The sequence below is a fragment of the Capricornis sumatraensis genome, chromosome 2 (genome assembly GCF_032405125.1).
Source record: "Capricornis sumatraensis isolate serow.1 chromosome 2, serow.2, whole genome shotgun sequence".
Classification (NCBI taxonomy): domain Eukaryota; kingdom Metazoa; phylum Chordata; class Mammalia; order Artiodactyla; family Bovidae; genus Capricornis; species Capricornis sumatraensis.
This window is the reverse complement of record NC_091070.1, coordinates 89,149,975-89,280,718: the sequence shown is the minus strand read 5'-3', so window position 1 is coordinate 89,280,718 and position 130,744 is coordinate 89,149,975. Positions and strand designations below refer to the sequence as shown.

General features: G+C 37.4%; 2 protein-coding genes across 15 annotated transcripts; one reads left to right on the top strand and one right to left on the bottom strand.

The window, feature by feature from the left end:
- The first annotated feature begins 13,063 nt into the window (after positions 1-13,063).
- ERO1A (endoplasmic reticulum oxidoreductase 1 alpha) lies at positions 13,064-70,531 on the top strand. Of its 13 annotated transcripts, XM_068965598.1 has the most exons (19): positions 13,064-13,199; positions 21,716-21,835; positions 22,643-22,726; positions 30,018-30,056; positions 35,496-35,572; positions 35,664-35,737; positions 39,214-39,215; positions 45,801-45,812; positions 48,624-48,648; positions 49,047-49,167; positions 51,268-51,314; positions 53,749-53,760; positions 59,670-59,696; positions 59,815-59,907; positions 60,752-60,998; positions 61,498-61,567; positions 65,896-65,982; positions 66,066-66,199; positions 67,398-70,531. In XM_068965598.1, the coding sequence occupies exons 1-19, from the start codon at positions 13,086-13,088 to the stop codon at positions 67,456-67,458; spliced, it is 1,446 nt and encodes a 481-aa protein (XP_068821699.1). In that variant the 5' UTR covers positions 13,064-13,085; the 3' UTR covers positions 67,459-70,531. The 13 variants fall into 13 exon arrangements, with proteins under 13 accessions (XP_068821699.1, XP_068821701.1, XP_068821696.1 ...); XM_068965600.1 differs by lacking the exons at positions 39,214-39,215; positions 45,801-45,812; positions 48,624-48,648 and having other exon boundaries at positions 60,827-60,998; XM_068965595.1 differs by lacking the exons at positions 39,214-39,215; positions 45,801-45,812; positions 48,624-48,648.
- Positions 70,532-74,551: 4,020 nt separating this feature from the next.
- On the bottom strand, positions 74,552-128,399 carry GPR137C (G protein-coupled receptor 137C). 2 transcript variants are annotated; one of them, XM_068966522.1, is made up of 8 exons: positions 127,980-128,399; positions 96,577-96,620; positions 94,819-95,053; positions 81,087-81,128; positions 77,261-77,410; positions 75,913-76,038; positions 75,626-75,744; positions 74,552-74,729 (listed from the first exon to the last, which is right to left on the bottom strand). In XM_068966522.1, the coding sequence occupies exons 1-8, from the start codon at positions 128,397-128,399 to the stop codon at positions 74,552-74,554; spliced, it is 1,314 nt and encodes a 437-aa protein (XP_068822623.1). The 2 variants fall into 2 exon arrangements, with proteins under 2 accessions (XP_068822623.1, XP_068822624.1); XM_068966523.1 differs by lacking the exon at positions 81,087-81,128 and having other exon boundaries at positions 94,825-95,053.
- Between the last annotated feature and the right edge of the window lie 2,345 nt (positions 128,400-130,744).

The window sequence follows — 130,744 nt, the reverse complement described above, 5'->3', positions numbered from 1 at the left end:
GTCCTGGAACCACTAAAGACTGTAATAAACTAATATGAGAGTAAAATAGAGAATATACATATTTCTTTAAGTAGCGCTGATGGCTTATCCATGTATACCTGTTGGTATGACACAATACTATCTAGGATCTCCAGGTACAGAAGGAGTAAGCTATTGATTCATTTCTTCACTCAGTGAATGAGGTACTAAAGATTTGATCTGGCGGTAAAAAAAAAAAAAAAAGATTTCAAATTGTAATAAATGCTGTTCAGTTCAGTTCAGTCGCTCAGTCGTGTCTGACTCTTTGCGACCCCAGGAACCGCAGCACACCAGGCCACCCTGTCCATCACCAACTCCCGGAGTCCACCCAAACCCATGTCCATTGAGTTGGTGATGCCATCCAACCATCTCATCCTCTGTCGTCCCCTTCTCTTCCTGCCCTCAATCTTTCCCAGCATCAGGGTCTTTTCCAATAAGTAAGCTCTTCACATCAGGTAGCCAAAGAATTGGAGTTTCAGCTTCAACATCAGTCCTTCCAATGAACATTCAGGACTGATTTCCTTTAGGATGGACTGGTTGGATCTCCTTGAAGTCCAAGGGACTCTCAAGAGTCTTCTCCAACACCACAGTTCAAAAGCATCAATTCTTCGGCGCTCAGCTTTCTTCACAGTCCAACTCTCACATCCATACATGACTACTGGAAAAACCATAGCCTTGACTAGATGGACCTTTGTTGGCAAAGTAATGTCTCTGCTTTTCAATATGCTATCTAGGTTGGTCATAACTTTCCTTCCAAGGAGTAAGCGTCTTTTAATTTCGTGGCTGCAATCACCATCTGCAGCGATTTTGGAGCCCAGAAAAATAAAGTCAGCCATTCTTTCCACTGTTTCCCCATCTATTTGCCATGAAGTGATGGGACCAGATGCCATAATCTTAGTTTTCTGAATGTTGAGCTTTCAGCCAACTTTTTCACTCTCCTCTTTCACTTTCATCAAGAGGCCCTTTAGTTCTTCTTCACTTTCTGCCATAAGGGTAGTGTCATCTGCATATTTGAGGTTATTGATATTTCTCCCAGCAATCTTGATTCCAGCTTGTGCTTCCTCCAGCCCAGTGTTTCTCATGATGTACTCTGCATAGACGTTAAATAAGCAGGGTGACAATATACACCCTTGACGTACTCCTTTTCCCATTTGGAACCAGTCTGTTGTTCCATGTCAAGTTCTAACTGTTGCTTCCTGTCCTGCATACAGATTTCTCAAGAGGCAGGTCAGGTGGTCTGATATTCCCATCTCTTTCAGAATTTTTCACAGTTTATTGTGATCCACCCAGTCAAAGGCTTTGGCATAGCCCATAAATGCTGTGAAAGTGAAATGAAAGTGAAGTCGCTCAGTCGTGTCCAACTCTTTGCGACCCCATGGACTGTAGCCTATCAGGCTCCTCCGTCCATGGGATTTTCCAGGCAAGAGTGCTGGAGTGGATTGCCATTTCCTTCTCCAGGGGATCTTCCCGACCCAGGAATCGAACCCGGGTCTCCCGCATTGCGGGCAGATGCTTCACCGTCTGAGCCACCAGGGAAGCCCAATAAATGCTGTACTCTAATGTAAATAAAACAGGATAATGTTACAGAGTAAGGTGAAGAGAAGTAAGGACAGATATCTGAGACAAGGAACCAACCATGCAAGAAACTGATGAAAAACCTTCCAAACAGAGGAAACAGCTAATGCAAAGATCTGAAGGTGAAAGGAAAGTGAAAGTAAAAGTCGCTCAGGCATGTCCGACTCTTTGCGACTCCGTGGACTATACTGTCCGTGGAATTCTCCAGCCCAGAATACTGTAGTGGGTAGCCTTTGCCTTCTCCAGGGGATCTTCGCAACCCAGGGATGGAACCCAGGTCTCCGGCATTGCAGGTGGATTCTTCACCAACTGAGCTGTCAGGGAAGCCCTAAAGGTGAAAGGGGCTTAGCTCATTTCTTGGAACAGAGAAAAGGCCAATGAGACCGGAAGGGATGGGTTGTGGAGATGAGGGGCACAAGATAAAGATGCTGAAGTAGACTGAGTAAGGAACGTGAAACCTGATAGAACTGTCTTTAAGATTTCTGTGCTTTTGGACAAATTAATCTTTCAAAAATCTCTGTAAAATGAGTAGAATGTTTTACCTATCTCATAGGGATGTCATAAGTATTAAACAGCACAGTGTGCCTCCAAGCTATTAATACATGTGTGCATGCTCAATTGTATCTTACTCTGGCAAGAATACTGGACTGGGTTTCCATTTCCTCCTCCAGGGGCTTTTCCAAACTCTGGGTTCAAACCCATGTCTCTTGCATCTCCTGCACTAGCAGGCAGAATCTTTACCACTGAGCCACCAGGGAAGCCCCAAGTATTCAATAGTGCTTTTTTAAGTTATTTATTTTAAGAGTGGTAATGACCTCAAATTTTGTGGTACAGGTCCACATTGCTGTACCTCTTCTCAGCATTACTCCTGGGGAGAATTTAGAGTTGTTTCAACAGAATCAGTCACATTCCCAACTCCACTTGCTGTCATCTCATCCAGCGGCTCTGATGTTTGAATTTAAATAGGTATAGCCTATGTATGCATATAAAGTTCAAATTTAAGTAAATTTAATTACCAAAAATTTTGTTAGGAAATTAAGCTATTAGAAAATATAAAAGATGTCTTTGAATTTACTGGGAAAAAATCTTATGGACATTGTGTGAATATTCTATTCTGTTTTTTTCCAAATATAACTGGAAATTTCAATTAGACAATAAACAAGGAAGGTGGATTGAGCAGGGTTAGTCCCTTCTCCCACTCAGGTACAATTATTCTGGTCAAACTAGTCTATCCATACCAGAGTATTTCACCTCCGATATCAAGAAGTAAAGAAGAGAAGAAGAGGCAAAGAAGAAAAAAAGCATCTCAGTTTGATTCAACTGAATAAATATTTATAGGTACTGGTCTGTTAGTTCAACACACACCAACATTTTAAACTCTTTTGACTCTTGTTCATCCATCTGGCAAAATTCCACTTCAGCCGAACTTCCTATCTATTTTCTCTATGCCTACAACAGAACCGTCCTGTTCCTTTTTTATACACACCTCTAAGACTGTATCCCTGTCCATCAGAAAATGCAACTTAATTGGTAAGTGTACTTTCATAAGTGTGCTCAAATGTTTAAATGCAATTAAATGTGTCTTTTCCCCCAGTAGACTATAAACTCGAAGAGAACAAGAACTATGACTATTTCTTCTTCATTATTGTATCCTCAGAAGATGGTTTTACACACACACACACACACACACACACACACACACACACACACACGTGTATATGGACTGTATATCCTTTGTCTTCCACTATCTCCCAGAGTTTGCTCAGATTGATATCTATTGAGTTGGTGATGCTATCTAACCATCTCATCCTCTGCCACACCCTTCTCCGTTTGCCTTCAATCTTTCCCAACATCAGAGTCTTTTCCAATGAGTCAGGTCTTCACATCTGGCGGCCAAAGAATTGGAGCCTCAGCTTTAGCATAAGTCCTTCCAATGAATATTCAGGGTTGATTTCCTTTAGGATTGGCTGGTTTGATCTCCTTGCAGTCTCAAGAGTCTTTTCTAGCACCACGATTTGAAAGCATCTATACACACGCACACACATATATACACTATTGAATAAATTTGTGAATATTTTAAACACTGTGATAGATATACAGGGATACAAAAAGACTAAGAAATGTCATCAGTTCTCAAGGCACTTAAAATATTGCAGAGAAGTGAGGTGAGAAGTTAGGCCATATCTTAGTTACTGAGGAAAGGATCATTATAAGTGATTTCATAATGAACAGTGATGAGATGTATTTAGACCCTCAATAAATCATTTACAGATAGTCTCCTAACCTAATGTAGTATTGATAGGTGTTGTGGTTTTAAAATATGTACACAAATGCTTTGATACTTCCCACTTCAAGAAGTGGTGCCTAATCTCCTTCCCCTGGGTCTAGGATGAAGCAAAAGTGACAGTCTGCAGCCATTGAGACGAGGCCATAAAAGGCACTCGGGCTTCCTCCTTACTCTGACTTGAATCACTCCCTCTGGGGGAAGCCATCTGTCACACTAAGAAGACACATCAGCAGATCTGTGGAGAGACTCACATGGAAAGGAGCAGCCATCAGGGAACTGACATCTGCCAATAGCCATGTGAGTGAGCCGTCTTGGAAGCAGAGCCTCCAGGCCTAGGCAAGCCTTCAGATGACTGAAGCTCTAGGCTTAATTGAAACATCACGAGAGATTAAGTCATGCACCCCAGTTCAGCTGTTCCTGAGCTGCTGACCCAAAAAACTGAAGATAATGTGTTTGTTGTTTAAGCCACTAAGTTTTGTGATCATTTGTTACATGGTGATGGATCACCAACACGATAGAAACTAGTATTTTTCTAGACAGAAATTGGGAAACAGTACCAGATGGGCAAGTAACAGTGCCTACAAAAACTGAAGATAATAAATGCTTGTTGTTTGAAGCCACTAAGTTTTGTGATCATTTGTTACACGGTGAAGGATAACTAATACAAGAAGAACTAATATTTTTCTAGAGAGAAACCGGGGAACAGTACCAGATAGGCAGGTGCAACTACTTTTTCTTGTTTACACATCAGCTACAACACTAGAATTTTTAGAAATTTGCCATCTCAAGTATCTACCCTGAAATACTTATCAAAATGCACTTAATTGAATGCCTCTATGGTTGAGCAGTAATATGTTGAGGTAGAACAAGAAGCTGGAATTCCTAGACTTGTGGGAAATACCCTTTTTTGATCAAGGTAATACATAAAAATTTTTTAAGTACTATGAGGCTTAGATTGAAAAAGAGTCCATTGCCCCATTCTATTCTACCTCTGAGATCCATTCTTTTATTCCTTAACATTTTTTTGGGGGGGGGATTTACCACCACATTTTTAAGTAATATGCTTATGCTGTTATTTCTTGTTAGATCAATTTTAGGATTTATCTTTTGACTTCCTAATAAGATAAAGACTCAGCACCTTTTTATTATTCCAGATTCCCACTTTCCCTACCTCCACTTCCCCTATACAATAGATACAAATTTTGATTAAATTGCTGCCCAGTATTTATCTTATTGTGAGGCCACCCAAGTCAAACAATATGTTATAGTTACATTAGGTTTATTGTAAAACTGTTTTGAACTTCCTGTGATTAAAAGCTGCCTCATTTTAAAATGTGTTTAGTTAGCGATATTTTTTTTAATCACTTTTTCTCTAAATAGTGTTTTTTAGAAAGTCACATTAGGTATCCCTCCTGTCCTGATTTTCTTAGAGGAACCCCCCCCCCCCACCTCCCACCCCTCCGGAGGCCACTGTCCTCTTGCTCTAATCTGGGCTCTGTAGGGATGCTGCGTAACTCTCTTCTAAAACTTCCCTAACCCCTGTCTTGTGTACTATCTTCTCTTTCCCGATATTCAGGTCTCCTCATTTTGGGCTTATTCTCTTTTTTGGTTGCATCATATCTTCTCAGTGATTTTATGAGAAAGGAGTAAAAATGTACATTATCCTTCGTCTCTAACAATATCTTAATTCTGCTCTGCTACTTAATTAGCAGTTTAACTGGCTATAAAATTCTCAGAATGTTGAAGGCCTTGCTCCGTTGTCCTATAGCTTCCAGGCTTCTGCAGTGCCTTGCTGAGTCTCAATCTTTTGTCAGAAACTAGGGTTTCTTTTTTCTTTCTGAACTTTTTGTCTCTGTTAGGAGAATTTTCTATCCACTGACTGGGTATTCAGTGTGCCCCGTGAATCTAGATAACCGTTCTTCCATTTTGGTTATTTCATTGAATTACTTCTATGATTATCCCCTCTGTTTGTATGTTCTCCCTTCGTGGTACTCTTATTAGTCACACTGTCTCCTTGAATTAATTCTCTATTTTTTCCCCATCTCTTCTTATTTATTTCTACATCTTTGTCTTTCTATTTCACTAGCTAGAAGATTTCATCAATATTTCTTCTAGTGTTTCTGTTGAAACTTCTTATTTTAGTTACCATATATTTAGTTTCCAAGAACTCTTCCTTGTTCCCTGCTTGTTCTTTGTAATGTAATCCCGTTCTTATGACTTTGATGATTCTGGTATAACTTTTTGATTGTCTTCCTTTCTTCCCTCTCTGTTTCTTCAGAGTTCCTTTTTTCCTATTTATTTTGGTCTATTTTACTTTGGAGGCTTTCCTTAATCTGGTGAGCTTTAATTTTCTGATCATAGAATGAATGAGGTACTAAAGGTTAAAAAAAACACAAACAGTAGTGTGAGTGGGGGGGACCAGCTGTTTTGTTGTTTTTGATGCCATTGTTTATTCTTAGAAAATTCTCCAATCCCCTTTCATTTTTATTTTTTTAGGCTGTTCTGGGTCTTCACTGGGGTACACAAGCTGTTTGTCTCAGCCTGCTAGTTACCCTACTAGGGATCAAACCCGCATCCCATGCTTTGGAAGACAGATTCTTAATCACTGGACCAGCAGGGACTCCAATCACCTTTCAGAATGGAAGAGAAAAGGATCAGGAGTGATGAGGTGAGTGGAAAGAAGTGTATAAAGTCTGCAGTTTTGAAACTGAGCATTACAGGTGTTCTGCTGAAGGTGGGGGAGGAGTTTGAACATTCAGCATGGAGGGATTTCACTTAATCTACACTTTTTCATTTCAGAATTTCCTCTCTCTTTGGAATCATGCTGAGTCTAGAGTCCCTGGGTTTATAGCCACCCTTGTTTCTTGACTGGAGAGTCCTGATCTTGAAATGTTTTCTAAATGAATTTTAGATAACTTTCTTTTCTTTTTTCTAATGAATCAATTAGTAGTTGAGACTCTCTTGTCATCAGTTTTCCCACATCCATACCTTTTGTTAATTTTCTACTGTCAATTCCAATTCTGCTCTGTCCTCTCCCTGATCCAAAATTACTTCTGCCCAAATTGATCGCTTTGTTTCTAAGTTTATAGTGGTTGTTTGAATTGTAATCATACACTGCCCTGTGACATCTCATGCTGTTAGTATCTTTTTACGTTCGTTAGTTAATTTGTTTGTAAGTTGACTAACTCACTCAGAGGTCATCTTGTGAAGCACAAACATAATGCTGAGTGCTGGGAAAACTGAGACTACCAAAGGCAAATTCCCTACTTGCGTGTTGAACATGGAAAACCTATACATAAATTATATTTAATTCCATGTGGTAAGCACAATTATATGCTCTTATGGGACCAAAGAAGAGGAATCTATACAACCACAGAGGAAGGGATGGGGGGATTTCCTGGAGGTAGCAGTTGCCTGAGCTGAATCTTAAAGCAGTTGAAAGTGAAAGTGAAAGTTGCTCAGTCGTGCCCGACTGTATAGTCCATGGATTTCTCCAGGCCAGAGTACTGGAGTGGGTAGCCTTTCCCTTCTCCAGGGAATCTTTCCAACCCAGGGATCAAACCCAGATCTCCCACATTCCAGGCGGATTCTTTACCAGCTGAGCCACAAAGGAAGCCCCTTAAAGGAGTTAGCCAGGTGTATTAAGTTGATGGGTGTGGGACAGGGGAGAAAACATTTCAGGGGTGGAAATAGGGGGAGCAAAGATGTGGCATCTGGAAACAAGGTCTCCGTGCATGCGTGCTAAGTCTCTTCAGTTATGTCTGACTCTTTGCAACCCTGTGGACTGTAGCCTGCCAGTCTCCTCTGTCTATTCTCCAGGCAGGAATATTGGAGTGGGTGGCCACTTCCTCCTCTAGGAGATCTTCCCAACCCAGGGCTCGAACCCAACGCCTCTTAAGTCTCCTGCATTGGCAGGCAGATTCTTTACCACCAGCACCACCCGGGAAGCCCAGCAAGGTCTCTATAGGGATAATAGCAGTTCACTAGCTATAAGGCAGAGAGGTGTTGGAGATGAAGCTGGAGAAATAGTGGGGACCTTAAATGTTGTGCTGCGAATCTTGAATTTAATTCTTCAGAAGCACCAGATCAAGAGCACGCAGATTTTAGAGACGTAATTTACATTTTTGAGAAATCAGGTTAGCTGGGAAGACTGTTTTTTGAGGAGTACAAGCCTAGAAGCTGGGTGATCAGTTAAGGAAATATTGTAATAAATCAGGTGAGCAACAATCAGGGCTGAAACTAGTCCTAGGTCATAAGGATGGTGAGGAGGGAATAAACTGATGACAGAACTGCTGGGATTTGATTCATCAGTAGATCACGGGAGATGAAAGAGAGGGGGAAACTGAGACTGACTTTCTGATTTCTTGCTGTCTACATATGTACGTGGTAATGTAATCAAATGTGAGAAAACCAGACGGCTGTGTCCCATAGAAGCTTAAGGGAGAGATCTGAACTGGAAAAACAGATTTGGGAATTATTAGCATAAAGGAAATATTTAAAATCATGAGACTGGGCAAGTTTCTCCAAGGTAGAGAATAGATAAATAAAAGCACTGAGGAAAGGATAGAATCCTGGGGAAGACTCACACCTTAAAGGAGGGCTCAGGGACAGCCCATGAAGGAGGAAGTTACATAATATCAGACGACTATAAGGAGGATCTGGCGTGTTTGCCACTTAGAAAATTGAATCTAAGGAAGACGGAATCAGCTTTGTCAAAGCAATGAAGATGTTATGATTTCAATGAAAATGGTGATTGGATTTGGTGATAAGAAAGTCAGGTAAAGAGGAGTAGGAAGGTGGAGTTGGCAACCAGCCCACACAATGGGCTAAGGTGTGAACGGGAAATTAAGAAGTGAAGCCAGTTACTATATATAGTTTGCTCTCTCAGAAACCCGAGGTAGAGAAGATGATGACAGAACTTAGGTGGCAGCTTGCCCCAACTTGGGCTTCCCTGGTGGCTCAGTGGTAAAGAATCTGCCTGCCAATGCGAGAGACGCAGGTTTGATCACTAGGTCAGGAAGATCCTCTGAAGAAGGAAATGGCAAGCCACTCCAGTATTCTTGCCTGAGAAGTCCCATGAACAAGGAGCCTGGCAGGCCACAGTCCATGGGGTCACAAAGAGATGTGACTTAGCGACTGAGCAAAACAGCTCTCCAATTCAGATGATCTCAAGCAGCTCAACAGAAAGTCTACTGATATGGCGTGTGCACACACATTCAGTAAATATTCACTCACTACATAAATAGATCTAACCAAACATCAGCACAGACATTTTAGGTTTTTACTTGGCCTTTCTTCCTCTTGTGTGTCATAAGAATCTTTTTCCTTGACCACATTTTTTTCCTTAATCATTTCCTTCTGTCAGAAATTGTTTTATGTAGCGAGAAGCTTCTCACAAAAATCTCCATGTCCCATTTTGAGAAATTGGCCTCAAGCCATTTCCTGCTTTGGTCATTAAAAAAATAATAATAGCTGTTATTTGCAGAGTAATCAGAATTCCAACAAGAAATGCTGTGTACATTAAATCTAAGTCATGTTATTGTTATGATTGCTAGTATTAGAATAACAAGGTAGTAACCTTGTTCATCTCTAAAACATTTGATATTGTTTAGTGAAGTTATAATAGATGAGAGACTGGACTTTCAGAGATCCAGGGTTGAACTATGTACCCTGTGGATGCTCCTTAAATAGTTATTTGATGACTAATCAGTTATTTCATGGGCCTTAACATAGACAAGATGATGCCAGAGCAGGGAGAGTTGAAGAAGTGAGCTCACACAAAGGACCAACCCAAAGAATTCTCAGGGAAATGTCAGTCATCTTTGTAATATGTATAAAACATTCAAATATGTAAAAACACTTATACAATCTAAAATCCCTTACAAATGTGAAAGGAATAATTATAATTATCAAGACAATAAAGTAAGATCCAGCCATCTCACTTCTGGCTTTATACCTGGATATCTATACTTCCTTTTGTTTTTGACACCACACAGCATGTAGGATCTTACTTTCCCAATCAGGAATCAAACCCATGCCCCCTGCATTGGAAGCATAGTGTCTTAACCACTGGGCAAATAGGGGATTCCCTAGATATCAGTACTTCCCCATTCACTCAGCATTATTCACAATTGCCAAAGTACGGAAACAACCTAGTGTCTGCCAATGGATAAGTGAATAAAGAAGATGTGGTATACATATACAGCAGACTATTATTTAGCATGAGAAAGGAAATCCTGCCATTTGCTACAACATGCATGGGCCTTGAGAGTTCTGTGTTAAGTGAAATAACTAGACAAAGGCAAGTACCGCATGGCATCACTCATATATAGAATAATAATAGGTCAGACTCATAGAAACAGAGAGTAGAAAAGTGGTTGGCAGGGGCAAGGGGGTGGCGAAAGCAGGAAGAGGTTGGTAAAAGGGTTCATTCTTTTAGCTATAAGATGAATAAAGTCAGGGGATCTACTGTGTAACACAATAGCCATAGTTGATAACACTCTAATGTATCACTGATATTCTCTGAGAGTTGAACTTAAATACTCTCACCAAGGGAGGGAAGAAGGATAAATATGTAAGATGATAAATGTGTTAACTCGATGGCGGAAATCCTTTCACAATGTTGCTGTATGTCAAATCACCAAGATATACACTTCAATTATCTTACAATTTTATTTGTCAATTATACTTCAATAAGGCGGGAGGGGGGAGACAATAAAGTCAAAAAGATTATCTTAAATGGTGATTGTTTCTGATATGTTTGCTAGAAATCTGTTCTGGGCAAGAGTTTTAAGTCATGGAATAGAGCTTTTTTCATGGGAATATTGATGTTTTTAAACTCTTCCAAATTTCAGGCTATTACATCACCATGAAATTCAGAGCTGATTGATGTTGAGATTGCTTCTTTCTGCAATTTTAGGCTTTATTCATTTAGTTTCCTCTTTTTCATATGGTGTCTCTCATTTTGATAGCTTAATCTTCAGACATTAATACTCTGAAAATGAAAGTTGCTCAATTGCATGTAATTCCTTGCGACCCCATGGACTGTAAACTGCCAGGCTCCTCTGTCCATGGAATTCTCTAGGCAAGAATACTGGAGTGGGTTGCCATTCCCTTCTCCAGAGGATCTTCCTGACCCAGAGATCAAACCAGGGTGTCCTGCATTGCAGGCAGATTCTTTACCAGCTGAGCCACCATGGAAGCCCGTTAATACTCTAGCCATATGAAATATATTCATTTATTTTTACAAATGCATGCAAATATTTTTGGGAGTCACAGGCATAATCCCTGTTTAGGGAGTTAAAAGAGATCACAATTCAGTAATAGAGACATAAAGTAAAGCTGTCATAAAGATGACATACTAACGTCCATGTGGTGTCCATCCACGTGCAGGGACTGGGTTTCATACATCTTTGTATCTCTGATGTCAGGCTCATTCTGGCAGAGTGTAAGTTTATTGAATTGAAATTAATTTAGACATTGGAACCAGGTGAAGAGGAAACCAGGAAGACCCATGATGAGGGATCTAATAAGTTAGGTCTGTCCCTAGAGGGATATGAGAACCCATACACAGTATAATGAAAAGACAACTTTCCAGGTAAAAAAAGAGTGATTGTATTAACTTGTAGAGGAGAAGGCAATGGCATCCTACTCCAGTACTCTTGCCTGGAAAATCCCACGGACGGAGGAGCCTGGTAGGCTGCAGTCCATGGGGTCGCTAAGAGTCAGACAAGACTGAGTGACTTCACTTTCACTTTTCACTTTCATGCACTGGAGAAGGAAATGGCAACCCACTCCAGTGTTCTTGCCTGGAGAATCCCAGGGACCGGGGAGCCTGGTGGGCTGCCATCTATGGGGTCGCACAGAGTCGGACAGGACTGAAGAGACTTAACAGCAGCAGCAGCAGCATGTTGTAGATACTAAGATCAGAGCTACTTCGGCCCACTAGGATAACAGATGACTAGTGACTTTTTAATTACATGTTCACTGGCATTGATGTACAGAGCAGAGGGTATTAGTCTCACCTCTATGACACTGATTTTTAATAATGTATATAAATTCTATGCCTATTTTTCTCAGTTAGAAAAATAGGAGTATAAAATCTATTTTAGGTCTACCATATCCTAGAGTTAAGTCAATAAGTGATGACTTTCTAAGAAAAAACAAAAAACGGTTTACAAAAAAGAAATAAATTGAAATATTTTAACTTTTAATGCAATGTGTAAGACATTGGAGAGCTTCCCAGTTTCACCTTGAAAAATGTATCATTTAAGAAACAAACAAACAAACAAAGCTGATGGACCAGTCCCGGGGCTGGTCTCAGAGGACCTGGCTCTCTCACGCCAGCTCCCAGGCCTAGGTCATATCCCCTCACCTCTCTGGGCCTGTTTCCTCCTATAAAATTGAGTGATTTCCCACCTCGGCCCACACTTGACTATGAAATGTGGCTAGTTCGTATAAAATATATGACAGATTTCAAAGTTAAAAATGTAAAGTATATTATGAATCGTTGAATACTGAGTATATTTTGAAATATTTTTCATATATTGGTTCAATCAATTATTAAAATTAATTTCACCTGCTTGTTTTTGCTCTTTTGATGTGACTACTAGACAATCAACATATACAGCTCTGGTATTGATGATCACAAGTATCCTTTTCAGCTTTATGACTCAGCCAGGGCCACCGTGGACACGTAATTCACGGTTTGATTTCCTCGCATTGAGATAGGGAAGGATTGGCCGGAATGAGGAGGCTGGGGCGGGGCCCTGCCGGGAGACACAGACCCCTCCAGCTTTGGCTCGGGCTCTCGGAGCTGGGAGGACCCCGACTCCCGCGCGGGGCTGGTGGCGGCAGCCTGGTCGAGTACCCAAGCCCGGGGCGTTCAGGGGCCTCGGGGCGGGGGCGGGCGCGGCTCTCCGGGCTAGGCGGAGTCTGGAAGAGGGTTGGTGCGTCAGCCACACGCGCGGGGCGGAAGCGGGCCTCAGGTCCCAGGCGGCCCGCGCGGGCGCCCCGGCACGTCCGCAGGCTGCAACGAGAGGTGGCGGCTTCTGAGAGGAAGGAGAGACGAGGGCGGGCCTGGGAGGCGGCCGGGGGGTGGGGCGCGGCCGGGGGCTGGCCCGCGCGGGCTTCATCTGCGGACGCACGGCCTGCTCCCGAGCGCTGGGGATTCCGAGGCGCGGCACGACAAGCGGCTGGAGCGGCTATGGGCCGCCGCTGGGGCTTCCTGATCGGCTTCTTGGTCGCCGTGGGGTTGCTGGGCTCGGGCCACGGCGAGCAGCAGCCCCCAGAGACGGCGGCGCAGAGGTGCTTCTGCCAGGTAAGGGGTATGCGCGGCGGGGCTGCGGGTTCCGGGACCCCTGCCTGCGCCTTGCGAGGCGTGCCGCGCGCCGGGGCAGGTGGGGCGCTGGAGGTGTGTCTTTATTTCTCCACCCTTCCCGAAGAAGCCCCCTGTGCTTTTGCTCCCTGGCCGGGGCTCGGTCCTCTGCAGCTCGCCTGGGTTGGTGTGAGCAGGTCCCCCACCCGAAGACCCTGAACCGATGTCAGGGCGCCTTCCCGCGCTTCTGATCAGGCTTGGGGCGAGAGGTATGGGTACACCGCTGTCTGTTTCTACCTAGTTGGTTTGTTATTTTCACAGAACACACACACACACACACACACACACACACACACACACACACACACACAATTTGTTATTTTCACAGAACCTGGGTCTTTCAAACTTCCAGTTTGGCTTGGAACAGCGTGGGCTGTGCCTCTGCTGGGTCCCTTCTCCGCCCTTTCTGGTCAGGACCGACTTTTGAAGGGGCTGCCTCAGATCTTCCTGTCAGGCGGGAGAATGGCTTCGTGTGGCTTTTCAGTGTCTTAAGCTCAACTGCCTGGGGCCGCGGTTGCCCTGTGTCCTTTCTTTTTCCTGAGTGTAGTGAAACTCTTTAACCGCGGCATCCGTATTGCTGGTCCCAATTGGGAGACCGGTCCTCAGTGTAGAAGTTTGATTACAAGCTTATAATTATTTCCTTCGGTTAGTAAGAAATGTGGATTCCTTGAGCAAAATATTCAAAGAAACGTACAGGTTTTTGGTATCCACGAGATGTGATATTTTAATGTCATTATTATTAAAACCCACGTTTTGGTTGATTTCTGTTATAAAAACGACATTTTATACAACATTGAGGGATGGGTATCCAAATTGTTCCTTTTAAGTAGATTTTGCTGTTAACTTATTTAGTTCCATTATGGTCAGTAATGGAAGGGATGGGGGTGAGAAGAGGAGGAAGAGGATGGTAACAAACATGAAGAGAAAAATGGAGACAAACATATCGACATGTATGTATCAACCAAATCAGGAGAGATAAAATTTAAAAAATGGAGAAAGAAAAGGGAAGGTGCAAATGATCCATTCAGCAAACACTTATAAACACTATGTAAATTGATCTGAGAATTTGTAATACAGAAATACAGTGGCATAATTCCTGCCCTGAAGAGCTCACAGGTTAGTAAATCATGTTCTTTGGGGCTTGAGGAGAGGCAGGGATCCTTGGTGGTTTTTTTTTTTTTTTTCTTTTTTTAGTTAATAAATATTGCTGCTGCTGCTGCTGCTAAGTCGCTTCAGTCACGTCCGACTCTGTGCGACCCCATAGACAGCAGCCCACCAGGCTCCTCTGTCCATGCTGGAAACTAAAAAAGCAAATTTTCACCTAAGGTTTGGCAATAAAAGCTCAGATCTTCTCTGGTTCTATTAGCATCGGCCACAAAGTCCTTTTGATTCTCTTTTTGTTGCCAGTTGTAGCCCTATCTTCCTTCCTGTTGCCTGTCCTTACCACTTCTGCCTTGAATTACCACGCATCACTCCTCACCGCTGCTGCATGGGCGCCTGGCTTGTTGTACCTGAGGGTTCTGATTTGGACCAGGGCAGCATGTGTTTAGGGCTTCCGTGGTGGTTCAGGGGTGAAAGAATCCTCCTGCAATGCAGGAGGCACAGGTTCGATCCCTGGGTTGGGAAAAGCCCCTGAAGGAGGGCATGGCTACCCACTCTGGTATTCTTGCCTGGAGAATCCTGTGGATGAAGGAGCCTGGCAGGTTACAATCATAGGGCTGCAAAGAATCGGACACACTAAAGCAACTTAGCAGCAGCATGTAGTTGTTGGACCTCAGAAAGCCACTAAAGTATGTGCAAAGCTCTACAAATAATTGGACTAAATTCAACAGGCATTTATTGAGGCCTAACGTGAACAGACTTTGAGAGATCAAAAAGTAAATTAGAAAATTACAATTTACAATTCTTGCCACTCCAGAGTACACAGACTGGTACATATTTGGTGCTTATCAAATATGTGAACGCTACACTAGCTGAAGTATATTCTTAATTAAAAATGGGTCAATAGCTCCCAATGCATTTTTTTTCCCCAGTGAATCTGTAAACTTAGTTATTGCATATGCCTGTTAGTTGACATCACATCCTAGTAAAACCATTTTCACTGTATGTTGTAAGTTCTTTTGAGAATAGTGCTTCAGTTTAGTTGCCCACAATAAGTGACCAGTTGTATGAGTTATGAGTCTCCCTTGTACATTCCTCATCCCCCTCCTAACTGCCACTCGTATCATTGTTAAAAAATGTTAAAAAAATATCTTACACAGAAAATTGGCTTTTTTTAAAAAACCTTTTGGTATACAAGTCAGTGAAGTCTAATACATGAACAGTTTCGCATAAAAATCCTATAAATAAGGACTCACCCTTCCTTTAAATTAAAATAGTATTGTAGCAGATATGGGCTTGAAGTAAGTGAAGATTTTTCAGAGTTTATTTCTTTTCGACAATTATTTTCTCATTATGCACCATTCGAGAGAATAAATATAACTGAACTTTAGTCCCAATTCACAGAATCCCAGGATGCATTTTAAAGAAATCATCTCAAGAAGAGATATTGAAGCCAAGTATGGAGGCAGTATGGACACCTTTTTCAGTGAAATTAATTAGAAATGCGTTTGTAAACTTTTATATTCAGAATGTTTTGTCACTCAATATAGTTAGTGCTAATAAACACTCAGGTCCACTTCTTTGAATCCAGTAAATCTCCATCAGCCTAATGAAAGGGGAATAGTTTGGATAATCCAAAATGGCTACCTCAGAAGTGGATTATTTCTTGCTTGGAATGCATTGTAGATAGACTCTATGTACATGTAGTTTACCTGTCTGGGTGTCTTGTTCAGGTCAATTTAAAAAAGTGTGTGTTAGTCAGAGTGGCAGGACAATGGAAAAGACAGTGATAATATGTTGGGTGGTGGGTGGAAATAAGCCCAGGATTAAGGCTTAGTCAGAGGGATCTTTGAAACAGGTTATATTGGAGAGATGTCACTGGCTCTGAATGCCACCTACATTCCAGCGTTTTCTGAACGAAGCATGTGGACCAAAGTGTGTTTCATGTTGGTCGCTATGCTTTGGGTCATTTAACAATGATTCTAGTTATAGCAAGACCAAGACTTTAAAGCAGAAACTGCTCTTAGTGTTTTTTGTCCTTAGAAAGTTGCCTGCTACCCAAGATAGAGTCTTTTTGGTGCGTCTATGCTTTCTTTTGACAGAGTTGTTCCAGTCTGTCAACAAATGAATGCCTCGTGTGTGTGTGTGTATTTGTGTGTATGTTTTAATGGTCACAAAACTCAGTAAAATTAAGTGAAACTAAAGTTCTTTGCCAAATAAAGCACATTTTGAGCACTTTAAAAGCTATTTCATTCAAGTACGAGGAGTATACTCTTACAGTGCTTTGCAAAAAAATAATAGTCTACCATAGGACTGGAAGTTTTTAGGACACAAGAAAACTATTTAGGGGAAAAAAAACTATTTTGATAGTGTTTTTTATTTTGTCTTTTGTTGCAAAGTAAAGGATCAGTCAGTTCAGTTCAGTTGCTCAGTCGTGTCTGACTCTTTGTGACCCCATGAATCGCAGCATGCCAGGCCTCCCTGTCCATCACCAACTCCCAGAGTTCACTCGAACCCACGTCCATCGAGTCGGTGATGCCATCCAGCCATCTCATCCTCTGTCGTCCCCTTCTCCTGCCCCGAGTCCCCCCCAGCATCAGAGTCTTTTCCAATGAGTCAACTCTTCGTATGAGGTAGCCAAAGTACTGGAGTTTCAGCTTCAGCATCATTCCCTCCAAAGAAATAGGGCTGATCTCCTTCAGAATGAACTGGTTGGATCTCCTTGCAGTCCAAGGGACTCTCAAGATAAGGATACCTGTATCCAAAAACTTGAGAACAAGCAGACCAGTGTTATTTTCTTTTCCCTTGCCTTTTGTATTTTGGAATTTGGTTCAAACCAATCAGAGTCAATGGAGAAAGTAGTGGAGTTAACTGTTGATTGTCAGTTCTGTGTTCCCTTGGAGCTACAGATGTAAGATTTTTGGAGAATTTTAACTGCAAACTTGGCTTAAAAAAAAAAAATCTTGTTCATTAAAAAAAGAATGTTGTAGGGTGCTTTGGGGGAATAGTTAAGATCCCTGTCACTATAAACATTTAAGCAGTGGTAGGGTAATAATAATGATCAACACTTACTGGGCTTTACACTAGGTCATTTTATCCTGATATGAACTCTTTGAGATGAGAGCTACTATTCTGTTGGGTTCGCCAAAAAGTTCATTCAGGTTTTACCATAATATCTTATGGAAAAATTCCAACAAACTTTTTAACTACCTCGATATTTTTGTATTCAGATGGGAAATTGAAAGTGTTAGTCACTCAGTCGTATCCAACTCTTTCCTCCCCATGGACTGTAGTTCGCCAGGCTCCTCTGTCCATGGGATTGTCCTGGCAAGAAAATTGGAATGGGCTGCCATTTCCTCTTCCAGCGGACCTTCCCGACCCAGGAATCAAACCCTGGTCTCCTGAGTATCCTGCATTGCAGGTGAACTCTTTACTGCTGAGCTATTAGGTTGAAAAGCATGGGGAATGTCAACAACTAAGAAGTATCAGGGATGAGACTCAACCCTAGGAGGTCTAACTCCAGAGCCTGCCTGCTAACCCTGTTGTTACACACTGCCTCCCCTCAAGGGTGGGAGAAGGGGATTGCTGGGTTGCTTGGAAGAAAGCAATATAAGGCCTTCAAAGACTTCCCTACTCTTAAAGAGACCAGGATTGAATAGTGTTAGGCCTACTTCAGTCCATATATCTACCACCCCTCAGCAAGGGCCTTTCCATTGCTTCCTATTTGTTTGGCCTCCTGCCCCGCCAAGGCTGATTATTACCTGAAGCCCAGAGCAGTGAGCTGCCCATTTTGGCATTCATCAGTCACTTTGTGTATGTGTTGTGGGAGCAGGTAGGGGAGTGCATTTTTTTAAAAATTCAAATTCCTGTGGTGGGGCCACAGTTCTGTTTCACTTTGGGAGATAGTATAGTGGTTACTTATGCCCCCATAGCACATTCTGAAGTACAGCATCAAGCCATCCTTCTTATATATCAGCACCGATCTTTTGGTCTTAGTTTAGGTAATAGGACTTTGCTTCATTTCCAAGGTTCTGCCCTGGGTCCATTAACTGGAATTCTACCTTAGACTTTTCCTGAGACTGTTCTGGTAACATACATGGTTCTTTAATTTCTAGAACTGGGTCTGGTATCATACCTGCTAGACTTCCTTCCAGGGATCAGGCTCTGCTGCCTGTTGGCAAGCTTTTCTGAACAGTCAGATGGTTTGGATTTCCGAGTATCTTCCTGCCTCTCCTTTGCTGGACTCTTTCCATCCAGTGAAGCTCCTGTCACCCCTGTTCCACCACCTTAGCTGCCCTTCGAGCTGAATTGTAGTTGGTAATACCTCCCGCTTAATATCTAAGGTAAGAGGCAGAAGATATCTAAATCTACTGTTGTCCTGCTTTCTCTTCTCGGTGGCCTCTAGGCTCTAAGCCACCTCTGCTTTGGAGGTATCATGTATTTCTTTCTGGTTTGGAGCTTCTTATCACTCTCTTTGTAATTAGGATGTTGATCAGCAGAATATTGGACCCAGAGATTTGTTTGTCTTTGCTGCTTGCTTTCACTCCCCTGTGAACGCCTTTCTGCCCTTTGACCTGGCATGGTCTGGGGCACTCACCTCCATTATAGGTGATGTGAAAGTGCCTAGTTACAGTTAGGCAGCGTGGTGCTGGGCTCCAGTGAATGCAAGTGACAGTGGACAGCTTTCATTCACTTATTCACCAATCCAAACCAAAAATAATCGTTGAGCATCTACTGTGTACTTTCTAGAAGTACAGTGCTCAGTCCCAGGAATACAAAAATGAACAAACACGAATTTGCTCTCAGGGTTCTTAAGTTTAGTGAGAGGGAGTGAAATATAGATACATTCAGTACAGTGAGGTCATTCTTGTGTAGGAGTCTGTGGAGTGTGGTGGGAGCTCTTGGGAGAGACAGTTAACCCAGCTGGGGGTGAGTGGTACCTTAGGGGAGCTTCCCAAAAGAGAGGAGGATAGGTTTTTACCTTAAAAATGAATTCCTCAGGGGGAGAAATGGATTGCCTCAAACCCTTCTTCTTCAGTCTTTTTGTGTTTTTTTCTTTTGTGATTTAATGTGACTCTCTGGCCTATATCCCTTTGGCCTTTGCAGCTTTTGTGCCTATTATTCTTTGTGTAATAATTTGTATCCAACGGGAGAAACAGTAGCTTATTTTATGTTCTTAGAAGTTTTGCCTTGAAAGCACAAAAAGAAAGAGGCATGAAAAATCAAATTATCTATGTTAGAAGGACTTTGGACTTCCTTTGTGGTGGTAAAAAATCTGCCTGCAATGCAGGAGACCCAGGTTCAATCCCTGGGCCTGGAAGAGTCTCTGGAGAAGGGAATGGCAACCTACTCCAGTATTCTTGCCTGGAGAATTCCATGGATAGAGGAGCCTGGCAGTCTACAGTCCATGGAGCCACAAAGAGTTAGGCACGACTGAGCAACTTATACACACACGCACAGAAGCTCTTTTGTTTTGTTGGTACCCAGAATTAGGACTCTAAGATTATTGTATACTGAGAAAATTTTTAGCAGGAAACAAGAACACATTTGCATATGAAATGAAAATAGTTATTACAGTGACAAAATATGTAACTCAGATTTCTAGAAACTGAATTCTTTAGTCCAAAACAAATAAGACTAGGCAAGCTGGATAAAAAACAAACAAACAAACAAACAAAACTTATCTCTTGAATATTGCTGTCATCATTCCAAGTATTCTTATTTTTTAGGTGAAAAATTTCCATTACTGTTTTGTGATGTTCTACAATTAAAAGATGGTGTAGGATTTTACATATTCCAAAAGGAGAACACCTAAATTCAGTATTTCAATGAATTATTCTTTATTTGTTTCCTTACCAATAGATTTTTAAGTTATTATTTTATTGGCAATACATCTCCCAAAAATATAATCCAGAGTAGTTTATAATGCAGATATTCAGGCCAAAGTCTAAGGATCTCTTTTCTGCAGCATGCTGTATATTAAAAAAAGTTTAAAAGTTACTTAAAAATCATAATGTGTTTTTTACTTATTTAAGGAAATGCTTAATTAATTCTGTTAGATGTTTGCCTAATCCCAAATAAATATCTCAGAATTTTACCTTCACAATTGATAACATTATCTGATTATAATGTTTTCCCACTGCATATGATTATAATATGATTTAATAATTTGATTTCTTAAATACAGTTAAGACATTGGTTTTAAGCATTTGAAGATCAGGATTGACTTTGTGGTTAATTTGCCATCTCAGTGTTGCTGATGATAAGTAATTTTTAGCATCATTTCAAATCTATAAAATTTATCAAGGCCAATATTTGAGGGTTGTTATATCCTTAAAACAAATTATTGTTTCACTTATAAATTCAGTATCACTTCTTACATTCACCAACCTTGTCTGTGACCTACACATCCTGTTGGAAACTAAAAGGAAAGACAGACAACTGAATTATAGGAATACTGGGTCTCAAAGAATTCAAAGGTGGTAATGCCTTCAGGTGGAGAAGGCACTGGCTACCCAATCCAGTACTCTTGCCTGGAAACTCCCATGGACAGAGGAGCCTGGTAGGCTGCAGTCCATGGGGTCTTGAAGACTCGGACACGACTGAGCGACTTCACTTTCACTTTTCGCTTTCACGCATTGGAGAAGGAAATGGCAACCCGCTCTAGTGTTCTTGCCTGGAAAATCCCAGGGACAGGGGAGCCTGGCGGGCTGCCGTCTATGGGGTCATACAGAGTCGGACACGACTGAAGCGACTTAGCAGCAGCAGCAGCAGCAGCAATGCCTTCAGGAAAGATGGTAGAAGAGGGAGCAGGCAAACTCTAGGGAATTCAGCTAACATATGTTCTCCATCTTCTATTTCTGCTTCTTTGTGTATCTTGTAGAATCTTTCCTCTCTCTGCCAGCTAGCTGGTTTACGTGTTCCTCAGTTCACATGATGGAATATGATCTGAGTTTACTTCTTTAGTGACGGGGAGACATTGCTCCTTCTTAGCCTCAATTCCAGAGTCCTGGAGTGGAGTCAGTGACTTGTTTTGGATTAGAAGTCCACCCCCGGTCATTCTGGAGGGTGGGATGGGAATACTGAATGGCTGCAGGGAACCAACCAACTCTTTGGGGGTATGTGTATCATTTTGAGCTCAGTACACCCTCCCTACAAATGATGTCCACTGCATTCCTATAGGTAATAGTAAGAGCAATAGCATTACTCAGTTATAGCCATCTCCTAGCTCAGAAAATTATATGGAGGCAAGAGGCTAGGGGCTGGTTGAGTAAAGGGCTCTTTTATCATAACCATGTGAGGAAAAAACTGTTGTGTCTATGATATTTTAATATAATATTCCATTTTCTTTGTAACAGGTCAGTGGTTACTTGGATGATTGTACCTGTGATGTTGAAACCATTGATAAATTTAATAACTACAGGCTTTTCCCAAGACTTCAAAAACTCCTGGAAAGTGACTACTTTAGATATTACAAGGTATTTAAAAATTTGTGGGGTGGTATAGGAATACTTAAAGCTTAAATAGATAATTACATTTTCTTCGGGATCACTGAGCTGCAAAATTGTGTTTATTATTTAAAATTGAGTAAGGCTATATTAGGAAAATACAGTTCATAAGAATGAACCATATGGTTCTGAAATGACCCATTGAATACTTTTAATTTCAAAAGTTGAGTTTTGAACTCTAGTGTTGGAATCTAGCTGGTTAAATTGAAGTCTGAACAGAAGCTATTATATTGTTATCGAAGCCATGAGTTGTTCATAACATTCCAAAACATCAGATTTGCTCCAATTAATTAAAAAAAAGAAGTATTTTTAAGAAGCATGACTTTATTCTGACCAGTATTATTTTAACAAGTAATTTGTGATGTTTTATCTTGAGTTATCTGTTGAAAGAGTATAGAAAATCTGATCATTGTACTATGCAGTACACTCTGTGTTCACAATTGTCTGTTAGCTATTACTTTCATTGAAAGGCTGTGAGTTGGAAAAAAAAAAAAACACTGTAAGTTGAGCAGTGATGACATGAACTACTCTGGCTTCCAGTTGCTATCTGTTCATGATCTGTTTAGTAGCCTGTTTTGTCTTTATGACCAAGTCTACCGATTTGCTTAGACCAGCTACATGTTTACACTATCACTGAAACTTGACAATTGGTAAATGGATGAAGTAGAATAATTGCAACTGATAACATGACCAGGTTATAGTATCATAATTCAACATCTGTCTGTTACAATCTTGAGATTCTTATTTTTATAACTTTTCTCTAATTTTATTTTGCAGGTAAACCTGAAAAGGCCATGTCCTTTCTGGAATGATATCAGCCAGTGTGGAAGAAGGGATTGTGCCGTCAAGCCTTGTCACTCGGTAAGAACAGTCTACACATTTAAGAACTGTCACGTTTTTTGGAATAATTGCAATTTTTGAAAGGGTCCAGTATAATTAAAATAATATTTGAATCCTTAGGTTAAATATCAGTTCAGTTCAGTTCAGTCACTCAGTCGTGTCCGACTCTTTGCGACCCCATGAATTGCAGCATGCCAGGCCTCCCTGTCCATCACCAACTCCCAGAGTTCACTCAGACTTATGTCCATTGAGTCAGTGATGCCATCCAGCCATCTCATCCTCGGTCATCCCCTTCTCCTCTTGCCCCCAATCCCTCCCAGCATCAGAGTCTTTTCCAGTGAGTCAACTCTTCGCATGAGGTGGCCAAAGTACTGGAGTTTCAGCTTTAGCATCATTCCTTCCAAAGAAATCCCAGGGCCGATCTCCTTCAGAATGAACTGGTTGGATCTCCTTGCAGTCCAAGGGACTCTCAAGAGTCTTCTCCAACACCACAGTTCAAAAGCATCAATTCTTCAGTGCTCAGCTTTCTTCACAGTCCAACTCTCACATCCATACATGACTACTGGAAAATCCATAGCCTTGACTAGATGGACCTTTGTTGGCAAAGTAATGTCTCTGCTTTTGAATATGCTATCTAGGTTGGTCATAACTTTTCTTCCAAGGAGTAAGCATCTTTTAATTTCATGGCTGCAATCACCATATAACGTTGTTTAAAGTCAACATATTAAAACTCTAAGCTTATGACTATAAAGCCTATTTTGTATTATTCTGTCTTCATAATAGTAGAATTTAGATTTTGTGGTTAATATAATCTGTTGATTTATTACTGAGAGTAATAAAAGCTATTGTTCCTTTGACTTGATATTTTTATATATTTTTTACTGGCCATACTGGGCCTTCATTGCTGTGTGGGCTTTCTCTAGTTGCAGCGGGTGGAGGCCATTTTCACTGTGGCACACAGGCCTCTCATTGTGGTGGCTTCTCGTTGTGGAGCACAGGCTCTCAGTGCACCGACTTCAGTAGTCGCAGAGCGCAGGCTCAGTAGTTGAGACTCGTGGGCTCTAGAGCACAAGCTTAGTAGTTGGAGTGCACAGGTTAGCTGCTCCATGCCATGTGGGATCTGCCCAGACCAAGAATCGAACCCCTCCGCTGTGTTAGCAGCTAGATTCTTAACTAGTGGACTACCAGGGAAGTCCTTTTTGGTTTATTATTTGTTTTTCTTATGTCTTAACTAAAGCTATGTATGTAGTATTAAAAAAGTGAAATTTATTAAGGTACAAATGCAGTCTTTCCCCTTTTCTGAGGATGTATTCATTTTCCTCCTTGGCAGGGATTTGAACAAAACCACTGGCCTTGCTTAGGAGTTCTGAGATCATTAAAATGTGAAATATTCCACCCTGAAAGCAGAGAATTTTACCCTTTTCAATGAAAGCATTTTTTTTCCTTTAAAAGTACATATTTTTATTTTACTTTCTTTTATTGAGATAAAATATATATAACATAAAATTTGCCATTTTATTTTAGCCAGTTCTAAGTGCACAGTTCATTGGCATTAAATACATTCACACTGTTATACAGCCATCACCACCATCCATCTCTAGAACTTTTTCATCTTTCTAAACTGAAACTTCATGCTCATTAAACAATAAATTCCTATTCCTCCCTCCTTTCAGCCATGGGAAGTCACTATTTTGCTTTCCTTTTTTATGAATTTGACTACTCTAGGTACTTCATGTATAAGGGGAATCTTTATAATATTTGTTCTTTTATGTCTGGTTTGTTTCACTTAGCATTTTTTCCAGGTTATCTATATTGGAGCATGTACTAGATTTTTATCTCTTTTAAATACTGAATAACATTCCACTGTATGTGTGTACTACATTTGGTTTATTCATTCACCTGTTGATTGACTTTTGGGTTATTTTCACCTTCTGGCTCTTGTGAATAATACTGCTATGAACATGGATGTACAAATTATATGTTTGAATCTCTACTTTCAGTTCTTTGAGGTATATACCTAGAAACAGAATTGCTGGATCATTAGTAATTCTTAGTTCAATTTTTTGAGCAACACCACACTATCTTCTGAATTTGGCAATAAGGAGTTCATGATCTGAGCCACAGTCAGTTCCTGGTTTTGTTTTTGTTGACTGTATAGAGCTCCATTTTTCCCTGCAAAGAACATAATCAATCTGATTTTGGTATTGACCCTCTGGTAATGTCCATGTGTAGAGTATTCTCTCGTGTTGTTGGAAGAGGGTGTTTGCTATGACCAGTGTGTTCTCTTGGCAAAATTCTGTTAGCCTTTGCCCTGCTTTATTTTGTACTCCAAGGCCAAATTTGCCTGTTACTCCAGGTACCCGTTGACTTCCTATTTTTGCATTCCAGTCCCCTAGAATAAAAAGGACATCTTTTGGGGGTGTTAATTCTGGAAGGTCCTATAGGTCTTCATAGAACTATCAGCTTCAGCTTCTTCAGCATTACTGGTTGGGGCAGAGACTTGGATTACTGTGATATTGAATGGTTTGCCTTGAAAACGAACAGATTATTCTGTCTCTTTTGATATTGCATCCAAGTACTGCATTTCAAACTCTTGTTGACTGAGGGCTACTCCATTTCTTCTAAGGGATTCTTGCCCACAGTAGTAGATACAACAAAGGTCTGTCTAGTCAAAGCTATGATTTTCCTGGTAGTTACATCTGGATGTGTGAGTTGGACTGTAAAGAAAGCTGAGTGCTGAAGAATTGATGCTTTTGAACTGTGGTGTTGGAGAAGACTCTTGAGAGTCCTTTGGACTGCAAGGAGATCCAACCAGTCAATCCTGAAGGAAATCAGTGCTGAATATTCATTAGAAGAACTGATGCTGAAGCTGAAACTCCAATACTTTGACCACCTGATGCAAAGAACTGACTCATTGGAAAAGACCCTGATGCTGGGAAAGATTGAAGGCGGGAGGAGAAGGGGTTGACAGAGGATGAGATGGTTGGATGGCATCACCGATGTGTTGAACATGAGTTTGAGTGCGCTCTGGGAGTTGGTGATGGACAGGGAACCCTGGTGTGCTTTAGTCCAGGGATGGCAAAGAGTCAGACACAACTGAGTGAACTGAACTGATGCTGTCTTCTACAGTGACTGTACCATTTTACTTTATCACTTGCAGTGTACAAGGGTTCCAGTTTCTCCACATCTTTCCTAACACAGAGGCTTCCCTGATGGCTCAGACATTAAAGAGTCTGCCTGCAGTGCAGGAGACCCAGGTTTGATCCCTGGGTTGGGAAGATCTCCTGGAGAAGGAAATGGCAGCCCACTCTAGTATTCTTGCCTGGAAAATCCCATGGACAGAAGAGCCTGGCAGGCTATAGTCCATAGGGTCACAAAGAGTCAGACATGACTGAGTGACTTCACTAAAATTGCTAACACTTGCTATTATCTGTGTTTTGTTTATTTGTTTTTTTTGATAGTGAAAGTAAAGTTGCTCAGTCGTGTCCGATTCTTTGTGAACCTGTGGACTGTAGCCCACCAGGCTCCTCTGTCCATGGGATTCTCCAGGCAAGAATACTGGAGTGGGTTGCCATTTCCTCCTCCAGGGGATCTTCCCAACCCAGGGGTCGAACCCAGGTCTCCTGCATTGCAGGCAGACGCTTTAACCTCTGAGCCACCTGGGTGTGAAGTGATAATGTCATTTTAAGCAGCTTATTTGTATACATGTAAATATTGCTACATATACGTGTCTAGTATGAGGAAAAAGGCAAATGTAAAGTGTTATTTATGAGTATTTTATCATTAGCTGAACAAAAAGCAAGTTTTTAGTTATTTTAATCCTCATAGACACAGCATTTTGAAAAGTCAAGGGTTAACTTAGGAAATACCTTATGTTGCTATGATTTAAAACATGAGCATATCATTAAAATGATATCAATTTAAATATTTCATTTTATTTCATTAATTCTAGTATTTATATTTAGTAATAGGAAAAGTATTTGAGGAAATTCAAATTTACCAAGGACTTTTTTTATATGGCTTTTTAAAATGCTAAAACTATGGTGGATTCTTGTTAAAGACATTTAATTGCACTTGCACATTAAATGGGCTATTATTAACATTAGTCAGAACAAGCAGTTTGGCAATTATTGCAAATTTGAATCTCATCTTGCAACAGCATTATTTGTAATTATTTTAACACAGTGTAGAACTAAGGGTTGCCACCTTCAGAAGAAGATTGGAGAGGGCAGAACAACCTGAGAGACGCATCACATAAAGTGATCCCTAGGTTGACGGACTGACAGATGAAATCCATTTCACTGTAAATCCTAGACCAAGTTTAGCATTTAAGAAGCTAAAACTTAAGATGTTTATTATCTGACTTGAGCCCACAGAAATGCTGAAATAAAATAATTCAATGAAAGCTAGCAATTTGTACTGAGAAACTGAGAGAACCTACTTATTGCACCTTCTGTAGAATTGGAGTCAAGTGCCTTTCATGCCAATACCTTCCCCCACTCTTTTTTTTTCTTGAACTGGGTTCTTGATGGAGAGAAGTCTTTTTTTAAAAAAAGATATTTGGGCTTACTTGGTGGTGCAGTGGTAAAGAGTCTGCCTGCCAATGCAGGAGATGTAGGTTCTATCCCTGGCTTGGGAATTTCCCCTGGAGAAGGAAATGGCAACCCACTCCAGTATTCTTGCCTGGAAAATCCCATGGACAGAAGATCCTGGCAGGCTACAGTCCATGGGGTCGCAAAAGAGTTGGATATGACTTAGTGACTAAACAACAACAACAGAAAGTATTTATTCACCCCCAAAATATTCTTATATTTTAGTGTAGCAGAGGAGGGCCATAATTAGACCGAAGACTCAGAAAGGTTATTGGTAGCATTGTGGAGAGTAGGGAGTGGAAGATGAGATGGAGTGGAGACTGGTGAAGGACTAGCGATTAGCAATTGAATGTAATTTTATTCAGTTGTGAATATTTTTGAGGGTCTACCATGTACCTGGACCTGGGCATGTAAGATGAGCACTTGTGATGATGAAGTACTGCAAGAGAAACACTAAGTGATCATTTCAATACAAATGTGATAAGCCAATAATAGATAGGCTGAAGGTGTACACACAAGGAGTAGAGGAAAGGGTGGCAGAGGAGAGAGACACCAAGAAGCTCCATTCCAAATGACAGCATGGGAATGAGCCTTTTTAATTCCTCTCAGGACAAGCCTGGTCTCAGTTCTAGTAGTTCCTGAGTAGCGCAGCCTATCACAACTAGGTGATTAGAAATAATTTCAAATGCTTTGAAATACTTGCTTCAGCCTAAACAATCAGCTGTCCCATCTAGCATTTATATTGTACATTACTGAAATCTTGACATCTCACTATTATATTCTTCATTATGTATCTTAAAAAGACATTACAGGAATTCCCTGGCTGTCCCATGGTTAGGACTCTATACTTTCACTGCTAAGGGTCTGGGTTCAATCCCTGGTTGGGTAACTAACATCCCACAGGCCACATGGTGTGGCCAAGAGAAGAAAAAAAAATTGACATTGCATCATGAGTACAGTGCAGTTATCACACGTGCAATACACGTACAAGGGTAAACACAATGAACTCACTACTACAGAAGGTCTGCTGATGTTTTGTTAATACCTTTGGTTAATACCTTCTGCTAAATGAGGAACCAAGACCAGTTTCTTTTTGTCAACACTTTGATTTCTTTTTTCAGTTCATGTATATACTTGGTTCAGGTTATATGTTGGGACACAGTGGAGGTAGAAAAATAATAAAAAATTAAAATTCTGTTCTTCATACGGGGCTTCAATGGAGAAGGCAATGGCAACCCATTCCAATATTCTTGCCTAAAGAATTCCATGGACAGACCTTGGGGTCTCAAAGAGTTGGACACGACTGAGGGACTAACACAACACAACAATGGGACTTTAAAATGGACATCGTTTGATTTGCACCCGATTCCAGAGAATATTTGAATGAGGCAGATTGTGTGCCCATGGAGGCTGGACTATCTCTGAGAGTTATTTATTACCTTTACAGTTAATCAGAACAATGTTCTTTCACTTCCATTATTAATTGGCCAATGTGAAAAAGAAAAACAATATTCAGCATTAGTCTGGGAGTAAGAAATGAACACTCTGGTGGTTAAGTCTTTTGGAGATTAATTAGAAAAATGTAGCCAATAAAAAATAGTACATATCCTTTGACCTAGCAATTCTACAAAGATTTTCACTTATAATTGGACAGATGTCCAAAGATGACCATAAAGCAGTACTGAATATTGTAAAAATGTCAGTTCTGCTGAAATCAACCTATACATTTGACCTGGTTTATTATATGAAAAAATTAGAAACCATCTAAATTATCAGGTCATAGGAAAAGACTATACATTGATCTAGTTCAAAGTCTAGACGAGTACACAATAGTGTTCATCTCTGTGTGGGTCTTTCCCTTTGGAATCTATTTCAGGACTGCACTGAATATATTTAGCATTAGAATAGGACCCTGCAATTTACAGCACTTTCTCACATACATCATTATCTCTACTCACAGCATTACTTTGAGGACAGGCAGATAGATCCTGTGTTATACAGTGGTCAACACAGAACTAAAAACTAGTACCATTTTCCTCTGAAAAGAACTAGAGTTCCTTAAAAAATGGTTGATTCCTAGACTGGGACAAGAAATATATGAGCCTGGAGTATATTGTCATAACAGAAACAAAAAGTGCTGTTAAAGATTACTGGGGTAGGGACTTCCCCGTGCTCCAGTGGCTGAGATTTCTTGCTCCCAATGCAGGGGACCCGGGTTTGGTTCCCTGGTTGGGGAACTGGATCCTGCATGTGGCAACTAAGGTCCCTGCATGCTGAAACAAAGATCCAGCGTGCCAGCAACGGACACCCGGCACAGCCAAATAAACAGAAATATTTTTTAAAAAAAAGATTACTGGGGAAACATATAATAGACACCAGGGCAGCTAAAGACACAGGCCACATGAAAAAGACACAGGCCAGCACTTAGTCTCCTAGTGGTCAAATGTGGGACAGTTTGAGCATTAAAAAGAATAATGGCTAAGATTCTGTTTTTATATTTCCATTCTCTAATATGTGTAATCAATCCACAGCATAACTTACTGAATTTTTTGTTTATTAAGAAATAATATGAAGACTGCCTAACTGTTCTCAGTTAAATATTAGCCTGTTAACTTCAGTCATTTGTTCTGTGAATTCTTCTTATAAATCATAGAAGTATAAAATATTTTTTCAGAAGATAGAATAACTGTCATCTAAAAGCATTTGAAAATTTTTTTCAGGATGAAGTTCCTGATGGAATTAAGTCTGCCAGCTACAAGGTTTGTATATATACTTATTAATGTGTCTAGTATTGGGCAAAACTAAAAAAACTCACTTTCTCTACCAACTAATACCTCACTTCTCTGCTCCTCTGTACAGTGATACTCCTTGAAAGTTATTTGTACTCAGCGGCTCTAATTCTCTTCCCTCCATTTTCTTTACCTTTTTTTTAAAAAATTAAAGCTTAAAAGAAAAATAAAAGTAGGGGGAACCCCAAATTGTGTACGCATCACCCAGCTTAAGGCATTACCAGTATATGTGGTCAATCTTGTTTCATCTATCCCTTCCACTCCATTCTCCCAATTATTTTAAAGCCAATCTGAGATAAATCATTTTGTTTACAAATACTTTGTATGCATCTCTAAGACAGATGATACTTTAAAAACCCCACATAACCAAAGTCAGGGTTCTAGTCTCTCTTGTTGTTTTGTAAATGCCTTAATGTATGTGCATGCGTGGTCAGTCGCTTCAGTCCAACTCTTTGCAACCCTAGGGACTGTAGCCTGCTAGGCTCCCCTGTCCGTTGGCTTTTCTGGCATGGTTTGCTGTGCCCTCTTCCAGGGGATCTTCCTGACCCAGGGATCAAACCTGCATATCCTGCGTCTCCTGCATTGCAGGCAGATTCTTTACCCACTGAGACACCTGGAAGCTCTTAATAGTCGATTTCAAATAGGATTCACACATATTCCACGCATTTCACTTGGTATGCGTCATACCTGTTATATGTCCTAAGCTCCTAAGGTGCTATTTGACTGGTCAGTGAAAAACCTGGGAAATTATAGATTAGGTTTATGAGAAATATGTATGAGAAGCAGAGGATGAGTAGTCCTGCATAGAGAGAGTAGTCCTGTTTTACAGTGGCTTTATCCTTCATTGCATGGTGCAAATCAACCACTTATTACTATTTAGTACTTTTAAAATTTTACAATGAATCCTTTTGGCTGAAAGAACTAAAAGAGGAAAAAGAAAGTACATGTTTAATGAAAAATGAAGTACTGAATTTCCACTTCTTACAGCACTTGATGATGATATATAACTCACACAAGGGTTATTGTTTACCGTCCATAAGAACCATGGAAGTATCACTGATCATATGAAAATCAAAACACACAGATCTGCTGACAAAGCCTGAGCATCTACTTTGTAACTTAGTGGTTGTTTTAAGAAGACTGTGTCTAAGATAGCTTTACATGTGCAGCTGCAGACGATACATTTACATATCATTTTGGGATGTGTGATTTTCCATTTAGACTAAATAACTGTTCTAAATTAAAATTTTCTGATATTTTATTATGAAAATTTTCATACATACAGCCTAGTTGAAGGAATTTTCCTGTCAACACTGGATCATACTAATCGTACTAATCACCTAGATTCTACTATTAACATTTTCATAAACTCACTTTACTACATGTCTGTCTATCTGTTCATCCTTCTAGCCATCCATTAAACCATTTTATTTGTTGGATGTATTTTGAATAAGTTTTAAGCATCAGTATACATTGCCCTCACTATATGTCATTAACTAAATATATATATAACTAGAAGTATATCATTGAGTAGAGTCTAATATTTGCTTACATGTACATTTAATAAAATTGATATACAATGAAGTGCACACATCTTAAGTGTGCATTTGTTAAATGCATGCACCTTTGTAACTTAGACTTCTGTAACAGCATTGCTGTTACCCTAGAAAGTTGTTTCATACCCCATCCTAGTCAATCCATATTCCTTCCATAGCGGCAATGACTGTTCTGCACTTTTTCCGTGTTAGATTTAAACTAATTTTGATCATTTTTGATTCTGCATTTTTTTAATTCATATACAAAGAATGAAGTCATAGCTATTAATGTGTTGGCTCTAGTGCAGAGCTTTGCATGTAATTAAATGATGCCATCATCAGCTGTTTCAAATAATCATTTTAACTCCAGAATTTTAAAAAAATGATTTATTTTTGGTTGTGCTGGGTCTTTGTTGCTTTGCATGGGCTTCTCTAGAGCGCGGGCTCAGCAGTTGTGGCATATAGGCTTTAGTTGCTCTGAGGCATGTGGGATCTTCCCAGACGAGAGAGTGAACCTGTGTCCTCTGTATTGGCAGGTAGATTCTTATCCAATGCACCACCAGGGAAGTCCCAGGAATTGTTTGATTTTTTTCATTCAGTTGATGCTTAAAGTAAAATTTTCAGAAGTTCATTCTGTTGAAGAAAAGCATTTGTCACTGAATGTTAGTATAAATTCATTTAAAGTTCAAAATTGAAGATGAAGTATTTGTTTTTTGGGGATGATACACCTATTCAATTTTGATGAAACAGCGTCCTGCTTCCCTGGTGGTCCAGTGGCTAAGACTCCATGCTCCCAATGCAGGGGGCCTGGGTTCGATCCCTAGTCAGGGAACTAGATCCCACACCCTGCAACTAAGAGTTTGCAAGCCACAACTAAAGATCCCACACGTCGCAACTAAGACCTGGCACAGCCAAATAATAAAATATTAAGGACAAAGAAACAATGTCCTGGTAAATCAGGAAATGTCCTTACTAAATCAAGAAATCTTAACTAAATCAGAATTGTAATTGGTTGAGGTACATACATAATTCATAATTGTATCCCGACATGCTGTGATATGTTACTACTTAAGATAGAAGTTACTACTTCTATCTATTTGACAATTACTATTGTCAGAATATATATATTTGTCAAAATATATAGGAGATGCTGAAGGACAGGGAAGCCTAGTGTGCTGCAGTCCATGGGGTTGCAGAGTCAGTCATGACTGAGCAGCTGAACAACAAAATAAGATTTTGTATTTATATGTATACTAAGTAATGACTATGAAGTTTTGGGGATGATGCTTATGCTGAATAAAATATTACTTTAGCATGGTAGTGGACTTTCTTTGCTGTCCATCATCAATCCAATTTTATAAATGCTTGAGCCTTTGAAGAACTATTTTGTTAAATAGTCTAAGAATCCTTCATTGGGATTGATCATTTTTAAAGAAACGAGCCCTCTAAATGTTGATTGCATTTTCAAAATCAGTAGAGAATCATTATTCAAAGTATCTATAGATGGACTGCTTAAAGAAAAGAACAAAACAAATTTCAGCTTTTGAAGCTTTAGCAAGTTGTACTTATTATAACAAAACTTGTAAACAAAGACCTGGATATTCATTGATATGAAAAGTAGGAAAGAACTTTACATATTAAGTGAAGAAAGCTTTAATGGTATACTAGATTAAATTCTGAAATTTTACAATTGTGTTTTGGAGACTCTCCCCTTGTGGGAAGAGTCTCCTCTTAATGAACTCTTGCTTTTAACTGGATAAATTTATATTCTGAGCTATGAGGGAATCCCAAATTATGACCCGAAATGGATTTAAATTAAGAAAGCTTACAATTTCATTTCTATTTGCAAAACATTTAATTTAAAACTGAAGATAATTTATTTAATGATTTTTGTCTTATTTATTAAAGAGATGTACTTAGAGGCAAAGAATAGAACTGTGAAAATATGTAGGCTAAAATATTTTCATATATTTACCTGTAGAAGTAATATTTTTCTCAGTTAAAGTGAAAGTGGCTCAGTTTTGTCCAACTCTTTGAAACCCCACGAACTGTAGCCTGCCAGACTCCTCTGTCCATGGGGATTTTCCAGGCAAGAATACTGGAGTGGGTTGCCATTTCCTTCTCCAGGGGATCTTCTCAGCTTAAGGATGGAACCTGGGTCTCCTGCATTGCAAGCAGACTCCTCACCAGCTGAGCCAGGAGGGAAGTCTTCTCAATTAAAAACTGTATCTTTAGAGAAGAGTCAGTTGAAAGTAGGGATGATTTCAAATTAACCTTAAAATTAACTTTGAAGAAGATTGTGGGCAATTTTGTAAAACATTGAAAATAATAAGCATTTTTGAAAAATTATTTTTCTTCAGAAAAAATGCCACTGACATAGTTTTGAGACAGATGTGACTTACAAAGCTAACTAAGTTATTAAATAAGAGCTAGGAATAGTTATTATCTTTAACTTACATTTTAATATTCAGGTAATCACAATAATAAACAACTTTTGCTTAAATATAGATCGGTATATTAAAATACATAAGTGTGTGTTATCTTTTGAACAAATTTTGTTTACTTTTTGATAAGTATTTTTAACTTTTTTATTTTGAAATAATTTTTAACTTATTGGAAAGTTGCAAGATTAATATAAAGACATTTTATACACTTTTTATAAACATTCACTAATTTTTAATATTTTGCCTGAACTGTCTTAGCATGATTAAATACATAGAGTTTTAAAAACCATGTGAGAGTTATACATCATACGCCTTTACCCATTTATACTTAATTATGTATGTGTGAGCACATGCTCAGTTGTGTCGGACTGTTTGCAACACCAAGTACTGCAGCCCTCCAGACTCCTCTGTCCGTGGTATTGCCTGGGCAAGAATACTGGAGTGGGTTGCCATTTCCTTCTCCAGGGGATCTTCCCAACCCAGGTATCGAACCCTGCGTTGCAGGCAAATGCTTTACCACTGAGCCCCCAGAGAAGTCCTAATTATGTATAAAAAATAATTTTATTTTTGATAGTAGTTTTTGATTTGAATTGTGTTTAGGTCGACCAATGTGATGAAACAAATCATTTCAAATAGTTATGTCATTTCAGTTATTTCAGTGTTCACTTTTATCCTCAAAAAGAGTCCTTGTCTGGACACTCGTTTGTGTGATCATCCTTATAGTAAGGACATAATAGGCACTGAGTTTATATTTGTTGAGTGATTGAATCTGTGGTCTCCTGCTTCCAATGTCGTCTTTTAGCTGTATGGTAGTGATGCCTGGTGTGTTGTAAAGTCTCATGATCCATACTTACTTCCCTTGTACACAGCAAGCAGAATTCACATCGTGGCTTTGACTTTGCAAAGAAATACAATTGTTACAGAATGTATTTTAAGCACCTAAAGATATTGGAGTACTTTTTATAAGACTTGGTAGCCTCCAGGGCATTTTTAGAATCATAGTATTTAGAGTTGAAATAGATCGTAGACACACATGATCTAGCCCAAACACTTATTTTATGAAAAAGAAAACTGATGCTCACAATTAGGTCATTAGAAAAGTGGAACACTGCCCCATGACTCCTTGCCAACTGATTTCTTTAACCTCAAAGATTTTCTTAGTGGACGTTTTGATAGTTCTTGGACTATAAATTATTCTTTATTTTGTAAACATAATAGTAAATTGTGCTCTCCAACAAAACAAAGAGCAAAGCCTTTTACTTATATTTTAGCTTCAGGAGGAATGTGAGGCTTTTTTTTTTTTTCTTGTAAAGTTTTGAAACCAAGGGGATGATGCTAGTTCTAAAAGAACCTCAAATTCCTTTGACAGTCTTCTTAAAAGTTTTAAAAATACAATTAATTGGATTCTATTTCTTTCCCTTTTGTTGTAGTATTCCGAAGAAGCCAATAATCTCATTGAAGAATGTGAGCAAGCTGAACGACTTGGGGCTGTGGATGAATCTCTGAGGTTTGGTGTTTTATTTGCAGTAGTATTTTATGCTTTTTCAGGTGAAATGTTAACTTACGGAAAAGAGTAACTCCATTTTCTTTGTTTGAAGTGAGGAAACGCAGAAGGCTGTTCTTCAGTGGACCAAGCATGATGATTCCTCAGACAACTTCTGTGAAGTTGATGGTATAACATTTTTTATACTATGCATGTTAAGATTGTACCTAAAGAAAAATATTCTTTTGAAATAATTTAAAGAAAATAAATCCTCAGTTTCTAATCCTCAGTTTCTTTTTGAGGGAGTTCCTCAAAAAGCTAAACACAGAATTACCATGTGACATAACAGTCAACTCCTCAGCATTTACCCCCAAAGATTGAAAACAGTAAAGCAGATACTTGTACAACGTATTCATAGCAGCCTTATTCGCAACAGCCAAAAGGTGGAAACAACCCAAGTATCCATCAGCAGATGACTATATAAACACAGTGTAGTATACCCATACAATGGAATGCTGCTGCTGCAGCTAAGTCACTTCAGTCATGTCCGACTCTGGCAACCCCATAGAGGGCAGCCCACCAGACTTCCCCGTCCCTGGGATTCTCCAGGCAAGAACACTGGAGTGGGGTGCCATTGCCTTCTCTACAGTGGAATGCTATTTAGCCATAAAAAGAAAGGAAGTTCTGATTCATGCTGCAATATGGATAACACTGAAAACATTAGGCTAAATGAAGTAAGCAAAGTGCAAAAGGCAAATGTCCTATGACCCCACTTACATGATATATCTAGAATAGGCAAACTGATACAGGTAGGAAGTGGTTTTAAGTTACCAAGAGTTAGGAGGAAGGAGAGTGGGAGTTATTGCTTAATGGTTACAATCTCTATTTGAAATCATAGGAAAGTTTGGAAACAGTGATGATGGTTGCACAACATTGTGAATATAATTAATGCCACTGAATTGTAGTCTTAAACATGGTTAAAATGGCAAATTTCATGTTGTGTATATTTTACCACAATAAAACAATTTAAAAAGAAAACCCAGTTTCTGGAGAAAAAAATCACCTCCTGAGTTTGCAGTTCTGTGTACTTAGTAATATATATATTTAACTTTTGTAATATATACAGGTACTTTGTGTAACCTGCTTTGTTATACTGACCTTGGATTGTTAAATATTTTCCTTAATGATGATTTGTGTTGTTTTTGGAAAGAAAATAATGAACCATGAGTTATGTCTGTGACATTTAAATAAAACCAAGCCAGAGCTTTGGTACGATTAAAATCTAGGAGTCCTAGAATGCGTTAGAACCTTTTGGTTTATGGATTTTTAAATTAGATTTATAGATTCTCCCAGTCTTCCATTGTTTTTTTTCAGTATCTCCTTTTTCGTAAGTTTACTTGTTAGCATTTTAATTGGCTAAACTTAAAATGAGTTGAGTTTTTGTATCCTTCTTTGCTTCTTTTGGAACAGACTAATGATTTTTTTAAAAAAAATTAGTGAAAAGAATGATATAGATCATTTTAATTATAAGCAAAAGATGAATCTGAAACACTCCCCTCCCCAAAAAAGGGAAAAGAAAAAGGGAAAGTACTACTCATATTTAATTTGTGGCTTTATTTTGGGGAAAAAAAGTACATAAACTTTACTTAATGAAAACCATGACCATATTTTAGCAGATACATATCTGTAATCCATTGTTTCTAATTCCAAATCTGAAACTTTGAAAAATGACTATTTTTCTCCTTAAATTTAGTGCAGATTCACTCAGTATGAATATTCATGTTTTTTACTACAGAAATATTTATGTGTTTGTTTAAAGGTTGCTGCCCCAATCTCTGCTGGAATAATATTAAACATATGTTGCGTGTACTATATTACTCTTCTAAAATCTGAAAAGTTCTGAATTTCAAATCACATTTGGGCCCAGGGGTGTTGGGTAAAGAACTGTGGACTTATACCTAGTGTTAGGCCAGTAAGGAAAGGATGATAAAATGCTCTCCCACCCCACTCCAGTACTCTTGCCTGGAGGGTCCCATGGATGGAGGAGCCTGGTGGGCTTCAGTCCATGGGGTAGCTAGGAGTCGGACACGACTGAGAGACTTCACTTTTGCTTTTTACTTTCAGGCATTGGAGAAGGAAATGGCAACCCACTCCAGTGTTCTTGCCTGGAGAATCCCAGGGACGGGGGAGCCTGGTGGGCTGCCATCTATGGGGTGGCACAGAGTCGGACATGACTGAAGTGACTTAGCAGCAGCAGCAGCAGCAGCAGCAGCAACCCTAATTTTGCCATCTTTTCTGCAAGGATTCTTTGGCCTAAACATAGCTATGTGAGATAAAATTCGCCTTGTAACATGGCAACTTATATTTTTATTAGGCCTGCAGTATTAGAGAAAGAATGGAAATACCTTTACCAAAGCATCCTTTTAAAGCTACATGCTTACTTTTGTGTCACAAATCAGTAATTCACTCCGTATATGATGGAGTTCTGTTATCTTGGCTGAATAATTTGTCCGCATATTTTTGTCTCTTCTCTTACAGAAGGGTGAATATTTTTTTCAAAAAGGACAGCTTTATAAGAAATAAATAATGTATGTAATGGTAGGTGGAGGATAGGTATTTTGTAAATCTTTTTTTTCGTATATTATTTTTATTTTTCTTATAACAAGTCTATAAGGTAAGCATTTGTCTTACTTAGGACTTGTTTTTTTTTTGTTTATAGCCTTTCAGTATTTTTTTTTTAAATTAATTAATTTATTTTAATTGGAGGCTAATTACTTTACAATATTGTACTGGTTTTTGCCATACGTTGACATGAATCGGCCATGGGTGTACATGTGTTCCCCATCCATAATCCCCCTCCCACCTCCCTCCCCGTCCCATCCCTCAGGGTCATCCCAATGCACCAGCCTGAGCACCCTGTCTCATGCATTGAACCTGGACTGGCAATCTGTTTCACATATGATAATATACATGTTTCAATGCTACTCTCTCAAATCATCCCACCCTTACCTTCTCCCACAGAGTCCAAAAGACTGTTCTATACATCTGTGTCTCTTTTGCTGTCTTGCATATAGGGTCATTGTTGCCATCTTCTAAATTCTATATATATGCCTTAGTATACTTGTATTGGTGTTTTTCTTTCTGACTTCACTCTGCATAATAGGCTCCAGTTTCATCCACCTCATTAGTACTGATTCAAATGCATTCTTTTTAATGGCTGAGTACAAAATCACTGCAAATGGTGACTGCAGCCATGAAATTAAAAGACGCTTACTCCTTGGAAGAAAAGTTATGACCAACCTAGATAGCATATTGAAAAGCAGAGACATTACTTTGCCAACTAAGGTCTGTCTAGTCAAGGCTATGGTTTTTCCTATGGTCATGTATGGATGTGAGAGTTGGACCGTGAAGAAGGCTGAACGCCAAAGAATTGATGCTTTTGAACTGTGGTGTTGGAGAAGACTCTTGAGAGTCCCTTGGACTGCAGGGAGATCCAACCAGTCCATTCTGAAGGAGATCAACCCTGGGATGTCTTTGGAAGGAATGATGCTAAAGGTGAAGCTCCAGTACTTTGGCTACTTCATGCGAAGAGTTGACTCATTGAAAAAGACTCTGATGCTGGGAGGGATTGGGGGCAGGAGGAGAAGGGGACGACAGAGGATGAGATGTCTGGATGGCATCAAGGACTCGATGGACATGAGTCTGAGTGGACTCCAGGGGATGGTGATGGACAGGGAGGCCTGGCGTGGTGTGATTCATGGGGTCGCAAGGAGTCGGACACGACTGAGCGACTGAACTGAACTGAACTGAATATTCCATTATGTATATGTACCACAGCTTTCTTATCCATTCTTCTGCTGATGGACATCTAGGTTGCTTCCATGTCCTGGCTATTGTAAACAGTGCTGTGATGAACATTGGGATACACATGTCTCTTTTAACTCTGGTTTCCTCAGTGTATATGCCCAGCAGTGGGATTGCTGGATTGTATGGCAGTTCTATTTCCAGTCTTTTAAGGGAATTGCCACACTGTTCTCCATAGTGGCTGTACTAGTTTGCATTCCCACCAACAGTGTAAGAGGATTCCTTTTTCTCTGCACCCTCTCCAGCATTTATTGTTTGTAGACTTTCTGATAGCAGCCATTCTGACTGGCATGAGATGGTACCTCATTATAGTTTTGATTTGCATTTCTTTGATAGTGAGTGGTGTCGAGCATCTTTTCATGTGTTTCTTAGCCATCTGTATGTCTTCTTTGGAGAAATGTCTGTTTAATTCTTTGGCCCATTTTTTGATTGGGTCACTTATTTTTCTGGAATTGAGCTGCAGGAGCTGCTTGTATATTTTTGAGATTAATTCTTTGTCAGTTGCTTTGTTTGCTGTTATTTTCTCCCATTCTGAAGGCTGTCTTTTCACCTTGCTTATAGTTTCCTTCATTGTGCAAAAGCTTTTAAGTTTAATTAGGTCCCATTTGTTTATTTTTGCTTTTATTTCCATTACTCTGGGAGGTGGTTCATAGAGGATCCTGCTGTGATTTATGTCAGAGAATGTTTTGCTATGTTTTCCTCTAGGAGTTTTATAATTTCTGGTCTTACATTTAGATCTTTAATCCATTTTGAGTTTATTTTTGTGTATGGCATTAGAAAGTGTTCTAGTTTCATTCTTTTACAAGTGGTTGACCAGTTTTCCCAGCACCACTTGTTAAAGAGATTGTCTTTTCTCCATTGTATATTCTTTCCTCCTTTGTCAAAGATAAGGTGCCCATAGGTGCATGGATTTATCTCTGGGCTTTCTATTTTGTTCCATCAATCTATATTTCTGTTTGTGCCAGTACCATACTGTCTTGATAGTATTGTCTTTGTAGTATAGTCTGAAGTCATGCAGCTTGATTTCTCCAGTTCCATTCTTCTTTCTGAAGATTGCTTTGGCTAATTTGAGGATTTTTGTATTTCCATACAAATTGTGAAATTATTTGTTCTAGTTCTCTGAAAAATACTGTTGGTAGCTTGATAGATTGCATAGAATCTATAGATTGCTTTGGGTAGTATACTCATTTTCACTATATTGGTTGATTCTTGATTCATGAATCAAGGTTGATTCTTGATTCTTCCAATCATGAACATGGTATATTTCTCCATCTATTTGTGTCATCTTTAATTTCTTTCATCAGTGTTTTATATTTTTCTATATATAGGTCTTTTGTTTCTTTAGGTAGATTTATTCCTAAGTATTTTATTCTTTTCATTGCAATGGTGAATGGAATTGTTTCCTTAGTTTCTCTTTCTTTTTTTTCATTGTTAATGTATAGGAATGCAAGGGATTTCTGGGTGTTAATTTTATATCCTGAAACTTCACTATATTCATTGATTAGCTCTAGTAATTTTCTGGTGGAATCTTTAGGGTTTTCTATGTAGAGGATCATGTCATCTGCACAGTGAGAGTTTTACTTCTTTTCCAGTCTGGATTCCTTTTATTTCTTTTTCTGCTCTGATTGCTATGGCTAGAACTTCCAAAACAATGTTGAATAGTAGTGGTGAGAGTGGGCACCCTTGTCTTGTTCTTGACTTTAGGGGAAATGCTTTCAGTTTTTCACCATTGAGGATAATGTTTGCTGTGGGTTTATCATATATGGCTTTTATTATGTTGAGGTATGGCAAACTACTTCAGTATTCTTGCCTTGAGAACCCCATGAACAGTATGAAAAGGCAAAATGGTAGGATACTGAAAGAGGTACTCCCCAGGTCAGTAGGTGCCCAATATGCTACTGGAGGTCAGTGGAGAAATAACTCCAGAAAGAATGAAGGGATGGAGCCAAAGCAAAAACAATACCCAGCTGTGGATGTGACTGGTGATAGAAGCAAGATCTGATGCTATAAAGAGCAATATTGCATAGGAACCTGGAATGTCAGGTCCATGAATCAAAGCAAATTGGAAGTGGTCAAACAGGAGATAGCAAGAGTGAACATCGACATTCTAGGAAACAGCAAACTAAAATGGACTGGAATGGGTGAATTTAACTCAGATGACTGTTACATCTACTACTGAGGGCAGGAATCCCTCAGAAGAAATGGAGTAGCCATCATGATCAACAAAAGAGTCCAAAATGCAGTACTTGGATGCAATCTCAAAAATGACAGAATGATCTCTGTTCGTTTCCAAGGCAAACCATTCAATATCACAGTAATCCAAGTCTATGCCCCAACCAGTAATGCTGAAGAAGCTGAAGTTGAACGGTTCTATGAAGACCTACAAGACCTTTTAGAACTAACACCCAAAAAGATGTCCTTTTCTTATAGGGGACTGGAATGCAAAAGTAGGAAGTCAGGAAATACCTGGAGTAACAGGCAAATTTGGCCTTGGAATGCGGAATGAAGCAGGGCAAAGACTAATAGAGTTTTGCCCAGAAAATGCACTGGTCAGAGCAAACACCCTCTTCCAACAACACAAGAGAAGACTCTACACATGGACACCACCAGATGGTCAACACCGAAAGCAGATTGATTATATTCTCTGCAGCAAAAGTTGGAGAAGCTCTATACAGTCAACAAAAACAGCTGACTGTGGCTCAGATCATGAACTCCTTATTACCAAATTCAGACTGAAATTGAAGAAAGCAGGGAAAACTGCTAGACCATTCAGGTATGATCTCAATCAAATCCCTTCTGATTATAGAGTGGAAGTGAGAAATAGATTTAAGGGCCTAGATCTGATAGAGTGCCTGATGAACTATGGAATGAGATTCGTAACATTGTACAGGAGACAGGGATCAAGACCATCCCCATGGAAAAGAAATGCAAAAAAGCAAAATGGCTGTCTGGGGAGGCCTTACAAATAGCTGTGAAAAGAAGAGAGGCGAAAAGCAAAGGAGAAAAGGAAAGATATAAGCATCTGAATGCAGAGTTCCAAAGAATAGCAAGAAGAGATAAGAAAGCCTTCTTCAGCAATCAATGCAAAGAAATAGAGGAAAACAACAGAATGGGAAAGACTAGAGATCTCTTCAAGAAAATTAGAGATACCAAGGGAACATTTCATGCAAGATTGGCTCAATAAAGGACAGAAATGGTCTGGACCTAACAGAAGCAGAAGATATTAAGAAGAGATGGCAAGAATACACAGAAGACCTGTACAAAAAAGATCTTCACCACCCAGGTAATCATGATGGTGTGATCACTCGTATAGAGCCAGACATCCTGGAATGTGAAGTCAAGTGGGCCTTAGAAAGCATCACTACGAACAAAGCTAGTGGAGGTGATGGAATTCCAGTAGAGCTATTTCAAATCCTGAAAGATGATGCTGTGAAAGTGCTGCACTCAATATGCCAGCAGATTTGGAAAACTCAGCAGTGGCCACAGGACTAGAAAAGGTCAGTTTTCATTCCAATCCCAAAGAAAGGCAATGCCAAAGAATGCTCAAACTACCGAACAATTGCACTCATCTCACACACTAGTAAAGTAATGCTCAAAATTCTCCAAGCCAGGCTTCAACAGTATGTGAACCATGAACTTCCTGATGTTCAAGTTGGATTTAGAAAAGGCAGAGGAACCAGAGATCATGCAAAAAGCAAGAGAGTTCCAGAAAAACATCTATTTCTGCTTTATTGACTATGCCAAAGCCTTTGATTGTATGGATCACAATAAACTGTGGAAAATTCTGAAAGAGATGGGAATACCAGACCACCTAACCTGCCTCTTGAGAAATCTGTATGCAGGTCAGGAAGCAACAGTTAGAACTGGACATGGAACAACACACTGGTTCCAAATAGGAAAAGGAGTATGTCAAGGCTGTATATTGTCACCCTGCTTATTTAACTTATATGCAGAGTATATCATGAGAAACGCTGGGCTGGAAGAAACACAAGCTGGAATCAAGATTGCCGGGAGAAATATCAATAACCTCAGATATACAGATGACACCACCCTTATGGCAGAGAGTGAAGAGGAGCTAAAAAGCCTCTTGATGAAAGTGAAAGAGGAGAGTGAAAAAGTTGGCTTAAAGCTCAACATTCAGAAAACGAAGATCATGGCATCCGGTCCCATCACTTCATGGGAAATAGATGGGGAAACAGTGGAAACAGTGTCAGACTTTATTTCTGCGGGCTCCAAAATCACCGCAGATGGTGATTGCAGCCATGAAATTAAAAGATGCTTACTCCTTGGAAGGAAAGTTATGACCCACCTAGATAGCATATTCAAAAGCAGAGACAGTACTTTGCCGACTAAGGTCTCTCTAGTCAAGGCTATGATTTTTCAAGTAGTCATGTATGGATGTGAGAGTTGGTCTGTGAAGAAGGCTGAGCACCAGAGAATTGATGCATTTGAACTGTGGTGTTGGAGAAGACTCTTGAGAGTCCCTTGGACTGCAAGGAGATCCAACTAGTCCATTCTGAAGGAGATCAGCCCTGGGATTTCTTTGGAAGGAATGATGCTAAAGCTGAAGCTCCAGTACTTTGGCCACCTCATGCGAAGAGTTGACTCATTGGAAAAGAGTCTGATGCTGGGAGGGATTGGGGGCAAGAGGAGAAGAGGGCAATAGAGGATGAGATGGCTGGATAGCATCACTGACTCGATGGACGTGAGTTTGAGTGAACTCCGGGAGTTGGTGATGGACAGGGAGGCCTGGCGTGCTGCGATTCATGGGGTCGCAAAGAGTCGGACACGACCTGGGCGACTGAACTGAACTGAACTGATGTTCCTTTCATTCCTGCTTTCTGGAGGGTTTTTTTTTTTATCATAAATGGATTTTGAATTTTGTCAGAGGCTTTCTCTGCATCTTTTGAGATAACCATATGGTTTTTATCTTTCAATTTGTTGACATGGTATATCACATTGATTGATCTGCAGATATTAAAGAAACCTTGCATCCCTAGGATAAAGCCCACTTGGTCATGATGTATAATCTTTTAATATGTTGTTGAATTCTGTTAGCTAGAATTTTGTTAAGGATTTTTGTGTCTACGTTCGTCAGTGTTATTGGCCTGTAGTTTCCTTTTTTTGTGGCATCTTTGTCTGGTTTTGGTATTAGGGTGATGGTGGCCTCATAGAATGAGTTTGGATGTTTACCTTCTGCAATTTTCTGGAAGAGTTTGAGTAGGATAGGAAGAGTTTGAGTAGGATAGGTGTTAGCTCTTCTCTAAATTTTTGGTAGAATTCAGCTGTGAAGGCATCTGGTCCTGGGCTTTTGTTTGCTGGAAGATTTCTGATTTTGGTTTAGATTTCTGTGCTTGTCATGGGTCTGTTAAGATTTTCTATTTCTTCCTGGTTCAGTTTTGGAAAGTTGTACTTTTCTAAGAATTTTTCCATTTCTTCCAAGTTGTCCATTTTATTGGCATATAATTGCTGATAATAGTCCCTTATGATCATTTGTATCTGTGTCTGTTGTGATTTCTCCATTTTCATTTCTAATTTTGTTGATTTGATTCTTCTCCCTTTTTTTCTGGTTGAGTCTGGCTAATGGTTTGTCTATTTTATTAATCTTCTCAAAGAACCAGCTTTTAGCTTTGTTGATTTTTGCTGTGGTCTCCTTTGTTTCTTTTTCATTTATTTCTGCCCTAATTTTTATGATTTCTTTCCTTCTACTAACCCTGGGGTTCTTAATGTCTTCTTTTTCTAGTTACTTTAGGTGTAGAGTAAGGTTATTTATTTTATTTTTCTCTTGTTTCTTTTTTTTTTTTAAATTTTAAAATCTTTAATTCTTACATGTGTTCCCAAACATGAACCCCCCTCCCACCTCCCTTCCCATAACATCTCTGTGGGTCATCCCCATGCACCAGCCCCAAGCATGCTGTATCCTGCGTCAGACATAGACTGGCGATTCAATTCTTACATGATAGTATACATGATAGAATGCCATTCTCCAAAATCATCCCACCCTCCCCCTCTCCCTCTGAGTCCAAAAGTCCATTATACACAGCTGTGTCTTTTTTCCTGTCTTGCATACAGGGTCGTCATTGCCATCTTTCTAAATTCCATATATATGTGTTAGTATACTGTATTGGTGTTTTTCTTTCTGGCTTACTTCACTCTGTATAATCGGCTCCAGTTTCATCCACCTCATCAGAACTGATTCAAATGAATTCTTTTTAACGGGTGAGTAATACTCCATTGTGTACATGTACCACAGCTTTCTTATCCATTCATCTGCTGATGGACATCTAGGTTGTTTCCATGTCCTGGCTATTATAAACAGTGCTGCGATGAACATTGGGGTACATGTGTCTCTTTCAATTCTGGTTTCCTCAGTGTGTATGCCCAGCAGTGGGATTGCTGGGTCATAAGGTAGTTCTATTTGCAATTTTTTAAGGAATCTCCACACTGTTCTCCATAGTGGCTGTACTAGTTTGCATTCCCACCAACAGTGTAGGAGGGTTCCCTTTTCTCCACACCCTCTCCAGCATTTATTGCTTGCAGATTTTTGGATCGCAGCCATTCTGACTGGTGTGAAGTGGTACCTCATTGTGGTTTTGATTTGCATTTCTCTGATAATGAGTGATGTTGAGCATCTTTTCATGTGTTTGTTAGCCATCCGTATGTCTTCTTTGGAGAAATGTCTATTTAGTTCTTTGGCCCATTTTTTGATTGGGTCGTTTATTTTTCTGGAATTGAGCTGCATAAGTTGCTTGTATATTTTTGAGATTAGTTGTTTGTCAGTTGCTTCATTTGCTATTATTTTCTCCCATTCAGAAGGCTGTCTTTTCACCTTGCTTATATTTTCCTTTGTTGTGCAGAAGCTTTTAATTTTAATTAGATCCCATTTGTTTATTTTTGCTTTTATTTCCAGAATTCTGGGAGGTGGATCATAGAGGATCCTGCTGTGATTTATGTCTGAGAGTGTTTTGCCTATGTTCTCCTCTAGGAGTTTTATAGTTTCTGGTCTTACATTTAGATCTTTAATCCATTTTGAGTTTATTTTTGTGTGCGGTGTTAGAAAGTGATCTAGTTTCATTCTTTTACAAGTGGTTGACCAGTTTTCCCAGCACCACTTGTTAAAGAGATTGTCTTTACTCCATTGTATATTCTTGCCTCCTTTGTCAAAGATAAGGTGTCCATATGTGTGTGGATTTATCTCTGGGCTTTCTATTTTGTTCCATTGATCTATATGTCTGTCTTTGTGCCAGTACCATACTGTTTTGATGACTGTGGCTTTGTAGTAGAGCCTGAAGTCAGGCAAGTTGATTCCTCCAGTTCCATTACTTGTATTACTATGAACCTTCCCCTTAGCACTGCTTTTACTGAGTCCCATAGGTTTTGGGTTGTTGTGTTTTCATTTTCATTCATTTCTTTGCATATTTTGATTTCTTTTTTAATTTCTTCTGTGATTTGTTGGTTATTCAGAAGCTTATTGTTTAGCCTCCATGTGTTTGTATTTTTAATAGTTTTTTTCCTGTAGTTGACATCTAATCTGAATTATAAATTTGAGCTTTTGTCATCTGGAAAAATATGGTTATATTAACTTTTTAAAATGAAGTTAGAGAGAGATGAAGTTATGTCATAAGTAAAATTATGAGTCAGCTAGTGTTTATCTGTAATGAAGCAGAATATTAAGAATTTAATCATTCCTTGGTGGTTTGTTTTCTGTCTTAAAATACTAAATGCTGAGTATTATTTATATGTTTTGAAAGTCAGTGTTATTTTTTATAAATTTATTATAATTTGCTATACTGAAGTAATCTCTATAGTACTATTAATAATTGAGATGAACAGAGTTATCTGTACCTAAACTAGGGTATTCCATGCAGATTTGTTTTTAAAGTTTTTATTTTTATTTCTAGTTATTTTAATTGCTACTTTTACCTTGAACTCTCAGTTATTTCTAGGTGCTATCACTGTGCTGTTTCCAGAAGCAAATTTCCTTCTAATTTATGACTCTAATGAACTGTGAATTGGGTTAAAAATAACCAAGCTTAGTTTATCTTAATTTTTTAAATGAGAAGTAGATAATGTAGAGAGCTTGATGGACTGTCACGTAAGCACCTTTCAGCTCAGATTTTTGTCATCCACTTTGGTTGCTTTGAGGCCATTTTCACTCGCTCCCTCATTCTTTGTTAGTTCATGCTGTTAAACTTTATAGATAAATTAGGTTATTACTGTATTGTTAACTAATTCCATAAGGCAACTGGAGGACTGCTGCTGCTGCTGCTAAGTCACTTCAGTCATGTCCGACTCTGTGCGACCCCATAGATAGCAGCCTACCAGGCTCCCCCATCCCTGGGATTCTCCAGGCAAGAACAATGGAGGGGGTTGCACTAGGGGTCATATTTCTTTTGTTTCATTTTAAAGTTTTAATACATTATACAAATTTATAGAACATATGAGAAACCAATATCCCACCAATTTTGGAGTGGTTTTCACATATATCTATAATTATCTTTTCTATAGTGCTTATCTTTTCATTTTAGTAGGTTGCCTTTGTACTTAATAGTTCTCTTGATTGTAAAGTGGTCTATTATATATCATAATACCAGTGGAAATGGAAATGCAAGTGTTAGTTGCTCAGTTGTGTCCAGCTGTTTGTGACCCCATGGACTATAGCCCACCAGGCTTCTCTGCGTATGTAATTCTCCAGGTAAGAATACTGGAGTGGGTTGCCATTTCCTTCTCCAGAGGATCTTCTAATACCACTAGTTAGTATTTATTTTACTCTTATTATTGTTCTAAGCACTCTGCATCTTTAAACTTCTTTAAGTCTCACAGTAACACTATGAGTATTATCCCCATTTTACAAATGAGGACACCGAGGCATAGAGAATTTACATGACTTGCTCAGGGTTTCAAAGTCAATAAGTAGTAGGTTGTTTGTTGTTCTGCCACTCAGTTGTGTCCAACTCTTTGTGATCCCATGGACTACATCATGCCAAACTTCCCTGTCCCTGGCTCCTAGAGTTTGCCCAAACTCACATCCATTGGGTCGATGATGCCATCCAGTCATCCCATCCAGGTACTCTGGCTCCAGAGCCTGTGCTCTGCTCTGTTGGACATTTAGGATGCTTCTAATTTTCCCTTTTACAAATAATACTGGTACAAATATCTTGTTTATAATGTTTTGCATATTTAGGATTATGCCTTTGGGACAGCTTTGTAGTGGTCATGTAAAAAGGAAGTATTTGGTAACAAACTGTGTGGCACCAGTATGTCTTCATTTACCTCACTTACTTATGAACTGCTTGTGGTTAATGTGATGGGAAATGTACATATATTCTTTGCCTGGATAGCTTACTTGAATCGAATTATTATGTTCCTTCAATTCTGTAATTCACATATTCCTTTTTTTTTTTAACCTTTATAAAATCAGGATGCTTTTGCCACTGGTGTGTAATTTAATGTGGATGTTTTTGTTTCTTCTTCTTTTCCCTTGTATTTTTCTCCTTAAAAGGTGTTTTTAAGTCCCAAATGCATTGTTAACATTTGTAGTGCCTTAGAATCAATGGAATACAGTGTGTCATACTAGCTTTTTAAGGTAACTGAAAAAAAAAGAAAGATTATTATAAAACATTTTATTTTACAGATATACAGTCTCCTGATGCTGAGTATGTCGATTTGCTCCTTAATCCCGAGCGCTACACAGGTTACAAGGGACCAGATGCTTGGAAGATATGGAATGTCATCTATGAAGAAAACTGTTTTAAGTATGTGTCATTTTCCTTTAAAAATTCCTGAAAGATGTGCTCATTTTTCTTTATAAACAAACAGTATCATAATGACTTTAAAATTACAAATCAAATTCACTTTATTAAAGGATGTATTTGGACATAGTAACATATTCATTCATTAATCCAGTTTCCCTCTAGGGAAACATGTAGACATGCATGTCAACAAATACTTCTTTCTTTTTTAAAAGACTTAGGATAGTATTGGACGTTTTGGGGAGTGTTGTAGGCATTTCTCAAATGTTCCTTAAGTGGGTTATAGAATCTCAGGTGAGCTAACCTAGAGCCAGAGAGATGATATAGTTAGTGCAGGGAATAAATTAGGGTATATAGCTGCATATTCTTTTCGGTGCTCTATACGCCTCTTTTTTTGTTGCTGTGGTTATTTTATCTGCTTTCAAATTAAAGTTAAGTTCTTTTCAGAGAAAAATATTACTTATTATAAACAAGTAATATTTGGGCACTCGTGTTGTGCCAGTTGTTGTGTTAAATATGTTACAAACATTTCCTCCTTAGTCCTTGTAGCAACTCTGTGTTGTAGTCATCACTGTTTACAGATGGAGAAACTGACACTTGGAAAGGTTCAGTGATTTGTCTAGTGTCAAAGACATAGTAAGTGGAAGAACCCTCTTTGTCCTCCTATTGACTACAATGGAAGCTGTCACTTTGAACAGTGGGGGACTAAGACATGCTTCAAGTTTACCCACTTGTAAGCCTCTAGGCTGTAAACAGGGTACTTATTGGGTTTTGGAAGGGATGTGTGTGTGCACATGGGTGTGATGCTATCTCAGAGGTGGGGATAATTCTGGGAAGATTTCTGGAGTTCCCAAGTGTGGCAAAAATACTTTTTACTTTTCGTGTCAAATACAAGCATTTGAGATCAGCAGTTTCTTTTTTTAACTTGCAGAATTTCTGCAATTTAGAAAGTGGAGAGTTTTCATTATTTACTCATTTCTGCCATGTGTTTCGTTTAAATTCTCTTGACTGTTATTAGGAATGTTTGATTTATAGAATTTATTGACTTTAGAGGTTTTTTTCCTAATTTTTTATATAAATGAAAATAGAGCCCAACTAAAGCATTTGTTACATTTTGTATTAGTTATTAGTTAGTTATTGTTCCCTAATTGATTTATATCATTGTCTGCATAATATTTCTAAAATATAAACAATGTAGGGGGCATTAAAATTGAGTATGTTAAAATATAGCTTACGTGTTCTGTTCTCAAAGTGTCTCAAGTTGTGCAATTGTAAAATAAATGAAGTACATTAAAATGATCCCTATACTCTATTAGTGATACTAGATTTAATTTGGGATTTAAAAACATTTTAGTGACATTACTCTCTTTTTTCTTATTAAATACTTATTTTAAACTTATTAAAAACCATCTTGATTGAAATTATAACAAACTTGATGGCCACAGAGCAAATTGATAGACTTAAAATTATCAAAGTGGACAATAATCTAACCACAACTGTTTTTATCCCTTTTTATTTTAGTGCTTGTGTTGAGTATTTGCCTTTTTTTCCTGCTTGTCTTTGAAACGAGTATATTTTATGACATACACATGTATATAATATAAAAATATGTTAGTAACTAAGAGAAGAGCTTGACTGGTGTTTTTTATCTTGCTTTGTTTGAAGAAATGATTATGAAATGACTTTTTGGCTGCTACAGTGGGAAGAGATCAGGAACTTTATCACTAAAATGGATAACCATCCTCCCTTATAGCAGTTAGAAAAAATAAATATTTTATAAAATCAGTAAAGCCGCTTGATTTTAGATATAGTTATTAACCAATGCAGGAGACATAAGAGATGCAGTTCAGTCTCTGGGTTGGGAAGATGCCCTGGATGGAGGAGGACATGGCACCCCACTGCACTATTCTTGCCTGGAGAATCCCATGGGCAGAGGAGCCTGGCCATGGGGTTGCAAAGATTCAGACACGACTGAAGTGACTAAGCACGCATGCACGCACATAATTATTAAAAAACTTTCTGAGGGAATTTCATGTTTACTTAACTAATTATAGCATGATGGGTAACATATTTATACTTTATACTTTAATTTTTTGTTTCTAGGCCACAGACAATTAAAAGACCTTTAAATCCTTTGGCTTCTGGTCAAGGTGAGTTATTTATTTGCACTGTTATTTATCAGCTAGTCAACTTTGGTTAGAAGGAAGGAGGAGGCAAGATAAGGATTGGCAAGAGCATTTGAGATCATATATTCCTGTTTTCATAAAAGTTATGCCTCATTCTTGCAGAGAAATTGGTGTTGAAAATATTTACACTTTAGTAAGGAATATTTTCATAATGAATTTACACTATCATAGGATGAAGTTTAAATCATACATTTTTAATATATTTTTGCAGAATGTGTGCGTTCAGGCTTTCAGTTGTTTTTACTCATCTTTTAGTTCAATGAATATCCAAAAAACTTCTGCGTTACGTTTTCCTAAAACTTGAAATTATATTGTTTATCTGGGGAGTCGATTTCAAATTCAGTTGACTTTATATCTCATTAACATTTTTCATTTTCTGCTTATACTCAGGGTCTGGCTTAAATGCTTCCTTGCCCACTCCATCAATTTCTCTGATCTCCCCTAACTGGCAGTAATCTCTCTCCTCATAAAATGATCTTATGTATTATTTTGTTCCTCTTTCAGCTCTTTCCACTTGCTAGCATTATTTTACTACTATTTATGTGTCTATTGGCTTCCCAGGTGGTTCAGTGGTAAAGAATCCACCTGCCCAGCAGGAGACTCAGGTTCAGTCCCTGGGTCGAAAGATGCTCTGGAGAAGGAAATGGCTACCCACTCCAGTATTCTTGCCTGGGAAATCCAATGGACAGAGGAGCCTGGTGGGCTACAGTCCATGGGGTCACACAGAGTCAGGCACGACTGAGTGACTAAACCACCACCACCACCACCGTAACTATTGATTTCCCCTAGTACTTTGGACATATGAGTAGCATTTCTTGGTTTCATCCCTTAGTAAAGAGCCTGAAACATAATAGATGGTATAGTTAAATGATCAATGAAAATCGCCCTCCTCATTTAATGGTCTTGTCTACAGTAGTGAAAATCACTTGTTCCTTCAACAAATGATTATCCACTATTTACTATGTGTTAGGCACTGGATAGGTGCAGAGGGGACGTAAAATTGAAAGTCACAAACCTTGCCCAGTCTATAACAGGCAGAACAGTTTGTTGAATAAACCATTTTAAGTGTATGATTTCAGGCTTTTTCCCTAGGAAATACATATCCATGTTTTCTGAAGATATGCTTACTGATGAATTCTTTGATGTACTTTTAGAAAATGTGGAATAGTTTTCATTTTTTAAATTTATTTGAAAAACTGCTGATCTTATAAAGTCAACAAACAGAAATTTACTTCTGGAAAGCAGTGAGATTGCATCATTCCATAAAGGCTGGCAGACTAGTCATTCTAAGGTTAGAATGAAAGAATGTCTTTAAACACAGCTTTTGATTTATATGAAGTCACATATGGTACTCAGTGGAAACTGTTGATTTAATATCAGATGAGATGCAAATTCCTAGGCAAGAGATGATCTTCACTCTTATGTGAAGTCAGTCACATTATGATCTGATAAGTTAATTAACCACCTTTGCTTATTTTAAAGATAAATGGGAACAATGTCAGTCTTTATCATCAGGGAACTGGTTAAATGAGTTATGGTATTTTTATATAGTGGAATATAGCCATTCTAAATGTTGCTGAAAATTTTGTATTCATTTATATCAGTGGTGATCAATAGCACATTTAGGCGAAGAAGTAGGTATTAGACAGTATGTATTAATATATTTTTTATAAAAACATAATTAGTATAATATCTCACTATCCTGTACACAAAGAAAAAAAGACACTTGCCAAAATGTAAATGGTATTTATCTTTGGGCACAGGGCATTATGAATGATATTTTTCATTTTGTCTTTGTCTTATCTTTATAACATATATTTGCAATGAGCATCTGGTACTTTAATAAATGATGGCATTAAATAAAAGTGGCAAAATGAAGAGTTTTTCAGTACTTAATGAGCAGCTGCATACAAACTGCTGGATTGTGCATATTTGGATCTTACACATAGTCTTTAAAAATATTGCTGAATAAGGTAAATTTTTATAATGCAGTTCTGGGAGTTTTGAAGCAAAAACACAGATCCTTAGCAGATACTGTCTTATAGCTGTAGGATAAATAAATAGGTAGAAAGGCTCTGACAGCCAAATAACTGTGAGTCCTTGAGATATTTAAGAGTACTCTTAGATGATAGATTACATTTCTCTTTCCTGTCAGCCCACATTAAATCTTGAACAAGCTGAAACTACTCTTTATCCAGGCTCTTGGAAAAGAGGCCATTTAGTTAAATTAGGCATAATTCCTTTTATGACCAGAAAGAGTTGCATTCACAAGCATATCACTCTCAGATGCTATCTATGTGGGTGAACTGATGGACTAAAAGTAATGGAAGTGTAGCATTTTAAAAGGGGCATCTGGAAGGAGTTTTCAATAATAAAACTTTTTTTTTTCTTTTTTCAGGTAAAAGTGAAGGTAAGTAAAATTTCTTTATCATACATGACAGATATGAATTTGCTTATATTCAGAGGTTTGTGGGCAAACTTGTTTTTTCTTCCCACACGTGAGACTTGAGAAGTTACTTTTTATTTGTTTATCTAAGATGCTGACAGGGACAGCATAGGTTAAGGAAAAATGACTCTTTGTGCCTGGCATCAGACAGTAGAGACAGACTGCCTCAGACTCTGATAATTCACTCATTACATTTTATGTGTGTGAAAGTGAGGCATTTCCCGGCCTCTGTCAGGGAAAATTTCTTCTTTATTGACTGAATCTGGGATGCGCTGGGTCACCCATAGGAAGGTTCTAGGCATGATCACTGAGGAAAACAATAGAATGGGGAAGACTAGAGATCTCTTCAAGAAAATTAGAGATACCAAGGGAACATTTCATGCAAAGATGGGCTCAATAAATGACAGAAATGGTATGGACCTAACAGAAGCAGAAGATATTAAGAAGTGGCAAGAATACACAAAAGAACTATACAAAAAAGATCTTCATGACCCAGATAATCACGATGGTGTGATCACTCACCTAGAGCCAGACATCCTGGAATGTGAAGTCAAGTGGGCCTTAGGAAGCATCACTACGAACAAAGCTAGTGGAGGTGACAGAATTCCAATTGAGCTATTTCAAATCCTCAAAGATGATGCTGTGAAAGTACGGCATTCAATATGCCAGCAAATCTGGAAAACTCAGCAGTGGCCACAGGACTGGAAAAGGTCAGTTTTCATTCCAATCCCAAAGAAAGGCAATGCCAAAGAATGCTGAAACTGCCACACAGCTGTACTCATCTCACACACTGGTAAAATAATGCTCAAAATTCTCCAAGCCAGGCTTCAGCAATACGTGAACCATGAGCTTCCAGGTGTTCAAGTTGGATTTAGAAAAGGCAGAGGAACCAGAGATCAAATTGCCAACATCTGCTGGATCATCGAAAAAGCAAGAGAGTTCCAGAAAAACAACTATTTCTGCTTTATTGACTATGCCAAAGCCTTTGACTGTGTGGATCACAATAAACTGTGGAAAATTCTGAAAGAGATGGGAATATCAGACCACGTGACCTGCCTCTTGAGAAATCTGTATGCAGGTCAGGAAGCAACAGTTAGAACTGGACATGGAACAACACACTGGTTCCAAATAGGAAAAGGAGTCCATCAAGGCTGTATATTGTCACCCTGCTTATTTAACTTCTATGCAGAGTACATCATGAGAAACGCTGGGCTGGAAGAAGCACAAGCTGGAATAAAGATTGCCAGGAGAAATACCAATAACCTCAGATATGCAGATGACACCACCCTTATGTTGAAAGTGTAGAAGAACTAAAGAGCCTCTTGAAGAAAGTGAAAGAGGAGAGTGAAAAAGTTGGCTTAAAGCTCAACATTCAGAAAACGAAGATCATGGCATCTGGTCCCATCTCTTCATGGGAAATAGATGGGGAAACAGTGGAAACAGTGGCTGACTATTTTTTTGGCCTCCAAAATCACTGCAGATGGTGACTGTAGCCATGAAATTAAAAGACGTTTACTCCTTGGAAGGAAAGTTATGACCAACCTAGACAGCATATTAAAAAGCAGAGACATTACTTTGCCAACAGAAGTCCATCTAGTCAAGGCTATGGTTTTTCCTGTGGTTATGTATGGATGTAAGAATTGGACTATAAAGAAAGCTGAGTGCTGAAGAATTGATGCTTTTGAGCTGTGGTGTTGGAGAAGACTCTTGAGAGTCCCTTGGACTGCAAGGAGATCCAACTAGTCCATCCTAAAGGAGAACAGTCCTGAGTGTTCATTGGAAGAACTGATGTTGAAGCTGAAACTCCAATACTTCGGCCACCTGATGTGAAGAGCTGACTCATTTGAAAAGACCCCGATGCTGGGAAAGACTGAAGGCAGGAGGAGAAGTGGACGACAGGATGAGATGGTTGCATGGTATCACCAACTCAATGGACATGAGTTTGGGTAAACTCCTGGAGTTGGTGATGGACAGGGAGGCCTGGTGTGCTGCAGTCCATGGGGTCGCAAAGAGTTGAATATGACTGAGCGACTGAACGGAACTGAAGAGGCATGATCAGAGCATTGATCTACTGGCTTCCAAGCCTGTGCTGATTCTTGGGTGTAGATATCATTGCCAGCTCTTTAAGTTATTGTAATGCCCCAAATTTTAACATATTTTAGGTTTACTGTGTCTTTTTGAGAATATTTTTGCTTTATGAATAAGATTGGAATGATTTTTGTTATTCTTAAGGCCATGTGTTTAGCAATATGAGAAGACTCAGCAGTATGTAGCTTTACTCTCGCTAGATGAGATTATTAAAATGTAAAGGATCACTTTTCTCTCACTCTAAATTCACTTCTCTTTTAAAAAATTTATTTATTTATTTATTTTTGGCTGTGCTGGATCTTTGTGCCATGCAGGGTTTTCTAAGTTGCAGGAAGCAGGGCCTACTCTAATTGTGGTGCATGGGCTCATTGCCATGGCTTCTCCTGTGGCACTTGGGCTCAGTAGTTGTGGCTCCTGGGCTCTAGGACGTGGGCTCAGTAGTTTGGCGCACGGGCTTAGTTGCTCTGTGGCATATGGGATCTTTCCCTACCAGGGATCCAACCCATGTCTCCTGCATTGGCGGGTGGGTTCTTTACCATTGAGCCAGGGAAGCCCACCATATTCTCTGTCTTCTGAGCATTATTTTTACGGGTTGCTTTAGATAACAGAATCTGAAAGTCTTATAACTTTGTTCTTTTATTATTATACTTTATTTTATAGTAATGGTAGCAGCTAAATAAAGTACTAAATCATAACTAGACTATTTGGAAGAGAAATTCTTTAGTAGTATGATTATTTTTGCAAAGGTGTCTCATATTTTGTTACTGTTAGTGGTGATCCTATAATTTCCAGTTATGAATAACTTTATTCCACCTTGGGTGTTCCCAGTTCTATGCTATATTCTGGCTACATTAAAAGAAGCTATTTTACCAGTGTGGAGAGCCCTTCCTCCTGGGCCATGGGGCGTGGCCAGAAAGGCGGCCACCTCCTCACCCATCATGCACCACACATTCGTGGGGAACCTGGTGCTGAACCATTGGTAGATGACCTGCTTCTGGGTCAGGGTTTTGTATGTAGCAGAGCAGCTCCCTCACTGCTGTGTACTGAAAAGTCAGCCCTCAACACAAGGGTTTATAAAAAAAAAATTTAATAAACAAATTTTAAAAGAGAAAAAAGAAGCTATTTCAGTTTTTTAATACCATTTCAAGATCTTAACCTGTTTCATTATCAAAGTAAAGATGGTTAACCTATAGAGGCTATCCTTAGAGAAAACATCTATTTATGAGTGTAATTTTAAGTGTTCATTCTGGTAAAATATGAAAGCTGACATATTAGGCGATTATCTAATTGGATCATATTCACAGACAATCTACTTCAGGACTATAAAACTAAATGAAAATTTCTTTGGAAGACTAGGTCCTAACTTAAAAAAAATAATAAACCCCAAACATAGAGGTTCCCAATAAGGAAACAAATTACTTGTAATCCCACAACCCCAAAATAATTGACATTAATTATGGCTAAGAAGACATGCCAGTACTTTTCAAAATAATTTGCAAATAAGAGTTTATTTAATCCTTCCAACAATCCTAGGACATTTTGTTAGGATTTTTATTTCCATTTTTATAGACAGAAAATGAATCCCAGAAAGGTTCAGCAAATCAGCTAAAACCATGTGATTTGTAAGTAGCAGCATTTGGGATTCAATCAGGCAGTTTGATTTCAGGGTCGGTCTATGCTTTTAACTACTTCATACTGCTTCTCTGCTAACATTTTGATAATTATCATTATTTTCATGTTTATACTAATATGTTTGTAATATATACATTATGATTTTATATATTATTATTACCATGTCAACTTGCTTCCTCAGCCTGTGTCCTCATCAGCTCAGGCTGCTCTAACAAAATACCATAAACTAGGTGGCTAAAATAAAAGACATTTATTTTCTCAGAGTTCTGGAGGCTGAGAAGTGCATGATCAAGGTGCCAGCAGATTTGGTTCTTGGGGAGGGCCCTCTTCCAGGCTTACAGATAGCTGTAAAGATACTGATTCCATCATGGTGACCCCAACCCCATGACCTCATCTTAGCCTAGTTATCTCCCAAAGACCCACTTCCAAATACCATCATATATGGTGGGGGGAGGAAGGGGGAGTTTAGGGCTTCTACATATGAATTTTAGGGGGGGACACAAAAATTCAACAGTAACATCTTAGATTTCTAGAAATGGATTTACTGGATCAAAGGATAAGGACATTTTAGGCTCCTGATACATACGACCAGATTCTTTTTGTCATTGAAAGGGTGTGCTAATAACTTACACCCCCTCCAGTCATTGTGCCACCTAGTTTTACCTGACTCTTGTCTAAATTAAGTATCATATTTTTTCTTTACTCTTTAAAGTTCTGTCTTTACAGTTTTAATTTGCATTTTAATTAATTTTTTTATCGAGGTATAGTTGATGTCTAATATTATATGTTTCAGGTGTACAACATAGTGAGTCAGAATTTTTAAAGGTTGTATTATAGTTATAGTTATTTAAAAATATTTGCTTTGTTCCCTATGTTGTACAAGATATGCTTAATTTGCATTTTTATTATTGATGTGACAGAACCATTTTTATCTGTTATTACCATTTGTGTTTTTCCTTTATGGATTCTCTGTTCATATTATTCACCCTTTTTAATGGGCGCTTTAGCATTTTTATTTGGTGTATGAACTTTTTATACACTTAAGATATTATCCTTTGTTGCGTTTGCAACATACATTTTACTCAGTTTGTTTGCATTTTGCTTATGTTTATAAAGTTTTCTGACACAAATGTTTTAAGTTTTTATGTAATCTGTAAACATATAAACGTATGTTTATTCTATTTGTCATTTCTTCCATTACTTTTATGCTTGTTTGGTTCATTATTAATATTACTATAAACAACTTTGGTGAAAAGGGCCATATAGTACAATGTTTGTCATCTCTAGTGGATATAGACATAGAATGTTCACATAGGTATAATATTTCTTATGCCTTTTTACATATTATTTCAAACAAACATTTTCATGCATTGTCTGTGTTCTACACGCTTGTCATTTTTTAAGTTTTGTATTATTCAGTCATGTTAACTGATACATAGTATTCTATCATGTTAGCTCAGGCCTTGTGCCTTTTAGTTATTTCAGGTTTTAAAAATTACGTAGAACATAATCATCTTTCAACGTATTATCCCCCCACCTCCATTTTGAGTTATTTCTTTAGAGCACAATTCTAAGAGCAATTACCAGATCTAAGTATATGAACAGTGATTGCTGTAGGTCACAGAATATAAGTGATATTTGGTTTTTGTAACATTTCCTTAAATTGTTCTTTTGAAATATTGCATGGCATAAATACTATCAGCCATAGACTAATAATATACTTCCAATAATACTATTTTATAATTTTGACTTCTCTCATTTTATTTATTTTTATTTATTTATTTTTGACTTCTCTCATTTTAAAAAGTGTATAATGTGTTCTTAATTTTTATAACATGAATTGTTATTAAGGCTAAGTATTTTTCTATGTATAGATTTACTATTTAATTTCTGTGTTTTGACCTCACATAAAACACTTTATCCAGAAAGTTATAAAGCTAGGGCCACCTAAGGCAATGCTAAGCCTTCTAAAGATTGAGCAACTGAGTGGCGCTTAAAGTGAATCCATACCAGGAACCTTTCTCCTTGGCAAACAAGACTGGGACCTTTAAATTGCTGTTTGGCACAAATTTGCTATAATATTTTAAAACTTTTGAAAAATATATATTTTGGCATTTTTATAATCTTGTGACTTATTTTTTTTTTAATTTCAGAGAATACTTTTTACAGTTGGCTAGAAGGTAATTGGACACTTTTAAACAAATTTAATTCTTTTTCATTTTAAAATACACATAAAATTAATTTTATATCTTACAAGTTTCACATATGAAATTTCTATTTCCAAATTACCTTTTGTAGGTCTCTGCGTAGAGAAAAGAGCATTCTACAGACTTATATCTGGCCTCCATGCAAGCATTAATGTGCATTTGAGTGCACGGTATCTTCTACAAGGTATATAATAGTCACTTTTATTCACTTTACCGCACTTAATATCGGGTATTCTTAAAATGTTCTTGGTATTTCCTGGATGGGAAAAGATTGGCCCTGTTGAATATTAGGCAGGAAAAATTTATTCCTAAGTGGCAGTAATCAGGAATGTGGGAACTGTGGACATTATCAGGAAAAGTTCAGCCTATTCACTTTCTTTTAAGAAGCTGCTCAAAATCATACACATCACTTTGGAAATGTTCTTTTGTTTTGTTGTGGGAATTGAAATAGCTCCCAAGAGCAAAGTTGTTTTCATTAGATACTACTGTATCTGAATCCTTCTGTTTGGATGTCAGCTTCAGGCCTGCAGTTTAATGGGTAAAAGCATTTTTTTTTTTTTTCTTTGCTGCTCTTCATGCTTTACAAGGCTGTTGAAAAATGAGACCATGTTGGATTTTCATCAGTAACATGTTTATTCTAGAATTAAAGTATCTCTTACTTCTTAGAAACAAAATCATATTAACTTTAATTAGGACTTCAAACACATTAGTAATTTCAGATAGTCATCTTTGACTTCTGTATCTTGGTTTTATGAATAAATTTATATTCAGAAATTTGACTGGATTAGTCCTGGTTTCTCAGTAAAGCAATTGAGTTTATTTTCCTTTTAAGTATGGGTTCTAGAAGATAAAATATTAATATGAAACTGTTAAAGGCTCAATTATGTAAAGCAGTTTTCATGGTTGTATTGATTATACATTTTAAAATATAAAATAAAATTAGCTTCTGTAGCATAAATAACCTAATATAAGTACAATGAAACTTAATTTTAAAATTCACTTTTTAATATTTATTTCTTTCTTCTCAGATACGTGGTTGGAAAAAAAATGGGGACACAACATTACAGAATTTCAACAGCGATTTGATGGAATATTAACTGAAGGAGAAGGTCCACGAAGACTTAAGAACTTGTATTTTCTCTACTTAATAGAATTAAGGGCTTTATCTAAAGTGGTTCCATTCTTTGAGCGCCCAGATTTTCAACTCTTCACTGGAAATAAAGATCAGGATGCAGAAAACAAAATGTTACTTCTGGAAATACTTCATGAAATCAAGTAAATTGTGTATTACAATTCATACAACCTATATGTTAATAAGAAGAGTGACAAGTGATATCCAAAATTAAATTCTTAAGTAATCAACTTAAAGGAAAATTATCTAAAAAATAATTAAAAGCTAATTTTGCTCATAGGTCTTTTAAAATTGAGTTTTGGTTTTATTTTCATTTGACTTATGTACTAAGAGGTGCGTATTTTTAGTTTTAAGAACCATTCTTTTGGTATTTGATACTTTCATTATTTTTATATTTAGTTGAACAGGTTGGGTTTGGACCCTAACTTTACTATGTTATACAGTTAGCTTGTATATTTGAGGATAAGAATTTGTTGGGGGCATCAGAATTGAGATTTTTACTATCTGTTCTACTCTGCTGTACTTGTATTATTCATCACTGACCAGCAAAATGTTGTATTAGCAGGACTTTTAATATTTTATAATGCATGAAAATGATTATTTCTTTTGTTTTATTCAGAGAATATGTTTTATTTAATGCAGGTCATTTCCTTTGCATTTTGATGAGAATTCATTTTTTGCTGGGAATAAAAAAGAAGCAAACAAACTAAAGGTAATAATTTTACACTTTAATTTTTAAATGTAAACTCACATGCAGATATGACTATAAGGCCATGTTTTTATTTTTAACAGTAATACCGAATATACTTCTTGAAATTATAAGAAAAAATCAGTCATAATCTTTCTTTTCCTCAAGAAAAAGAGGAAGTCCAAAAGCAGATCCAACTTAAGATTTAGTTTGTGTTTTTTTCAACATAACGGAAATGTGTGTGTGAATGTACTCTTTACAGAAGGGTTTCATTTCACACTGATTCTCTTGTGTAGCAAATAGAGCTTATGAATGAAAGGAAAGGGATCTAGAGCTGGAGAAGCAGAAACTGCCTTCTACTGGAGAGAATTCTGAAAATAGTTTTGGCTAAATTATACAACGCTCTTTAGGGGGAGAGGGCATAGTGTTGCTTTGTCATTCATATCATTCCCTGGGAACTAAAGGCATTTAGGGCTTCTTAGGTGGCATAGTGGTAAAGAATCTGCCTGACAGTTCAGGAGACACGGGTTCGATTCCTGGGTTGGGAAGATCCCCTGGAGAAGGAAATGGCGACCCACTCCAGTATTCTTGCCTGGAAAATTCCATGGACAGAGGAGCCTGGTGGGCTACCGTCCATGGAGTCACGACGAGTCAGACATAAGTGAGTGACTGCACACACAAAGGCATTTAGGTACGTCAGCATGCAGTTTTGGAAAGAACCGAAGACCTGAGATCGCACAGGATGGGTCTGGTCTTTGTTTTGCCTCTTAATGGAGGTATGACTCCAGGCAAGACCATCTTTGTGTCTATTTACCTCAAAATACAACAAATAAGAAATTTCACTGAAAAGATTTTTTAAAAACTCATTGTGTGTAGAGTGTGATTTTTGTCATTAAAGGGAGAGATGGCTTCCATCCTCAAGGGATTTCTAAGTCTTTTTGAAGACTTAGAAGGGCTTCCCTTGTGGCTCAGCTGGTAAAAAAATCTGCCTGCAACGTGGGAGACCTGGGTTCGATCCGTGGGTTGGGAAGATCCCCTGGAGAAGGGAAAGGCTACCCACTCCAGTGTTCTGGCCTGGAGTATTCCATGGACTGGGGTCACAAAGAGTTGGACACGACTGAGCAACTTTCACTTTCACTTTGAAGACTTAAGTAAAATTATATTATTGTTCTCAATTATAAAGGTATAGGTAAGTAAAGCAGGTGGTCCTCAGTAGAAGTGGGCTTGATCTGGTTTCATCAGAATATTTATGACAGTATCCCTTTGTTTGTAATTTTTTGTTTCTTTCGATATTGAAAGAACCTTATTTTTCATAGCTTGCAAACAAAATACTTTTTGCACTCTTTCTTTTTTTGCTGTTAGATAATAGTTATTTTTGACTGCCCATCTACCTCCTACTTAAAGCATTCTTGCTAGAAATACATACCTCAGTGCTTATATAACCTCCCAAACAGCTTCCAGGAACTTAGAAGTGAGGGGGAAGATTCTGTGATGACTTTTTCCCCCCTACTATTTTTGATATCTGTCTTATTTTTAGTACACTTGCTGGTTTATGGAGAGAATGTTTTGACATCTACTTGTTTTATATTGTGCAGATTAGAAATATTTCTCACATTGTTTTAATTTTATCGAAACTCCAAAATACTCAGCTTTGATATCCTATGAAATTTAACACATAATTTTTCTGAGTCCTTTTACAAGAAGAGAATAAAACACCAAGGAATCTTGTTGATATTGGTATTAACTTTTTTTTGAAATTGTAGTTTATAGTGAACATCACGGATTTGTACAGTCACATAAGCTTATTTTAATATTTCTTCTTGTCTCCTCTACACTCTATCAGTGTATGGTTATAAGTAGAGGACTTGTATGAAAGAGAAGTGTTCAGTGTTCACTTCAACACAGAATAGGATCTCACTTGAAGGCTTATAAAACATCTGAGAATTGGGTGAGAATTTTGTTTTAGCCAATTGGTTTCTTTGAATATAGATCACAGTGTTTAACCACAGAATGTTTGATCATTCTCCTCACTGACTGTAATTTTTAGTATTGATCTTAAAACTATGTGTATGAAGAAGGAGAATTTGTAAGTGACTTAGGGTCTGTTTATTTTAAGGATAATACATTTTTCTAATCTGAGTTAATTTTAGAATATACTCAGGTTATTGGACATTGATTGTTATTTGTGGAAGTCATAAGGATTTTCTCTTTGTTCTGGTCTAGTAAATTTCTAGCTTATTAATTTGGTTCTTTTATATTACATTCATTTAAACATTTGTGCTTGGTTTTAATTTTACAATGTTAGTTTGACTCTTGTTAGGCAACCACATTTATTCTCCATATATGTCATACAAAGACTCAAGAGCTGCCACATTCAAGTATTTGAATTAGTGAACATAGATTCAGATACTGAGTTTAGACACTGTACAAAAGCATTATCATTGTTTAGAGGCTTCCAAGCTTTTAAAGTATAAGTCTAAGTCAAGAGCTTTCATGCCTTTCCACATGATAATAGTGTTTTATTAGTGGAAATATAACTGCCAAAATCCACCATGCATTTATTGACACTTGTAAAGTAAAAGCTGTGTTTTATTGACCATAACATTTATATCCATTTGAAAATTTATAGTGTGTACATGTGAGCTATTTGTTCTGTCTATATACAAATACTTGTCTACTCAGGGATTTTATAGACTTTTATACCAACTATAAATCCTCCAGAGGTCAGCACCTCATAGGATGGGAACATCAACTGCAGAGTAATTTTAGCGCTGTTTCTGTTATTCTTGTTAAAAGTGTGAGTTTTCTTTAATTTGAAGTTGAAATACAAGTTTAAAGGAAACCTCAAATCACCAAAAATCTACTTAGAGTAATATTGCTGGGTAAATATTTTTTAAAAGTAAGTTGAAAATTAGAATTACTTATTACTTATTCTAAAGGGTATAGAAACACATGATATAGAATATTGCTAACATATGGTAACATTTAATATTAATAATTTGGGTTTTGTATTAAATTAATAAGATATAAGACCTGGGACCTTATTATAAATCTTCTACATGGTACAGCTGTTGACTGTTTCAAAGTCTCAGGCTGAATGATGCATCTGGGGAAAGACTTGTCTCCAGAGTGAACTGAGGTCTGCTTTGAATAGTTGGTTCCAGTCTTTGCTGATTTATTCCCATTTTTAGATCTTTGCTTATGTTCTCTTCTGATTGAGCTCAGTGTGTGGTTTAGCACAATAAAAACAAGCAAACAAAATATTATATACTTACCAAATTATAGGCCATTTGATATAATGAATGTTTCGTCTGAAATGGATGTCAGATTTCCTGCTGCAAGGACTGTAAGCCTGGGATTCCACTATAAATTCAGGACAGGGGAGTCATTGGAGAATTAATTAGTACTTTCCACTGGTGTGAAAGAAGGATATTTTCTTGGCTTCCTTCCTTTCCTCCTTACCCCTTAAAGACATACTGCTTTTGGATGAGTTTAATGAGTTTCTCTCTGAAACTTGGTGGAGCGTACATGGATTTCACCATATTCTGTAGATTTTTGTATGATAATAAAGTATGTATGATAATAATAAATGGTAAAAGATCTGGTTGTTTTTCCTAATACCAGAGAGAAGGGCTTTCATTTAACTATTATGAAACCAAAGGTTTTTACTTGTTGCTCCTTCCATTATTTATTCCTTTCTCCCTTCCTTTTTTTCTTTTTTGGTAAATGATGTCATACAACTTCTGCCCCCTCTCCTGATATTGACATGTGGTTAATAATCACATACAATAGAACATCTCATTTACTTTCTGTATATTTACAGATAGTCTAGTTTTGGAGGCAGGCAGTCCTGGGGTTTAGATTTGCTATTTACTAGATATGGGAATTTGGGCAAGTTACCTAGCTGCTCTGGACCTTATGTTTTTAATTCATTAGGTGTAGATTGTAATAATACCTTGGGCTTCCCTGGTGGCTTAGCTGTTAAAGAATCTGCCTGCAATGCGAGAGACCTGGGTTCGATCCCTGGGTTGGAAGGATCCCCTGGAGAAGGGAAAGGCTACCCATTCCAGTATTCTGGCCTGGAGAATTCCATGCACTGTATAGTCGATGGAGTTGCAAAGAGTGGGACACAACTGAGTGACTTTCATTTTTGCATTTGTGGTGAAGGTGAAATACAATTACATATGTAAAGATTCTGGTGTGCAGGAGGTGTTCCGTGTACACTGATTTCAGTTTTCTTCCCTTTGGTGCTCTCCAGTGTTTTGCACACAGTGAGGCACATAGAAGGCACTCAGAGATACTTAGTATTTGACCATATACTACATCTTAATAACATTTTAAATTATTTTTAGGAGGATTTTCGACTGCATTTTAGAAATATTTCAAGAATCATGGATTGTGTTGGTTGTTTGAAATGTCGACTGTGGGGAAAGCTTCAGGTAAGCATATCAAGCTCAATCCTGTTTTCTTTCTTTGCACAAGGAATTTTCTGATTTTTCTTTTTTTCTTATTTCTATTATAGACTCAGGGTTTGGGCACTGCTCTGAAGATCTTGTTTTCTGAGAAACTGATTGCAAATATGCCAGAAAGTGGGCCCAGTTATGAATTCCATCTAACCAGACAAGAAATAGTATCATTATTTAATGCATTTGGAAGGTTAGTTTGCACCAAAATTTTTTTTGCAAGCCAAGTAAGTCTAATGTAACACATATACTATCAGGTAAAACTGGGTAAGAAATATTCTGTTTAGTGAAATTATCTCCCTACAGAATTCTGTGATCTTATGAAATACTTTAACTTTGTAGATACATGCAATCATTATATCACCTCTTGACTCTTGTAATCATTATTAATTCACTGAGTGCTTCAGTATTCATCTTATGGAATTTATAAACTTTTTCTAATTTATGTGCTATCCAAATGTTTTTTTGAAGGTCCTAGAAAAAATCATGTTGTGTAATGTAGGTGTACATCTAAAATTTGTGAATTTGCCATTGTGTAAAAAGGCTAATCATGCTTTTAAAAATAATTTTCATCAAAATGATTAGAAAATAAGCTTAACATTAGGAACTTACATTATAAAATTTAAGCACAGATGCATTTCCTCCTTGCCTATCAAATCTAAAGAATGCAGAGATTTATATTAAAAAAGACAAACATATTTCTAAGGGCTATATTTCTAAGGGCTATATTTCTTCACTTAAAAAATTGATTTAATAAATTATTCTTTGGTACACAGAAGCTTGACAGTTGTATTTGAGTATTTTGCTACTTTTTTTCATGGTGGAGAACAGAGCTAAAGTATACTTAAAATAACAAACTTTTTATAAGTTAGTGAAAACAACTTGGTCACATGTTTACTGTTCTCACTCTTTGTAGTCCAAAAGCTTTGATTCTTTGTATATTTAATAAATATGGTAAATTGATTATTTTAAGTGTTCATATACTTATGCATATTTTAAATACATATTTTAATGCTATGTACTTTATAAAGTATATACCTATACTTTATATCTAGGTATAAAGTATATACTTATATACTTTAAATAATAAGCATATGAATATACTTATGAATACTTAAAAATGTAATATGCACTCTATAATTTTGTACTTAGAAACTTTAATACTTAGTTGTGACTAATTAAAAATAACTGATTTCTGGGGAATGTTATCTTAGTTTTAATATGTCAAATTAAGAACAAAAATGCATCAAAACAGATTAAATGTTTTATGCACCTTTATGTTTGCTGAAATAAATTAACATTTTTTTCTGTGTTCTGAAAATGCAAAGTGACTAACTTGTAGAGAAAAGTTATCTAAAATAGTTTCTGAGTGAAATTTATTTTGTTTACAGAATTTCAACAAGTGTGAAAGAATTAGAAAACTTCAGGAACTTGTTACAAAATATTCATTAAAGAAAGCAAGTTGAAAAGTGCCTGTTTCTGGACAGTGGAGGCCAAAGAGTGGAATTTCATTCAAAGGCATAAATAGCAATGACAGTCTTAAGTCAAATGTTTTATATAAAGCTGCTTTTGTAAAAGGGAATTATGTTGTTTTAAATAACAATTTTTTAAATTGTGTTAAATCTATGTGTAATATTATTGTGAGTAAAAGTAAACCTTTGATAATGTGGTACATCTTTAATGTTTAATATTAAGTAAAATCATCAGGATTATCAAATTCACATATGGTAAATCTAAGTAAATGATGTTTAAGTCTCTCAAACTAGAATTTTGTGTAAGAAGACATAATATAAATTAAACTATGGCCAATGTGAAAAGTGTTTATAAGAGAATGTTATGTTCCATTATTAACAGCCTAAATTACTAACAGCCTAAATGTTCAACATTTAGGGTGAACAGATTTAGCAAATAAAAATACAGAATGCCTAGTTAAATTTGAATTTCAGATAAACAACAGTTTTTTAATATAAGTATGTTGCATGTAATATGGGACAAACTTATACCAAAAACTTATTCCTCCTTTAAAATTCAGATTTACCTGGGAGTCCTGTGTTTTATTTGGCAACCCTACAATACATTGGTATGAAACAAATCACTTTTAGAGTTATTTTGCTATTTTGATTGGCTTATTTTGGTGTGTAGAAAGATACAATGATAATTCAAGTGTGTAAGGGATTTCTAAACAGTGTGAAAAGTTGAACAGATTTATATATTTATTCTCATAGTACTTTCCCTGATTCTGAATAAAAATTTGGGGAAACTTTTTATTTTTATATAATTTCAAATTTATAGAAATGTTTCCAGGATAGTATCAATACAAAGAATTCTTTTACCAGATTCCTTAACTGTTCGTATTTGCTTTCTCGCTCATGCTATCTCTGTATATATCCATGCATATACTATTTTTTTCTCTTGAAGAGTCGGTTATAGGCATCATGTCCTTTGAACCATGTGTAATATGAATAATGTTTCAATGACTTTTTTTTCAGGAAAAATATCTGCAACTATATACTACTATAAGCCTTAGAATAAGGAATTATTTTGAGTTCCAATCTAAAATTCTTTTTTTGAATTTTGTTATCCTTTTAATGCTGTATAGTCATAGGCATAAAATTTTGGGGTTTTGCACGTGATATTCATTTCTTTCTTTTCCCCATAACTAAACTGTAATTTTTAGAAGTCTTCATTAAGGGAAGATCTTCAATGATAAAAATATTTGAAGGGGTTTAGGAATTTATAGCACACAGTAATTGTAGGAAAAAAGGAAGTGTATACCTCAAAGTTATGGGCTCTTTCTATATGTCTTAGCAGGTATATCAGGTTGAGATGTAACATTATTAATAAAGCAGGGTTTATTTATATAATGGCTTAGAAATGCTACTTAACACTACTGTATACTTTTTCTTCTTTATGTCCCTACAGCCTGATACAGTGTCAAGCACATAGTAGGTGTCCAATAAATATTTTTTGAGTGAATGTATGAAAATGTATTCAATATATTTAAATTAATTATCACAGAACTAAGTTCAATAATATATGTTCTATTTCTTTTCCCCCTTAATTTGAATAGGGCAGGAAAAGAAAGATATTAGCCTACTATGAAGTCAGTATTCTTAGAGACTCAAAAGACTATGAAGTGAGCACCAAATATAGGAGTGTAAGGACATGTGTGGTACTCTGAAAATTTGGTAGATGGGTTTAAATGGTTATTTTGCCTGTGTAACTCTAACTCTCATCTTATGCCCCTACTTTCTCTCTTTTTTTAACAGCTAAACTTTATGGAAGAATATTCCTGTCTTCACTTTGTCCCCCTCCACTTGCTCCTTTAACTGAAATGTGGCTTTTTTTTCTTAGTAGCTAACAGTCTTGTCTTTTGAAGTCTAAATCCCAATTCTAAATCTATGGTTTGGTTCACAAGCCGTTTCTTTTTTTTCTGCATTTGACACTGTTGACAGCCCCTTCTTTAAATATGTTTTCCACTAGGTTTCTTGTATTTCCCTCACTTCTGAGTGCCTCTTTTCATGTATTCTTTAAGTTATTCCTTAGGCTTTTATTCCTGCTGTCTTCAGCACCACTTCTCACTCTTGAGTCCTTCCAATTCAGTGATCTCTTAAATCCTTATCTTTAGCCCAAACTTCTCAGACCATCTTCCTTCTACGCATCTTCACTTGGTTGTCCCACAGACACCTGTGTGTATCTTAAAAAGTTATTCTGCCCCAAACCTACTCTTATGCCTATGCTCCTTCCTTTGGTTAATTTTAGAACCGTCATCATCTAAATTCTCTCGGCTAACCCTTCCACTCCCCTGTCCAGACAGTGTCTAATCTCTTTGGATTTTATTTCCATATTTCTGATATATCACTGTCTCTGCATTTTCATTGCTCTTCCCTAAAGTACAAACCTTTTCCTTGCACCCAACCTGTCTGCTCTCTTTTGCTTCACAATGTTACCAAAGTGGGCTTCCTAGAAGCACTCTCACAATGTTACTCCCTGCTTAACACACAGTGAATTCATGAACCTTTAGGAGGAAACCAGACCTCTTTCCTTGGTGAACAAAGTACTCTGATAGGGGTCTTTCTGTTTCCCCCAACCTCATGTTCTGCTAAAACAGACTTACAGTTCTTCAGATGCAGCATCGTCAGGCCTCCACACCTTGGTGCCTGCTCTTCTCTATCAAGTGCCCTAGCCATCCTTCCCCACCTGGGAAATTTCTATGTATCCTTGCAGGTCCAGCTTAGCAATCACTTCTGTGAATTTGCCCTTGTTCCATCCAAGGAGGATCATCTAAGTTCTTCTTTTGTGTCACCACTGTAATTACAACCTACCTCTACTGTGTCACTTATTGTACTGTATTGTTTTTTTTTTTAAGTCTCCTTTACTAGAATGTGAGCTCCTTAAGAGCAGGAAAAGGAACTTTATCCATGTTTGCATCTCCACAGCATAGTTTTTGGCATATGAACACTTAATAAATGTTTGTTGAATAAACTGCTTTTAAAATGACAACTTTATTATTGCTAGTGATCATACCTTCACTCCAAATATTCTTCACAGTAAGTCAGTAGGCGCCCAAGGATTTCTGGACTTTAGGTGATCAATAAAGCTTCTGAAACTATATTAGAAATTTGGTGTGGTTTTGGCAAGTTATGAAAGGGGCCTATTATGGAAAAAATGGTAAGAACTCTCTTTTCAGGGGAAAACATTAGTGAAGAATTTATTGAATAATCAAAGAAAAGCTGCCCAGGATTACGAGCTAGATAAATTTCTACCTGTTTAAGAATCTAAGGGGAAGGAGAGAGATGTTGTAAGTTCTTTCACACAAGGATTTTTCTTAGCTTAATGTTTCAATAAACATGTAATATCTAATATGGGCTTCCCAGGTGGTACTTCCCAGGTGGCGCTAGTGGTAAAGAACCCACTTGCCAATGCAGGTAGACGTAAAAGACGCAGGTTCGATCCCTGGCTCAGGAAGATCCCCTAGAGGAGGGCATAGCAACCTACTCCAGTATTTGTGCCTGGAGAATCCCATGGACAGAGGAGACTGGCAGGCTGTAGTCCATAGGGTCACAGAGTCAGACATAACTGAAGCAACTTAGCACATACTATCTAATAACTGGTATTTTAAAGTATGGCATTTCATATCAAATTAGTGTGTAATACTAATTAGTGTACAGCTAATGTACATAGTTATCTCAACGTTCAGTACATACAGTTATCCACGTATACAATAGTTCGACTTTAGATTTTTCAACTTGACAGTGCAAAAGCGGAACACATTTGATAGAAACTGTACTTCCACTTTTGAATTTTGGTCTCTTCCCCCCAGGCTAGTGATATGCCGTGCGGACCTCTCTCATGATTTGGGGCAGTGGCAGCACCACAGCACCCACTCAGCCACGCAGTCACAAGGGTAAACCACCCATACACAACCATTCTGTACCGAATACATCCATTTTGTTTTTCACTTTCAGTAAAGTGTTCAATAAATTCTACATGATATTCAATACTCTGTTACAAAACAGGTTTTGTGTTAGATGGTTTTGCCCAACTGTAGTTTAATACAAGTGTTTTGAGCAGGAAATGGCAACCCACTCCAATTTTCTTGCCTGGATAATCCCATGGACGGAGGAGCCTGGTGGGCTACAGCCCACCTGGTCACAAAGAGCCAGACACGACTGAGTGACTTCACTTTCACTTTCAGTCTAAGCTGTAATGTTCTAGGCCAGCTGTATTCGATGCATTTTTGCTTAGGACAAGCCGAGGAATATCTGTAACGACAATCTCACTGAAAGTAAACTGTCATTTGGAACTCTAGGTATTCTTTTCTTTCCTATGGTAGGCGTCTTATCCTTACATGACAGAAACTCAATGGGTGTAGTCTGTTGAAAGAAATTAAGAAAACCAGACCTCCAAATAAAAGCACAAACACTTTTATTTTTAACAGTAGTGTTTTGTTACAATTTAGTGAAACAAATAAATACATTCATTGGCCACAGCTATACTTTTATAACCAGTTTGACACTGATTTTATAGCTGAGAAACACTGTTAAACAATAAAAAAGGCAGCTATGCTTTAAAAAAGCCACTTTAGCTATAAATTACATCTTTCATAAAACTACTACCAGCTATAATGAGTGGCAACAGTTTCAAAATTAATGACCATCCAAATGAAACAATAAAAACAAGTACTGCTAATCACGTAGAATTACACACTTAAGCAATGAAATTCTTTTCTAGTTAGTGAACCAAAAAGAAGGTTTGAAATTGTCATCATGTGCTTCAGTGCAGGATGAACAGGGGGTCGATAGCCCTTTGATTTGATAAACAAATCCTTCTTTCAAGACCAGACTTAAAGTGCTCTTAGTGCTTTGAAATTTTTAAGCAAAAAATGGTCCAGAAGTTTATCTTTCTTTGTCTTTGGTGATTTATTGTGGGAGATGTCTTTAAGGAGACAAATGCAAGAATTTAGGTTCCCTGGTCAGGGATAAGAAATTTACAAATCTCATATTTGGAAGAATCAGCTAATGCAACTGAAAAAAACAGGTTATTTTATCTGAAATATTTTTAAAAAGTAATCCTCACTTATCTGGTCAAATAGGAGCATTATGTAGGGAAGTCTGGGGAAGCTTTCCTAGAAAAAATGTATCACTTTGAACCCCAAGGATTAACAAAGGCAACACATCTTCTTAGACAGCTCTAGATAATTAAACACCTAACATTATTAAGACAATAAATAGTCGGCATTCTGAAAAGAAACCCAGTAACTGAAGTTGCAGTAAAAATATGCTCAGGTAAGTGCATGGTATGTTGTCCTGTTATGACCTATAAATTCTATACTATAAATTTTATAAATCCAAAGTGACATGTATAAGTTTATGCTTTGGACTGAATTCAGAATTATTTTGTACGATAAAAAGATGAAATTTCTTTGTCTGTGTACCAGCTTCCCAAGAGATCAAAAGCATTAAAAATTTCATTTTTTTCTTAGGGTTTCACTTACTGTTATACCTCTGTGAAGTTACTGAATCAATCAAAAAGTTAAAAGATGTTTTATGTAAGAGCAGAAAAAGAACATAACTTTCTAATCAAAGTAAAGACAGAAAAGGACAGTTATATTAGTTCCAGTTCTGAAGAAATAGATTACCAAATAACTGTATATAGTCATCTTTAAGCATGTTGTGACAACTTCCCAATGTTGTCTGTTACCTTGGGCTCTTGAGGTATTTAGCATCTACTTTTTTCCATATAGACACTGGTAGAAAGTGCATTTTAAAATTCTCTATCACTTTAGCCTACCATATATATATATATATATATATATTTTAGATCTAAGGACGTTCAAGACAGTTTTAATGTAATTCTAAAAGTACTCCAATATTGTTAACCACTGATTTTTATACTTACCTAGTTAGTACCTTCACAGAAGTTGTTCATTTAGTCTAGTGCTGGAATTAATTTGAATTAAATTTAATTTGGCTTTGCCCATATGCAAGATATAAAAATGAAAACTAAAGGAAGAATTATATGTATTACAAAGTATTGCACTTGAGTTCACTGCAATAACACATCATGATTTAATTTACCTGAGGATAATCCTGATTCATAGGAATAATAGGTAAAATTTGCTCTATTTTATTTCAGCTAATTGAATGCCTTTGAAAATGTATTCATGTTTTAACTTAGAGTTGTATATTTTCTGAATAATTCTTAAATGCATCTGTAAACTTCAGTCCTAAGAAGTTTCTATCAATATCTCCCTACACAAAAATTGCTGTTGTTTTCTTGAAGAATCATGCTTAAACTACTGTATTATCTTAACCATACAGAATAATCACTTGACCAATTCTCAAAGTAGCCACATAATTTTGATTAGTATTCTTTGCTCTTGAAGAAATGACTGTGGCTTTCCAAAGAACACTGCTGGTCCTCCCTGTAAAGGATTACTAGTATAATTTCTTTAAAATGATTGTTTGAATAATTTCAGTTAGTACTGTACAATCATGCTTAAAAGAACTATCTTCAATGATTACATATTTTCAATAGATCTTTCAAAAGAATGATACATTTTTATGCCTTCATTCTGTGCACTGTTCACACTATAAACTTTATTGGGTAAGAATTCCACATGGAGTACACTGCTGAATATACAGGCTTTGATTTTTGTAGGGAAACTGCCTCCTGACTTGATGTACAACATAACATCCCAGTGTGAACACTGGGTATGACTTTGGGGACTGCAGTGTACTCTTTCAGAACAAAGATAAAAGTGCAAATATGCGTTTGATATTCCACAGTCAGGATGTTTGGAGGCCATCAAGTCCCTTAAGATCTAATCCTTCTTTTCTCTGGCTCCAAATTTTCCATTGTACTTCATTTTACCAGGACGAGGTCAAAAGTAACAGCTGTGTCCTCCACTGGACTCAGCCACATTTCCAGGCTTTGTTTTCAGTTGTAACAGATAATGGAATGTTTATGCAGATGGAATTTAAACACACTGAATATACACATTCATGAAAAATGATTGAAGAATCACAACTTGGTAATGCCATCAGTTTTGTGGTGTTACATATAAGCTATGGTGACTGTTCATATCTAAGTTACTACAAGTAAAGAGCAAAGGAGCAGTGTCTGTCAGAGGTCCATTCAGGTGGGGAGAGACTGTGTAACTGCTGCTGCCACAGCCAGTCATGGTGCCGTACCAGCCCAAACCTTGTGAATTTGATAAACTGCAAAAAAGGGGCAAAAAAGGACTGTGATCAGGATATAATAACTCATGTTGGCACTTCTAGTTTTGAATGAATTATGTTCTTCACCAAATAATGGCTTTCTACAAAATTCAATAACATATCTAATATCCTTGATTCTGTATCACATATTAGAAAAGAATGAATAAATACCATTCAAAATTAGTAGAACTTAATTATCAGATAATAATAGTAACATAGTGCTTATTATGTCCTGGGCTTTATTCTAGGACATACATATGTATGTTTACACACATATGCACTCAGCCTTCACAGCAATCCTATCAGATAGGTTCTATTATTATCCCTATTTTACAGATGAAAAACAGACAAAAAATTGAGGTTAAGTAACTTGTCCAGATGAAGTGAGGATTATAGAAAATGCTGTATCAAACTCAAAGGATTATTTAATGTGCATTAAGGCTTTCTCTGCACTGATACCAAAGCTAATGGGATGGACTTGTAATGATTTTGGAACAAGGAGGGCACTGCAGATTTCTTTTGGAAGCTAACCTTCCCATGTTTTATTTAGGGTTTCCCTGTGCATTTTGAACAGCACAGTAGATATGGAAACACATATAATAGTATTTCTTCTCTGCTCACCAACCCCCATCAGCTTTGAACAAGGGATCCTGAAATGAAAGGGTGCCGTTTTACCCCCAAAGACATTTCTCAAATAAAGGTAATATATGGACTTAGGAGCAGATGATAATTCTTTATAATACAGGTCTCATCATGGGTTTAACATCTACTGTTCTATGTGCCAATGTTAAATGATCTTATTTATTGATATATATCAGCAAATCACCCTTTTCATACTTGGGTTAAAGCTTTTTTTTTTCTTTAAATCTATGTTGGTACTAATTCAGTGCACCTACCTTCCTTCTCTTGAACTTCCCAGTCTTGGCAAGTCATCATCACTATCATATCGTCTCGGATTGTCGAAGAAGTATGCTCTGGAACTATAACTGTGACTGTTTATCATGCCAGCAGGTGCCTGTGAACAGAGTAGTAGATAGAATATGAAGATTTACTTTTCAACTAAGAAAGGAGGCTGAGTCCATAATCCTTTTTAGTCTTTGCCAAAAATAGAAAATCAATATAAATGTTCTGTTATTTTTTAAAGTAAGGAGAATAGGCATTAGGTAATGTTATGATATCATACCAAATTCTGGTTTAATCTCTGTGCCCGGAAAAACAGTACCACTGACCACGCTGGCACATGTTCCCACAGAAAGAGGACCATTCCAAATACAATATACTCTTCTCCACTTATGTCTTTTACATGAGCCTGTGAATAGAATATGGTCGAGCAGTTTTAAAATCAGTCTTACATGTAAGGAATCACCCTCCACAAACAACTTGCTTCAGGTAGACTAAGTTAAAAGATCAACTTAAAGCACATAGAACTCTTAAATTAATTTTCCATATTTTATGGCTTCTCATGTAATGATATTTATCCTTTAAAGATCATAAAATGCTTTGATGTTAAGTAGAATAAAGAGGTATTAACTTTATCAACACATCAATTTATGAAAATATTTTTAATACATGCATAGTGGTATGGGTGGTTTAGGTCCCATAGTCTGAGGAGGGTTATAAATGAGACTACAGGTTCCAGCTGCTCCAAAGGCAAAATAATCGCACTTACCCTGAGTTACACCTGTAGAGAAATGTAACATGCAAGTCGCTCAGCTCTGTTACTATTTAAAAACATGCTTTTGGGCTTAAATTCCATGTTGAATTTGTTTCTATTCTAATAGATGTGGGGAAAGAGAAATGGTAAAAGGAGTGAAGGGAATCTGCCACACGGAACCAAATGTGAAAATTCCTTCTTTGAAAGATAATTAGAATCCTGATAAAATAGCATTCCAGGATGCTTAAATTCTGTCAAAGTTAAATTAATATAAATAAAGATATGACATGCACCTAGGTCAGACTACTTCTAGCAGAAGGATGGAGAATGCTGGGAGGTCAAATATGCATAGCAAGGGTCCCAGGAGTCACTACAGAAAACACCTAGATACCTAAGGAACTATGAATTTTCAAGACTGATAATACCAAATTTTCATAAAAGTCATACATCTAAAACTGAACCAAATATTTAGGTTATATGTAGTTCTTGGGTAAAAGAGAATTCATTTCATCGTAGCAAATTAAAGACATAACCACATTTACTAGATAATGACAGAATATCAACTTATGAAGAGATACTTAAACACTATCCTTTACAAATTAGTAAAACAGATTTATGACCAATAGATTTAATATACTGTTGATATTATTCACAAAAAGAAAAGAAAATACTACTTTGGGAGAAATTCTCTCTGAAGAATGATTTCAATTGCTACATATGAATGAGAATTTTTAAACATAGAACTTTGAAGTATGATCACTGATAGTGGCTAGAGATTCCATAAAAGTGTTTGTAAGTCAAACACTTAAAACATTCTCCTAGTCAGGCTAATTTCATTATCATACACTTAGATTCGCAATACATGCTAGGTTCTTACCTTATCTGAAAGATTATCCCAGCCATAATTAAATGGACTTTCTAATGTATCCTGAGAAATGATGATCACCACCAAATTATAACATGCTCTTGAAGAGTACAGAAGAATGACCACAGAGCCTACGACAACAGTCTGGCATAGAGACATACCCTAAAAGAAATAAAAGTCATCATCACAACAGCCTGCACATTTATCACGATATATATTGTCCATATACAATACAGTCACCTCTTGCAATGCACCCCTAGAAAACACTGAGTGAGTGCCAGTTGAAATCAACTCTTGATTATCATGCTTTACAATTCCTATTTTTAGAACCACTTGTGTTTCAACTACCCTGTTAATACATATAAGTTCTTTGTCAACTTGCCCAGCAGCAGCTGGAGGAAGATTTTGTTTGGCCAAGGTTACCTTACTCCCTTAAGTAATATATGAATAAAGAAGTTGGCCAATGATCGATGTTAATCAGAGAGGTAGTTTAGGCCCAATGAGAAAAGAATGGGAAATAGAAACATTAGTCCATTTGATACACTTAATTTCCAATAAGAAGCAAAATTAGAATAGAAATACAATTTCTGTACTATTTGCTTTGTTCTATTAGATTTGATGTTAATCCTCTGTTGATATTGTTATGTTGATGACAAAATGATGCAGGCACCCAAATGCACTTTCAAATCCAAAATATTTTAACGCTAAAGCTTTCACCATTTCCTGAAATATAGAAAGAAAGCCTTACATAACAATGGTTATAACACTGGTTATAATAGTGGTTGTCAACTGGAGTGTGTATATTGGAGAAGGGTGTGGTGTCCACTTTTGCAGAGATTCTTAACCTAAAATATTTGAATACAGTTGGTTTCCTTTGTAATCCTGTTTATTTTAAAGACATTATTCTGAAAAGTGACACAATTGCCAAACATATGTTGTGAAAAACACCTAATATGGTGTTTTAGAAGTTTGTGTTTTAATGTCACAATGATTAAGCGGAAATGATGGCATTCACCACACAAGGGCCAGGGCTGCTGGAAGACTGACAATTTATAGGAGAGTTCTCCACATAAGAGAATTATCTGACCTTCATAACTTCCCCATGTCCTCTTGGACATTTATGAAGATGAAAAACTTATCCATAATGATCTGAGCCAGAACCTACATCTGTTTTATAAACAAAGATTATGCTTGTATAGTTTTAAATAGGGGCCAACATATCCAGAAACACACATAACATGTAAATTGAGGGAAATTTGTCCTTTTTTTGTTCAGACCTTTATCAAGAACAGTCAAATATTTCAGAAAGGTATGAAAGTGACAGCAATACTGCTTGTGGTATACAGTGCAAAAGCAACACACCTGTAACAGTCTGCATTTATAGTCTCATTCACAATTTCTATGTGTAGATACAAGCATCCGACCACTGTAGCATACCCTCAAATCTACACATTCAAATATTTATTAATTACTTTCCTTTTATTTTCTCATTATATTATAATTAGGGCAATTGCACTGAATTTTTGAAGTTATGTGTGTATGTATGTTAAACAATCTATTAATTTCAGCATAGAAATAGGTTATTAAAATTTATGAGACGGTTTCAATGAGTTTTGTAGGATTAAGAAATATTATTATAACTGACATCTTCATAAGAACAACACATTTTTAGAGGTGAATGAGAAGAAAGCAAATTTAAAGGTGAAATATATCTTGAAAGAGTTTGGGATAGCAACAGCATATCTTCTCTGAGCTAACTCACTATTACAGCAAAAAATATGTGTGAAAATAAAATCCTAGCAAGATTAAATTTTTTAATCAAGACTAAGCTTTTCTACAATGTGCATTTTTACTGTGCATATTTATTATGAATCATAAAAATGTTGCTAATAAAAAGCTAATCTGAAAGAAATCCAGTTTCCATTTTAAAAGTACTATATTATTACAGAAAAGTTAAGTAACAAGAAAAGTTGGAATGCCGTAAGCATTATCATCCTTTAATATAACCATAAGTAAATTTATAGTCGCTGCTTTAAGAAATACTATGACTGCTAAAAGTAATAGCATCTTATAATATGGAGTTTCTCTACTTACACTTGTAAATATTACAAAAAACTGCAAAGAAGTATGAGCAAAGAATAGTATCAGAGCAATTAACAAAGCAAAATTGCAGGCAAATTACATACATATAATAGAGAAAGAAGTCCACCAATTTAGAAAACAAATTAAGATTCTTCCCACAAAATATAGGGTCATAAAATAAAAGATAAGGATTCAGCCATATGGAAAGTGCTGTTGGAAAGCTACAGAAAAATTTTCTAAATTGAATAGTCGTGACAAACAATTCCACTCAGGAGCAATCCTCAAAGAATGATTCTCCCTTCCTCTACCTCGGACACCTACATACCACTGTTTTAGAAATTCCACACTTGAGAAGTAAAGAAGAGTTAGACCTCACTCCAGTATACTTACCATTAACTAGAGTTCAGTATTTGTTTATAGGTACTTTCAGGACACAGATATGTAGAAACCTGAACTTACCATTCATTGAGTTTTGACAACTGGTGTATACAAATAAACATTACCATCACTCTCTAATGTTCTCTGACATCCGTTCCCCACCAGCCAGCCCCTCAGACACAAATCTTCCCCTCTTTTGTTTTTACCACAACTTAGTTCTGCTCACTCTAGAACTTCACATAAATGGAATTATAGAATATGAACTCTTGTGTAGGTATCACTCACTCAGCATAATGTGAGATTCATCCATGTTGTTGGATGTATCAGTAGTTAGGTCTCTGCACTGCTGAGGTGAACAATTAGGGTGACCAACTCCTGGTTTGCTCAAAAGTTTCCTAGTTAAAAAAACTTTCCTAGTTTTAGCACTGAAAGTCTGTATTCCAGAAATCCTTTGAGTCCCTGGCAAACCAGGACAGTTAACCCCACTAATTCCACTGTATAATTACATGAATTTGTTTATATGAGAATTTGTTTATTCACTTTTCCTGTTGATAGACTGTTTCTGTGAATGTTCTTACTCAGATCTTTTTGTGGACATATTCTTTCGCTTTTCTTGGGTAAATACCTCAGAATGGAATTGCTGGGTCATGTGATAGGTTTAAGTTCAGCTGTATAAGAAACTGCGAGATCTTTCCCCAAAATGGATATATAATTTTATATTTCCAACAAAATATGAGTTCCAGTTATTCCAATTCCTAGATAACACTTGGAGTTGTCAATCTCTTTAATTTTAACCACGCTGTGGATATTTTGGTTTTAATTTGCATTTCCTCAGATGACTAACGATACTTTGTTGGCCATTTGTACATCTTCTTTGTGAAAAGTCTGTTCATATCTTTGACCATTTTTAAATTTGTCTGTCTTTTTAAAAATTATTGAGTTGTAGACAATCCCTCCATCTACTGGAAATGATTCCTTGTCAGATGTATACATTGCAAATATTTTCTTAAAAGTCTGTGGTTTGCCTTCGCATTTTCTTAGTCTTGCCTTTTGATGGGAAAATTTAATTTTAATTAAATCTAATTTATTATTATTATTTTGTGATTACTTTCAATGACCTGCTTAAGAGATCTTCTAAAGGAAATTAGTCCTGAATATTCATTGGAAGGGCTGATGCTGAAGCTGAAACTCCAATACTTTGGCCACCTGATGCGAAAACTGACTCATTGCAAAAGACCCTGATACTGGGAAAGATTGAAGGCAGGAGGAGAAGGGGATGATAGGGAATGAGATGGTTGGATAGTATCACTGACTCAATGGACATGAGTTTGAGCAAGCTCCAGGAGTTGGTGATGGACAGGATAGCCCAGCGTGCTGCAGTCCATGGGGTCGCAGAGTCAGACATGACTGAATGACTGAACTGAACTGAAGAGATCTTTGCCTGTATCCAAATTGTAAAGATAATCACTTATGTTTAGTTTTAAAAGCTTTACACTTTTTTGAATTATATTTAAATTTGTGACCCATTTTGAATTTTTGTGTGTACATGAGATGCAGCTAGAGGTTCATTTTATTTCGTGTGGATATCCAGTTGTTCCAGCACCACTAGCTTTCCCTTTGAATTGTTTTAGCACCTTTGTCAAAAATCCAGACTATTTCAGTGTGGATTGTTTCCAGGCTCTCTATTATGTTTGTCTTTGTCTTAATTACTATGGTTTTACACTAAGTTTCAAAGTCATGTGGTCTAACTCTTCTTTTTCAGAACTACCTTCTGCATTGTTCACTACAATAACCATTTTACTGATAGATCTTTTATGCAGAAATGTCATCTTAAAAACTGTTTCTTCTAGTCCATAAATAATGGTCTTCAATGATTTAGATCTTTAATTTCTCTCAGCAATATGTAGTCATTTTCAGTACAGAGGTACTGCTTGCTTTTTGCAAAATTGATTCCTAAGTATTTTGGGTTTTTTTATGCTATAGAATTGCTGTTTGAATTTAATTTTCAAACTGATTATACCTTGTATATATGAAAATCATGTGATTTTGCATTTTGACTTTGTATCCTGAGCACTTGCTATATTCATGATTCCTTGGGATGCTCTACTTAAACAAACATGTTATCTGCAATTAGAGACAGTTGTGTTTTTTTTTTTTTGATGGGCTAGGTGGTTTTTTAAAAAATATTAATTTATTTTAATTGGAGTATAATTAGTTTACAATATTGTGATGGTGTTTGCCATACATCAACATGAATTGGCCACAGGTATACTTGTGTCCCCCCATCCTGAATCCCCTTCCCGCCTCCCTCCCCACCCTATCCCTCTGGGTTGTCCTATTATACAGAGTGAATTAAGTCAGAAAAAGAAAGTTAAATACTGCATATTAATGCATGCATATATATGGAATTTATAAAGGTGGAACCAAAGATCCTATATGCAGGGCAGCAAAGGAGTCACAGACGTAAAAAACAGTTTTACTTCTTAATTTCTAATTTTATACCTTGTTTTTGTTTTATTGGACTGTTGAATAGAAATGGTGAGAACAGACTTCCTTGCTTTGTTACCAACCTTAAGGGTAAAACATTCAATACTTCCAGTGTGACACAGATTGCAGGTTTTTTAGAGATGTCTTTTATCAGATTGAGGAACATTCCTTCTATTACCTATTGGCTTAAAGTTTCATTGTGGTTATTTTTAAATCATGATGGGTGCTGAATTTTGCCAGATGTTTTTGCTACATCTATTCAAATGATTATTTATCTTTTCTCCTTTGTTCTCTCAATGTAGTGAATTACATTGACTGACTGATTTTCAAATGTTAAACCAATGTTGCTAGATTCTGTATCTCTAAGAGATTACGTGTGTGTGCTCAGTCACTTCAGTCGTGTCCAACTCTGTGTGACCCTATGGACTGTAGCCTGCCATGCTCCTCTATCCATGGGGTTTTCTTGGCATGAATATTGCAGTGGGTTGCCTTGCCCTCTTCCAGGGGATCTTCCTAACCCAGGGACTGAACGTACATCTCCTGAAGCTCATTAATTGGGACTGAGCATAGGGCGCTAAAAGCTCCAACTGTGATTGTGGGGACTTTTATCCATTTTTTTCTTACTACCTGGTAAGTTCCTCCTCTTTATTCCTACTATTTGGCTTTATATACATATCTATTATTTTTATGTGTTTGATGAACTGTACCTCTTTATATTTGGTAATATTCTTTGCTTAACTTTTATATCTGGTAATACCCTTTGTCTTGACAATTCTTTTGCTTAATGTTAAAGTGCCTTCTTACACTTATTGAATGAATAGTATATTAGCTTTCTTGTTCAACTTCTTGCATATTTATTTGTTGTTCCTCTATCCATTATTTTCTGCATCTTTTGGTTAATTGAATATCTTTTAGAACTCCATTTTATCTATTGAACTTTTAACTATATTTTTCTATTCCTTATTGTTTTCTTTTTGCCTTAAGTGGTTGCTCTAGGGCAGCAGTCCTTAAAGTGTGGTCCCGGGATTTTAAAAATCAAAATCAAGATGATTAAAAACAAGAGTACTAAGATGTTACTTGCCTAATATATTTTCATTCTCTTTTGTATATACAGCAGAGTTTTCCAAAGGCTTTATGATATGTGATGGTGTCAACACTGTATATGCATGTGTGTTCTTGTGTTTCCTATTAATAGATTCCTGATATAATAGATTTAGGGTATAAATACATTCATTTTCAGAGATTAAGTCAGCTTGTTCTCTGTATCTTTATTGGGTTCTTGTTAATTTTCTTTAGTTATACCTGATATATCTGCTAGAACCTCCCTATTATCAAAGGTTTATATTCTTTTTTGGCAATGCCCATAACATGGCATGTGGGTTCCTAGTTACCAACCAGGGATCAAACCCATACCCCCTGCAGTGGAAGCATGGAGTTTTAACCACCAGACCATCAGGGAAATCTCCAAACAAGTAGTTATTCTGAAATCCTAGAAGAAAAGAAGAGAAAGGGGGACTTCCCTGGTAATCCAGTGGTTAGGACTTGATGTTTTCACTGCTGTGGCCTGGGTTCAATCTCAGGTAGGGGAACTAAGATCCAGCAAGCCACAGGGTGTAGCCAAAAGAAAAAAAAATGGAATGAAATCCTAAATATTTCCTTGTATCTACATGGCAGCACAACAAGAATAGGTACAATTAATATGTTTGTTTCATAATATTTAAGCATTTAAATAAAAGCTTAAAATATTAAACATTAAACTCATTTTAGAAATTAATCACACTTTACTCTAAAATGAAAAATTATAATTCTTTTCATATTTAAAAATGGATTATTGGCTTAGGAATGGGGAGTTATCTTTTTATTGGTACAAAGTTTCAGTATGGGATGATAAAGATGATCTGGAGATGGACAGTGGTGATGGTTACACAACAATGTAAATGTACTTTATGTCCCGAACTGTACATTTAAAAATGGTTAAAATGGTAAATTTTATGTTATGTATATTCATTAGAATAACAAATATTTTTCTCTACACACAGCTCCTCTGTTTACTTCTAAGATACTGAGAAAGTTGAAAGTGTTAGAATTCTATGACTCAGTGAAGAAAGAAATCTATATAAAGTAACTGGGTGAAACTGATTTCCTGTTTTATCAAATGAAATGCAATGAAAACTACCTTTCAATAAGTTTTATAAATGTTAATAATTTACCTTATTGTCTTTTGTGACAGAACATTATGTCCAAGTTAAGCTGCAGCATCATTTTGAGATCAATCATTCAGAGATTAAAGCAAAACAATTGTAATTGTAAATGCAGGTGTGGTGAGCATTTAAATACCACAAAGTGTTTTTATAGCTTTGTAAACTAGAAATTAAAAAACCATTTAGGCATTTTATAGGCTAAGTTGTTATACTGCATTGGGTGGCAAACCAATCATAATAGCTGAGAGACTAGTAAAGCCTTGAAAAGTTAACATTGCTGAATGCCTCCTGGATGAAACATGCATTACCATTTTCCAAGATTGAAATTCACTGATTCAAAGATTTAACTAAAAACACAGTGATTTAATGTCTTATCAATAGATGTGTTACTATTTTTGCCTTAAAAATAAATAAATCTGATATAGCAGGACTAATTTTGTTTGTATTCATCTGGTGTCAGCACCAACATATCATATAAGAAGATACTCTTACGTCAATGCCTGAGAAGTAGTATTGAAACATTCAAAGTGTTGAAAATTCTTCTGACTATTTATCCTGGGCCACTGATAATCTCACTAATGGTACAGAAACAGTCGAGGGTATATTTATCCTGGGCCAATTGCACTGATAATCTCACTAATGGTACAGAAACAGTCGAGGGTAAAACTGTGGGCTGTAGCACAAATCAATGCAGTGGTACCAAACAGTATTGTGTTCTTTACTACTATGCACTCCCAGTTAAAAAAGAAAGTTCATCTAAGAATATCCCTGATGAAATAGTGAAAATATTTATTAAGTATTGACCCCACAGTACCTATCTATTTAATATTCTGCATGATGAGATAAGATATGCACTGAAGTAATTCTGCTGTATACTGAAGCACAGTAGTTGTCTTGAGGAGAAGCACTTATGTGGTGGTTGTTTGACTTGTGAGCCACTTTTTTCAGGCAACCCCATTTTCTACTTAACAGACAGCTATGGCAGACAAACAATGGTCGTTTAGACGGTTAATAAGCATACTTCTTTTTTCAAAAATAAATGAAACGAGCCTGTCATGTCAAAGAAAACATCTAATAATATTTATTGCCAATGATGAAATATGATCTTTCAAGTGAAAATTAGAATTTTTGAAAACTTGTAAGTATCTATATCCACTGTAAGACTGGCAGTTTCCCAAACTTAAATACTTTCTTTGATGAGATTGGTGGTGGTATTAACAAAAGTGATTCTGGATATTATCTAATGAGATGTATCAACATTTTGAAGATCTGTGACCATTTTTCCTATGATCAATGCATGATGTTATAACTCATTCAAAGTGTAAGACAGACCAATGGAGAGTACAAAAAGTTCACTAATATGGCTTTAGATTCTATATGACAACTAACCTTTAAGAAACCTCCACTTCAGAGTTTTGGTGTAGTATTAAAGAAGAATATCCACAATTATCTGAAAAGGCTATTTAAATTCTCCTCCATTTTCCAACTACATATATGTGTGAGGATGGATTTTCTTCATATACTTCAACCTAAACAACATATCACAACAGATTGAATGCAGAAGCAGACATGAAAATCCAGATGTCTTCTATTAAGTCAGACATTAAAGAGATTTGCAAAATGTATAACAATGTCAATCTTTTCACTAACTTACTTTTGTTTTGGAAAATATAATTATTTAGCATAAAAAATTTTATTCATGTTAACATAGATTTATTATTGGTATTTTAATTAATAAATGAATATTTTTAATTTCTCATTTTTTCTAAAATGTATATATAGGTAGATATAAGTTATATAAACAAAATCTCTTTGGGATCCTCAGTAATTCTTAGTATTGTAATGGGATCTCGACACCAAAATGTTTGAGAATCACTGCTCTAGGGATTATAAAATATACCCTTAACTTTTCATTGTTAGTATTTTACCACTTGATGTAAAATATAAGAACTGCAACAATATAAGCCCTGTCCTTTATGCTACAGTGCTATAGTTGTTCTATATATTATACCGAGAATTATGCATTATATCTACACACCTAAGCCTCACATGATCATTTTTGCTTTGCACAGTCATATTTATTTTAAAGAAATTAAGAAATTATATTTACCCACACATTTTTTATTTCTTGTGTTCTTCATTCCTTCCTGAAGAGCTAAAATTCAAGCCAATTTTATTCCTCTTCAGTCTGTAAAATTTTCTTAGCATTTCTTATAGTGCAGGTCTGTTGGTAGTGAATCTTTTTTGTTTTCTTTTTCTTTTATCTGAAGATGTTTTTACTTCTTCATGATTCTCTAAGAATATTTTTGCATGATATAGATTTCAGAATTGACAATATTTTTCTTTCAGCATTTCAAAGATATTGTTCCCATGTCTTCAGGCTCTATTACATCTGATGAGAAGTGACTGATCCTTTGAATCAATGTTCCTTTATGTATGTGTCATTCTTCTCTATTTGAAAAATTTTCTTTTTTTAGGTTTTAAGTACTTCAGAGCTTCCCGATGGCTCAGTGGGTAAAGAATTCGCCTGCAATGCAGGAGACACAGGAGACGTGGGTTCGATTCCTGGGTCAGGAAGATTCCCTGGAGGAGAAAATAGTAACCCACTCCAGTATTCTTGCCTGGGAAATCCCATGGACAGAGGATCCTGGCAGGCTACAGTCCATGGGGCCACAAAGAATTGGACATGACTGAGCAAATAACACTTTCACTCTCACTTTAAGCACCTTGACTGAAATGAACCTAGGTGAGATTTTCTTTATAGTTATCCTGATTGGGATTGCTGAGCGTCATGAAATTGCAAATTTATGTCTGTCATCAAAATTGGAAAATTTAGGTCATATGTCTTCACACGTTTTTTTCCCAATCTCATTTTCTTCCTCTTTTCCTTTGGGAATTCCAATTATATGTAATTTGACCCTGAGACTCTGTTCATTTCATTGTCGTCTCCCCTCCCTGTCCCCTATCATCCTCTGGTCTTCAGATTGGATAATTTCTGATTGATTTAAGTTCCCTGATTCTTCTTTCATCTCCAATCTGCTGCTAAGCCCAAGTAGTGACTATTTAATTTTAAATACTGTATTTTTAAATTCTAAACTTTCTGGTAGTTTAAAAAAATAGTTTCTATTTCTCTTAAGATTTCTTATTTATTCATTCATTCAAGTATTAATGTATATTTACTTCACATCCTTGAGCATATTATAAATCATTAATAAATTCAACATCTGGGTCAACATCTGGGACTGCCACCAATGATTGCTTTTTGAGTTTTTCTTTTTGCTCTTGAGTATGAGTTATAGTTTTCCTGTTTCTTCATATATCTAGTGACCTTGGATTCTGTCCTGGACATTCTGAGTGACATGTTTTAGAGTTTGGATGCTGTTATAGTTTTCTAAAATGTATTGGGTTTTTTTTTCTTTTCCCTTAAAATTTTTTTTATTTTTAGCAAATGATTAAGCTGGCTAGACTCAAATCTCAAACTGTCTCTCATGCATGAATAGCAGCTGAAATCTCAGTTCAATTTCTTTAACCTTCACTGTGCTGCTGCTTAGAGTATGTCCTGAACACGTCTAGTTCAGGTATCAGATAAAAATTTGGCAGAGTTTAAAATCAGAATTTGGACCTTCCTCAACTTGGCTGTCTTCTTCCTGAGATTTTCCACTGACTTTCCATCTGGAATAGTTTCTTGAATTTTGCCCTATGATTCTTCAAGCAAGTAAAACAGCAGGTTTCTCTTCAAGTTTTGGCTGCCCCATGGACAGGACTTTTCCTCAGGCTAGAAGCTGTAAAAAACAGGAAACTCATGCAGTGTCAGTTCCTTCTTCTAAGAGGCTGCTCTCCAGTGTTGTCAGTGCTTTTTATATTTTTTCCAGGATTTATCTTTGTTTTCTGCAGAAGGTTGAGTCCAATAGAAGCTACTTGGCCAATAGCAGAAGTAGAACCCTGCACATGTTTCTGAATCCATCTCATAAATGCTATTTCCATTTTGAAATTAGAATGCCAAACTAAGCATCAAAAATAAGAAAACAAAGTAATCTCAATTAGTAAGTTTAAAATGTATTTTGATAACTATAAGGCCTAAACAGTTTAAAAATAGTTTCATGGTGCTAAGACATAATGGAATTAGATCTCTGGCTTTAATGACTCTACTGTTACAGATAAGATGGCTTTAAGGTGATGGTCTTTATGTCCATGGAAAAATAAAAAAAATTCTGAAAATGCTGGCTGGTCTAGTAGAAGAATTTAGAAGTATAAAGGAAAGGTACTTGAGCTTAGGAAGAGATAAAAGATTAAAGACCCAGTGTTATAAGCAGGGATTTTTCAAATGGGACAAGTGTGTGGTGCAATGGAATAGGAAATAAGACTTGCAGTATAAGAACTGGAATAATGAAGGCAGTAAATTAAAGAAGCACCACAGCTCAAGATGAATGAAAAAAATTCCAGTGACTCAAGAGAGAAATCAGAATACTGGGAAGGTAGCAATCATATCTATTATAGAGGATGATGCAGCCTCTGGTTTTTGTCTTTTTTTTAAAACCATCATCCTCAACAAATTCTGGTGAAGTCATATTTCAGGGTGGTGGATGACCACCATTAATGGTATTTTAGCCTGTTACTTTAATGTGGCCTAAGTAATCATAAACTACTTCTTTAGTCTTATAGGATCAGCTGGTCTCCATGAATGATCAAAAATATAGTTTAGTTGAATGTTACTGTGTCTCTGCAAGATGCTGATGATGACTTCCATCCCAATATAGTAATTAATATGGATCAAGAGTTGAGTGAACATGGGACAGAAAGGTTTGCATAATAATTAAAACTGTTAGACATTCAGGAGAGAGAGACAGAAAATGCATTATTTGCAAACAGCTAACTAGGCAGGGAGACAAGCTAACCTTGAGTCAGACAATGATTTGTTTTACACTCTTATCCAGATATAAAATTGTGCATGTCCTTGATTAGAGATGTAAGGCTGAAAGCTCAACTTTTGTACTCACCCTAACTTTGAGTGGTCTTTCATACAGATAATCCCAACTTGCCATTATTTTGGCTCCTATAATGGCAAGTTGGGATTATCTGTATGAAAGACCACTCAAAGATAAGGTGAGTACAAAAGTTGAGCTTTTAAATTAAATTAACTAATTTGAAATCTTTTTTGTGCCACTATTTTATCCATTAAAAATAACATGTCTCTTATATTCTTATAAATATGCTTATTTTTCCTAAAATGGAAATTATTAGAATAAAAATTATTTTATTGTATGTATTTTAATGTTAAAAGTTATATTATAATTCTGATTAAAAGTAAATAAATTCAAATATACCATAGAAAACAAACAAAGAAAGGCAAATCAAAGAGCAATTCAAAAAACTTAATTGGAAAAAAGGACTAATACTGACAAATGATCATATTAATAAATATAAAGTATTTGTTTACCCTATAAAGAGTTTGTCAAAAAGAAACATTTTATCTAAAGTTAATGAGACACACTTGAAATGTCAGCAATATACAAAAAGTTTAAAAGTAATATTAGGAAAATAATTAAAAAACAAATGAAAAAGGTCATTATATACTCCCAACAATACATGTTCCAAAAATTTCTAAGAAAAATGACTCATTTATTAGATAAAATGTCGGAGACTTCAACCCTTACAAAATCTGTGCAGAAAGGAATATAAAGAGTCAAAATTAAAATATTTAAAAGAGAAATCCTATTCTCTAGTAATTCTTATTTTTTTCACTGTTCCTTAGGAGAATTTGATTATATATAGAGGACCTGTCTCCAGACACATTTTGCCAACAATTTTAGGTATTCAAGAACTTTTTGAAGCTACATTACCATCCTTTTGTATACATTAGGATCATAATAGCTAGCATTTATAAGGCTGTCTTAAGTGCTAGGAATTATACTAAACTCTTTATATGCATTTTAATTTAATTTTTATAACAACATTATAAGGTAGGTACTACTCTTATCCTCAAACAACCTATGAGATCAACATTATCATTATTTTCATTCTACAGACCAGGAGAGTGACCATTAGAGATGCTGTTACTGAAACAGGAGGGAAGGTGGCAGGGAACAACTTTTAAAAGAATGATACAGCCATGCTGCTGATGCTAAGTTGCTTCAGTTGTGTCTGACTCTGTGCGACCCTAGAGACAGCAGCCCTCTAGGCTCCCCCGTCCCTGGGAGTCTCCAGGCAAGAACACTGGAGTGGGTTGCCATTTCCTTCTCCAATGCATGAAGGTGAAAAGTGAAAGTGAAGTTGCTCAGTCGTGTCCAACTCTTAGTGACCCCATGGACTGCAGCCTACCAGGCTCCTCCGTCCATGCGATTTGCCAGGCAAGAGTACTGGAGTGGGGTGCCATTGCCTTCTCCTGATATAGCCATAGGACATGACAAAAACTAGTTAGAACCAACTAGGTCCAATGTGGCAGAAGATCTGACTTCCAGTGGACCTCGTCATATGCCCATCATAACACATTAGCAAAAGCTAAGTGACACACCCACCAGTGCCATGACAATTTCAAGCTGGACTGTCAAAAACCAAAAGGTTGACAATAGTCCAATTCCTGGAAATCTCTGTCCCTTCCTCAAAATATTTGGAATAATCCTCCCACTCATTAGCCTATGAAATTATCCAATACATAGTGAAAGTGAAGTCACTCAGTCGTGTCCCACTCTTTGTGACCCCATGGACTGTAGCCTACCAGGCTCCTCTGTCCATGGGATTTTCCAGGCAATAGTACTGGAGTGGATTGCCATTTCCTTCTCCAACATAAAAATTAACCACCCCATATTTCAGGGCCTCTTGCCTTCTGAGATGGCCCAGACTCCATCTGTGGAATGTGTTTCTCTCTAAACAAATCCACTTCTTACCTATCACTTTGTCTCTCACTGAATTATCTCTTCGATGAGACATCAAGAATCTGTGCTTCATTAAGGGCTGAGACCAGGTGTGTGATAGCAAGATCATGGGTTCAAATCCCAACCTGAACAATCTGCACAGTTTCATTACTTGTCCAATTGCTCAATTGGTCATACAGCCAATGAACAAGAGAGATAGGATTTATTTATATCCTTATCTCTCTGATCCCAGGGTTTTTGTTTTTTGTTTTTTTCAGCTCTTAATCACTATGATACACTGTCTCTCATTAAGGTCATTTCAAATTAATTAAAAAATCAATATATGTGAAAGAGATATAAACATATCTCAAAGTATATCCAACCACATTTTTAAATTTATGTCATCCTCATTGCAGAAGAGAATTTGAAGTAGTTACAGAGATACATACAGAATAAAAAACAAATATAGGAATGTGTGGGGATGGGGTAAGATGCGGGGATGGGGTAAGAATGTGAAATGAAATGAGAGGTAGACCCGGAACACAACTGGGTATCATGAGATCACCTGTGACTGATATAAAGATGAGCCACAGATTTGCCTCTGCACAACACAGGAGCCAGGGAAAAGAACTTTAATATTTTTCTTGGTACTGAACTGGAGAAAAAGATCTTTTCTAGGGAACAACAACATAATACGATAAGACTTTAAGACAAATGTTTCTCACAAGAAATTTCTTACACATTTCCTGATGTAGACCAAAGCATGATGTGCCAGTCTATGTCAGGAAAGAGAGTTCTATCTAGGGTATAATGCAGTCTCAGAATACAACTCTATAATGAACTGAATTGGGCAGAGGATAGATATGGAACAGATGAGGAAACGGATAGACTGTATATCCTTCAGGTAATGTTTCTGGAAATTAAGCTTTTGAGTTTAACAACTAATAGTTTCTCCAACAAGAATCTGGAGTACAGAAATTCTACATTGTTCAGGAGGCCAGAGTCATATGCACGGACAATCACGCAGAGGGTAAAACTGATAACTTCCTGTGGAAGTTAGGGGGCCCAAAGAGAACATATATCTGAATTTTAGACTTTTCACCAAAGTGAAAGTAGAATAGTATCTATCTATATGTAGAGATAATATTTAATTCACACCAATTTGTAAATATGTAGTATTTAAGACATGGCTGAAATCCAAAAGATGTTGCTATAATATACAGTAATGATATTATGGAAAGTTGCCAAGGCAGTACTGAGAAAACATATTGCTCTAAATGCCTTTATTAGTTTAATTTAAAATAATAAATTAAGTATCCATATAAGAACATAGATATGGAACAAAGTAACAACCTTACATATGTAAGAAAATCAGAAACTGAAAGAGAAGAAATAAACTATTCAAAGTCATAATAACGAATATTTAAAAAGCAAGTCAGAGTTGCTACTTTGAAAAAGAACCAAGTCACAGCACTGATCTAGTAGCTAAAAGAATAAAATTCAGAGAATTCAAACAGAAAGTTATTTCTAAATTTTATTTTGGAGATGAAGAAAAAGGGACAAAATTAAGGTCATAAAAAGGAGAAACATTAAAGTTACGCCTTAAAGTTGGGTAAGATGAGGACAAACCACGGAATAGAGCACTGGGAGTGGAAAGACATTTCGGGAAGGCGAAACAGCCTAAAGGTATGGAGACAGGGAAGCATACCGGTACTACTTAGAAATAGGGTTGGTAAGACTGAGACAAATCATGGAGGATCTCATTATCCTGAATATGTAGAAGAAGGAAGGAAGAATAAAGAGAAAAACAGAAGATCGAAGTCTGAACTTTAAGGAAACCCTCTTAGGGATAGCAAGAAACAAGGTCAGTTTGAAAGTGGAGGAGACAGATGCTCAACAAACATTTGCTGACTGAATAAAAGAAATGGCCATTACTATATATTGTTATAGAAGTCAGAAAACAAAAATGAGTCTAGAGATTTTACAAAGAAAATGTGAAAGCAAGATGACGTACTATTTGAACAAACCTAATTAGGAAAGCCAAGAACTACAGAACAGTATAATACAAATAATTTACTATCTCATATTATATATACCTTTATAGGTATGTATTTGAACATGTTTCTCTGTAGTGTTCCGAGAGAATTCTGAATCCGTGCACTTTTTAAATTTAAGTGAATATCTTTCATATGATAGTAAAGGAAAGGTATTTAAAATAATTCTGGAGGAATTATCAGATTAACTTCCCTCCTCACATTGGTAACTTAACTACATTCAGAGAATTCTGTATATCACAGTGAGCAAAACCAAACTTAAAAAGTTTCTAAGTATTCAGAAAACAAGCCTTCAAATTCAGCCTCATTTATTTATGTTTCATCACTAGACCAAAGAGGTAAGGAATTTATCCTGGTATTGTCCCACTATGAAAAGATGCTGTTGCTGCATCTAAAGATTATGCACCACAACAGCGGTGGTTGTATTCTTCTTAACACTTATATGGAAGCCAGAATTAACTAAAATATTTGACTTTAAGGAAGTAAACTGTTAGAAGTTGAATTTAAAAATTTCCAGGCAAGATTAATGGATTTGAAAGTAAGTCTATGTCTCTCTCTCTCTTTCTCTCCTCTATTTCTATTCTTGTTTCTATATTTATATTTCTATTGATATAAGTTTAAAAAATAAAATTAAAATCTTCACCTAAACTTAGGGGACAAGTTGATTTCCATGCTTTAGTAGGATTATATTAAGGGTAATAATAATACAGAAGTCTAAAAAATATTTCAGAGAACTGTTTAAGAAACTATCTTGCTTATTGTCAGTGAATAGGCAGTGATGTCAAATTAAAGCAAGCTCATATGTACATATAAACCCCCACCCCAATATCCATACACATATACCCCACACCCAATGCCACATATACACTGTGATACTGATTCACCACTCAACCACACTGTCAATCAGCAACAGCAGAAACATTCATGGGTCTCTGTTAACAGGTTAACATTGGCTTTTGTTTCCTGACCCAAAAGTATACGGAAAGGGAGAAGCAAGGCATTTATAAATTCAGTTACATTACTAGCTGTTTCAAATACCATAGGGACTTCATATTATGGAGTAAAGTAACATTTTCTAAAACTTTATACAAATAAACAACACTAGACCAGTATGACATCTTGACATTGCGAACCCAAATATATATAGACATAAAGTGGTAAATCTGTTAAATGGCAATACTGCCACCTTTACTGATGAAACCTAAGTTGTTAGTTTGGCCTTGAATATTAGACTATTTGTAATACATTTGCATACATTCTGGCTTATGTAGTTAAATTATAGCCTCCAATGCAGAGGATATGTCATAGAAAATACAGTATGTTCAAGGTAAGTGTCTTTGTTTAAAAAACCACTGTTTAGTGAGCTCCAAGTTTTGAATACTTTTAAATTTCTTGTGACCATTCTTTCATGCTCAGAAATGTAGCTGACATTCAGAATGCTTTTTAAAGAAATATAAAATTTGGTTCATAAGATGAGGATTTGAAGTTAGACTGTCAAGTATAAATTTAAGAAACACACTTACCTTTGATTCGAGGTAGACATTTGCTGATGACATTTTTGTAATTTTGCATATGTAACTAACTAAAGAGATGGCACAAAGAATAAACAGGCTATCATTAATTAATGCTCGAACAAACACAGTCCATTTCAACTGATTTTCTGGGACATCTCCATGGACTAACATTGCGCAAGTCAAGTTCACCACTAAAAAGAGAAGGCTTGCCAATATAAAGCCCAAATGCAACAGAATTCTGAAAGAAAAAATAAATTTATTAGATTTTTATAAAACTAATGAGAAACTAAATTTAATACTGAGTTAGTTACTTTAAGTACAATAATTCCTTCAGTTTAAACTGTTTGTAGTTTCATTAAATACAAATTTAATAATTACACAGAGTTACTTAGGATATTTTTGCAATTATGACATTAGTAACTAAGCCATTTAAAACTGGCATCAGATTTTAAACCATGAGTTTAAAAATAATCTCATGTAGACTTGAAATCAGTTGCCTCTATCAGGAAGAGTAATATAGGATTATCTTAACTAATTAAAGTAATCCTGAATTTTTCATTTTGTAACTGCTGAGCATATTTTCATTGACCTTTCCTTTCTAAGAATTAGCAGGCTTCTAAAATTTGCTTGGAAAATTAATATACCATATATAAATTTAAATTGATCACTAATATTAACTTTAGAAGGTAAGGGAAATGTGTTTTAAACAATTCTCCCCTTTATGAACATCTGATTATAGCAAACATTTATTTCAAACAAGACTGAAGTGGAACACAGGGACAATATAGATAGAGTTTCATATACCCATCAGTATCCCATCTTCTTATAAAGCGAGATATTTATTATGCATTCAGAACTACTCCCAAAGTAGAATGTGTAACTACTTCCCCTTAAGAAAAATTAGACTACCTCATAAAAACTCTTCAGGTAAGGTGTGGCTCTCTGTATCAAGTAGCTGGAATAGCCATCTATATGAAATAACTCAATTCAAATACATTTATACTCCAAATTAACACAATCCAGAAATTTACTTGCCATTCTAGTAGCCTTTACTTTGGGTCACTTTCAATAGTGGGAATCATAAAATGTTGTTTGCCTTTGTAAGTAATTTACACAAGGAAAACGGAAGGCAATGTGTAATCTGTAACAATCAATCTTTATACATGCCAAATACAAGGGTTCTAGTTTGAGAAGTTTAGATCTTAATATTCTCTCAGGTTAAATAATAAAAATAATAATTATATAGCTTGAAACCTAAAATGAACCTTGAAATTATCCATACATCCAGGGAATTATAGTAGTTTAAGAAAAAAAGCATCAGGAGGTTAGATGAGGAGCATTGCTGGCAAGTTTATAGAAGAATTGGTCTGAAACCCAAGGCTCCTGACTCCCCAGTTTAGCAATCTCAGTTTTGAGGTGAATCAGTAGAGAAACATTATTTATTTCATGGAGTGACACTACACATTCTCACTCCAAACAGCATAATCTGTTTGATTATGAGTATAATCGATCTTGAGAATTTGAGGAACCCTATGAAGCTACATCTGACATCTGAGGTGGGACAGCGGCAGAGCACCAGAAAAGGTACGCAGCAGCAATACTGCTGAAGGGAGAAGACCAGATTATTCCGTTCACTTTCTATGAACTAATCTAAATGCATGCTCTTCCACAAAACTGCTAAAGCACCCTCAACTACCAAGCCCTTCTACCTTGAGAAGAATACTGTTAACAAAATTTACATATGCTACCCATGAAACTTACTTGTGTTTGTCAAGTTCAGTTGCACATCTGACTTTACATATAACCTATAAAAAGAGTATAGAAAAAAGGTTTTGAAAACATGTGTAATACAGTATTCTTAAATTTGCTTTGAATATGCATTTCAAAGTGATACAACAAGGAATAATTGCAAGTAAACCTCAAATGTTAGCAGTTGAACCACTGAAGCAAAAATAGGCAGGTTTTCAAAGGCTTAATATAATAAATTAATAACTTTCTTTGGTATAATTTTAAACTTAAATTTCTATCTTTAAATTTTAAAATTAAAATTTTTAAACTGAAATAATTCAGTTTCAATATGTAATATTTTAAACTGAAATAAATATACATTTATTGAACTTTTATTTTGAGCCAAACATTGTGCTGGATGGCTTGTAACCTATTTTAAACTTATCTTAAGATGGAACAACTTACTTAAATATGAATATGGCTGAGTGTTCTCCAAATATTATTTCCCCTTAAGATGAAATCATTAAAGGAAACAAAGGACCAAAAAATGAACACAAAGATGAAAAACATATATTTAGTGAACTTACTTCTTTCATAAAGTCTTGCAAAAGGCAGGTCCTCAAATACTTGATGAATCAAGATAAGTGCAGATAAGGTAAATTTGAAATAAAGATGGTAACTTCTGAGAACATGGGTGGAAGGTCTAAATTCCTGACTGGTGAATTTGGACTTTACTTTTTATATAGTGGGAAGATAATGAAGGTTTTCATGTAAGCACTCCAAAATACTTCATTAATCTGGCATCAATGTACAGGCAGCCACAGAGAAACCAGGCTAAAAGTAGAAAGACTAGGGACATCCCTGGCAGTCCAGTAGTTAAGACTCTGCACATCAACTGCAGGGGGCGCATGTTTAATCCCTGCTTGGGGAACTAAGATCGCATATGTCCATATGAGGCTCAGCCAAAATAAATAAATAAACATAGAAAGACTAGTTACAAGACTGTTGAAATAGATAAGAACTTTGAGTGGGGGTGGGAGTGGGGTGGGGGAATCTAGAAAGAGGCAAGTACAGAAGGTTATAAAGAAACCTAGTGTAAGTCTTTTAATAACTTACTGATTTCAAACAATTACTGAGCACACACTATGAAAGATACCATGGATTCATAAACCTAGTAACTGTTTCTGCCCTCAAGGAGCTCAGTGTATGAAAGAAAGAGATAAACCACGTATTTTGAAACATGGTGATATCAATGCAAAAGATACTGTCACAACATCTAAGAATGGAGAAAGACTAATTCAGTCCAGGAATGCATTGGAGAAGGAAATGGCAACCCACTCCAGTGTTCTTGCCTGGGGAATCCCAGGGATGGCAGAGCCTGGTGGGTTGCCGTCTATGGGGTCGCACAGAGTCGGACACGACTGAAGCGACTTAGCAGCAGCAGCAAGACGAAAGAGGAGAGATTGTGTAGAGTCAGTGAAGGTGAAAGTCACTCAGTCGAGTCCAACTCTTTGTGACCCTATGGACTATGCAGTCCATGGAATTCTCCAGGCCAGAATAATGGAGTGGGTAGCCTTTCCTTTCTCCAGGGGATCTTCCCAACCCAGGGATCGAACCCAGGTCTCCTGTGTTGCAGGCGGATTCTTCACCAGCTGAGCCACAAGGGAAGCCCAAGAATATTGGAGTGGGTAGCCTATCCCTTCTCCAGCGGATCTTCCCAACTCAGGAATCGAACCCAGGTCTCCTGCATTGCAGGTGGATTCTTTACAAAATGAGCTATCAGGAAAGCCTGTAAAGAGTCAGGGAGGGCTTTGGAAGCTACATTTGAGTCAAGTTATGATGGAGAAATGAGTATTAGGTAAATGTTCAGGCAAAGATAGTGGCTTGTGAGTTTACTTGTATCTATTACATTTTGGTTAACAGTGCCACCATCTACCAGAAGCTAGATGTGATAAAGGATTCTCAAATATCACCTTATTAATCTCTAAATTGTACCACTAAATCATTCTCAGATGTATCTATTTTGTCACTAATACTATACTGAATTATTACTACAGCCTTTTAATTGGTCTCTCTGCTTCCATTCTTAACTCCAGCTGTATCTTTAGAACATAACTGGGCATTTTGCCATTTTCACCTCTCTACATGTTTTATTTTTATTCAAAATTGTACTAAAATATATATAACATAAAACTACAACTTAACTATTTTCAAATGTACAGTTCAGTTGCATTGAGTACCTTCACACTGTTATGCAACCATCACCATCATCATCCACCTCTGGGATTTCTTCATCCTCCTGAATTGAAACTCTGGATCCATCTAACAATATCTCCCTGTTCCTCTCCCCTCTAGACTTTGGCAATCACCATTCTAATCTCTGTCTCTATGAATTTGGCTATTCCAGGTACCTCATATAAAAGAAATTATACAATATTTGTCTTCTTGTGATTGGCTTGTTTCACTCAGCACAATATCGTCAAGGTTTATCCATGTACATCACACATGAGCATGTGTCAGAATTATCTTCCATTTTAAGCCTGAATAATATTCCATTTATGTATATACTATATTTTGTTTTTATATTCACCCACTGATGGACACCTGAGTAGCTTCTGCCTCTTGGATGCCGTGAATAATGCTGCTGTGGGTACTGTGGATAATACTGCTTGGATACTGTGAATAATTCTATACATGAGTATGTTTTGTTGTTGCTCAGTCGCTAAGTCGTGTTCAAATTTTTGTGACCCCATGGACTGTAGCTCACCAGACTTCCCTGTCCTTCATTCTCTCTCAGAGTTTGTTCAAACTCAAGTCCATTGATTCAGTGATGCCATCTAATCATCTCATTCTCTGTCGCCTCCTTCTCCTCCTGCCCTCAATCTTTCCCAGCATCAGGGTCTTTTCCAATGAGTTGTTTCTTTGCACCAGATGACCAACGTATTGGAGCTTCAGCTTTAGCATCAGTCCTTCCAATGAATATTCAGGATTTGATTTCCTTTAGAATTGACTGATTTGATCTTCTTGCTGTCCAAGGGAATCTCAAGAGTCTTCTCTAGCACCACAATTCCAAAGTATCAATTCTTCAGTGCTCAGCCTTCTTCATGGTCCAACTCTCACATCCATATTATACATGACTTAAATCATTTAAGAGTAAGTTGCATATGCAATGCCCCTTTACCTTTAAATATTTCAGTGTATATAATACTTCCTTTATAAAGGAAATTCTCTTATATAACCTGTACAATTATAAAAATAATAAAATTGATAAAGTATCATTATCTAGTCTGCAGACCTTATTCAGATTTTGCCATTTGCTCCCCAAAGTGCCATTCACAGGGTGGGGGAGGGAATCCAAGATTATACATTGCACATAGGTTTATTGTATACTTAGTTCCTTGATATTTTTTCCCTTTGTCTTTTATGATACTCAGTTTTAAAGAGTTCAGACCAGTGATTCTGTAGAATGCTTCTCACTGGGTTTATCAGATAGTTCCTCATGATTAGATTCAGAATATTTTCAGAATATTCCTATTTTGATAGGAAAACCACAGAAATGATCACACTGCATTCTTCTAGTGCATTATATTATGAAGCTCAAGATGCTGATTCGCCCCATTACTGTGATGTTAACTTGGATCATTGGTTTGATCAGATGGTATCCACCAGTTTCTCCAGGTTTAAGTCACTATTTTCCCCACTGTAATGAATATCATGTGGAGAGCTATTTAGATTCTTTTTTATTATGTTTATTTTTAATTGAAGGAAAATTGCTCTACAACGTTGTGTTGGTTTCTGTAGTACAACAACGGGAATCAGTCATAATTATATATACATTTGCCCCCTGTTGAGTCTCTCTTCTCTTCCCCTCACCCTGCCACTCTAGGTTGTCACAGAGTACTAGGCTGGACTCCCTGTCTTATACAGCAGCTTCCTGAGATATTCCACTTCTAGTAAATATCTTTTATTCTTCAAACTTTCATACACTAGTTTTAGCATCTATCAATCATTCTTGCCAGAATAAATTATTACTATTTGGAACACTTTATTAAAAAAATGAATCTGATCATACCATTCCAGGAAACAACCCATACGCCTTTGACACAGCAAAGGCCTTTTACCACCTAGCTCCACCTTCCCATCATTGTATCCTTTTGTCCCTGTCTTCAGTCTTACGGTCTGCTTATTCTGAGTTACAACTTCCCTGGTGGCTTAGATGGTAAAGCGTCTGTCTACAATGTGGGAGACCTGGGCTCGATCCCTGGGTCGGGAAGATCCCCTGGAGAAGGAAATGGCAATCCACTCCGGTACTATTGCTTGGAAAATCCCATAGACAGAGGAGCCTGGTAGGCTACAGTCCATGGGGCCGCAAAGGGTTGGACACGACTGAGCGACTTCACTTTCACTTTCACATAAGGGGTTTCATTTCACATCTCTATGCCTTTGTACATGTTTTTACTTTACCTGAAATATGATTTCATGGTCATATAACAAATTCTAATTTATTCTTCAACACCTTATTCGAGTGTCATTCTTTGTTCACCATAAGTGCCTCAGGAAGAAGGAAACCACCCTGTATCCTTGCATTACAAACCACACTCTATGGCACTTATTCACATTTTTATCCCCCTCTTAAGACAGACTGTAACTTACTCATATTTATAGTCCCAGTGCCCAGCATAATGCCTGGTTCATAGTAGGTTCAGAAACTGAATAAGTGAATTTAGGTCAAAGCAAGTACTTTGGTATGTTGTTGTGGTGTAAGTGAGTATAAGAAATATGGCACAAGTAGAAACTGAAGGGAAAAGCAGTTGTCCAATAATGGAAGACTTGTATAAAAATGTAAAAGGATTAGACCTTAATTCTCACAAACTGTACAATAGTTTTTATGCTTGAGTAATTTATTAGGTGTCAGTATAGACAATGGATCAGAATGCCAAAAAGAATTTCACTTAAGGCTGTTGCGTTTGAGCAAATTGACAGTGTTAGTAGCTCAGTCCAGGCTCCTCTGTCCATGGGATTCTCCAGGCAAGAATACTGGAGTGGGATGCCATTCCCTTCTCCAGGGGATCTTCTTAACCCAGGGATCGAACCTGAATCTCCTGCACTGCAGCCAGATTCTTAACAGTATGAGCCACCAGGGAGGGAGTCTACTTTTCCTCATTCTCAAGTTTTGAATCTAAAGAACTATTAGAATCAAAGTCCTACTGACAAAATTTTTAAAGGCAGGTCGTGTAATTGATTTTTAGTTTTAAAATTTATTACATATAGGCAGAGATAGTTCTTACCTGGAGAATCCCAGGGACAGGGGAGCCTGGTGGGCTGCCGTCTATGGGGTCGCACAGAGTCGGACATGACTGAAGCGACTTAGCAGCAGCAGCAGCAGAGATAGAGATAACAGGTGAGTTTTGGAATATAAGAAATAAATCATAACCACCTAGAGAGGTGATAGCTGCAACTCAAAGTAGAAGATACTTGGGAAAACAAATGTAGAATGAGAAATCAACCTGTGATATGTTCACATTTTACAGTAAAAGTGAAAAAGCCCAAAAAGTGAAGAAAAGAGAGATGAGCAAGTGAGAGAGCCTTAAGAATCAGACTAGTCATAGAAAGCAGTGGAGTAGTTTAGAGGTAAAAGGAAGAAAGTATAGCCTTTTTTCAATTCTGCAAAAAGTCAAGAATAATTAAGAATGAACATTTGACTGGGATAACTTGAAGAGAATAGTTTTCAGTGGAATTGCAGAAGAAAAAGCAAGGAAGTAAGACAACAAAGGCAGTGAGCACAGACTATATGAGATATTTCTTAAGATAGGAGATAAGAGAAACCTGTGTATTTTTTTGACTGGAAGTCATGTATTGGAATATTGCATGTTTTTGCACGGTCCAGGGTTTCCGCTATGCAAGGGATTTACACAGCGAACTTCCTTGAAAACTAGAAATGGTGTCTATCCCAGTGGCAGAGGGAAGATCTGTCTCTTGATTGGTATAACAGAGAGAACATCTCTCTCCCTGAAGACATTCCAGGGGAGTAAAGTTTTCATCTCCCTCCTTGGTGAAGATTTGCTTACATTTCAGAATAAAGACAAGGTCTGCCTGTCTTCTTTATTTGGGGTTATCTCTCCTGTAACATACCTTGCTGCACACACAGTTAACATCTGGCCCTCACTGGTTGCCTTATGGGAACTGGGCTTGGGGAATTGGTTCAAAACACTACTTTGGTTGCTTCTTGTTTTTTCTCATGAGCAATAAATGGCCTTTTTCTCTGACCTATGGGTCTTCTGCTTTCTTTTGGTATATGTCTATAAAACTGTGGGAGGCTAACCTATCAACTTCCAAATAGAATAAAATCTCAGACAGTCACAATTTCTGATTTAATGATCTGTTGATCAAAAATGAACTAGAGAGGGTGAAATGGTAAATGGAGGAGAGTGGGAGAAAGGAAAGGAGAGCTCAATTGTTAAAGAAGGCTCTAGGTGAGGCAGGTCAGCTCTGAAAAGGAAAACACATACTTTTGAGATAAGAGAGAGGAAAAGATAGCTGAGTAAAAACTTGGAGATCTGTACAGAAAATGTAAAATAATCTACAAACCACTTTGTTAAAATAAGAAATTTGGATGTAGCAATTTTGACATAGAGAAAATGGATGAGGGAATTTGGCAGATGGTTCTTTTTTTTTTTTTAAGTAAAGCAGGAGGCAAGGTCATATCCTGAGAAGGATGTTAGATTTAAGCACTTGAATATGGGAAACATTTGGAACACATGGATAGAGGGCTATAAAAGATTATTTTCAGAAACAGAGAGGTCCAGTTAAAGTCAGGCAGTTGACAGTGGATGTGGCCAGAAAGGGTTCCTAATTTTAAAGTTGAAACAACCTAACAGGAAAAAAAATGGATGCCATTAAAAAGTTAGGATAACTACATTGTACTTTTCAAGTAATAATTTAGAACTGTGACATGTGGAACTACTGTAGAGAAAGAAAGAGTGAGTGAACCACAAGGGCACAACATAGTCAAGAGAAGAGAAATACTAGACAGGCCAGGTACTAAATGCAAATCACATCAGACAGAAGCTAATGGAGTGGGGAAAACAAAAAGGGTAAAGTGAGTAAAGGTTAGGATGAGGGTAAAAAATAAATAAAGGGATGAATTCAAGATGTATAAGGGGAAGAGAAGAAACTGGTTGAAAAGAATTGCTTAATTTTCAAGAACTTATCCAAGGCATGATGATGCTACTGAGCAGCTCAAATAGAAATGGAAGGTTTTAGAGCTTTGAGAAACCACTGAAGTGAGAGAATTGGATGGGTTATCAATATGGGCTTTGAAAAAGATCTATATAACAAGAGACCAGACTAGGAGAAGGGAAGTAATGATTCATCCATGGAAGTGGAAGTTATTATGATAGCCAATGATGATCTAATCAGATGGCATGTGTTTAAGAGCGATGGTGAAGGTATAACGTTAGTAAACAGTATTGGGAAACATAAAATAGCCGATTATTCTTCCCACAAGTCTGCAAAAAGCTAGATTTCAGTGAAGGCATCTAAAAGGTTCAAATGAAGAAGAGAATAGGGACAGAGTAGAAAGTGTAATTCAAAAGGTCATGGAATGGGATAAATAATGGGTATGAGAGGGAGTGGAGCCGAACAAGGAAAAAAATTAAAGGTCAGCAGTCCTCCCAGATTTGCAATATGTTACAATGCATCATATAAACACAACCAGTTGCTTTGATCACATTTAGATTATAATAATATTAAAAATGATGACCTGATATTAGTAGATTCCAAGTATTTTATAGAATATAGCTAACAGGACATGATGCTAGGTAAAAAAATTAATATTATAAAATGTCAAGCAATTATGATTTACTAAGATGTTAAGACAGTGAAGGATAGTTCAGGAAACACATTTACTTTATGTAGATTTCCAGAAGTTTATAATGGTAAATAACATATAGCTACATGATTCGCCAATGGCAATTTATAGTCAGAGGGGCCATATCTTTTCAGGTCTTTCTTAATATCTGAAAAACTGAATAAATGGGCCATTTTATTTTTTAATGAAACATTAGGAAATTGAAGTATAGTTGATTTAAAATCAGTTGTGTCTGACTCTTTGCGACCCCATGGACTATAGTCCACCAGACTCCTCTGTCCATGGAATTCTCCAGGCAAGAATATTGGAGTGGGTTGTCATTTCCTCCTCCAGGGGATCTTCCTGACCCAGGGATCAAAGCCAGTTTCCTGCGTCTCCTGCATTGGCAGGCAGATTCTTTACCTGCCACCTGGGAAGCCCTGATTTATAATATTATAATATCAGTTTTAGGTATACAACATAGAAATTTAAATTTTTTTGTAAATTATACTCCATTTAAAGCTATTATAAAGTATTTGCTATAGTCCTTGTGTTATACAGTATATCCCTCTAGTTTACATACTGTATATATAGTTCGTACTTCTTAACCTCTATCCCTATCTTGCCCCTCTCATCTTCTCTTTCTCCCTGGTAACTGCTAGCTTGTTCTCTATATCTGTGAGTCTGTTTTTGTTTTGTTATAGTCATTCATTTATTTTTCAGATTCCATATATAAGTGATAATACACAGTACTTATCTTTGACTTATTTTACTGTGTGTAATACCCTCCAAGCAGGGTGACAATATACAGCCTTGACATACTCCTTTTCCTATTTGGAACCAGTCTGTTGTTCCATGTCCAGTTCTAACTGTTGCTTCCTGACCTGCATACAGATTTCTCAAGAGGCAGGTCAGGTGGTCTGGTATTCCCATCTCTTTCAGAATTTTCCAGTTTATTGTGATCCACACAGTCAAAGGCTTTGGCATAGTCAATAAAGCAGAAGTAGATGTTTTTCTGGAACTGTCTTCCTTTTTCCATGATCCAGAAGATGTTGGCTATTTGATCTCTGGTTCCTCTGCCTTTTCTAAAAGCAGCTTGAACATCTGGAAGTTCATGGTTCACGTATTGCTGAAGCCTGGCTTGGAGAATTTTGAGCATTATTTTACTAGCATGTCAGATGAGTGCAATTGTGCGGTAGTTTGAGCATTCTTTGGCATTGCCTTTCTTTGGCATTGGAATGAAAACTGACCTTTTCCAGTCCTGTGGCCACTGCTGAGTTTTCCAAATTTGCTGGCATATTGAGTGCAGCACTTTCACACAAGCTGGAATCAAGATTGCCGGGAGAAATATCAATAACCTCAGATATGCAGATAACACCACCCTTATGGCAGAAAGTGAAGAGGAACTAAAAAGCCTCTTGATGAAAGTGAAAGAGGAGAATGAAAAAGTTGGCTTAAAGCTCAACATTCAGAAAATGAAGATCATGGCATCTGGTCCCATCACTTCATGACAAATAGATGGGGAAACAGTGGAAACAGTGTCAGACTTTATTATGGGGGGGGCTCCAAAAGCACTGCAGATGGTGATTGCAGCCATGAAATTAAAAGACGCTTACTCCTTGGAAGGAAAGTTATGACCAACCTAGAGAGCATATTCAAAAGCAGGGACATTATTTTGCCAACAAAGGTTCATCTATGGTTTTTCCAGTGGTCATGTATGGATGTGAGAGTTGGACTGTGAAGAAAGCTGAGTGCCGAAGAACTGATGCTTTTGAACTGTGGTGTTGGAGAAGACTCTTGAGAGTCTCTTGAGGAGATCCAACCAGTCCATTCTAAAGGAGATCAGTCCTAGGTGTTCACTGGAAGGACTGATGCTAAAGTTGAACTCTAATACTTTGGCCACTTCATGCAAAGAGTTGCCTCATTGGAAAAGACTCTGATGCTGGGAGGGATTGGGGGCAGGAGGAGAAGGGGATGACAGAGGATGAGATGGCTGGATGGTATCACCGACTCGATGGACGTGAGTTTGAGTGAACTCTGGGAGTTGGTGATGGACAGGGAGGCCTGGCATGCTGCGATTCATGGGGTTGCAGAGAGTCAGACACAACTGAGCGACTGAACTGAACTGAGTACCCTCCAAGTCCATCCATGTTGCTGTAAACGGAAAAAGTTCATTTTTCATGGCTGAATAGTACTCCATTTGTATGTATACATCTTCATTTATCTGTTTGTGGACATTTAAGTTATTTCCATATTTTGGCTATTATAAATGATGTTGCTATGAACACTGAGCTGCCTGTATCTCTTTGAATTAGTCTGTTCTCTTTCTTCAGATATATTCCCAGAAGTGGAATTGCTGCATCATAGGGTATAGCTCTACCTTTTGGTTTTTGAGAAACCTCCATTCTGTTTTCTACAGCAGTTGTATCAATTTACATCCCCACAAACACTATACAAGAGCTCTCTTTTCTCCACATCCTCACCAACAGGTTAGTTGTGCCCTTTTTGACTGATGATAGCCATGCTGACAAGTGTGAGGTAATATTCAATGTGGTTTTGGTTTTGTATTTCTCTGATTAGTGATGGTGAGTATATTTTCATGTGCCTGTTAGCCATCTATATATTTCTCTTGGAAAAAAATATCTACTCAGGTCTCCAGCTCATTTTAAAAATCAAGTTGTTTGTTTTTTTGATACTGAGTTGAATAGGCTGTTTATATGTTCTGGATATTAACTCCTTATTAGTCGTATCTGCAAACATTTTCTGTCATTCAATACGTTGTCTTTTTGTTTATGTTTTCCTTTGCTATGCAAAAGCTTTTATGTTTGATTGGGTTCCATCTGTTTGTTGTGGCTTTTGCTTCCTTTGCCTTAGGAGACAGACCAAAAAAAATATTACTATGATACATCTCAAAGAGTGTTCTGCCTATGTTTTCCTCTAGGAGATTATGGCTTCTGATCTTTAATTTTGAGTTTATTTTTGTATATGTATTTTTGTATACATTCTAATTTCATTCTTCTACATGTAGCCCCTCAGTTTCCCACACCACTTTTTGAAGAGTCTGTCTTTTTCCCATTGTATATTCTTGTCTCTTTTGTCCTAGATTAATCAACCATAACAGTGTGGGTTTATTTCTGGGCTCTCTATTCTTTTCCATTGATCTATGAGCCTGTTTTTATGCCAGTACTACACTGTTTTTATGACTGTAGCTTTGTAGTATAGTCTGAAGTCAGGGAGCATTAATGAGTTTACTTAATACAGGTATCTCAATATTTGAGGAAGAGTTACAGTGGAAATGTGTATCATTTACTGTCTCCCAGGGCATGCAGAACAATGGTGCTTAGAAATAGTAGATACTGAAATACCTATAGAATGTGTGCTTTTCTATAGAATTTCTTTTTGTCAATTTTCCTTCATTTGTTGATTTGAAATAGAAACTTTATTAGAGGACATACCTATATAAACTTTGAAATTGATGCAAAAATAAATTGTGGTGAATATAATCTCTTTCCCATGGTAAATAGAAACTGAAACTGAAAGTTGCTCAGTCGTGTCCGACTCCTTGTGATCCCATGGACTATACAGTCCATGGAATTCTCCAGGCCAGAACACTGGAGTGGGTAGCCTTTCCCTTCTCCAGGGGATCTTCCCAACCCAGGGATTGAACCCAGGTCTCCCTCATTGCAGGTGGATTCTTTACCAGCTAAGCCACAAGGGAAGCCCATGGTAAACAGAAAGGCATGTATTTCCAACTAGGTAGCTTTCTTTCATAGAAACACTTTCCTTAGTTTCTATTTCAGTTTAAGTTCCTGTGGAACACAGTGCACCATTCCCAAGTTTGCCATTGCTACTGTTGCAGATTTTAAAACTTAGACTTTTAGTTACCTTAGCTATAAATTGAGTAGTCAGACTTTTCTCACATATTCTCTTTCAGTGCCTATTTCATGTTTTAAAAACTCCTTCTAATCTTCTAAATATTTTAAAAATAAATATTAAATAAGTTTCTAGGATACACAGAATATAATATCTTTCTGTCAGTTTCTTAGGATACTAGCACCTTTTTAGATTTCTTTGCTTAGCCTGATTTTTTTCAAGTTGCTTAAAAATGGTTTTATGCAATTAAACTGAGGTGTTTTGATTTATAATTCAATAAGTTCCAGATTAATACTGAAGATACATATCTAATTTTGTTCTAACCTGAAACTCCGCTAAGACAATACTAAAGGCATTTTCTTAAAATAGATAAACCTATAAATGTGAGTAATATGGGAAATGATAAATAAAGTGTTAGAAGCTAGAAAGCAGATGGATATTGTGTGCAGAAAAGAGTTAACATAGTATTCCTGAGACTGTTACCCTTACCCACTTGTAAGGCTGGTAATTGGCTGGCATTGGGAACTTGGGATTTGGGGGAAGATTTTCACCATTCCCTAAATGAGAAAGGTATTTCATTGCGCCCAGGCTATTTGTACAAACAATATAGTTTGTACTCAACACTTGCTTTCCCTATGGGAGTCTGGAATTTGGGGGTTGGGCAAAGAGTGTTTATATAACTAAGCTCCAATAAAAAAACTTTGGCACTGAGTTTCTCACAAGCTTCCCTGGTAAATAACATTTCACATGTGTTGTCACAACTCATCAAGGAAGGAATTAAGCATATCCTCTAACTCTCCTCAGAATTCTTGGAAGCTTGTGCTTGGTTTCCTTTGGACCTTATGCCATATATATTGAAACCTTTACTGATTTTGCCCTATCCTTGCAACAAAATGTAACCGTGGTATATAAGTCCTATTAGCAAATCACTGAGGCTGAGGGTGGTCTTAGGGATCATCAACACAATGTGATGAATCCCAAGCTAGTAGTGAGGAGGAGTGAGAACCAACTTGATAAATATTTCAGAATCTTCAAAAGTTTCAGGAACCAACAGAACCAAGTACCACTGGAACTGAGAAGTGGAAGTGACTGGAACAGACGTGGATAAAATCTGTTTACGAGCAGCTAAGTCCCTAAATGCAAAGAAAGAACTAAAGAGCCTCTTGATAAAAGAGGAGAGTGAAAAAGTTGGCTTAAAGCTCAACATTCAGAAAACTAAGATTATGGCATCTGGTCCCATCACTTCATGGCAAATAGATGAGGAAACAGTGGAAACAGTGACAGACTTCATTTTGGGGGGCTCCAGAATCACTGCAGATGGTGACTGCAGCCATGAAATTAAAAGACACTTGCTCCTTGGAAGAAAAGTTATGACCAACCTAGATAGCACATTACAAAGCAGAGACATTACTTTGCCAATAAAGGTCTGTCTAGTCAATGCTGTGGTTTTTCCAGTAGTCATGTATGGATGTAGAAGTTGAACTATAAAGAAAGCTGAGCGGTGAAGAATTGATACTTTTGAACTTCGGTGTTGGACAAAACTCTTGAGAGTCCCTCGGACTGCAAGGAGATCAAACCAGTCCATCCTAAAGGAAATCAGTCCTGAATATTCATTGGAAGGACTGAGGCTGAAGCTCCAATACTTTGGCCACCTCATGTGTAGAGTTGACTCATTGGAAAAGACTCTGATGCCCGGAGGGATTGGGGGCAGGAGGAGAAGGTGACGACAGAGGATGAGATGGTTGGATGGCATCACTGACTTGATGGACATGAGTTTGAGTAAACTCTGGGAGTTGGTGATGGACAGGGAAGCCTGGCGTGCTGCAGTCCCTGGGGTTGCAAACAGTCAGACACAACTGAGAGACTGAACTGAAGTCCCTAAATCTCTTTCCCTAGTCCATGCCCTGAAATGCCACTTATTCATTCTGGCAGATACCTGGGTGTTTATTCTCTGTAGAGGCTACTCTGACCTAGAGTATAAGTTAGATGGCAGGCACAGTTGATAGTCTGGTACCATTCCAAAAACAAGGAGACTAGTGATAAATATCAATCAAAGGGAGTCTCCCATGCCCAAACTCTCTTCCATGACTAGATTCGCAAAGTGTTGTAAACCACAGCTTTATGCTCTGAAGGATTTTTCCTCCTGAGAAATCTGATCAGTCCAAGAGGAAAGACCCAAATGTAACAATTCCAGTATCAGGGGTTCCCTAACAAATTGTCTAGCCAATCTGTCTACTGTGTACATGCCTCACCCACATGCTGAGAGCTTCCACTCTTAATTATGAAAAGACAGCCAAGGATAACTGGATAACTCTAAAGTTTTCAATGAAAGATGGAGATCCCAACAAACTAATAGAAAAAGAAAAGTACAAACAAAAAACTAGACAAACAATCCCATAATTAGTAGATGTGGAGAGATAAGAAAATCTACTGCACTCAAGAAACAAAAACAAGACGCTATTAATAAAAAAATTCAGAGAACAAAAAAGAGCTCTTAGAAATTAAACAAGCTAATAGAAATGAAAATGTCAAGAGAGGGGCTAGAAGTTGGAGAAATCTTCCCCCCAAAACCTAGAGAATTAAGACATATTGAAAAATAGAGAAGAGGTAAGAAAAAGATCTGTCTTGGAAGTCCAACAGCCAAATGTTAGGGGGTTCCAGCGAGAACAGAAACAAAGGAGGGGAGAAAGATCAATGAAAAAACTGAAGAATGTTTCTCCAAACCAAAGCATACATATGGCTAAACTGAAAGGGCATGTTCAATGCCCAGCAAAATGTATAGAAGACATGAAGAGAGATCATTTTGGAACTCTAGGGTCAAAGAAAAATCTAATAGGTTTCAAGAAAATAAAAACAATTCACTTGGAAAGGATCAAGAAACAGAATGGCTTTCAAGCTTCAATCACAACATTCAAAGTGGAACAACACCTTAAAAGTCTTTAGGGAAAATTATCTCCAACTTAGAATTCTATAGCTGCTTAAACTATCAGTAAAATATAACAGTAGAACAAAAATATTTGACATAAAAAGCTCCCCCAAATTGCTTATCAAGCATATTTTCTCAAGAAGGTTCTAGAGAATTACTTCACTGAAAGGTATGCAATAAGGGATTAACTCAGCAGGCCATAATTGTATAAACTCTACACATTCCACAGAAAGATCTGGTTCTTGCCTAGCACTTGGGAGGTATTTCTGAATCCTTGGAGTATCCTGCCTGATAAGAACACCTTTGTTTACCTGGGGACTTGGGTCATACCAAATAATTTATGCTAACAATGTGATTTATGGTAGCCATGTGACCACCATAATAATTTATGCTAATATATGATTTATATGACCTAGACCATTTAATATGTTTGACCTTTGAAGAGGTGGGAGACTGAGTAATTAAAATTCGCCAGGGAGACCATGCCTATTTGACCGATTCCCAATAAAAAAAACCCTGGACACCATGTCTTAGGTGAGTTCTCCTGGCTGGCAATACTTTATAGGTGTTGTCACATTTGTTGCTAAGAGAATAAGCACTGTCTATAAGACTACTGGGAAAGGACAACTGGAAATCTATCCTGGTTTCTCCTGGACAAAAAGAAACCTTAGAAATTTAATTCAGTAACCTAATTTTATAAATAAAGCTATGCTTTAGAGATGAAGTGGACTAAGAACACACGAGAAATTAAAAGGATTAAAACCTTGGTGTCCTGACTCCTAATTCAAGGTTCATAGGGATCCTGGTTTTCTCTGATACATCTATACATTTAGATCTTTGATGGTACAGAGTTCAATTCCTTAATTTCCAAGGAGGCAAATACTGCTTTATTAATAATAGTCATACATGTGTCACTGCAACTACTTGTTCATTGTGCAAGATATGCAGAATTAATATGCCCAAGAAAAATATACTCGGAAACCAAATAATCTGTTTAGTAAAATATAATGACCTAGAAGCAGTTTAACATCTTTATTTTGTGCTCTTTTGCAGACTATAAAGTAACTTTACTATACCCTTTACTTAACTAGAAGTAGATTTTTTAAAAAGCATAAATAACTATTTATTTCAGGAATGAAGTATTAATTTTTTAAGGAGGAAAATCATCCCAAAATAAAACAGGTTACTATGGGCTACTATGGGCACCCCACTCCAGTACTCTTGCCTGGACAATCCCATGGACAGAGGAGCCTGGTAGGCTGTGGTCCATGGGGTCGCAAAGAGTCAGACACAACTGAGCGACTTCCCTTTCACTTTTCACTTTCATGCATTGGAGAAGGACATGGCAACCCACTCCAGTGTTCTTGCCTGGAGAATCCCAGGGACGGGGGAGCCTGGTGGGCTGCTGTCTATGGGGTCACACAGAGTTGGACATGACTGAAGTGACTTAGCAGCAGCAGTAGCAGCATGGGCTACACATTAGTTTACCATGCATAGCTTTCTTATTGAAAATTTAATATACCTTATATTAAGGAATAAACATAATTTATTTCTGAACTAAGAATTTCATACATTATAGATTTAAACTTTGGAAACTAAACTGAATTTGTGATGAAACTGTGGTACCCTTTAAAAAGTTTTTCCATATACAATTCCTCATTGTATATTACTGATTTTTCATAAAACCTTTCACACTTTTCAAATTAGGAAGATAGCAGAATTGCTTTTTGGAAATAAAGAGACAGAGAGCCAAATTCATTGGACAATATCATTCTAACTGATAATGGTGGTCATAAAAAGAGGCAGAATGTATCAGAAGTAACAGAATATCCCAGGGGAGAAAGAAGCAGAAAGAACACTGATTATTTTCTTTCCATCTAGATATCTTAAGGACAATAACAGTTTGACCATCATCAGTGATGGTAATCATTCACATTAGCTTAAAACCTGCTAACTCCATGGTATGACAGAAAAGTTCTAGAGTACACAGTATCACCTCCAACCAGCCCAGGTGGCTTGATTAGCAACTGGGCAAAGTTCTAAATGATAGCTGTGGAAAGAACACACAAGTTTAAGAAAATACTACTTAAGCATTTTTGTGTGTGTGTGTGTGCGCTCAGTTGTGTTCGACTATTTGTGACCCCATGAACTGTGGCCCACCAAGCTCCTCTGTCCATTTCCAGGCAAGAATACTAGAGTGGGTTGCCATTTCCCATTTCAGGGGATCTTCCCCACCCAGGACTTGAATCTGCACACCTTGCGTCTCCTGCATTGGCAGGTGGATTCTTTACCACTGTGCCCCTTGGGAAGCCCTAAGCATTTTTTTGAAAAATTCATTTTTAATTGGAGAATAACTGCTTTACAATATTGTGTTGGCTTCTGCCATATATCAATATGAATCAGCCGTAGGTATGTCCCCTCCCTCTTGAACCTGCCTCCCACTTTCTAGCCCTCTAGGTTGTCACAGAGCACCAGATTTAAGCTCACTGTATCATACAGCAAATTTCCACTGGCTAAGTTGACATATGGTAATGTATACGTTTTAGTGCTACTCTCTCAATTTGTCCCCCCACAATCATTTTTATACTGAGAGACTAAAGTTGAAAAAAATTGTAGCACATGATCAATAAGCTAATGGAAAATAGCAGCTGTAATAATTGAATTTTTGTTAAAAGTTAGAATATATATATTAGAAATACAGTTATATCTTATCATATAAAGCAGATGATTCTAAATATTTAAATATTTACATCCTAAACAAACTAAACTTTGATTGATTTTAACAGACACTGTGAATTTTAAGTTAAATCTAATCTAATACAGACAGTGTGTTTTAATCTAATACAGACAGTGTGTTTTAATCTAATACAGACACTGTATTAGATTTCGGAACTAGGTCACACAGTAAGAAGAGATTTTTTTTTAAGAAACCCTCAAATTCTAGATGCTTTATCACTGTCAGATAATGAGAACTACACGTCTTAGATATCAGTGAGACTAACCACTTTACAAATTAAACAACTGGCTCGGAAAACTAGTGATTTGGAAAATATCAATTAGCCAGGTAAAACAGAATTTGGAGTAGAACTCAGACTTTTAGAATTGATGAAATTATACTACTTTAAATAGATCCCTTAAAGTTATAACAAAAAGATAACAAGGATACGTAATTCATAAAAGTTTGTCTTAATTTAAAACAAATTAGATGCAAAGTTCAACTTTGCTAAACCTAGAGATTCTCTGCAGATGAAAAGAATTTCTTTTAAATTCCTTTACCTTACCATGAATTTGCCCTACCATCCAAATCATTAAGCACTGATCTACATATGTAACGGTGCTAGGTGCTGAAGAGCATGCAAAACTTCCTTCAAAACAAATATACACCAGTGACCAACCTAAAGCAATGGACAGTATAGCAGAGCGAGGCAGACACTGATGGTGCATCATGGGATGTATGGTACTTTCTTTATACTTGTTCAAACTTAGAACAAAAGCAACTTCCCATAAGTTAAGGTGTAGATTATTTAGAGTTCATTTTAACTAATGTTGTTGTTCAGTCGCTAAGTCGTGTCTGACTCTTTGTGACCCAAGGATTGCATGTCAGCCTTCCCTGTACTTCACTATCTTCTGGAGTTTGCTCACATTCATGTACATTGGGTCAGTGATGCTATCTAACCATATCATTCTCTGCCATCCCCTTCTCCTCCTGGCCTCAATCTTTCCCAGCATCAAGGTCTTCCCCAATGAGTCAGCTCTTCACATCAGGTTGACAAAGTATTGGAGCTTCAGCTTCAGCATCAGTCCTTCCAATGAATACTCAGGATTTGATTTCCTTTAGGATTGACTGGTTTGATATCCTTGCTGTCCAAGGGACTCTCAAGAGCCTTCACCAGCACTTTAATTCAAAATCATCAGTTCTTCAGCACTCAGCCTTTCTTATGGTCCAACTCTCACCTCCATATATGACTACTGGAAAAACCATAGCTTTGACAATAAGGACTTTTGTTGGACACTTTAGGTCTTACTCTCATTAAATTTCAAACAAAACTCTGCAACTTTTTCAGGAAGGATCCATTTCATTGAGGTATAATATATGTATGCAGGTGTACAATTTGATGAATTTTGTCATACTTTAACAACCTAAGAAACCACTATTTCTGTCAAAAACAGAATATTTCCACACCCTCTAAATTTCATCCTGCTTCTTTGTTGTATATCCTTCCCTTCTGGCTCAGGTCCTAAGCAACTGGTGATCTATTTTCTGTGTCTGGGTTTTCTAAAATTTAAAATAAATGTAGTGGTATAGTATGAGCTGAGCTCATTTTTTTGTTCATCTGACCTACTTTAGATTCATCCTTGTTGTGCTTATCACTAGCACGTTCCTATCTTACTGCCAAATATACTTCTTTGTATACTTTATATCATATTTTGTTTATCCCTTTGCATTTTATGGATATCTGGGTCAGTTTCAGTTTTGGCCATTGTGAATAAATCTACTTGGAACATTCACACTCAAGTTTGTGCAGAGACATAGGCTTTCCTTTCTGTTGGGCATCTAGAACTTCAGTAGCTGTTTTATGATGTGTTTCACTTTTTAAAACCTGTCCAACTGTTTTTCAAAGTGGTTATAAAATTTTACATTCCTAACATCAGGGTATACTTTCTTATTAATTCACATCTTTGCCAATACTTGGTATGATCTTTTAAATTTCACTCTTTCCAGTCAATATTTAATGGTATCTCACTGTTGCAATTTTTGTCTTCCTGATGAGTAATCTTGAGTGTCTTTTCATGTGTTTTTTGGTCATGAATATGTATTCTTTTATCAAGTGTCTTTCAAAATATTTGCCCATATACTTTGGATTTTCCTATTGTTAAGGAAAATTAGAAAGAAAAAGGGAAATTAGAAAATATCTCAAGACATAAAATGATGTAGCTTTTTTGTTACACTGAAGTAATTTTTTTTCTATTCTTAAGTTTGTTGAGGTTTTATCATAAAATGGTGTTCAGTTCAGTTCAGTTCAGTTGCTCAGTCATGTCTGACTCTTTACAACCGCATGGACTGCAGCATGCCAGTCTTCCCTGCCCATCACCAACTCCCAGGGCTTGCTCAAACTCATGGCCATCGAGTTGGTGATGCCATCCAACCATCTCACCCTCTGTCATCCCCTTCTCCTCCTACCTTCAGTCTTTCCCAGCATCAGGGTCTTTTCCAGTGAGTCAGTTCTTTGCAACAGGTGGCCAAAGTATGGGAGTTTCAGCTTCAAGCTGAAACTTTATAGTCCAAGCTTTCTTTATAGTCCAGCTCTCACATCCCCACATGACTACTGGAAAAACCATAGCTTTGACTGGATGGACCTTTGTTGGCAAAGTAATGTCCCTGCTTTTTAATATGCTGTCTAGGTTGGTCATAGCTTTTCTTCCAGGGAGCAAGCATCTTTTAATTTCATGACTGCAGTCACCCTGGGCAGTGATTTTGGAGCCCCCAAAATAAAGTCTCTCATGGTTTCGTTTCCTCATCTATTTGCCATGAAGTGATGGGACCGGATGCCATGATCTTAGTTTTCTCAATGTTGAGTTTTTTAAGCCCACTTTTTCACTCTCCTCTTTCACTTTCATCAAGAGGCTCTTTAGTTCCTCTTTGCTTTCTGCCATAAGGGTGGTGTCATCTGCGTATCTGAGGTTAAATTTTGTCAAATACCTTTTCTGCGATCTATTGAAAACGTGGAATCTTTTATTCTGTTAATATGGTGTATCACATCGATTGATTTTCCTATTCTGAACCATCCTTACATCTCAGGGGTGATTCCCACTTGGTCATGGTGTGCTGTTGGATATTTTTAATGTGCTGCTGGATTCAGTTTGCTAATATTTTGTTGAGGACTTTTGAATCTATGTTCATTAGGAATACTGACCTGTAGTTTTCTTTTCAGGTGGTATCTTTGACTTTAGTACCAAGGTGATGATTGTCTCAATGAACTTGTTAGGAAGTGTTCTCTCCTCTTCAATTTTTTTGAAATATTTGAGAACTGACACTAATTCTTTAAATATTTGGTTGAATGGTCCAATGAAGCCATGTGTCTGGAGTTTTCTTTATTGGGAAGTTTTTGATTATTGATTCACTCTCCATGTTAGTTGTAGGTCTGTTCATACTTTCTTCATGATTCAGTCTTGGTGTGTCTCTGGGAGTTTATCCATTTCTTCTAGGTTATTCAAGTTTTGGTACATAAATGTTTGTAGTAGTCTCTTATGATCCTGTTTATTTCTGTGGCATCAGTTGTAATGTCTCATCTTTCATTTCTACTTTTACTTATTTTGTCTTTCTTATTAATTGGCTAGCTAAGAATCTGTCAATTGTTCAGCTTTTCAAAAAACTTAGTTTCATCAATTTTTCTATTATTTTTAAATTGTATTTTATTTCTGCTCTAGTCTTTCTTATCTCCTTCCATCTGCTAATTTTGGACTTAGTTGGTTCTTTTGTCCCCCAGCTCCTAGACATATAAAATTAGGCTATTCATCTGAGATCTTTCTTCTTTTTAAATACAGATGCTTATTGGTTTAGAAATCTCTCTTAATACTGCTTTTTCCATAACCCATTTGTAGTATGCTGTGTTTTCTTTTGTCATAACTTATTTTCTAATTTCCTTTTTGATTTCTTCTTTGACCCAGTGGTTGTTCAAGAGTATATGAATTTCCATATATTTGTAAATTTTCTAGTTTTACTTCTGCTACTGAGTTTTAGTTTCATTCCAGTGTGGTCAGAAAAGACCCTCTGCATGATTTTAATCTTCTTAAATATGCTAAGACTTGAGAAGAATATATATTTTGTTGCTGTTGTGTGAAATGTTCTATATATGTCTGCTAGTGCCATTTGGTCCATAGCATGGTTCAAATGCTCGCTTTCTTTATTGATCTTCTGTCTGTATGCTTTATCCATTATAGAATGTAGGGCATTGAAGTTTCTTACAGTTATGATATTAGTGTCTTATTTCTCCTTTCAATTTTATCAATGTTTGTTTTATACGTTTAGGTACTCTGGTGTTGGATGCATACTCATTCATAATTGTTACATTTTCCTGGTGGATTCACCCTTTTAGCATAATATAATGTCCTTCTTTGTCTCTTATGACAGTTTTTGACTTGAAGCCTATTTTGTCTAACTAAATTAACACCTACATTCTTTGGTTATTTTTTATAGTATCTTTTTTCATCCTTTTACTTTTACTCTATGTGTGTCCTTAAGTTGAAAGTGAGTTTCTTATACATAGCATATTGTTGGGTCTTTCATTTTTTTAGTTCATTCAGCAACTCTTATGTCGTTTGACTTCAGAGTTTAATCAATTTACATTTAAAGTACTATTAAAAAGAAATTATTTATATTGCCATTTTGTTGATGTTTTCCTATTAGTCTTATAGTTCTTTGGTCTGTTATTTCTCTCTGGCTGTCTTCCTGTTTTGTTAATTTTTGGTATTAATACATGTTGTTTTCTTTTCCCTTTTACTTTTGTGTAACTTCTATAGCATATGTGTGTGTGTTTACCTTAAGGCTTACAAAAATATCCTACATAACAGTCTATTTAAAGCTGATAAATTCAATTGCATACAAACTCTGTATTTAAACTTCTGCCCACACTCCAACCTTTTAGTGTCATCATTTATATCTATTTATCTTGTGTATCTTTTAATATCTTTAATAGTCTTTATATTTTTCTTACCTTTTATACCAGAATTGTTATTTACCCACCACCATTATAGTAATACAATTTCTGTATCTGTCTGTATACTTGTCTTTATCAATGAGTTTCATACTTATGCTATTGTTACTTTTTAGCATCATTTTCAACCTGAAGAGCTCGCTTTAGCATTTCCTATAAGACAAGTCTAGTAGTGAACTCTTCTAGCTTTTGTTTATCTGGGAAAATCATTCTCTCTCCATTTTTTTGAAGGATAATTTTGCAGAGTATGTTATTCTTGCTTGGCAGTCCCACGCCCACCCCCTCCCCCTTATCCCTTTAATTAGATTATCCCGCTTGTTTTCTGACCTGTGAAATTTCTGCTGAAAAATCTCTCATAGCCTTATAGGGGTTCCCTTGTATGTGACAAGTTTTTTCCTTCTCTGCTTTCAAAATTCAAAGGTCTTTGACTTCTGATAATTTGATTATAACATGTCTTGGAGTGTGTGCATTTCTTTATATTCTTTTGACTTCTTGAATCTGGATGTCTATTTTCTACTCCACTTTTGGGAAGTTTTCAGTCATCATTACTACTGAATAACCTTTCTGGTATTTTCTTTTCTGTCTGGGATTCAATGTGTATATTGGTTTGATGGTGTACCAGTAAGTCCCTTTAGCCTTGTTTATTCCTTTTTCTTTTTCTGACTGAATTATTTCCTGCGATTTGTCTTCAGATTCATTGATCCTTTCTCTTGTTTTATTATCCAGTCTGTTGACAAACCACTGAATTTTTCACTTTAGTTTTCATTTTCTTCAGCTCCATGATTTTGTACTTTTATATATATATATACATATATATATATATACATATATATATATATATATACACATTTTTGTTCACACTGCGTGGATTGTGGAATTATAGTTCCCTGACCAGTGACTGAACTTATGCCCCTTGTAGTGGAAGTGTGAAGTCCTATAACTGGATGATGAGAAATTGCCTTGATATTTTCTATCTCTTTTGAAGTTCTGCTTTGTTGAAATTGTTCATGCTTTGGTCTGTTGCCTGTGGTTAGCATCCTTATAACAGTTATTTTGAATTTTCTGTCAGGCAAATTATATAGCTCTGCTTCATTGGGGTTTCTGGATATTTATTTTGTTTTGTTTGAAACATCTTTGATTCATTTTCCTCAGCCTCAACTCTCTGCATTAGTTATACATTATACAAAATAGGTATTATACATCATAATACATTATACAAAAAATAGGTATTATACAAAATAGGTATCTCCCAAAATCTTCACGGACTGGCCATGAACAGCAGAATACTGTCATCAACCAACTTTTCCAGAGACTATGGGGCCCTCAATCAACTCTTTCCCTCCTCAGGGAGTAGCAGGAAGTTGTTGCCCAGGTTTCTTCACTCTCTGCTGAGGAAGTAGGGGAGCTATATTGTTTGCCAGTTGAAGGTGCTGTCCCCATTCTCCTCCAGGTAGCTAAACTGTATTGGACACCTCAGACTTCCAAGACTGGTAAGATAGAAGGTCTCACCTCTGGGGAGCACCCTACGAAACACTGGGGTGCTGGACATATGAACTAACCCCTTCCTTTGGGAGAAGCGCAGAGCTAGGTCTCGTCCCAATTGTATGGCACTGCGCTGGGGTCAGGGACTCTAATGTGAGTCTGTCCCAAACCTCCTCACTGGTTTTGATGATTTTGTTTTGTATTCACCTGCTATACAGGAGACTTTCGATTAATTTCTGGATTTCTCACACAAGGAATTTGTGAATTGTTGCTGAATTGGTATGTTTGTAGGCGGATGGAGGGTCCATCACTATCTTGCTGATGTCACCCCAACATGGCTTCTATTTTCCCCTGTTGTTGACAGTGTTACTGTGAGCAAAAGTTTAGGTTGCTGGTTATTTTCTCTCAGCATTTTTTAAATGTTTCACCATCTTCTGGATTCCTTAGTTGTTAATGAAATGCCAAAATAAACTAATTTTCATTCCTTTTTTTGTAATATTTGTATCGAGTTGTTTTAAACACAGTTTATCTTTGGCATTTTAAGATATTACTCTTTGTTCATTTACCTTTAACCTGTCTTGGATTTTTTTTGCTCTCTGAATTTTTTTTTTTTTCTCTCTGAATTTTAAATTTAGCATCTTTCATAAATTTGGGCAAATTCTAAGACATTATTTTTTAAAGTAATTTCTGTAAGATTCCAATACATTGGACCTGTTCATTATATATTAATTCTTTAATCTCTGTTCTTATTTTCCATCTTTTACTTCTGTGAGATATATTTTGGGTGATTTCTTCCTCATATCTTTCAGCTTAATGATTTCTTTTTAGCTATTTAATTTGTTCAGTTCATTTCAGTTTGTAATTTAAATTGTTTTTCATTAAAAAATTATTTTTCCAAATGTGCCTAGTTAATTTACATTATTCATCATGTATCAATAGTGTTACCTTATTAAATCAAATAAATAGACATGTTATACTATATGTTTGATAATTCTGACATCTTCGATCTTTGAAAGGAAGAGTCCTCAGAGTGATTTTTCATTTTGAGCTCATGTTCCTTTGAATTTTGTCAGAATTCTGGGTTTATAGTATACGTCTCAACAGATTATTTGGATTTGCTCCCTCCAGGTGCTTGAGGTTACCACCAAGTCAGGGTAACATTAAACTACATTTTTCCAGTTGAGCTTTTTCCTCCTCTAAAATCACAGAAGTGTGATATCAGGCTTCAAACCTGTGTGAGAATAAGCTTGCTATGCATTTTCAGAGAAGACCTTTTCCCTCAATTTGTATCTCCTTCACCCACAGCCATGGCAGAGACAAGCACAAATTCCACCACCAACCTCTGAAAACCTTTCTTTCTCCCTAATTCATGTACTTAAGATGTGTATTTCAAGAATTCTAGCCTTTAACTGGAGGGGAGGAGTTCTCTGATTAGACCTCACCACAAGGTATTGCCTCCAATGTCACCTCTTCATACTAATGTGTTGTCACTCCAAGACACTGAAATTCAGGATTTAGGTTAGCAGGAAGCACCAAGCAACCACCCCCAAAACCCAAGACAAACATCTGTGTGGTACTTTACAATTTCACATTCACTTCTTTTTTTATGGCTTCTTGTCTCTGAAGAACTTCCTCACTTACAAACTCAATCATTCACTGAAAGGGATTAAATGCTCTCTGCAGCATTTTAAGACATTTCTCTGAGTCTTTGTTCATGCAGATGGCCCTGGTTTCTACTTCTATAAACTAGGAGGTAAGGGTCATAAGCTGAGTAAGAAGGAGGAAGAAAGTTTGCTGAAGAGTGGAAAAGGTTTGAAATGGTGGGAAATGGGAAAGCAAGATAAACAGCGAATACTAAATAATAAGCAGTATAAATGGTATTCAGAAAAGTTCATAGGCAGGAGACCACTTGACAAGACTTTATAGCTCATGGGCTATACAGTAGTCTCATTTCTCATACATATTAGACATAAAACCTTGGATAAATCACACTGTTTATACCTACCTATTTCATAGGGATTGTGAAGACATGTGTTGTGAAGTGCTTTGAAAATACTAAATCACATAGAATGTAAGACATTGTAATCATGTTTTTGCCATAGAAATGTATCTCAAACTCTTGCTTTACAGATGCTCTCAAGAAAAACAGAATCTAGTTAATGGACAGAACAGTTTAGTAGATTTGGATAAAAGCAGTTTATAATCACAGTTATGGATAAAAATCTAACACTGAGAAAAGTATAGTTTCCAGTAGACAGTAACTGACTCATGAGGTGAGACTTAATTTGTTTTGCAGGCTTTTCTGTTTAATAGAATTTGTTAAAACCAAATTAGCAAAGCCCTAATTATTATGGGCCATTTGCCATGATATAAAAATAGTTTTGCTAAGTAAAACTCTAATATATTAAAGCAACTTCATCAGTAAGATTTTACCTGTAGTAATCAGAAGTAACTAATTGAACCAAGAGAATCTAAGAGAATCTTAGCATTCATATCACAGGCAATGTTTTAGGCACAAAATATAAAGATCTCAGAAAGTACACAAATAATTTACCTCATATATTCATCAAAATTAACTCTCAAATTTTAGATGGTTAAATAGTTTCAAGATTTTGGTCTTTTCAAGATTGTCATCCAAAAATATATTCACTACTGTTCTATGAGTTTAAAATATGATAAAGTAACTTCTTATCCTTAGGGAGTTTCTATTTTAGGTGATAAAAGTACTTTTGGGAGAAATCATAGACCATTATAACAAAATGAAAGTACGTGTTAAGTTGAACTCCATCATGTTCTCTGACATTCCATCAATATTTGGAAGAATACATCAAATGTCAGGGACAATGACAGCAGCCACGTATGTCAGAGTTAAGATTCTGAATTTAATTTTCCTAGCTGTACTGGCATTGTGATTTAGTAACTGCATTTTATTGTGATTAAGCAACTGGCACTCATGTTACAAAACTGCAAGGAAAAAATGTCAATATGGGTCGTGGAGGTGAACTCATTGATTTTGGCATGCATCAACAACACTGCAAAGATACTATCAACTCTCATTTTAAGTCCTTTTACTTGTTCCAATGGTAGGTAGCATGTTTAATCAGATAATTTGTTTTAAAGATTGAACCCTTCTCTGGTACAAGTACAGGAGTGTGAACTTTTCTTTGGTAAAGTACATGTTCTATTAATCATGCTGGAAAAAGTTCAATAGGGGTTTTAAACTTAGTGCATAGGTTTATTATTTTGTTCCAACTATTTGTTCTAGGAGGTAAGTATATAAATCTAATTATTTCAGAAAGGGCTACCTCCCTTTACCTGAATTCCATTCAAGTATGGTCAAGAAAAGAAAGAGTGGTTTAGGCAATCTTAACTTTTTGAAAACCTATTTTTAGAATAATTACCACAATGTATTCGAAGTAGTAATGGTTGTTTTACAAACCTTATTTTTATACTGCTCTATGGTTCTTTGTAACTAAGTCTTTAAGTTAGAATTTAATTTTAAACTACTACTGCTGCTGCTGCTGCCAAGTCGCTTCAGTTGTGTCAGACTCTGTGCGACCCCATAGACGGCAGCCCATCAGGCTCCCCCATCCCTGAGATTCTCCAGGCAAGAACACTGGAGTGGGTTGCTATATGTTTTTAATCAGTGAGAAGTGGATACAACAAATACTTTAAAGAAGTCAAAAGTAAAATGAAACTGGCATTTAATACAACAGATTGGGTAATCAAGAAGCACAACTATTTAAAACAGATATAAGAGTCTTTTGGTTTAAAAAAAAAGTCAAATGTTAAGTTTTATATTTGTCACCATGTAGATTTTCCCTACCACTCTGCTGTAATACAAAGAACTCATTGGGAAAGCCTTATTCGTTCAGAGTGATCCATAGTTCTTCCAGTTACTTGGAATTGATATAAAATTGAATTCAAAAACTGGACATGGAACAACAGACTGATTCCAAGTTGGGAAAGGAATACTCCAGTGCGGTATACTGTCACCTTGCTTATTGAACTTATATGCAGAGTACATCATGCAAAATGCTGGGCTGGAGAAGCACAAGCTGGAATCCAGATTGCAGGGAGAAATGTCAATAACCTCAGATATGTAGATGACACCACCCTTATGGCAGAAAGCGAAGAACTAAAGAGCCTCTTGGTGAAAATGAAAGTGAAAGAGGAGAGTGAAAAAGTTGGCTTAAAACTCAACATTCAAAAAACGAAGATCATGGCATCTGGTCCCATCATTTCATGGCAAATAGATGAGGAAATGAAACCGTGAGAGACTTTATTTTGGGGAGCTCCAAAATCTCTTCTCCAAAATCACTGCAGATGGTGACTGCAGCCATGAAATTCAAAGACACTTGCTCCTTGGAAGAAAAGCTATGACAAACCTCGACAGCATATTAAAAAGCAGAGACATTACTTTACCAACAAACATTGTCTAGTCAAAACTATGGTTTTTCCAGTAGTCATGTATGGATATGAGAGCTGTACTATAAAGAAAGCTGAGCATCAAAGAATTGATGCTTTTGAACTGTGGTATTGGAGAAGACTCTTGAGAGTCCCTTGGACTGCAAGGAGATCAAAACCATCAATTCTAAAGGAAATCAGTCCTGAATATTCACTGGAAGGACTGAAGCTGAAGCTCCAATACTTTGGCCACCTGATGCGAAGAGCTGACTCATTGGAAAAGACCCTGATGCTGGGAAAGGTTGGAGGAGGAGGAGAAGGGGACGACAGAAGATGAAATGGTTGGTTGGCATCAGTGACTCGATGGACATGAGTTTGAGTACGCTCTGGGAGTTGGTGATGGACAGGGAAGCCTGGTGTGCTGCAGTCCACGGGGTCTCAAAGAGTCAGACACAACTGAGTGACTGAACTGAACTGTTTTAAATACAGATTCCTTTGTATTTTTTCTATTGAATATGGAAATGATTTCTGGTTAAAAATGTCTCTTTTGAAATAGGTAAAAATATGTTCTTTTAAGTATAGTTATGTGTCTTAAAATCGTTCGTTTTATAAAAAGACAAGGATAGACAAACAACTTACACTCTTTCTAGGAGACATTCCAAAAGGAAAAAAAAACTTTAGCCCAGCTTCTTTCCAAATTATGTTTTCTAGGATAATAGAACCTTACTGTTTTTAAAAAGTACATGACACAAACAAGATATCCATTTAATAGGAAGACTTTTAGACATTTAAATATCTTCCTCACTAGCTTGGAATAACAGCAATCAAAAGTCTGAAAATCCAATCTGGATATTCTGTAGTTTACGCTGTAGAAGTATACTTTCCGAATTTCAAGCTTAAATATAGATGCTTTTTCCCTATTGTGATAATGTTTAGTCAATTTGTGTTTACCTTAGGGTGAGAGGTATGACTGGGAGAAGGCACAAGGGGACCTCCTGCTGCTGCTGCTGCTAAGTCGCTTCAGTCGTGTCCAACTCTGCGTGACCCCATAGACGGCAGCCCACCAGGCTCCCCCGTCCCTGGGATTCTCCAGGCAAGAATACTGGAGTGGGTTGCCATTTCCTTCTCCAATGCATGAAAGTGAAAATCGAAAGTGAAAAGCGAAAGTGAAGTCACTCAGTCATGCCCAACTCTTAGTGACCTCATGGACTGCAGCCCACCAGGCTCCTTTGTCCATGGGATTTTCCAGCCAAGAGTAATGGAGTAGGGTGCCATTGCCTTCTCCAAGGGGACCTCCAGTGCACTGAAAATGATGCATATCTTAATCTGGGTGGTGGTAACATGAGTATATGCATATATAAAATTTCACCTACCTGTATATGTAAGCTTTATGTACTTTATGGTATATATTTCAAGAAAAAGTAAAAGGGTGTTTAGCTACTTATGAAATGCCCAACTGTTTTACAATGCCTCATTAATATGACTTTATTAGTCAAAATGGTATAGGAAAAAACAAATTATCTGATATGCATGGCTTAAGGACTGCTAATCATGCTTAGGCAAACTATATCTGAAGCTAGAGCAAAGTTTTAGTGATGAGATGTGCTGGTAGTGTATCAGAAATTGCCAGGGAGAATACAGGGTATCAGCTTAACTATAAAGAACTGAAGTGCTGTAACAGTTTAAGCAACAACAAGAAGATCAGAACACCTGCAAATAAATGATATGACTATGGCATGTTTATTTGACTTATTTACCCATGCTTTTTATTTCTGCTTACTGTTTGGGTTTTTGTCACTGTATTGCTTGGACTTCCAAATGGTTGGGAATTCTGTTACATATTCTTAACTGTTGTTTTTAGTGTGGTAAAAAGCTGAATTTATGATTGTGCTTTTAAAATTATGCATTCAACTTCATAGCTATTACTGGAGAAGAGTTGGGTTTACGCAGGAAATACAAATACACAATCTGCCTCAAATGTTTTTTACTTTTGCTCAGAACAATGTTAATTCTCATCACCTCCAAAAGCCTTTGAGAGGATTAGCTGCATAGACCAATATTGTTCTATATTAGTCAGTATTAAGCATATGATGTCACCTTGTTTCCTCCCCTCCTTAAGCTTTTTTTTTTTTTTGGCAGGGTGGGGGGGGAGGGGAGTGGGGTTTTTTTTTTTTTTTTTTGTGGTTGGTTTTTTTTTGGGGGTAATTCTCAAAATTCCGTGGCTTAAATACCACTAGCTGGCACACATGATTGATAAATTTACACTCTCAAACCTGTTTGAAATGGGTCGAATACCTAAGCGCTGCAGAACAATGCAAACCAACCAGCAATTCCTCATAAAAGAGAAAGGGGGTGTGATTAGCTGCCAGCTATTAAGCAAGTTATTGCAAAAACAGTTTGGTGGTTTGTTTCTGCAATAGGCGCAGGTTAAACTAGTATTTTCTCTTAATTAGCTGGAAAAAATAAAAAAGACTAGGCTTTAGGAGGTAGAATAAATAGTCGAGGCATGAAGCCACTGGGGCAAACACACTCGGGGCTTTACGGAGGTCTTTATACTGACCCTCGGGATTGGTTACTGATTATTAACCCTGCCGGGGAACTATCGAACGGAATCTGTGTGAGGCTTATCGAGCCCCGGGTAAGGAGATGCAGGAGGGAATATAAGCTTCTAATAAAAGAAACGCAGTAACAATAGCAGAGGAACAGCTCTGCCTGGTGACGTAATGGCTGGCAGCGGTCCAGCTTCAGCAGAGCTGCTGCTACCTCAGCATCCAACCTCTCTCAACAGAGTCCAGCTTCGGCAGAGCTACCCCGGCTGCTACTTCTTGCGATGCCACTTTGTCGGTGACACCGACACCTTAGCTTACAAGGGCCAGAACGCCAGACAAAGGCTGGTCCTGCTGTTTCAAGTTGTCTGAACACACACTCTCACTCACCACCCGCCCGCCCCCCCCCCCCCCCAACTCCCCAAGCCCCTCAGGAGTCGAATCAATCGGCTGCTTAAGTTTAGGGCCAGAAACCTGGCGCACACTCCGGGCGTGCCTCAGTTTCCCTGGACTGCTCTCGGATCCGCTTCTCCCGGTCCGCACCCCACCCCCTCAACCCGCCACTGATCCTCTGCCCGAGTGAAACGCGGCGGCCCCACTCTCCCGCCCGGCCCCGCGTGCCGGTCCTCCCGCCTTACCTCCGCCAGGTAGAGGTTGAGGAGACAGAGCGTGGAGAACTGGAGACAGGAGGGGAAGCAGTAGAGCAGCCAGTGGGGGAAGAAGTGCAGGTGAGCGGGCGGCCGGAGCAGGGGCAAGGAGCCGCTGAGCGAGAAGGCGGCGGAGAAGAGGGTGGTCCTGAGCGCTGCCCACAGGAGACAGAGGAAGAGACAGAGGCTCTGGTAACTCAGCCGCCGCTCGCGGTACAGGAGCAGCCGCCACAGCTGCAGGTAGGCAAAGGCGAAGAGCGCGGCGTAGAGCAGGGCGTGCAGGATGCTCAGCGCCAACTGCACCGAGCCAGGCACCGCGGCGCCTGAGGCGGCAGCGACCGCGTCTCCGCCGCCCCCGCCGGGCGTCGAGGGCTCGCGGCCGGCCGCCGGACCCGGCACGGAGACCCTCATGAGGGGGCTGGGGGGCGGGCGAAAGAGCGCGGGAAGGAAGGGGCCGGACTCGGAGCCGCCGTCGAGGAGGAGAAGGATGTCCCTCTGACCCCCCACCCACCCCAACCTCCAACCCCAGGAAGCGCCGTGACAGGACCCAGAGCCCCGCGGAGAGCAGCCGCGGCTCCTCGGACCCCGCCTCCTCTCCCCGGCCCCCCACCCCCGGGGGTCTCGGCTCCTCCTGCTCCGGCTCGGCTCGGTAGATGCAAAAAACAACTCTCGGCTGGAGACAATCAGCTGAGAAACCCGAGCATTTGAGGCGCTCGCTCCGCACCTTGGGCTCCAGCCGATTGGCCCAGGAGGGCACGCCCCCTGGGCGCCGCGCTCGGAAGACCACAGGCCATAGGACCCGTCGCTCAGAGACCCCACGATCTCATTGGGCGTTCGCTTTCCCCGCCTGCTCCCTCCCCTTCATTCCCCAACACCGCTGCCGATTGGCCCAACTACTGCACGGCCTACTCGCGCTGGCGGGCGGACTAGACGTCGCCTGTCACCGGGGTGGCTCTTGCCCGCCCCCTGCGCTTCCCATTGGCTGTAGAGGCCGCACAGAAGGCCCACGAGGACAGGGAGGAGCCTCGTGGGTTGTTTTTTCCCTCAGGCGTACGACTCAGATGAGCGGTGCAGGCTGCTGCTGCGGAGGCGGGAGGACAGTGAGCTCTCAGGTAGGGGGAGCGGTTCGCGGTTACTGGGCAGGCAGAGCACGGCCCCGCCTTCTGGCTCTCATCCTTCACGTGGAGGGAACTGTCGGTCCGCAGTCCAGATCCCAGCCGGCAGGTCTTGTCCTCAGGTCTCGGGTACGTAGGTGGCAGCGCGGGTCCTGGAGAAGAGGGCTATGGTATCTGCAAGCAGGGATGCTTGCCGGCATTCGGACCTGGTGGGTCTACCTCAGCAATGACCGCACCACGCGGCTGTGGAGTTTGGCTTAAATAGGGCCTCACCTGAATGCTTCTGTCATGTTTTCTTCTTTTTCCCTAGCGTGAGCGCCTATAAAAAGTGAGCCCTTTGTGGGGAGGAATGAGGCGAAGGCTGAACGGAAGGTCTAAGTAAGAGACCTTTGCCTCCTTCAGGACATGTTCCAGAAGAGAGTGGAATGGAATATGGGAAGGGAGTGGAAAGAGAATGGGATGGGCATGGAAGCTGTCTCTGAGTAGGGAGAAAGTGGGCATTTAAAACTTAGAATTTGGAAAGATACTGTGAGCGTTAAGTTAGGCAAAACGAGAGAATCAGAATTTTAAGTATATGATGGATGTCTGGAGAGGAAAAGGGTAATAGTCTGTGCTTTTTAAATTCCAGATGTATTCCTTCAAAGACCGGACCTGTGTGTGGGTGGATGGTTGCGCTGTATCTAGGGCTCAGAGATAAGGAAACAAATGCTGTATTATATTACTTAATGCTGTAAATAAGTGAGGAGTAAATAGATCTTCCGACATACAGTGGACTGACATATTTGTTGACTTGGGGGGAGGAGAGTTGTTTGGTAACAAAATGAGCAAAGTAGTGCAAAATGATGAGAGAATCATTTGTGTTCCCCTTAGGATGGGTTATTTAAGTTTCCCTGTGAAAGACACTGCTACATTTATTTGTATAGCTAAGACTCAGCCTTTCCTAACTCACCATCCTAAGAAGTGTGTTGCTGCCTTCTTTCCTAGCTACGAGATTCACAGGGAAAGTAAAAGTCTCCAGATTGTGGGACAGCAGTTCAGCCAGGCACCACATGTTGGTGTGTTCTGAGTTCTGTATAGGGTGTGCCGACAAACTGATGGATGTTGAGGTCTGGTACTGTTCTGTGAAGATCCCTCAGATGAAACACTCAGCTGAGCAGGTTGTGCCGTGCAGCCAGCCTACAGGAGGGCAAACTTGGAGTGAGAAGTTCACAAGCCTAATCCAACATCAGTGCTCTACAGAAGGATCTTCGCTTGTTTGTTTGTTTGCAGCATAAGGCATTTGCCTCATGTATTCATAGAGAATGTGGTTAGGCCAGTACACTGATTTGAAAGGGTTCAGAGAGCTCCTCGCCCCAGTGACTTAATTGATTGCAGTTATGTGCTTTTGGAGAAGGAAATGGCAACCCACTCCAGTGTTCTTGCCTGGAGAATCCCAGGGACGGTGGAGCCTGGTGGGCTGCCGTCTATGGGGTCGCACACGACTGAAGTGACTTAGCAGCAGCAGCAGCAGCAATGTGCTTAAGCACATCAATTAAGCATGGATTCAGAGTTATGTGCTTTTAGGCACTTGCCAAAATCAGGAAAGCCACTTATTTTCTGGCATATTTTATTTTTGTGTGTTTTATAATCAATGAATCAGGT

Excerpts from the sequence above, each read along its gene's own strand:
- ERO1A (XM_068965598.1), top strand. The coding sequence starts at position 13,086 with ATGGGCCGCCGCTGGGGCTTCCTGATCGGCTTCTTGGTCGCCGTGGGG. Across the intron at positions 35,573-35,663 it reads GCTGTGGATGAATCTCTGAG|TGAGGAAACGCAGAAGGCTG; the intron begins GTTTGGTGTTTT and ends CTTTGTTTGAAG. Across the intron at positions 66,200-67,397 it reads TTATTTAATGCATTTGGAAG|AATTTCAACAAGTGTGAAAG; the intron begins GTTAGTTTGCAC and ends TTTTGTTTACAG.
- GPR137C (XM_068966522.1), bottom strand. The coding sequence starts at position 128,399 with ATGAGGGTCTCCGTGCCGGGTCCGGCGGCCGGCCGCGAGCCCTCGACG. Across the intron at positions 95,054-96,576 it reads ACTGAACTTGACAAACACAA|AATTCTGTTGCATTTGGGCT; the intron begins GTAAGTTTCATG and ends TTTTTCTTTCAG. Across the intron at positions 75,745-75,912 it reads AGAGATTAAACCAGAATTTG|GCACCTGCTGGCATGATAAA; the intron begins GTATGATATCAT and ends CTCTGTTCACAG.